Below are 144,179 nucleotides of genomic sequence, written 5' to 3' on the forward strand. Positions count from 1 at the left end.
CCCCACCCATTACTTGGACCGATCGGTCCCCCTTTACACATAATATCATTCCATTTCTTTTTTTTTTTAACAAAAACTCTCTCAAATCTTTCAAGTCTTCAAACATTCAACCCAAAAACCCTTGATCCAAACCAAGATTTGAAGGTATAAACATGTTTTTAATGCTTGATTCTTGTTTCTAATTCTATAATCTTGAGAAAAGGAGGTTTCATGTGAAAAATGGGTGAAAACCCAAGATGAAACCGATTCTCGTGTGATCAAGGGATGTATACAAGCTATACAAAGGATTTTGATCCAAGTAATTAGTTAAAAGAGTTTAGAATGAAATTTTACGGTTGAAATCTTGTAAAAATGAGTTTCCATGTGAAAGACGGGTGAAAACCCGAGATGAAACCGACTCTTGCATGATCAAGAGATGTATACAAGTTATACAAGGGATCTTGGTCCAAGAAATGAGTAAAAAGAGCCGAGAACGGATTTTTACGGTTAAAACCTTTGTTTTTATATCAAAACCGACACTATGAAAGAAATGGTTTGATTGTTGGTGTAACTTGCTTGGTATAGTGTTATTGTGCTTGTAAGTGTTGTATCTAGTGGCTAGCAAAGGCTAGAAACCCGGATCTTTGCGATCTAACGCTAGAAAACACAAGATAGTTCGGTTTTCGTGTGGTTTAGTGATTTTGGACAGATTGTAATGTGCTTAGAGTTGGGTCACGAAATTTCACAAAGATGATTTACACATGAAAATATGAGATCTGTGAAATTTTGGTAATTTTTGGATAAAAGATGAATATTTGGTGAATTTAATGCTCGGTTTTGGCCAAAAATGGTGAAAAATAGCTAAACTTGATGAAAAATTCTGGAAAATTTAGGATAAGCTTTTTATAACATATAAAAGTCACACACAAAATTTGAGCTCAGTTGGAGAAGTCTAAGGGGGCTTTACGGTAAAACGAGTTCTAGAGCTTTCTAGCTCGGTTTTTGTGAAAATGGCTTGAAAAATGAGTTTTGGGTTCTGAAAAAATTCCAGGGAGTTATGAGGATGGCAGGGATCATCCCAGAAAAATTTGGGATTTTTCTAAAGTCTTTTGGTATTTTTGACATATTTAGTGTTTTAATAAGGTTTAAAAATAGATAAATAAATGTAAATATAAGAAAATAAATCTGGAAAATTTTTATTAAATTTCTTACTGTCAAAATAAGCTTTGTGCAAAATTTCAAGACCCGAGACTAAACGGGTAATTATTTGTGCTAAAAAGAACATAAAAACAAATTTTTAAAGCTTAAAACGTGTAAACCGGCAAAACTCGCATAAGCGAGCTGACTGGCATATGAAAACCCTAAAAATAGACCATTTTCATAATACTAAGTAAATTAAATAAAAGTAAATCATCCGAAAATAATTCGGATGATTTGGGTAATTTTACCCGATTTTACTGTTTCCGGCACCTAAATGACGGAAACGGGCCCCGCGGCCAAACGGGGTGTCCAAACCGAGCTCTAATTTCATCACTTTAACTAAATTAACAGTCAAACACCATTTTTGGGTCGGGTGTGACCACACTCATTTTTGAAACTAAAAACGGATAACCGTGCTAGGCACGCAAATCAAGGAAATCATAAAAATGATAATTTTGACCGTCAGACTCTAAGCAATGTCACAATCTGAGTCCTTAGAAGTGTCACGGGGTTAACATTGTCCCCGGATCGAGTACATTACTGGGTTAACAATGTCCCCAGATGTACCGATTAATACGGATTTAATTTATGGGAATTATATAGTAACGACTTAGATATCATATTACAGATCCCGGCACGTAGCTGTTCATTGTATTACCCCGACTCACAGAAAGGTGAGTTTTCACGAGCCCCTTTTACTGAACTGTTTTAAATATTTTCCCGGGGAGGAAAGCATGTATTTATTAAAGTATTTAAGTACATACTGATCGTATGGAAATACTTGTATATTTAAATATATATATGGTTTGATGCATAGAATATATAAATTGTTTATCGTGTGGGATTGTTCTGGGGTAACGTAGTTCCCAGAGGTTATTATTGTTCTGGGGTAACATAGTTCCCAGAGGTTATTATTGTTCTGGGGTAACGTAGTTCCCAGGGGTTATTATTATTCTGGGGTAACATAGTTCCCAGAGGTTATTATTGTTCTGGGGTAACGTAGTTCCCAGAGGTTATTATTGTTCTGGGGTAACATAGTTCCCAGAGGTTATTATTGTTCTGGGGTAACTTAGTTCCCAGAGGTTATAAATGTTCTGGGGAAACATAGTTTCCCGTATAATAACATTGTTTAATAAATGATTATTAAAATGATCTGTCAGTGTTTATTTAAATTAGTGAAACTCACCAACTATTCGTAGTTGACCCGTTTTCTTTACATGTTTTCTAGGTATGCCCAAGTTGGAATGATTGATATGTGCTTAATGATCTGTGCTACCTGTTGGAAGCTTGCTGCTCTATATTTTGTAATGAATATATTAATGTCTTATCGGTAAAATATGTGTGTAACACCTAGACAGTAACGAAACTCGCAACAATGTAATATGTTATAAATTAATGTAGTGGTATTTTCTTTATAAGCAATGCTGTTGATATCAGATGTGTCTGTTGCATCCCGTGTACGTTTCCGCTGCGGTTACGGGGTGTTACAGAACTTGGTATAAGAGCCATTGGTTATAAAGAATTAGGATGTCTGAAAGAGATACCTAAAATATAACCAGTAGCTCAAGTATTATAGGATCTGAATATCAACTAATAATTTATTGTGACGGGATCTGGATGAACTTGGATGGACAAGTGACTTATTATGGTCCGGAACATAATAACAGACTTGTCTGCACGGGAGAATTCAGGGGAAGTCACGAGGAACTTTAATTAGGTAAAATTGGCAACATATGTGTAAATATATGATAATGTTATTATGTGGTAAAGTTGTATAAATAAGTATGTATTAATTTGATTATGAATTACACTATGGAAAGAACTATATGCTTGTTAACTTGTGTGCAGGTAAAAATGTCAAGCCCGCATAGCTTATCAGTAGAGGAGGATCCGGAGGAGGTTAGCCCCGGAAACTCCGGGAGCCTACACGTGTCATCCGACTCCGAGCCTAGCGAGGCGAGTCACAGGAGCTCGAGCCAGTCCTCCCCGGCCCGGATCGTCAGATCCCCTACTCCCCTCGCACCGCAGGCCACCTCTGTCCCTCCGGGATTTGGTCCCCGCCTTACGGCGCGGATCAGCATTCCGCGTGTCCCACCGACCTCTCCCCCACCCCGACCTGCTACTCGTCGGGGAGAGTCCTCATCTCAGCCCGAGCCGATGGCTCTACCTGTCTGGGGCCTTCCGAGACAGGAGCGGGATGCGGCAGCCTGGCTACGAGTGCTCACAGAGCAAGTAAATGAGCACTCAACCGCCCTGACCGTGGGGGTACAGAGACGGGTGTACCTTGGTGACCGCATACTGGATTGCCAGTATGCAATCGACCGGTTGACAAGGGAGTGCTCGTACTCCCTATTGATGGTTCAGCGGTTAGAGGCGTGGCTCCGGGGGGTGATGGCAGTAGTGGTGGCGTTGGTGGCAGTGATGATGTGGTGGGCATACCACCGTGTTTAGTAGTTATGTTTGGATGGGGTTAGTCAGGGACCATTTTCTTTTTGATACTCTGTGTAAGTAGTTAGTGGTGATACTAACACGGAGTGAATCTTGGTTAGTTATGATACAACCACTGGCTCCTAGGGTGGGTCTCTTTTGGGGCATATCTTTATAGATACTTTTGGGTATCATTCAAGCACTGACCCTTTACGGGTTATGTCGAGATGATACCGACATAGGGCCCTTGTAATAAAACTTAGTTATGTAATGTTGACTGGAAAGTATGTAAACTGATGTTTGTGTAATATGTATCCATGTTTACTAATGAATGAAATATGTATTGTGTTTTATAATTTGAAATGGTATTGATTATACGTATTTCTTGATGTTGTGTAGAATGGCACCGAAACGATCAACGAAAATATCGGAAGTAGATGTGAGCCGTTTGATTGCTCAACAGTTGGAGGCGGCGATACCGGATATAGTATCGCGCATCGCCGCCAGTATCAACAACTCGACCAATCCAACCCCTCCGAGCAATCAAACGCCCATAAATAATGACGGGGAACAAAATGCTAATCCTCCAGGGAATGATAACACTATTCCGAGTAATGACGCACCGCCTAGGGTGGTCGTTACTGACAGCAATGGCCCTATACCTACGGTAGAGACAAACCGTACTGAACCAATTCGTGCATCCAGGGAATGTTCGATCAAGGATTTTATGTTGTGCAAGCCATTAGAGTTTAGCGGGTCTGAAGGACCGAATGGGTTAGTTAAATGGATAGAGAAAATAGAATCAGTAGTGAATATTAGCAACTGTCCCGAGGATTGTGTCGTTAAGTACGCCACCTGTACATTCACCGACCATGCCTTGACATGGTGGAACACCATAGTACAGACTCGAGGTCAGGCGGCGACAAACCACATGACCTGGACGGAGCTTAAGGCTCTTGTGTTGGAACATTTCTGCCCAAAGAATGAATTGCGGAAATTGGAAAATGAGTTGTGGAATCTGGAGATGAAGGGGGCGGACCACTTGGGTTATACCAATCGGTTTAATGAACTGTCACGATTAGTACCGTGGTTGGTCATCCCGGAGACGAAGAGGGTGGAACGTTATATTTGGGGACTTACTCCAGTAGTGAGGAGTATAGTCAACGCGGGGGGACACCGGACGTATGAAAGTGCAGTGACACAGGCTGGCATAGTCACGTATGATTTCTTGCGGAGCGGATCACTAAAGGTGACAGGATAATCCGCTGGGGGAAAACGGGGTACACATGATCATAGAATCCAGGAAAAGCAGCAAAGCAAACGAGCTAGGCCCGCTGCCCAGAGCTATGCCATGACTAGTTCGGGCGGAAGGCAAGAACCGCAGAAGGGAACGTTTCCTAAGTGCGGGAAATGTGGTTACCACCATAGTGGCATGTGCAAAGAGGTGGTGTGCCACCGGTGTGGCAGGATTGGACACTACGCACCAAATTGTAAGACAAATCTGAACAACCTGAACCGACAACCGCAACCTATTCGTGCGCAACCAGTTAGAACTCAACCAGCCCGACAGCAGAACCCGCAAGGAAACCAGATGGTGACCACTAGCCGTGCTTGCTACGAATGCGGCAGCACGGATCACTTCAAAAGGAACTGCCCGAAACTGAACCAGGGAGGAAACGGGAGACAACTCACGGGTCAGGCATCGTCGTCCAATCCGGCGCGAGGCCGAGCATTCGTGATGGGAGCGAACGAGGCGCGCCAGGACCCCAGCGTAGTGACAGGTACCTTCCTCGTCTCTGATCATTACGCTTTTGTATTCTTTGATACAGGCGCCGATAGAAGTTTTGTCTCCGTTAGATTCCTTTCGATAGCAAACCTTCCTATTGGTGAAACCATAGAACCTTACACCGTAGAAGTCGCTAACGGTAAAACCATGATAGTTAATCGGATAGTTCGGAATTGCCCTTTTATTCTGAACGAACAATCCTTCCTGATCGACTTGTTACCGGTAGAATTGGGTAGTTTTGAAGTGATAGTGGGAATGGATTGGTTGGCACGTAACAGGGTAGAAATAAACTGTGAAAAGAAAACCGTCAAGATCCGGGTGTCGGATGACGAAGAGGTATTAGTGCAGGGAGAAAAATCCGGCACCATGATACCATTTATATCCCACCTCAAGGTGTTGAAATATATACGTCAGGGATGTGTGGCGTATCTAGCGAGCCTGACGGCCGCTGATTCTGAGGAAAAACGGGTGGACGATATTCTCGTGGTACGCGAATTTCCACAAGTTTTTCCAGAGGAACTTCCTGGATTACCGCCAACCCGACATGTCGAATTCAGGATCGATCTGTTACCTCAGGCTGGCCCTGTTGCTAAGGCGCCCTACCGACTTGCACCATCCGAGATGCAAGAATTATCCAACCAGTTGCAGGAATTGTTGGATAAAGGATTTATACGTCCCAGTTATTCCCCGTGGGGTGCACCTGTTTTATTCGTGAAAAAGAAGGACGGGAGCCTTAGAATGTGCATTGATTACAGGGAATTGAATAAGTTGACAATCAAAAATAGGTATCCTCTTCCCCGAATCGATGATCTGTTCGACCAACTACAAGGTGCGAGCTACTTTTCAAAAATAGATCTTAGATCGGGATACCATCAGGTTAGAATCCAGGAGGAGGATATCCCAAAAACTGCATTCCGGACTCGCTACGGCCATTACGAGTTCTTAGTTATGCCTTTTGGGCTAACAAATGCGCCCGCAGTATTCATGGATCTCATGAATCGAGTCTGTAAACCCTATCTCGACAAATTCGTCATTGTATTTATTGACGATATTTTGATATACTCGAAGAGTAAAGAAGAGCACGAGCAACACTTAAAGTTAGTTCTAGAGCTCCTGGATCAGGAGAAGTTATATGCAAAATTCTCCAAGTGTAACTTCTGGTTACAAGAGGTGCAATTCCTCGGTCACGTTATAAACCACCAAGGAATACACGTTGATCCGAGTAAGGTTGAAGCAATTAAGAGTTGGCAAGCGCCTAAATCTCCAAAGGAAATCCGCCAATTCTTAGGCTTAGCTGGATACTATCGTCGATTTATAGAGAACTTTTCCAGCATCGCCCAACCTTTAACCCTCCTGACTCAAAAGGATCGGAAGTATGAATGGGGTGAAGAGCAGGAAACGGCGTTTCAAACGCTAAAACAAAGATTGTGCCAAGCGCCAATCTTAAGTCTCCCCGACGGAGATGATGGTTTTGTCGTGTATTGTGACGCATCCCGGAGAGGGTTAGGATGCGTATTGATGCAAAATAGTAAGGTTATAGCCTATGCTTCGCGACAATTAAAAATTCACGAGAAAAATTACACTACTCATGACCTAGAACTGGGAGCAGTCATCTTTGCACTTAAAATTTGGAGGCACTATCTCTACAGTACAAAGTGCACCATCTTCACTGATCATAAAAGTTTGCAACACATATTCGATCAGAAAGAACTGAATATGAGACAACGAAGGTGGGTCGAGTTACTAAGTGACTATGACTGTGACATCCGATATCACCCCGGCAAGGCTAACGTTGTAGCCGATGCCTTGAGTAGGAAAGATCGAGTTAAGCCACTACGCGTGCGAGCGCTAGGGATGATTGTTCAGTCGAACCTTTCAGATTTGGTTCGAGTTGCTCAACGCGAGGCGTTGAAAGAGGAACAATTGGAAAAAGAGGGACTTTACGGTAACGAAAAGAATTTCGAACAGCGTGTGGACGAAATTCTCTATTTCAAAAATCGGATTTGGATTCCGACCCTCCATGACCTTCGTGAATTAATCATGGACGAAGCACATAAATCAAAATATTCCATACATCCGGGTTCGGATAAGATGTACAAGGATGTGAAAGAATTCTACTGGTGGCCGGGTATGAAAAAGGATATAGCCACATACGTCGGCAAGTGTACGACGTGTGCGAGAGTTAAGGCGGAGCACCAGAAACCCTCGGGGATGTTACAACAACCGGAAATTCCTGAATGGAAGTGGGAGCAAATCAAAATGGATTTCGTGACACACCTCCCTAAGACACCCCGGGGACATGATGCAATTTGGGTAATCGTGGATCGATTGACCAAATCGGCACATTTTATTCCGATTAGAAATAATTATAACACCGAGAGACTTGCGCAAATTTATATAAATGAAATAGTGTCTCGTCATGGCATCCCCATCTCGATCATCTCCGATAGGGATAGCCATTTCACCTCCAAACTTTGGCAAGCTGTCCAAGAAGCATTGGGAACACGTATTGACCTAAGCACAGCTTACCACCCTCAGACCGATGGTCAGTCTGAGAGGACCATTCAAACTTTGGAGGATTTGCTTCGTGCCTGCGTACTGGACTTTAAGGGAAATTGGGATCAACATCTCCCACTCGTTGAATTTTCCTATAATAACAGCTACCATAGCAGTATAAAGGCAGCACCTTATGAAGCATTGTATGGACGGAAGTGCCGATCACCACTTTGCTGGTCTGAAGTGGGTGACTCGCAGGTCATTAGATCGGATCTGGTCCAGGAGACGACCAGCAAGATTCTTGAAATTAAGAACAACCTGAAAGCCGCGCGGGATCGGCAGAAGAGTTATGCCGATACCCGTCGAAAACCGTTGTCATTTGAGAAGGGTGAAAGGGTATATTTGAAAGTATCACCGTGGAAGGGTGTGGTTAGATTTGGAAAGGCGGGGAAATTAGCCCCGAGATACATTGGACCATTCGACATTATTGCAAAAATCGGTCCTGTAGCATATCGATTAGAACTACCAGATGAACTAAGTGCAGTTCACAACGTGTTTCACGTGTCGAACCTGAAACGGTGTCTGTCGGATGAGACATCGGTATTACCCTTAGAGGGTGTTCAAATAAGTGATAGGCTCAACGTCGTAGAGGAGCCCATTGAAATAGTGGACGGTAAGATCAAGCAACTTAGACACAATAAGATCTCGTTGGTCAAAGTTAGATGGAATTCGCAACGAGGCCCAGAATTTACTTGGGAACGAAAGGATGAATTTCAGAAGAAATACCCCCACCTATTTCCTCAAAAGGAAGTAGTTGACGTGTAAAATTTCGAGTACGAAATTTTTATAACGGGGGGAGAATGTAACGATTCCGGCAAATCCAGGTATACCTTAGCCGGTATATACTATTTACGTGTCATTTAATATTGATTATATGAGTTATAGTACGTATATACGAGTATATATGATTCATAGTACGAATCATACTCGATTATATAGTGAATCGTATTGGAATTACAATTAACCAATGAACGATTATTGAAACCCGAACGAATCGGGAATTACATTATAGACGAAGTATATAATGTTTAGTGATGTTTACGAAGTATTAATGCTTTGGGATAAGTGAATTTTAGCACAGAAAAAGGATTTCGATTTATTAGTACGTCGGTACGATAAACGAAACCTTTAACATCAAACCAAGCAAGAGACGATCAATCAAAGCCGAAAAAGATGCACAATTACCGACAATACAATGTTTTAAGTCATTTAATGTCATGGGTTAAGTTTTTAAAGTTTTTAAATCAGTTTTATGTAAATTTTATTTTAACCCGAAAAACAACCATTTTAGGCTCGTTTTAAGCCGAATTACGAGTTCAAACGAGAAACGAACTGAGCCAGATTATCCAAAACATTATCCGGATTACGGAAATCCGAATATGTGGCTAATATTGAAGTTGTGGGGCCCACCCCCACCCATTACTTGGACCGATCGGTCCCCCTTTACACATAATATCATTCCATTTCTTTTTTTTTCAACAAAAACTCTCTCAAATCTTTCAAGTCTTCAAACATTCAACCCAAAAACCCTTGATCCAAACCAAGATTTGAAGGTATAAACATGTTTTTAATGCTTGATTCTTGTTTCTAATTCTATAATCTTGAGAAAAGAAGGTTTCATGTGAAAAATGGGTGAAAACCCGAGATGAAACCGATTCTCGTGTGATCAAGGGATGTATACAAGCTATACAAAGGATCTTGATCCAAGTAATTAGTTAAAAGAGTTTAGAATGAAATTTTACGGTTGAAATCTTGTAAAAATGAGTTTCTATGTGAAAGACGGGTGAAAACCCGAGATGAAACCGACTCTTGCATGATCAAGAGATGTATACAAGTTATACAAGGGATCTTGGTCCAAGAAATGAGTAAAAAGAGTCGAGAACGGATTTTTACGGTTAAAACCTTTGTTTTTATATCAAAACCGACACTATGAAAGAAATGGTTTGATTGTTGGTGTAACTTGCTTGGTATAGTGTTATTGTGCTTGTAAGTGTTGTATCTAGTGGCTAGCAAAGGCTAGAAACCCGGATCTTTGCGATCTAACGCTAGAAAACACAAGATAGTTCGGTTTTCGTGTGGTTTAGTGATTTTGGACAGATTGTAATGTGCTTAGAGTTGGGTCACGAAATTTCACAGAGATGATTTACACATGAAAATATGAGATCTGTGAAATTTTGGTAATTTTTGGATAAAAGATGAATATTTGGTGAATTTAATGCTCGGTTTTGGCCAAAAATGGTGAAAAATAGCTAAACTTGATGAAATGAATTTGGGTTGTTTTAGAGGGAATAGAATGGATGTGGTAATTGGTGATTCCATTCCATTGACCAACCAAACACAATTGTTTTTATTCCATCATAATGGGCCATTCCATTCCGTCTCCCATTCATGCATACCAAATGGTACCTTAATATCTGATTTATTTAAAAAAAAGATATATATTATTTATAATTAAAATACCAATTTTATAGTTAAAAAATAAATGGGTCTTAAGTCTCATAAAACCCATATAGCTTTTAAACCGGGATATACCATCTCATTTATTTGTGAAACAATTTATCATCAAACCATAAGCATATTATTAACTTTCATACAATTAAAAAAGTAAATAAATATTATAAACAAATAATATAAAACAACTCCCGTAATACGGGGGATAAAAACTAGTTATAATATAAATGATCATAATGGCCATATATAAGTATATATAATTATATATACAATCTTACAAATCAGTTAACAAAGATGTATCCGAAATAAATAATAGATCAGGTAAAAAATGGATAGAAACGAAGGTAAAAAATTGATACCTTAAATGGTATAGACAATCTATTGGAGGATAGAATCACGATAACAAAGGAACAAATTAAAGTAAATTCATACCTGAATAGGGTCGAATTTGATCTTGGTTTTCTGGATCTTGAAGAATTTGATAAGCAAAAGATGATTAGGAATAAGGTAGGAGAAAAGGGAAAGTGGCAAGGAGTGTTATGACCTGTATAAATGTATCCAGATTTGGTGAGACCCGTTTAGGTCAAAACGGGTCAAACGCATGAGAGCTTACCATTTAGAAATAAATCAATCTGGTAGCTCTAAACGGGGTGGGGTGCGATGTGAGAGCGACACATAGGATTTCATAGTATGCAATTATATAGATAGTTAGATATATATAAACGAAAACATAAAAATCCTACGTGTCGCGATGTGGTCGCTCCCCCTTTTTTGGAGTCATCAGATTTGCTTAATTTTTAAATGGAGGCTTCTCATGCATTTGACCCGAGTTCACGGGTATGAGTCTTACCAAACCCAGATATTCTTTAAATGGGTTATAACATCTCATTAAATTAAAAATTATTCTCACTAAATTATTGATGTGAAATCCTATAAAATAGGATATACTAAAAATTATTTTATGATTTTTTTAAATATTATTTATAACTAAGAAACAATTTTATAGTAAAAAAAATAAGCGGGTCTTGGGTCTTACCAAACCGAGATAACTTTTAAACCGGGTTTTAACATCTTGGTTATTTATGAAACCTTTTTATCATCAAACTCTAAGTATATTATAAATTTCATTACAATAAATAAAATTAAACCAAAAAAAAATATATAAATATTGAAACGAGTAATGTAAAACAGCCCTCGTAATACGGGGGATAAAAACTAGTGTATTATAGATAGATATTAATTTTGATAAACTATTTATTTTTAGGAGTAAGATCCGGTACAAATAAAATTAATTTAGTAAACATAAAAATAAATAGTGAAATTATAGTTTTGAACTGGAGTAATTAGGTTATAAAAACTAAAATAGTATAATAATTATTACTCTAGTTATTTATACAAGTCATTTGTATTTGATAAACACACTTATTTTTAATGTAGTTTGAACACATATATTGAATTATGTTTAGGCATCTGTTATTCAAAGACCTAAATCTTATTTGAATGCTTTAGGGGGAGGGGGTGGTTCCACTTTCATCACCCACCACACCCAATGGTGGTGTGCCATGTCAACAAGTCCATATATACCGTGTATAGGCCTACCGCCTATACACGGGCCTATTACTTTCACAAATGAGTCACATATGGCCTTGAGAATATAATTTGGGTGTTTCACTCGAGTTTTAAAGATGTGGCTTTCATACGCAACATATTAGTCTATACATGACATATTTTGAAAGACCATATTTGGTGCAAGAAAATAAATTTTAGGGACTCACCAACAAAGTTAAACTTAATTAAACTTTATTAAAAAACTACTGATTTCACTAATTGGAAAAGAACCGAAAGTTTGACCACATCCTAAAGTAACTGAAAAAGAGTGCATGCAGAGCAAAAAAACTCTAGCTAACTTACATAATTCAACATTCAAATATAATAGGTCTTGCAAGCTTTTGGGAACATAGAGCATCTACAACAACAAACAATATATACAAACCGCCATATTATCGTCACATCATATTTTAAACTTATCTCAAAAACATCATTTTCTTTCACAACAACAAACATTTACAAACCCCATTAAAAAAATATTAAATGTGTGTATATATATAATATATGTGTGTGTATGTGAGAGGGAGTGCCACATCACTAGTTCTTTGCAAGTTTGTAGAGAAGGACTTCACACCCAAAACCTTCACACCAAAACAAGGAAGTTTGTGTTCTAAAAGTTTGTCAATTGCCATGTAGATTCAAACCTAGGGAAAAGGAGCTTGGTGTGGATGCTCTTATTCCCTTATCCTGGTGAAATCAGTACTATAAGTGTTTCTTGGCCTTTTTGCTAGAAGAAGCAGTACCGTATATTTCCTCCTAATCATTGTCCTCGGGTTCCTTGGCCCAAGAAGGAGCGTTATCGTCTTCATAACAATAATCACAAAGCAGTTCTTCCCCAGCACAGATCTTCTTTTTAGCAAATACGCCGACCCGATGGTCTCCCATCACCTTAATAACCTGTCAAATGGACGTTCAAATAATACATTGGTCAAATGTTGATTTGGTTTTATCAATGGGTCAAACAGACACATGACATAGTTCAAAGGAAGCTGACTGAGAGACTAGAGCTACCTAAAGTGTATGTTTAGTGTATTGATTAATATCCTAAAAGCGGTTATTCAAAAAGGTTTTTCAGGTGGACTTCATACTTTACCGAAATTACACATTTTGTGAGGAACTCATTCTCACATATCACCCAACCCACCAAGCTACCGGTTTTCGGCCCACTGTTGTCGATGTATTTATGGTGCAACTATCATGAAGCGTGTAGTATGACTAGATAGATGTATAGATACCTTCAGATAACAATTCGGTTTATGCGAATGATTGATGAATTTAAATTTGTTGCCAACATGCTTTCCGTCCACAACGAACTACATAGAGAAAATAAAAAAAGCGTTAATATCTCAAGAGGGGAAAAACATGGATGCCTTTTATCTATTTTAGATGGTTTGCTAAAAACTCAGAATTTAGCTGAGCATAAACAGATTTTAGTCCAAACCTGGGCCATAAACTTAGTTTGTTTGATAAATAATATACAAACAAGCTGACTTGAGCTTCAAAAACTTCTAAGCCAAACTCGAGTTTCAAAATATTCTCAAGTAACCAGCTCGGGTTTTGGATAAATTAATAGCTTGAAATGAGTCAAGCTCCATTAAATTAAACGATTCAAGCTCGAGCATGTTTACGCTCTTAAAATCATAGTATATCATATTGGTCATTAAGGTTGAAGAGATACGAAGAATCTTCACGGTCATAGATCTTTCCACGCTTGTCAGCTTCCCGATGTGAAATCAATTCTCCGGTGTATTCACCCAAATATTCATCTTTAGCTACATCATTCTGCAGAAAAACCACAAGTGAGCCACATAGAGAATGTAATAAAATGTAATAACAAGCATGATAGTAGTAGTTAGTTTACTCTTAAGAAAACACCCCAACCGTCGACTTTAGATCTTCCTAGTAAAACCTGTGGTAACATATATGGTTACAAAATGATATTATTACTCTTAAAATTAAGTTATATGGATGAGGAAACAATAGTTACCTTTTGTTTTCTTTGTTTAAGGAGAATCTTTATATTCTCGCACTCAAAATTTCCTTCCTTAGAAGGGCTTCCAAGAGTCCCGTCACCACAGCTGCAAAGTATCAAGAGTTTGGTTATTGTTTGGATGGTTATGTACGTTAAGTTGCTCGAATTAAGTTTATGGGCTGTTTTGGAACTAACCTGTAGTTCTCAATCATAATAAAATGTCACAACACAAAAGTTTATTAAAAAAACTAGAATATCATTATTTTCTCATAGTCTTGACAATAACAAATGTCTCACCTGATCCAGCAGTGTCGACATACATCAGGGTCACATTCTCTATTACTAGCAAAGCAAGGGCACTGGCGAGTTCTGCACTTGCTTTTGGCAGTGGCACAATAACATCCCCTATAACGATTTTTACAAGTTTTGGGGCATCTAATGAAAAAAAAGTGATAAACTCATGTTAAGATGAAAACAACATATGACAAATAAAACCTTATAAATTATAGCTAATAAAGCATTAGTTACCCGCAAAATTTCTCACAAACTGTGCCATTTCTAAGGCAAGAGCAATCGTCCCCGCATGAAGATTGACATCCACAGGGGTTGTATTGACGACAACATTCCAAATCATTTTCAGAAATTTTGGACCTCGTTGCATGGGGCCGAACACGTGTAGTGCCCTATTGAGTAATTAGTAACAGAAGATTAAATTAGTATTTTTAATTGTTAGCTCCATAGGGTACAAGTAAATTTAGCTGAATGAAATGAAAAATGGTCGACTAACAGGGTATATAAGTTGCTGTGAACTCCCATGCAATTTACACCCAAATATCTGAAAACGAAAAGACGAGATTAGAGCATAAAAAAACCTTAACCATGAACATAACATAAATAATCATGACAACCCTTACGAGGCTTCTGCGACAGAATGATTTGTTGAATGAACTCTGAGTGGCTTCAAGATCTTTATCTCTTTCCTGTATACAATGTTTGATGATATATACCAAACAGAAGAAAAGAAAAGATTAAATATAGAACAAACTACAAGCAAGAACATTGTTAGATTCATGATTTCACAAGGTTTTCTAGTCAAGCGTTGGGCTGCTGAATCACATACAGAGTTAGATGATTCGTCAGCAGGCTCAACAGACTCTTTCTTCTTCTTATTATTATTATCATAATCAGTAGCTTCTTCCTCACTGTCACTGCATATTAGTGTTTCACCCTCCTCTGAGTCATAATATAGTCTCCGTTTGCCTGACACAGATTGATCCTCTCTCATTCTTTCATTTCTGCATTTAATTTTATTCACTTATTAAACAATAAACCATAGCCAGTAATTCATGTAAAAAGGAAAAGGACCAACAAATATGATGAGAGGATTGTAACATAACATTAAATAAGACTTGATTTTTAAGAAACATACAAGAAATAGGAAATCAATAAATAAAGGCAACTTCACCTATCCGAGAACACCCATGAGGTATAAGGAGGTATTTTCTCTACATTTGGAAGCGTAATAGGCCGAACAGATTTTTTGACTGCAATGCCATGTCTCATAAGAACTACCGAAGCATGTTTGCCATTTTGAGTGGCGCTTATGCCCACCCCATTTTGCATATCGATCGCCTGCTTCATCCTCATTGTCAATAAATTGTCGGTTGTTTTACCGCTATCTGTTTTCCCTAAATCTTTTCTGTCGACCGCCATCATGTGATTCTTTTTAGCGTCGTTTGCGAGTTTCATCTGATTCTCTTCCATTTTTTTCTACAAGAGTTACAATTCAATATATTAGAAATATCATTTATTCAAGATAATAACGTGTATTGTGAGAACTAAGTTGTTATAGTTTGTAAGTATGTACCTTGATATAAGCAAAACGATCAGCTGCAGTTTCCTTTTTTTGTGACTCACTAACCTGTGCATGTTGTGACAGATTTGGAGTTGTTTCTTGTAGTCCTGCATCCTGCTGAATATGAAAATTTCACTTAAATTACAAATACAATTTATAAAGTAAAAGCTATATATATAAGGAAGGGGCAGTGGCGGATCTAGACATATATCTCAGGGGTAACGTTCAAAATTTTTTTTACCGTATTTCATACAATGTAAACGAAACAAAAACATATTTCAACGATCGCCATTGCAGTCGGTAAAACCAACGCTAGCTTCAATATTCGACAAACCAAAGGAAAAACTGTGTGTTTTCTGGTTTCCACCCTTACTCAAAGGTTGTACGATCACCCAAAATACACCCTCTTTCTTCATTACTAAAATCATTCAGGTGCCATTTCCGTTGTCAAACTTGGAAAACACGTATCTCATAGATTTAAACAAGACATATTTTCTTACAAACTAGTTAAGATTTCACTAAATCTATATCAATTTTCTTGAATTTGCATATCCAAAACCGTATTAAAAACTTCAACCTCAAAAATGATGATTCTGTTGAGCCTGTTTTTGTTTAATGTTTCTCATTCAAACGAAAGAAAGAAAAAAAGGTTAATGGTTTCTATTTGCTTTAGGCATTTTGTTTAGGCTTTATTTGATTTGAACTGATTAAAAAATGATGATTCTGTTGAGCTTGTTTTTGTTTGAGCTTGTTTCTATTTGATGTTTCTCATTCAAACGAAAGAAAAGAGGTTAACGATGTTTATTTGATTTGAACTTTTAAATTGGTTGAGCTTTAAACAAACAAGGCTAGTGTAATATCTTTTCGGGGTAGCGAAATACAAAAACAAGCCCATAATGAAAAAAAAATTATACTGCCAGCGAAAAGTTGAGGTGATTATGAGGTAGATCCACCGATTGGGGGGGGGGGTGCTTTCCCCCTTAGCCACTACGTGTGGTCTAAGTGTGAACAATTAGCGACAATATTAAATTTACTATACTCTCCACTAGGGATGAGATCGGGACCGTACCGGTACCGACCGGTCCCGATCCGGAAAATCACGAATTCTTGGTACCGGTATGGGACCGGGACGAGGCCGGTATTGAAGGTAAAAATTCAGGAAATACCGGTTCCGTCCCGTACCGGTACCGTACCAATACCGAAACTCAAAACTTAGGTACCAATTCGATACCGATGCATGGTACCAAATTGGTACCGATTTTGATACCAGTACTGATTTTTCCCATCCCTCTCCACACTGAATTTTAATTTAATGATATCCATGGAAATTTACTCTCACTGTATATATGTCTCCTAAATCATGCACATGCTCAAATTTTGGTTAATTAATAACTAAACTAACTATAATTAAAGAAACAATGCACATTCAACATCATCTCTAATGTAGTTTATTAACCCGACATATTATAAATAAACTAGTTATTATAAATTTAAAAATTCCAAAAATTTATAAACGTGTACATTTTATAAAGGATTATGAAGTTTTTTTAAATTTTTTAAAAAGTTAAAAACACACACACACAAACACACACACACACATATAGGGTTAGTGTACAATAATTGATTATCGTACATTGCATACGCAACACTTCCAAGCGTCGATTTCAATTTCATGTGGTGGTAGATTTGTAATTAAACATGAATCTAATTTAACGATCTAATTCATTGATTCGCTTATAAATTGCTTAAGATAGATCATCTTTGTCAATTTCATCACATTCCACAAGCTTAAATCTATGTTCAGTTTTATCAATTCTCCAATGAAATCAATTTAAATCATGTAGAAATCATCAATCAGTCCTCATATCAACTTCAATTTTGAATTGAATATGAATTGTGAGTAATATAGCATAATTGATTTGAACCTTAATTTTGTTATGAACTTAACTAAACTTTGTTGTGAGGGTAATTTTAATTCGTTTAGGTCAACAATTTTATTCTAAGCGATTTTTTGTATAGTGTGTAATCAAAGTTTCATCATCATTCAATTTTGTTTTGAGATTAATTTTAATTCATTTAGGTTAGCAATTTTGTTACGAGCGTTATTCATCATCATTCAAATTTGTTCCGAGAGTAATTTTAATTCGTTTAGGTCAACAATTTTGTTATGAACGTTATGCATTTTTGTTTAGAGTGTTTTTTGTATAGTGTGCAATCAAAGTTAATTTCATCATCGATCAATTGGATGGTTGTTGTTCTTCTTCATCCTTATACCTATCCTCGTTATCATTATTTATCAGGTTCTAAACTGATTACACTCCATTATTATTTTGGGATCATGATTGATTATGCCCTGTTTAGTGAGAACATGTAACTTCGGTTGAACGAGCTATAGCTTGAGCGAGATTGAGCAAGAAACCGACAAATTAGATTCGCATATGGTATTGTGAGATTGAAGGTGGATTATGTATTGTGGAATGGAAAGAGACGAATGAAACCCTAAATTGAATGAATTTACAATTTTGCCACTGGATATTTTTTTTAAATTTAAGGGTGTTCGTGTAACATCCCGGAATTTCTAAAAATAATATTTAATATATTATTTATTTATGATGGAAAAGTTTACTTGAGTTAGTAGAGAATTTATAAAATAATAAGGATGGAAGGATAAGTAGGCTAATTAGATGGAGTTAATTATGAACCAAAAAGGAAAGATGGGCCTTAGGTCCATGGGCTTAAGGGAGTATAAATACCCCTTAAAACCCTAATCCTTTCAATTTTCATACATCTCTACACCATAGCCTCCACCATCAAAACACACACTTAACTCAATTCCCGTTTTTGAGAAAACCACCCACAATGACACAAAGATTCCCGGAGATCTAGCCGTCGGATCGGTCCCAAATTTTAAATGAGTGTTCACGGTATATAAATGAAGATTCCCACCGATTAGATCTTCGATCAGAGGTCGGGAAGTACAATTTTTATCAGCAAAACCGTAGCAGCTCAAAATGAAGATTTCCGGCCACTGTTACACTATTCCGGCGACTGTAGCGGCTGGTTCTGGCGAAGGTGAGCTGATGGGTTTGTATATCGGGATGAGACAGTTCCGTGGCTGCTTGAATCACTCAAATCGGAGTTCGTTTGATATGGTTTTGAGCATCTCGAGTGATTTCAAACAAAAACCTCAAATGTACGTTTTTGTTAAAAAGGTTTACTTTTCATGAACGGATTTACATGAAAATTGGTAGGATGATAGCTCGGGTCTAAACAAATCGTAAAGTTGCAAACTTGAATATTAAAATGGACTTAACGAACTCATGGTTATGAACGACTCGTTTAAATAAACCCTAGATCTAGTTTTGAACGTTTTAAGCCTAAAGGTCCAAACTTTATGGTTCCCCGGGTTAAGACTTATCCGGAAATGGATGTGGGAACGTTTACGGGAATGGTTAACATCATATCAAGGTTTGAATGTTGTTAAAACCAAACCCGTAGCTGCTGCACGTTAAGTTCGCTTGCTGAATAAGTTCGCCTACTGGTTAAGTTCGCCTATTGGTTAATTTTGACTGATAACAAGTTTGCTTATATATACAAGTTCGCTTATATACAAGTTCGCTTATATCTAAGTTCGCTTATATACAAGTTCGCTTATATATCTAAGTTCGCTTATATTGAGACCCGGATACCTGGCGACTTGTAAATGTTTACATATACGTGTATACACTTGATGGCATGCATCGTAAGGACCTAAGGAGATAAAATAAATGAATGTTAAAATAAAGGAAAAACCGTAATAATGCTAAGTACAAGTAAGCTAATACTAGGCCACTAGATTAGATCAGATGAGTATTGATACGTGTAACTTATACAGTCAGCCAAGCACAGTTGATGAAGGGATTAACTATCGGAGAAAGAAGCAGAGTTCAGGTGAGTTTCTAGCCCCATTCCTTGTTATGTTTTCGGGGCTGTGTGCATACTCGATGTGTTGTTAATACATTTATCCTAAGTGATAAGTGTATGCCATATGTGATATATGTGATAAGTATGAATGATTGCTTGTCGGTACGCGAACGATCTTCGGATATTGCGCGTACTGTCAGGTTATAAAAAAAAGGTATGAATATTATATATGGAAGATGTATGAACATTACAAATGAACACTTGTCGGGGCGTGAACGATCTTCGGATATTGCACGTATCGACAAGGGGTATGGTTGTTAAATGAATGACGTAAAGAACGCCTAGAGTGTTCTTATGCTATAATGTAATTATTGTATATGTGAAGTATGTGTATACAGGTACACTACTGGTATGTGAGTCCTACGTTCGACATAGTAAGTTAGGATGGCGAATCCCTCCAACTTCTATTGGACCTAGACTCGGCTGGTGATGGTGTAGTTAAGGACTGCGGGCCTTATACGTGATGTAGATAATAGATGTAGACGTAGATAGGGACGGTGGGCCTTATACGTGTTATAGGAGATAGACGCCAATGTAGATAAGGACTGCGGACCTTATACGTAATGTCGATAGGCGTCAGCACAGGAAAGGACTGTGGACCTTATACGTGCTATATTTGTGTTGGGGTAGCATAGGGGAAGACTGCGGACTTCGTACGTGCTATGGTTATAGGTGATAGACGCCAACGTAGATAAGGACTGCGGACCTTATACGTATTGTAGATAGGCGTCAGCACAGGAAAGGACTGTGGACCTTATACGTGCTATACTTGTGTTCTGGTAGCATAGGGGAAGACTGCGGACTTCGTACGTGCTATGGTTTAGGTTGCAACATAGGGAAGGAATGAGGACTTTGTACGTGTTGTTAATGTAGAATGGTATAGGGAAGGACTGCGGACCTTGCACCTACCATAAATGGTGAGCATAGGTAAGGACTGCGGACCTTTTACATGTTCACGACCTTGAGTACAGGTATAGACAGCGTACTATGAACGTACTCTCGGTAGTCTGAGGTTAGTGATTGTAGATATGTATGTATGTATGTATGGTAGTAGGGTAATTGACTAAGTATGGATATGTATCTTCGGGTATGTATGTATGTATGATATACGAATGTATTGTGTGTTGCCTGATTAACTAGAACTCACTCAGCGTAGCTGACTTTTAGTATGTACGCAGGTATACATGTTTATCGAGATGGCATGAGGATGACACGTGGCATGGATTGAACGGCTGGCATCTGAAGATAGAAGAAATGATGTTTTAAATATGATGTTTTACGTTATGGTTTTAAAATAAAGATTAAATGTTTTGTAACAGATGATTGATGTTTTATATTCCGCGAAAGCTTTAATAAACTCTGATTTGTAGAACTGTGTTTATGAGTAAATCCGACGTTAAAGTAGGGCTACCGGGAACGGGGCCTTACAGTTCGTGTAGTCTTGTACATAATATATGGTAAACATTTATTGTATTAAATATTTTACACGCACATACACACTGTTAAAATTTAGAAGCCATCAATATATATTTTTGTACGATGATTTTTTTTAATCTCGAATTCTGTATGATAATTTTTGTATGACTCTTTCACGTTTCATGTTAGTGGTAACTTTCTAATTCTATATATTTGAAACCTGATATATATTTTTGCACGATGATTTTTTATCCAGGTCTTTTATAGAGCCGAGGTTCTCATTAGAAACAACTTCTTTATTTCTTAGGATAAAGGTATGATTTGTATACATCTAATTTTCTCTTGATTCTACCAATAATTTTGCTACATGTGAGATTTTTAGCGGGCATGCTTGTTGGTTTACGACACTTCTTACTATCCATGCTCATTAAGGATTTCCTTTTGTGTGTAGCATGGCCATCGTTCATCTAACATTTCCTTTCGTGTTCGCCACCTCAGAATGATAGAAAAAAAATGTTTGTACTATTTTCTCCTCTTCCTTTTAGAAGACATATAGAAAGAAATAAACAATGTTGAAGAATCATGGTGCGGTAGTGAAAGCATTGCATATGTTTAATAATATGTATCGTTTTCCCTTCCAAAAATTAAGTATACGAAATATAGTGATAGTTGCACCGTCATTCGTTTTGGAATGTCTAACTCATGCACTCTCAATACATATTTCTATATCTACACCAATGTCCAATATTATACTATAGATTTTTTTTCACTTAGAAATAAGGGTATGTTTGGTTGGAGGTAATGGAATGAAGGGGGAATGGAATGGGAGAAGGAATGGAATGAACAAGGGAATGAAATGGATCATTACCATTCACTTGTCTTGTTTGGTTAACCTATGGGAATGAAATGAATCATTAGTTAATGTTTTTTGGTATCCAAAAAAATTATAGGAATGAAATATAAATAATAAAAACACATTTTCTCAGAGTAAGTTATTTTACAAAAAAAAATGGTGGTGGCGACGGTGGTAGTAGTGGCGGTCAGGTGTCAAGGGTGGTGGTGGTGGTGGTGGGAGGGGTGGCGGTGGTCAAGCGATGGTAGCATTGGTAGTGATGGCGATGGTAGGGTGGTGGCGACGATGGTTGAGGTCAGGTGGTGGTGGCGGTGATAGTCAGGCGGCGACGGTGACAATGGTTGCGGTGGTTACGGTGGAAATGGTAGTGGTGGTTACGGTGACAACGGTGGCGGTGGTAGCGCTAGTGGTAAGGTGGCGGTGGTGGCGACGACGGTGGTGGTGACGACGGTGTTGGTGGTGGTGGTGGCGTCAGAGGTGGTGGCGGAGGTGGTGGTGGATACAGCGAAGGTGGCGGCAGATGGTGGTGGCTATGGTAGTGGTGGTGGTTGATGTTGTTAGGTGGTGATGTTGTTAAGAAAGTATGGTGAATGAGGATGGAATGAAAAAAAAGAAGGGGTGTGAGAATGAATGGTTTTTATGGAATGTGATTTCATGTGTAATGGATGATTCCATTCCATTAAGCAACCAAACACCATATTTTTCATTCCCAAGCAATGAATCATTACATTCCCTCTATGATTACAGCATACCAAACGCTACCTAAAACATTTATTACACACTTATACCACTAGGCTATGAGCCCTTTGATGTCACCCATTTACTATTTTCAAAATCCAAGTATTTAAATTATCAGAAACAACCATCTTGAAAATCAGACGGCTTCGTCGTCCAGATTGTGGTATGGAGAAGCTTCCTCCTTGGAAGGTGGCGCCAGAGAGGAAACTAGTTCCACCATGTACACTAGATTTCTATGTGATAAACTAGCTAGTGATTGTGTCTTTATTTGGTTAGCTATATGAAGTGTTCATTTACAAATTAGCAAATCTCAGTATGGAGTAATATTATTGATTTTTTAATTACGACGCTGTTCAATTTACTATAATCTTGATAGACTAACAAAGTCTTAATATATATACGTGAAAGTATACACTACATTCATTTTCTCACATGTTGGCTAATAACTAAAGTAACTATGCACATCTAGCATCTTTAATGCATGTTACTCCATAAACATCTTACTAATCTATTAAAGCAACATAATATGTTCACATATCATTTACCTAACTTGGGAGGTAGTCACCAAACCTATAAAAGAAGGGGGTTTAGGTATCGCTCGTTTAGAGGTTAATAATCAAGCGCTGATTACTAAATGGCTTGGGAGATTTCTAAACGATCATCACGCGATGTGGAGAAGAGTAGTGTTGTCTATTCACGGGTCCTCGCGCTGTTGGGGGCTTGCTCCGGTTAATAATGAGATTCCCGGGGTTTGGAAGAAATGTGTTATGTTTTGGAACAAATTTAAGGTTGATGGTGTGGGTTTTAATAGAGTGATCCGGGCCACAGTTGGTAATGGTCGTCAAGTTCGGTTTTGGATGGATTTGTGGTTGGGTTCGGCGCCGATTATGGACAAGTATCCATCCTTATATGCGGTAGAAAAACATAAAAATGTCTTGTTAGCAGATCGGTTGGTGGTCATTGGATCCTCTCGTCGCATTGTGTGGGATTGGCTTAGAGCTCCTTGCTCCCAACAGGAGGTGATCGAGAAGCAAGAGTTGGAAGATCTCCTTCAAGGGGTGGTGATGGTTGACCGTGAAGATTCATGGTCTTGGGCGGTTGGTAGCTGCAAAGAGTTCGAGGTTTCGTCGATTAAAAGATGGATGGTGCGGTCCGTTGTGGATGCTGGGAGTTTCGGTTTTCAATGGAGCGATTGGGTCCCGAAAAAATGTAATATTTTTATGTAGAGGGCCGTTCTGGATTGTCTTCCAACCAAGGAGGCTTTAGCTAGGCGTCATTTGCATTGTGATGATCATAGTTGCGCTTTATGTGAGAGTAATGAGGAATCGCTCGAGCACTTGTTAACCGGGTGTTTCATTTCTATGGCCGTTTGGAATGCGATTGGTTCATGGTGCAACATCCCTAGATCTTTTGTTTTCCATGTCAATGATTTGGTGGAAGTGCATAAGGTTAGTGGTGCGACGGGGAACAAGAGATTGATTATTCATGGCATTGTCATCATTATTTGTTGGAGGATTTGGCGGGCTAGGAATGAAAAGATTTTTTCGGGCAAGAACACTAAGGTGGTAGAAATGGTTGCGGATATAAAATCTTTGGGTTTTCTTTGGTACAAAAATAGATCTAAGATAGGGGTAGTGGATTGGAAAAGATGGTGTTTATTTGATGTAACGTGATTGTTGTTATTGGTTTTTGGCTTTCGGCGTCTATCTCCGTCTTGGTGATAGTCGTTGGTTGTGTTTGTTTTTAATGAAAGTCAATTTTCAAAAAAAAAAAATTTACCTAACTTGTCCACACAAGATTCCATGTCATTAACTTTCTATGTATCTAATTTTCACATGTTCACAATTTAATTTTAATATAATAATTGACCATAGCAACTTTCCTTTAACAAGTTTTGGTAACCGATTTTAATTTTAATTATTGCTTTATAATAAATTATACATTTTTTATTACAGTTCATATATATATATATATATATATATATTTATATTTGTCTTCTTATCAAATTTTGAATTTAGGTTTGTTTTTATTTCTTTCAAACAAAATTTATTTTGTTGACATATCCATTAAAATTTTAAAAATCTTATTATTTATGGATATGAACTTATATGATTATAATAAATAAAATATTAGTTTACATATATTTAGCACATTCATTTATTTACTATCTAAATTTTATTTAATTTTATTAATTTTATTTAATTTCATTAATTGATTCATAATTTCAATTTGGGTTTCATTTTTTTATTTTTTTAAAGACCAACTAAGTAACGCTAGGTACTGTAACGATTCCGGCAAATTCAGGTATACCCTAGCCGGTATATACTATTTACGTGTTATTTAATACCGAATATATGAATTATAATGTGTTTATACGAGTATATAAGATTCACAGTACGAATTATACTCGAATGTATAGCTAGTCGTATTGGAATTACGATTAACCGATGAACGATTATTGAAACCCGATCGAATCGGGGAGTACATTATAGACGAAATATATGATGTTTAGTAAGGTTTACGAAGTATTAAGGCTACGGGATAAGTGAATTATAGCACAGAAAAAGGATTTCGATTTATTGGTACGTCGGTACGATAAACGAAACCTTTAACATCAAACCAAGCAAGAGAAGATCGATCAAGCCGAAAAAGATGCACAATGACCGACAATATGATGTGTTGAGTCAATAAATGTCATGGTTTAAGTTTTTAAAGTTTTTAAATCGGTTTTATATAAATTTTATTTTTAAGCCGAAAAACGACCGTTTTAGCCTCGTTTTAAGCCGAATTAAGTGTTTAACCGAAAAACGAACTGAACCAGATTATCCACAACATTATCCGGATTACACAATCCAAATGTGTGGCCAAGGTTTGAGATGTGGGCCCCACCCCACACCATACATGGACCGATCGGTCCATATGGTGCACACACACATATCATTTTCTTTTTTTAACACTTCAACTCCACATTTCTCTCAACATTCTTCAACATTCATCCAAAACCCAAGTTTTTAAGCAAGAATCATAAGGTATAAACATGTTATTATGGTTTAATCTTGGTTTTTAATTCCAAAATCTTGAGAAAATGAGGTTTCAAGTGAAAAATGGGTGAAAACCCGAGATGAAACCGATTCTTACATGATTAAGTGATGTATACAAGTTATACAAGGGATCTTGGTCCAAGAAAGGAGTTAAAAGAGTCAAAAACGAATTTTTACGGTTAAAATCTTTGTTTTGATGTCTTAACCGAAACCATGAAAGGAATGGCTTGATTGTGGGTATAACTTGCTTGGTGTGGTGTTATTGTGCTTGTAGGTGTTATATCTAGAAACACAAGGTAGTTCGGTTTCACAGAGATGTTATTTTGTAAAAACAATTATTTTGAGAATACATAAGGGAGAAAAGTATATTGAAAGAAATTAATAAAAAGCAAAAATTTGTATTACCGTTGTTATATATTAAATGAATATAAAAGTTAATAACAAAAACATTTATAACAGTACATTTAAAGAAACAAAAAAAGATATTTATAAAGAAAATAAACATTTATATTTAAAAATCCTTTTTTAAGTCATATATACTTTATAGCGAATTAAAAACATCAATATTATTATTATTATTGTGATAAAATCGAGATCCATAAAATTATGTTTATATTAATTGAGACTTTTTAACCCTTAAAAAACAATTTAAACATTTCTTATCCAATAACCCAATAAGATTACGAGAGAGTAACACAAGTTTTTAAGAAATCACCTATTTTGATAAATACTTTTAAAATCACCAATCTTGGTAATTATTTTTACCTCCCAAACTATTTTGGGAAAAAAACTCCGTTAATCATGTCTACTTTTGGTCAATGAATAGGGTGACTAAACAAAAAGTAAACATCGAAAAGGTTAAAATATTAATTACCACAACAAACTTATCCTTAAATTCTCACCACTTCACGTAAAGTACAACCTCAGATCCATATGGCATTTATCTGCAGTAAAATATTTGCATTTACACTTACCCTAGACGACATCCGGCGATAAAAACTCACTTGTGTCAGAACATAGCAGCTGTCGATTTTGTCCTAGGGTTTCTAAGACATACACACATTTCCCTCATCATTCTCCTTAATTCAGATTATCAGCGGCAATGTCATCACTAAATCCCCGATCTAAGAGCAGACCAAGGATCTGCAGATGTTTCTATGGTAAAACATGTTTTGTTTTTCTTTAATTTGATGAAATTCCGAAATGCATGTTTTGTTTTTCATTGGTGAACGAGTTTTTGTAGCATTGTTCTCCTTAATGTTCGGGGCTTGTACGTTGTACTCTTTGAGTCAATTCAAGGTGGTGTAGATCGATCCACCACATATACAGGCTCATCGGTGAATCACCTATGGCATGCCGTGGGGTTGAGGCACCTGAAAGTGAAATAAAAACCAAACAACTTGTTATGATAAATTAACTTGCTATAGAAAAATAAATTTACAAGGTGACGAGGATGTAAAAATAATAAAAGTTATTTATGAGTGTTTTAAGCATACGCATACATACCAAATAGAGTATATTCCGAGGATGGCATTAACATTTTCTACGGCGTGTGGCGATTATAGTAAATTTAATATATAGTGTCATAAGAAGATCACTAATAGTCCACATTAGATTTCCTTAATTTGTTAATAATCTCTTTAGTCAGCTAAGCAAATAAAGGCACATCACACTAGCTTGTTTATTTCATAGAGATCTTGTACATGAAGTTTATGTTATCCTTTAATATTTTAAACAAAGTTAATTTATAGCTTTTACTTCGCATTCAACATGATGCAAGATTGGAAGAAGCATCTACAAAACTTACACAGCTAAGTGACTAGCCAAAACAAGTTGAAGCTGCAGAGCAAGTTAAGTTTCGCTTTCATTCCTTTTTCTTTCTTTCTTTTTTACTTCAGTATCCTTCCGATTTTATTGAATTAAATTTAAATAAAGTTATCTTTCATGTTTTGTAGTTTGATAAGTGTTATATATATATATATATATATATATATATATAATAAAACCTTGTATAATTTCAAGTTTTTTAATAAAAAAAATTTGTAATGTTTAAAAAAATTGTACAACTTTATATAATTTTCAAATTTCATAAAATTCATAATTTTCATAAAAATAACATCCACTTCCTTAAAAATTGTGTAGTTTCATATTAAATGTGTAGATAGTAATTTGTAACAAAGGTTTAAAAGAAATTTATAAATTTAAAGGACATGAAATTATAACATAAAAAGGTTATTATAATAACTAATTTGGTTAGGAGAAGTAAATTTAAGAGGTGACGACGATGTAAAAATGAGAATAATTACTGCAAAATTAATAATGAAACCAGTATTTGAATTAGTTACAAATTAAATATTTGTGTTAATTACATTGCATATAAAAATTTTTTTAAAAGATTTTGATTTTAATAATTTCTATAAATAATTTTAAATGAATAGTAATTAAAGTTTTTATTCTATTTTGAGAAAAAATCATTTATTTTATCATGAAACCGTTTAAAACTTAAAGAGTTAGTCAAGCCTATTAAATAGACATTTATTTCAAAAATTTATGGGTTTTAAAATAGCATTTAAACAATTTATAAGATATAAACATTTGTTTCCAAATTTATAAAGTTAATATATTAGGTGTTTAAACTTTTAAACTAAAATATCTAGATAAATTCATCTATTATAAAATTAAAATATTTAAAATTTTGAAATGAATAATTTAATTTTTTGTGTTTATTGATTAATAGACATAAATGCTCGTTATATCAATTTATTATTGTTTGACTAATATTATACCAAATTTGGGAAAATTGGGAAATTAATTTATAATTTTCAATCATTTAGAACTTTCATATTTATAATAAAAAATGAAACCCAAATTGAAATTATGCATCAATTAATGAAATTAAATAAAATTAAATAAAATTTAGATAGTAAATAAATAAATGTGCTAAATACAGGTAAACTAATATTTTATTTATTATAATCATATAGGTTCATATCCATAAACAATAAGATTTTCAAAATTTTAATGGATAGGCCAACAAAATAAATTTTGTTTGAAAGAAATAAAAAAAACTAAATTCAAAACTTGATAGGAGGACATATAAATATATAGAAACTGTAATAAAAAAATATACAATTTAATATAAAAGAATGATTAAAATTAAAATCGATTACCAAAACTTGAGAAATGAAAGTTGTTATGGTCAATTATTATATTAAAATTAAATTGTGAACATGTGAAAATTAGATACATGGAAAGTTGATGACATGAAATCTTGTGTGAACAAGTTAGGTAAATGATATGTGTACATATTGTGTTGTTTTAATAGATTAGTAAGATGTTTGTGGAGTAACATGCATTATAGATACTAGATGTGTATAGTTACTTTAGTTATTAGCCAACATGTGAGAAGATGTATATAGTGTATACGTTGCACGTATATTAAGACTTTGTTAGTGTGTCAAGATTATAGTAAATTGAATAGCGTCGTGATTAAAAAAATCAATAATATTATTCCACACTAAGATTTTCTAATTTGTAATAGAACATTTCATATAGCTAACCAAATAAAGACACATCCACTAGCTAGTTTATCTCATAGAAATCTAGTGTACATGGTGGAACTAGTTTCCTCTCTGGCGCCACCTTCCAGGTAGGAAGCTTCTCCATGCCACAATCCGAACGACGAAGCCGTCTGATTTTCAAGGTGGTTGTTTTCGATAATTTAAATACTTGGATTTTGACAATAGTAAATGGGTGACATCAAAGGGCTCATAGCCTAGTGATATAAGTGTATGGTGAATGTTTTTTTTCTAAGTGATAAACAAATTATAGTATAATATTGGACATTGGTGTAGATATAAAAATATGTATCGGGAATGCATGAGTTAGACATTCCAAAACAAATAACGGTGCAACTATCAGTATATTTTGTATACTTAATTTTTGTAAGGGAAAACGATACACATTATTAAACATATGCGATACTTTCGCTACCGCACTATGATTCTTCAACATTCTAGCAAACCGTCCAAAAATACTATACTCACAATACCGGCCTGCCGTGCAAAATCATGTTTAACCGGTTCAACCGGCCGGTTTGAACCGGTTTTTAAAGCACTGGTTTTTGTATATACAATGTTATGTTTTGTATTTACACTAATATGTAGTATAAAGACGGAATGTAAACTAACGATAAAAGCCGTTTTAAACTATTCGATATAATTCCGTTAAAAGCTCGAAGAGATTAAGTAAGAGCTCGAGTCTGAAAATAAGTTTATTTAATAAATGATCCCGAGCTTTGTCTATCAAACTCAAACTATCCCACGGACCTAAACAAATTGTTGTTAATAAATTTTATTAGTTTTATTGTATACAAAAATATATAACACAATAATATATATTATATATAAAAATTACATATAATAGTTTGAGATATATCTAAACTAATGATATAGGATAGAATACGAAAATCCCTTATCATACAATAGGTACGCGAGTTTCTACACCATCGATTTCAAAAAACACGCGACCGTCCACTGCTCTGATCCTCTCCTCCCATCAACTCTGATCCACTGCTCCCATCGATTCCGTCCACCTTCATCGTCACCGTCCAACGATTGCATCCACCGTCGCGACCATCGACGGTACCGTCGTGAACACCATCTTCCTCGTTGCGCCTTTTTTACGGGTCAGTTGATAAAATTGACCAATTGAAATTGTTGAACTAATTGATCAATTAAACTTTGAAATTGGTCCAATTAATCATCAATTTGAAGTTTCAGTTGATCAATTTTGAGTTTTGAGTGATGGGTTTTAACTGAACGTTTAAAGTTTTAAGCGCCATTTGTAGAAACCCAGTTGCAGACGCTCCATATTTTGTTCATATGATCGAATCGATGATCAAATTGACAGTCGATTGATAATTGTTTGATGATTACGAGATTATATGAAGTGATTTCAGCGTTCAATTTCATGTTACGGGTGTTTGATTTTTTGTTAGTTTAGAAGTTTTGTTTAGAAGTTCAGAACTTCTAAACCTTTTTGAACACCCAGAACTTCTTAGAACTTCTAAACTTTATCAGAACTTCTAAACTTTTTTACACCCAGAACTTCATTGAAAGTTTAAGAACGTTCAAAGATGTTCATTTTTTTAACACCCAGAACTTCATTGAACGTATCAGAACGTTTATAGGTCTTCAGTTTTGTTTCAGAACGTTTAAACATAATATTTTGAACCCTAATCAGAGCTCGATTGAGTGCATTATTTCTGCAATTCCATAATCGATTGATGAATCTAAATACTTCTACACATCAATTCGATTGATTAAATCATCATTTTGGTGTTCATTTTATTCAGAGCGTTTAAACTTTGAGCATAAGGTTTAAACATGAACCCTAATCATAGCTCAATTAAGTGTGTTAATCTGTATTTTCATAATCGATTGATGATTCTAAACCCTCTTACACATCAATTCAATTGATTAAATCATCAATTTTTTATCAATTTGAAGATTATTAAACTATAGCGATAATGGGTTTATCGATTTTGATTATGCTTTAGTTTTGTCGATGATTTGATTATGGCTGAAGGCTTGCAGCAAATGACGATCTGTTGTGCGAGAAGTATTTTTTAATTTAATTACAATTATGCCACCGCGTAGTTTTAATTGCAATTAGGATCAGGTGGTGAAGGGTCTCGCGTACCTAATGTACGATAACCTATTATTGTACGTTAACTCTCCCCCTAAATTAATTAATAAAACTGCATTGAATTCAAGTTCGAAACAATTTATGAGTTGTAATATTAATTTCACAATTTGTTAAATCTCAATAACTATGGATTTAATAACTATGGATTTTTGTTGGAGTCAAGAAAGTGTGTGTTCTAGAGAGAGAGTAAGTCACGCATTAAAACTCGAGCCCTCATTTTGGATCAGGTTTAATTACAACTTGTAAAGGAACGTGTATAAGAAAGAATACTCGATGGAAATCATTAGAAACGAGCCCTCATTCTGTGATGACTATAAGAAGCGAGAATTGTAGTACGCGATAACTCTAAAAAGCGATAAATCTCGATAGGCCATTACTTTAAATTTCACGCATGACACAAAATTTGATAGTCTTACGTCTGACCTTGCAAAGTTGTTCAAGTGCCCGGTCAGGAAAACATCACTCCATGGTTAAGAAGTTCGCCTAGATTGATCATGTGATTTTCTAGATCCCTCTTTTGAGTTACGCTTAGGGGGAGATGCGCATACTCACTATATGACTAAATGAACTAAGATAACGCTTTTGGCTTCTAGCCTGATACGGATGATTAAGAAAAATTCTTGGGCAATGATAGTCGTCATGTTTCTTGAAGAAATCTGAAACCGACTTTTTGTAAGATATAACGGCAGAAGTATGAGAAATAAATTGAAAGAAACGCTTCTTAATTTGTCGCCGGAAAAAAATGGATGCCTGAGAGAGTGACATTGGTCAAGTGGACCTCATTTGTTTTCAAAGTACAATAAAACCTTTAAGTTATGGCAGCTTGGCACCTAATTTTGTATAATTAGTTGGATATTAATTGTTTTATGGTCTAGTGGTATCAAAGTGTATGAAAAATATATCATAGCATAGAAAAAATATATAGATTTAATAGTAGTTTTAAAGTATGTATGTTAGGTTACGGGGTATAATTAAGTTAGGCAAATGAAGCATATATAGTGTAGTTTACTATTTAATATGGTCATGACCCTGGAAGCGGGCCCAACGTGGCCTCCAAGCTTTGTATGAAGTCAGGGGCGAAGTACATACCCTCCAAGTAACGTATTGACCGTTATAGATTTTCCCAGGTTCTTGGTACTGGTACATAAATATTCGGTTCAGTACCGGTAAAATTCAAGAAATACCAGCATCGAAAATTCAAAACTCATTACTAACGATACCAAGTTCTATATTAATTCGGTATCAGTACCCATTTGCTCATTTGTGCCTCCAAGCAAGGGAATATTTATTTTATTTTTATAAATTTAGTTCAGTTACTATAAATTTTGATTTACGAATAAAAGGACAATATATAGAACAAATAATAATAATAATAATAATAATAATAATAACTAATGATATTAAAGAGATCTACAAGTTGCATTTTGTTAACTATAAAGTTTAACATTACCAGGAGCGTATAAGGGCACCAGATGCTTGTCATATTACTATGAGCAATCAACATGTTGTCGATGACCGAAATATGCGTTCTTCGGATCCTTCACAATAAAATCGTGTAAAAGTAATTATGATATATTCGTAACAAAAGGGAAAGTTTGTTATACTATCAAAACGCAATTCAAAACAATATGGAAGGAAATATGAGTTACAAAACAAGAATTAAGTAGTGATTTACTCTGAGATGACATCGATTGTTTTCATCATACATCGGCAACCAAACATTGCTAGCTTGGGTTGGCGGCGGCAAATGACGCTAGGGGCATTAAAGACGATAAGAAAGGTAAAAAAACTAGGTTTTATGATTTGAGTAGGGCTCGATATTTATGCCTTATGTAATTCAACTAGTCGACTACTAAAGAAAATTGGATTGTTTTGGGCTTAAGAAACAAAAAATGGGCCGACAAGGGCCTAAATGTGTAAAATCACACACTCATTTTAATTAGGAAAGAAAATTATTTCAATTCGGGAAATCACGTTGTAAAATGTCATAAAAATACACCTGAAGCGTAGCGCCGGGTAGGTTGGGTATTTTTCTCTACCCATTGTGTTGTGGAGTTGCACTAATGTGGGTTCGAATGATATGGGTTAAGTTCGTAAAGATACCAACAATAAATTAAAAAAAATTAATTTTGTCAACGCAAGACAGAAAAGCGACACTCGTATAACTTATAATATAAAAAATAACATATTAAAAAGGTTGTAACTGTAACGAAACTGGATTTCCTGCACACATTGCACGGAGAATTTGGTCGGTAAAACCCGGGTGTTACGGTGCTGACTCAACGCGAATCCGGTCGGTATTTGCTACGTCCGTTATGGTACCATATAAACAGCGTTGATAAAACCCAAGCTTTAAAACCTAAAATATAAAATCATCGAATTAACATAAAAAGATTAACATACAAAAAAATAAAATAATTAAAATGACGTGTATTCGGTCAATAAAACCCAGACCTTGGTAAAACTCAATCTTGTCGATCCCGGCCGTTGCAACAGTTACATGTACAGTATCAGAACTAAATCAAAAAGGTTGGTAAAAACAAGGCTTTATCGGTCCCGACGTTGTCGAATTTGATATAATATATAGTTAAATTTTTATATAAGAAGGTGTTGTTAATTTTGTTTTTTAATAATTAATATTAGTAATAACAACAATAAAAAATAATACAGACAAATGTGATTGGTTATTTTTTAATTAAAAATTAGAAAAACTATAAATAATAAACTTTTAAAAATTAAAAAATAATAATAAAAAATAAACATTAAACACTTAATTTTTTATTATTAATAGTTAAGTAACGATATTACAATATATATAAAATATAAAACATTCAAAAGATATAAAACACTTAACATTTCATTCTATACTAGCTGACTGCGCGTTCAATGCAGCGGAGTTGTGCACGTAACTCGACATTGAATGTATAGTATGTGTCAGTACATACGGCATCTGATGACAGTGTGCACGTAGCCCGAAATTTGACACGTAACTCGTGCAAAGCCAGTTGCGTGTAATTGAAGATTGAACACGCGTAACTGGCCCGGAATGCACGTTACTGACATTAAAACATGCTTAACCAACACCACGCGTGTAATTCATAACGATTACCGGTGCAGGGCGTATGTTGAGCGCTAACCAAGATTTGGTTATGTGCGTTACGTGGTGCTGAACACGCGTTTATCGGCTCCGGTACATGTAAGCAACGACATCTGCGTAACCGGTGAAAAAAATCAAGAAGCAAACCCGAAATATACAGTAATTTCAAATAAATCACTTTTGTAAACCAACCAGTTTTGGCCCTAAACCCGTTCTGACTCGACATCGGTCTGACCTGCCCCTGTCTACTCGAGCCCGAACCAAACTAACCATTTTTCTTGTATCGACTTGTTCTGACCCTAATCCACTTTTACAAATGACCCAATCTCACCCGACTCGACCTGTTACCAGTTCTACACGGTAATCACGTAACATGTTAACCTTTTAAAACTAAAAAAATATAGCAATACCATACTCAAATTAAAGAGGATAAAATACTCGTTTTTATGATGTAGTTATTTTAAGAAAAATATTACCGTGTGAAAAGATATGGCCGTTAAAAAAGTCGAGGGGTAGTTTGTTTTGAATTAGGGGGGCATATGTTTAACTATTATCTAAATTTACAAAAAAAGTAATGAAGTTGAAGGACCAAAGTTATAAGTATATTTTAAAGGAATAAAAAAACTTAATTGCCCTTAATTTTTATTTTTTTGATGCATTGTATGTTGTACATAAAGCATTGAGTTTGGTACCTCTTAAAATTTAAGAGGTCACTCACTCATGCTTTATATATATAGTGTAGATAGTATAGATATATACCTTTATATTTAAAGTTTAGTCGCCTACTAAACCGAATAGTCGGTCGGCGGAATTTAGGAGCATTTGGCATGATATTACTCCTCCACAAGTTTCGTCAGGTGGCAGAATAAAACTGTTGGCGGCTGTCAAATAAAATAACCATCGGTCTAACGATTCTTTAGTGGCTAATTTGGGATTTTATGGGTGTCATGGACAAGAATGGAAACATAAGGTATATTGGAATGGCTATTTAAAGAATTTTCTTAAAAATATGATGTTATTAAAGAGCTGAATGGTTAAAAATAAGAGTTAAGTGTCATTTTAGTACCTGTGGTTTGAACAACTACGCAACTTTAGTACTTTTTTTGAATTTTTCGCAACTGGATACCCCATGTTAAATAAACTGGCCATTTTAGTACTTTTTCGTTAACCCGTTTAATTTGTCCGTTAAGTCAAAGGCATAATAGTAACTTTAGTTTTTTTTTATTTTCTTTTTTCGTTAGCCCTAATAACTTTAGTTCTCTTCATCGACCTACAACCCCATCACCAACCAACTTTATCTTTTTCCCCCATGGAAGCCACTCCTCACCACCAAAAACCACCATCACCACCGAAACCACCATTACCACCGCCAGAACCACCAAGTTAAGTTCTCTCTCCCTATTCAATCCATAAACCGTTCAGCTTGTCAGTTTCCCCGATTATAATATCATAGAGTATACGATGCTCGTTAAAGATCTAGTTCGCCAGAATCTTAATTTAGGTCACTGGAAAAACTAATTGGTCGAAAATTGTCCAACACACCACCGCTCCACCCGAAATCAGCACACCATCGCTCCACCCAAAATCAACACACCACCGCACCACCCGACTGACTCACAATAGTTGTCATTCTTTATTTCGGGCCGCCGGAAAACCTGCCCACGACGGAACTCTAACACCATCATCGCAGGAAAAGCTGTGAACCTCGGTATTCGGTCAAGGGCATGATCGATGACGAAAACGAATGAGACCCGATTGATTATTAGGGTTTAGATTGCAAAGTTGTAAAGGATTTGATTATTAGGGTTAATTGATTAGATTTAGACCAGACTGTAAATGTTGAATGCATTTTAATGTTTTTTATTATTAATTATTAGATATGTTTTGTAATATATATTAGATTTAGTTAAAATTTAATTGAACAAAATCTTTTTATTACAAATAAATTGGCTATAAAACTTCAAATTAACATAATTGCAATATGATTCATTTTGTGATCTTTGTTGTTATTATTTCACGTTCTAGATCTTCCATTAATATTTACCATTTATATGGCTAAAATTATAATTATTTATGATCCTCTCAAGTATCATATTATGTTGGGGTTTAGTTAAAATTGATTGTACATTTAAATTAATAATTATGTTAAACTAAATTTATTATTAAAGTTTAAACTGTGAAACCAAACTGGAACCAGGCCGTTAGTAACGATTCGGTTTCAACTTTCAATGGTTGAGTTTGGTTTTGGACGACAAAAAAATCAATATTAACGGTTGGACTCACAAGTTTAACTTAAAAACCATCAAAACCAACACTCAACACCCCTACGCAACGTATTAATTTATTTAAAATCAAAAAAATTATAACAATATCATATCCAAATTAAAGAGAATAAAATGCTCGTTTTAATGGTGTAATTTTTTTTAAAAAATATTAACGTTTGAAAAGGCTATAGTCGTTTAAAAATCATAGGTGGGAAGTTAGTTTACAACTTAAATTAAAAACATAATATGGTTAAAGATGAGTGACCAAACTTGTAAGTTGAGTAGATTGTGTTTAAAAGACAAGTTTACCCTTACTAACACATGTACCTCATACTTTAAGTGTTGTAAATTACTTAAAAATGAGTGTTTTAATTTACCTTGTTTGGTGTATTATATATAGTATAGATATATAGATGATGATGATTATTATTATTATTATTATTATTATTATTATTATCTTCTTCCCATTCCCTTTTCCATATGATGATAGGATTTTGGCAGATTACGAAAATGATCGTTCGATTTTGAGAAAATTAGAGTTGATACAAGATTAACTTTAGAGAATACCATGTGCTTCCCTGCTCGGTCAAACGGTCGATGACGTAAGTGCTTACAAGTATCATGAGATGTTGATTTCTTATATTTTTGTTTCCACAATAGAAAGAAAAACTAGTTACCATCCACGAGTGAGCAAAAGAACAAAGATAAATGTATAGCGATTCTAGCAATCTTGGTGGTTACATGTTGATTGCTTTGGAAAGCAAGAAATGACAGGATCCATAACAATAAACAAGTATCTTTGAATAAGTTGGTTAATGACATCAAAACTACTTTGTTCTTATGTGTCAAACACAGAAACGTACAAAAGATCGAGCTAGGAGTGGGAGAAGTGGTGAAAGTTTAGTTTTTTGAATTTTTTTATAGTTTAATTTCTTATGTTTTGTTTTTAATTGATTGGCTGTACTTTTGCACTTCTTTCTTCTTGTAAGTTGCTTCTTTTCTTGGAAGTTGCCTCTTTTTTCGTTTACCATATTGGTCTTTTCAAAAAATAAATAAATAAATAATAAAAAAACAAAACAAATCATTAGATATTGATAAGCATTTGATATTTTAAAACAAACCGAGAAAAGTTAAAGTAAAAAGTCGATTGTAAAATCAAACCGATAATCATGTTCAGACAGTTTCAGGGTTTAATATCGAATTTAAACACCTCTAAATATGACAAATCTTATGGTCCACCCATGGTTGACCAAGTCCACGCTCCTCTGTCTAGACTTAACTATTAGGATTAGGAAATTGTCACATAACAATTCACTATTAAGATTAGGAAATTGTCTTGATTTTAATAATATAATTTGGATAATTTGGAGAAGGCTACTTTGTTCTCAAATATTAGAAAAACTAAATGTAATTATTATAACATGTTATGAGTAAATGACGTACTTTGTTTCTTATTTTTCAAATGAGAAATTGGTTTTTTTATTTTCTATTTTTAAAGTTATTTGGATCACTAATGTGTCACTAACCCACACGATCATCACCATTCCATCCTCAGATAACTCATAACTCACTGTAAATGAGAAGCTGATCTAACCAACTTGAAACTCCCTATTTTTTATTTTATTTTTTCACAATTACAACTTAAACTCAAGACTTCTATTTTAAATTGAAATATTAGAATGTTTCACCGTACTCAACCACTTAGGCTGGTATCTTTAGTTTTTCAATTACATTAATATTCTTATTATGATCATTTGATTTTATTTTAGTGGCGGTTAGAATACTATCTTCAATAATAACACATAATAAAAAACAAACAAGCTTACCAACTCCTCAATGATATCCTAATATATATATATTGTCAACTATGGTTGGCCAAGTCGTAAGTCAACTCAAACCTACAGCACCCACACCAACCTATCACCTTCCTTAAGTTGATCCTTCACCAACTCCCAAGCCTTAACCTTCTCTATATATAAACTCTGGTGCACCCCGATCATTACTTCTCAGCTTAATTATTCACAAATCCATCAATATTCACTAATTTTCACACACACACACATTCAGTTATTAATGGCAGCCATTGAAGAGACTCAACCCGCAAAACACCAAGAAGTTGGACACAAGAGTCTCCTTCAAAGCGATGCTCTTTACCAATACATTCTTGAAACCAGTGTTTACCCAAGAGAACCACAACCCATGAAAGAGCTACGTGAACTCACTGCCAAACACCCTTGGTATATACATATATACATATAATAATTCATTTCTTAACTATATATAATGGTTTCCTAAATGTACTTCGACTAATGATCACGTGTGATGTAATATATATATATATATATATATATATATATATATATATATATAGGAATCTAATGACAACATCTGCCGACGAAGGACAGTTTCTAAATCTGCTACTGAAGCTCATTAACGCTAAGAACACAATGGAGATCGGTGTTTACACCGGCTATTCTCTTCTTTCCACCGCCATTGCTCTCCCTGATGACGGTAAGATTTTGGCGTTGGACATAAACCGTCAAAACTACGAAATTGGCCTCCCGATTATTGAGAAAGCCGGCGTTGCTCACAAGATTGATTTTAGAGAAGGCCCTGCTCTTCCGCTTCTTGACCAAATGGTCGATGATGTAAGTGATCAATTAAACTACCATTGATCATACATATTTTTTCTTAATTAAAATGCTGATATTGCTTTCGATTGACCAGGTAGATTTCCATGGGTCATTTGACTTTATATTCGTGGATGCCGATAAAGACAACTATCTTAACTACCACAAACGGTTAATTGATCTTGTCAAGGTCGGGGGAGTGATTGGGTACGATAACACCCTTTGGAATGGGTCTCTGGTGGCACCACCAGATGCACCGCTTAGGAAGTATGTCAGGTATTATAGGGATTTCGTACTGGAGCTTAACAAGGCTTTGGCTGCTGATACAAGAGTCGAGATCTGTCAACTTCCGGTGGGTGATGGCATAACATTATGCCGCCGTGTATGCTAATCGCAACCCATGAACCAACTGAACGTGAAGTTGATTTGTCAACTGTTCTATTCCATGTTTCATTCTTCTAAATGTTGTAAAAGAAGCACAGTTGGATTGTCTTTCCAACATTTAACAATTTTAATTGTTGTTTGTTTATTTTGAAATGCCAAATGTTTTTTTGTGTATATTTAATTTAAACAAGTCTGCCATTTTTAAGTTGTATGTGTTTTCCGTGACTATAATGACTTGGTAACATGGAATAATTCTAAGCCTCTAAAACTTCTTTTTTATGATTGAATTGAAATGGGATTACAAACCTAATAAACCGTATTCAAAATGGATAGCGGAGCAACTTGTTGTCCATTTGTATTATATTTCGATGTAATCACTACTTTTCAAATAAATAAATAGTGATCTTTATAAAAATGGTTTAATGGACTGATTTTCGGTCGCCTAAGAACATGCAACGTATATTGAAATATCATAGTATCAAAGATTGATTTTCAGTTATGGTAAAAATGTATTGGCTGGGGACCGAATTGACGTGGTGATGACGAAAAACTTGAGGACTAACTTTATATGTACCGGAGAATGAATGTTAGCCTCATTGGTGTCATGTGTAAGGCCCCGTTACCGGTAGTCCTACTTTAGTGTTGGATTTACTCATAAACGTAGTTCTAAATATCAGAGTTAATTAAAACATTCGCGGAATATTAAAACTTCAACCAGAATATATAACATAGCTTTCAAATCTCATCATAATAAACTTTCAAAGTAGTTTAAACATAAAACATTGCCCTTGAAATAGCATAACACTTCCTTGAGATGCCAGTATCTTCAATTCCATGCCATGCGTTCCCCTCAAACGAGCTGTCTCATCCTACTCACCTGTGTGCATACTAAAAGTCAGCTACGCTGAGTGAGCTCTAGTTAATCACATAACATACAATAAATTCATAACTACATACTTTCATATTTTCGTTTATGATATACTTACTTACCTTCGTACTTTCTTTCTTTCATTTACTTACCTTACGTTTTAAAGAGCATTACGCCCTATAACCTTCGCATATATTATTAGGGTATGCAACCCTTTATCTTTCGCATATATTATTAGGGTATGCAACCCTTTATCCTTCGCATACATTATTAGGGTATGCAACAATTTATCCTTCGCATATATTATTAAGGTATGCAGCCCTTTATCCTTCGCATGTATTATTAGGGTATGCAACCCTTTAGCCTTCGCATATATTGTTAGGGTATGCAACCCTTTAACCTTACCTAGCCTTTCATTATCATATCCATACATTTAATATCATACACAACATAATCGTACATACTCCCTTGTTCACATGCACATATCATACATACTACACTATACTAGTCTTAACAATACGTGCAATACCCGAAGGTCGTTCACGTACTGTCAAGCATACATACATAACTATCACAATCGTCATTAAGACATACACTTACCATTTAAGGTAAGTGTATTAACATTCACGTCGAGTATGCACACAACCCCGAAAACATAACAAGGAAATAGGGCTAGAAACTCACCTGTATGCGGTTACGTTCACCGTTAATCGTAATCCCTCTCTTGAGCTGTGCATGGCTAACTGTATAATATTTACATGTATCAATTAACTATTACTACTCATATCGTATTTATATCTTTATATAACCCACAACGAACGGGGGGTCCGGGGGCAGCGCCCCTGGCAGTGGGGTTCTAGGGGCGGCAGCCCCTAGCGGGGTCCAAGGGGCAGAGCCCCTGGCTGGGGTTAAGCTGCCATGTCAGCTTGGAAAAATTTTATTTTCATTAACTGTCTTAACAAATTTTCCATTAACATTTTAAATTATTTTCTAAGTTGGGCTTGTTTGCTAAGCCTAAGATAATAGGCCAGTTTGCCTTATATTAGATATGGGCTTAGCCCAACTGTTCACTATAGTATCTGGGCCCAACTGGATTTAGGCCCAAAACCCAACAGAATGAGGTGGCTGAAACATGGCCGAGAACCCTTTGGCAGAGAACTCATGACCGAGAACCATGCTTGACCGAAAACACATGTTTGGGCGATAACCTACATGGCCGAGAACCTGGTCACCGAAAACTCTTGCTGGATTTCTGTTGACCGAAAACCATAAGGTTTGACCAAGGGTCCTCAAGATTGGCCGAGAACCCCCAGCTCAGTTCATTTTTTCACCTTAACATTTCTTTCCTTAGGTCAGTTAACCATTTTATGGTTTATACCATGAACTTAACCACTTTTCACCATCATTTCAGCCTTTATACACCCATTATCACCATGACTGCAAGATATAACCCGTTTTAGACTTAAAGCTTAGACCTTTATGGTTCAAAACGTTCTAGGCTAGATCTAGGGTTCATCTTTGAGCCGTATACCATCATAAAGCCATTAGGTTCATTTTAATCTTCAAGTTTGTATTTTTATGAGACATCTAGGTCCAATCTACTCTAGGGTCAAGTTTCATGGCAAAATGTTCATAAAAATGTAACCTTTAAACGTAAAGTACATACCTTTATATGGTTATTGGGTCACGACTAGCTTGTTATGAGTTATTGATCTTGTATCTAGCTTGTAACCCAAAGATCTATCAACAAAAGGTTTGATTTTTGATCTCGGTTCCTTGATCTATTTGCGGCCGAAAGAGGAAGGTTTGTGTGTGTTTTTGTGGTGTAAAATGGATAAGATGGATGGAAATGGAAAGATTTAGGGTTTAAGGGGTATTTATACTCCCTTAAGCCCATGGACCTAAGGCCCATATTTCCTTTTTAGTCCATGATTAATTATCTTTAATTAACCTCCTTATCTTTCCCTTTTTACCATTTTACTATTCATCTATTTACTCAAGTAACTTTTCCATTATAAGAAATAATATGTAAAATATTATTATTTGAAAATTCGGGATGTTAAATCATGCAATGGGGATTGATATCTTTGGTTATTAACATCATTATCTAAGACTAAATATTTGTAACTGGGTAGATACACAGAAAATTGGCATCCGATAACCATCGGTTCTATACTTCTATTACATGGTTTCATGCTTTTTTGTGGAGACTATTACAAGATCGTATCTCACTAGCAAAGAAAATTAAGGGTATGTTTGATATGAGGTAATAGAATAATGATGGAATGAAATGAACGAGTGAATAAAATGGGTAATGAAATAAAATGCATCATTGTTCATTTAGTTAACCTCTATGAGTGTGTTATTTTATAGGCAAGAAAAACACAAAGGAAAGAAATACAAATGACAGAGATACTTTTGCCTCAAAATAAATAAATTTTACCAAAATAAAAAATGGTAAAGGCGGTGGTAACGGGTCGACGGTGGTGGTGGCGACTTTTGCGGTGGTAGTGGTGGTTGTGTTAACGATGGCCGCAGTGGTGGCAACAACAATGACGATGGTGGTGGTTGTGGTAGCTCTTACAATGACATTTAAGTGTCGGTGTTGAGAAAATATGGTGAAATGGGGAATTAAATGGAAAAAAAGAAAAACATGGGAAATTAAATGGTTTTAATGGAATTAATTTTTTTTATTATTAATTTTTGTTGTAATAGGTGATTTCATTTCATTGAATATCTAAACACCAATTTTTTCATTAATTTCACTTGTAATTTTTGCGTATCAAATACTACATTAGGAAACTAGATTTAGAACTCATATGATGCACGAAATGTTTAAAAGAAATACAATTAAGCTATAGAAATTAAATGGATTAATTATATTTTTTTTTGCAAAAAAATCCATATTTTATCAATTTAATGGTTTTATAAGTTCAAATTGTATTTTCTAATATGTGGTGCATTCTCACGCGATTTTTTATAATCACGAAAAAGATATGTTTAGTGGTTTTATAAGTTGTAATTATTTTTTAATGGAATAACGAATTCTAACAATATATGATATGTTTCTTTATGAATTACATAAAAAAGGACATTATATATAAAAATTAACATGAATAAAACACGCTTTTATATCACAGTTTCAAAAGAGATTGATAAAAACTCCATGGATCCATGCAGCCTGAATGAATATGTGAGCATAAAATTATTATTCGGTCGTAATTTCTTCTTGTCTTTATCGTCTTAGACCTATATATATCGTTCATTAAATTTTACCACAATCATCTCCTACATTCAAAAATGTATATAAATTGATTTAATAAAAAAATGTAGATCTGGTTTCATTAAAGATGTAAATGTTTTGATTATATTGACATAAATAACAACATATTTTAATCCTTATAATTTTAGCAATTAATTATTTAATTAAAGGATGATTTGAAATATTTTGATTACACTAACATTAATATTTTTTTATTAATAATAGAACATAGTTTGAGCTGGAAATTTAAACCATGAATGAATCCACAAGTAACACATGTCTCATTTTATTTGAATAGCATTCTCAACTTGTCCCGCATTCTCATGTTTATAACTACACTAAATAACCAACTTCAACGAATATTAAAAAAAAAACTTTTATTAAATTTACAAAAATCACTAAGGCCCCGTTTGATTTTTTTAGAGATTTAAGTCTGAATCTGAATACCACATCTGAATGTTAAGAGGTGGTTCAAATGTCTGAAATCTGAATCATTAAGAGGTGGAGGCTAGAGACGAACCTCTAGTCGTCGGAGATGGAGCCTAGTCTCCGGGTTAGAAGTTAATGGAGGCCGGAGACAAACGTATGTTTTTTTTGGGTGAAGAGGTTTTCAGACCCACTAAAAGCTCTTACTGGTTCAGATGCTATTAAGACGTTGAACCTCTTAATGCCAGAAAAAAAACAAACAGCCCCACGTCTGATTACGTCTGACCAAATCAGACGTTTTCCTCTATTCAGAGAAAAGAGGCAAAAATAAACGGGGCCTAACTTTTTTCTCTATTTCACTCGAACCACGGGTAACACTTTCATATAATTCACAAAAATCCACTCGGTTCAACTTCCATTTTTGCTCAATAAGTTTGCAAACAGATACTATGTAATATTTTTAGCTCTTTCATGTATTCAACCTCCTAGTCCTTCTTTCTTGCACAGTTAGTGTTTTTATGCAAAATCTTCAATTATACAAATCGTCAATCGAATTGGATATAGTGTTTATTCCCTTTTTTGTCCTTTATCACTGCCTTTGATTACACCTAGGGTTTATGCTTATATTGCTTTAGTTCAATACAATACAATACAATACAATACAATGATTATGTCTCAACTAGGGTGGTCTTGTAGATCTTCTTTCACAACATCCATTAAAACCACTGTCAGTTTTATGAACCCAAGATTCATCCTTTCAAAACCAATGTCAAGTGTTAAGGTCAGTAAAAGTATTCATTAACAGATAAAGAGAAGCAAATATTCCATCAACTGGTTCGGGTTCTTCATCATCATAGTCTTGAAACCGAACTCCGGGTTGCGGGTGGGTGGGTCAGAGACAAGCTGTTAGGAAAACAATGTTATGATATCGATATTGCGATTGATAATATGACGGGTAAAGAGTTTTGTGAAAAGGTGAACGGTTATTTGTCGTCCACAGGTGGGAAAGCGCAAGGAATTGGCGTTATACAAAGCAAACCGGATCAATCGAAGCATTTGGAAACCGCAAGGATGCATCTTTTTGATGTGTGGGTTGATTTTGTTACCTTGAGATCAGAAGACTATACTGAAAACAGAAGAATTGGAATTATGGAGTTTGGTTCTGCAGAACAGGATGCGTATAGAAGGGATTTGACTATTAATAGCTTGTTTTACAATATTAATACGTGCTCGGTTGAAGATTTTACCTGTAGAGGGCTTGACGATTTGAAATCTGGAAAGATTGTGACTCCTTTACCTCCAAAACAGACGATTTTAGATGATCCTTTGAGAGTTCTTAGAGCAATTCGGTTTAGTGCCATGTTTGACTTTGAAATGGTCAAAGAGGTTAAACTTGCAGCTGCTGATGCTGATATGAAATCAGCCATTGCTAATAAAATCAGCAGAGAAAGAGTTGGAAATGAGATTGATCTTATGTTAAGTGGGAACGGACCCGTTAAAGCTATAGATTGCATATCTGAATTAGGGTTACTCCGGGTTGTATTCACTCTCTCTCCAAATTTTGAGCATGAAAAGATTTGTGTTGGTTATATTAATGCAGCATGGAGACTTATGAAGGCATTAGGGGGCTGTACATTCAGTGATGAACAAAGGAGACTGTACTTGTAAGCAGCATTATTCCTTCCACTTAGAAAGACTTCAACTGTGAAGCACATTTTCAAAAACGCCCTGAAGCGCAAAGCTAGTGATGCTGAAACTGTCATAAAGTTGCATAATGCGGTTAAGAAATTGTCTTTGATTCCTTATTTGATTTCAAGTGAAGACATGAAGCCTGTTGAGGCTGATTGGACATCAGATATGATTGATGTTCCTGATTCATTGAGATTAAGAATCTTTGCGGGTCTGTTTCTTAGGGAAATTAAAGACTTTTGGCGGGCTGCATTGATGCTAACGGTACTTATAGACAAAGGGCATACAGTCGAGACTATTGTGGATAAAGTAACAGTGTTTAAAAAGGTTGAGGAAGAGATCTTGAAACTTGGTTTAGAGAAAGTGTGGGAGGTTGAACCTTTGATTAATGGGAGGGATATTATGAAGCTTTTGGAGCTTAAAAATGGAGGTCCAGTTGTTAGTGAATGGCAACAGAAACTGATACAATGGCAGCTTGCTTACCCTTCTGGTAATGTACAGGAATGTATTGATTGGATGATGATGCAAACACAGCTAAATTGTTAAAAGTTAAAGCATCCTACAAGATGAAGACATTTTTGGACTTTTGATTAGACGTGCACAAATCGGGTTCAACTGGAAAACCCGAACCGGTTCGAAACCGGTTTTTTCACACCGGATTGTAAAATGGAACCGGTTCCAATCAAGAACCGGTTCGGTTCCCGACCCGAACCGATGCCCAGATATGCTAACTTTTAAGAACCGGGTAGGGTATGAACCGGAACCGGTTTTTACGTAAAAACCGGTTCCACCGGTTTTTTTTGAAATTTAAATATTGTAGCCGTTAGGAACCGGTTCCAACGGCTATATAGCCGTTTTTGACCGTTGGAACCGGTTTTTTAACTACAAATAGGTTATTTTCTTACTATAAATAGCAAGGTTTGTTTGTGTACTTGTTAAACCAATTCCAAAACTATAAAACACACTCCAAACCACAATTAACCTTAAACCGACAACAAATGGTAACTAATGATGACGTTGTTATGGTGATCGAAACAACAAGATGCCCCGATGTTTGGGTTCATTAGGATTTGTGTCTCATGACCGACTCACATGAGTTGGCTCGTTGCAAATATTGCTCGAAGTTTCTTAAAGCAGGGTTCAACTCGACATTACGAAAACATACGAATAAGTATTGTCGAGAGAAAAGAAGGTTGGAAGCTAAAAAAACGGAAGTGGGAGAGTCGTCCGGCTCTACAACCCAAAAATAAGTATTCCCGGATTAAAACGACGGACTTTGTTTTTTATGTTTTAGTTGTTATGTTTAGTATCGTTTATGTTTTAATAAAGGAGTAGTATTTTAGTTGGATGGTCGGGTAAAGGAACGGGTTTGCTAAAGGAGTAGTATTTTAGTTTGTTTTTGAGTTTGGTGGTAAAACAAGTGGCGGAAACAAGTTATATATAGGTTTGTGCATCAAAAACCGGTTCCAACGGCTATATTACCGTTGGAACCGGTTCCAACGGATATATTGTCTCAAAAACCGGTTCCAACGGCTATATTACCGTTGGAACCGGTTCCAACGGCTAATTGGTGTCTAAAAAACCGGTTCCAACGGCTATATTACCGTTGGAACCGGTTACAACGGCTAGTTTGACTTTTGTTTGACCCTTCAAAAAAAACACGTCGGAACCGGTTTTTCCAGGTACGAACCGAACCGGTTCTAATTAAGAACCGGGTTGGAACTGATACTGACATACAAATAGGAGAACCGGGTACGATTTTCGGGTACAAAAATACCCAAACCGGGTATTGTACCAACCGGGTTGGAACTGGAACCGGTTCCGGTTCGGTTCCACCAGTTAGGTTCCGGAACCGGTCTTTTTGTGCACGTCTACTTTTGATTATGAAAATCTTTAAATAGTTTTGACCAGAATCAACATATACACTTTTGGTAAAATCATATGAACAATTGTAGAAATTTACTAAATAATTAATTTAGAGGTATGACTAAGTTTGAATCTTTCAGTTATAATTTACAATGTTATGGAGATTGGAGAGCAAGTTTGTTAATTTATCAGGTATGAAATTTTAGAGTGGAAAACAAAAAAAAACTAAAAAAACAACTGTTTGATATTACATTCCCCAAACTTGATCACAAATAATAAAAGTAGTTATAAAGTTGCAGCAGTATGACATAATATCTAAAATTGAAAAGCACAAGGGTGGGTCTCTTTCTGGAGTCAACAATTAAACTAGGCCCCTTCTGCAAGGGTACTCTTGGTTGTACTAATGTAAAGAACTGCAAATACATGAAGTCATAAATAAAAATAATATTCAAAACATAAAACCGATTTTGTACCCAAAAAATTCCCAAAACTTACCATTGTTTCCTCGAATGAATGCATCGCCATATTTGTTTTTTAGTTGTCCATTAACATATTCTTCGGTTTGCTCCATTGCTATGTTCATGTATCCATCCAAGCAAGCCAAGATACCTGCAAAATCATTAACTTACTATTACTTGGTCCACAAGCACAAATCCAAGTATCTAAACATACTTTTGCTTCACACAATTAGAGGAAAATCTCATTTCTTTATTACATTTATTAGTAAACAAGGTAGCACGTGTGCTAAAAAGTGTTAATCGAGTCGCTTTGTTAAACTTAACGCTCAAGTGAAGAGTAAGTACGCACTTAAGCTAGCACCTAACTAAAACACAATAATGAGTATTATTATTAGCAATTAGATATTGTATAACTTTGATATAACTACATTCTTTGGTGTAAAGGAAAAGGATGTTCAATCATGTATAAAGAAAAAGGATGCCCAATGCTATTGTTCGAGATGCATGTATAGATGATACCTTAATTAGTTAATTATGCTACTTTAACTAGTCAGAGTAGCAGGCAACCATAATCTTGGATGTTATCATGTTAAAACACTGAATAACATGATAAATATAAAATACATAAGCCAATTTAATATTTATCCTCATATGCGTTTTCAAATAACAACTATTTGCTTTAATGTTTGATCCTCATCTTGAGCCTTTTTTCAATGCACATCTTTGGATACTTTGGCAGCAAGTGTCACATTTAAGTTTCATTTTAAGGAAAGTTGAAACCCAAACCAAATGAGAAAACCCAAATGTGAAGCATTCAGATCGGGTATACCCCACGTGTACTTTCAACAAGTATACCCGAAACCCGTGGGTATACCCAATACCTGACGAGTAATTCCCCTATAGAAACCCGAAAAGTTTTGGTCCGGGTTTGGAACAAAATTTTATAATCGGTTATGGAGTTATGATAACCAAAACCCGTCTCAAACCCGACCTATTGCCATCCCTACGCACGCTTCCTAAAGAATCCAAGTTGACAATCTTGAAACAACTTGGAAGATTAAGAAAATGTAAAATTTAGAAGCCCAGTGTTGTAGATTATCAGATACATACAGATTAACAACAAACTGATTGTAATAATAATAATATTATTTTAGGGCTCACTGTCTATTAACACTATAAAACATAATAAAGTAAGAAAAGAAGAAAAGAGTTGCGTAATTAATTAATAGAGAAAAGAGGAACCTCGATAGTCGACTCCAGAGTTCAATTTGACAACAACAGGCCTGCCTCGAATGGATTTGAGGAAATCGGAAGGTGTTTTGGTAGTGGATGAGGCTTTCTCCTTTGTTACGCTTACACCTTCTGCTCCACTCATGATTTGGATTCGATTGAATTGCAGTTATTATGGAGATGACAATAACTCAACAAGCAGATAGAGGCCAACTGATCCATTTTTAGGGTTTTAAAGAGAAACAAAACAAAAGGAGGGGCACGAGGGAATTTTAAAAAAGCAAGATTTACCACGTCATATAGCATTGGCCAACGGGTGCAACCAAACAAAGCCGCTCCGAGCTCAACTAAGCTTGGTTTGTTTTAGCTCGTCTCGCTTTAATTTCTGTTTTTAATACGTGAGGGTTTGTAACTAGTTTTTCAAGTTCGGGTTTAGTGTGCTTATTATTTCTCAATTGATTAATATACGCTTGCGTAAATATAAACATTGTGAATTTCCGAAAAACACTACACTAAAGCATGGTTAATTCAGAGCAAATTTTACATCAAACCTACAATTAGCTTTAGCTATGTAACTCGTATTTGAGTTAGTCTATCGCAATTGCACATTTACCAATATATTCATAAAAGATGTTGAAAATTATCAATATATTTTTTACATCAACCAAAAATAAGATAAATCATTCTTTTGTGGTTACAAATTTATCACTGAGGATGACTATCAATAATTTGACGTTGTCACCATTAAAGTAAATATGATTCCCATGGGTTTAGGTACCATTAACCAATGAATATGATTGTCATAAAGTTCTTGTGGTGTGAGGTTGCAAATTAATCTTTAACTAATTGTTTTGTGCTTGAAAAGGAGTCATTTTTTAGAGTCAGTTACATGTTTCAGTTCATCTTTAATAGCTTTCTGAATTATGTAATATCACTTTCAGATAAAGTGTTTTGTAGATACATGAAATCAATAATCGTATGAAAGAAAAAAAATTATACAAATAACGAGAGCGGTTTTCTTTTTTTAAACGGAATATGAAATAACGTATCTTAAACAGTACAAATGATTCATTGATATGAATGGAACAGGTGTAGTGAATCATTGCAACTCTTAAGAATGAGTATAAATATTTTGACAATTATATTAGTGACAACCATTAGTGAACAACTTTATCGGTGGTGATTAAGTTGTCACAAGCTTACTTTGCCACAACCCATGGAAGCTTAGTTTACCACTAAAGCTTATTTGCAAATAAATTGTGAGTGCCATTTTGTCGTCACCAATGTTTTGAAAACCGAACCGACAGGTCAGACAAGTTCAATCGAGGACGGGGCATGAAGTTGGTCCAGCACGATGTGTTTAAATCATAAATCATATTTAATTGAGCCAGATAGTTCAGGAGCGGTTTAGCGGTTGAACTGGTTGGTGATCAGACCAAAATATATGTGTATTTTTATGTTGCATGTACATATTTAATATCCTTTCTAGTACTTTAATTTCTTTTTTTTTCTTACAAAGTGAGTTTTCATAAGAAACAAATACATTTCTTTTTCTTTCTTTAAATATATGTAAAATAACACCTTAGTTCTATTAAACTTTTTAATTTGATAGCATTCAAAGTTTATGTAATATTTATATTTTTATATTTGAAATTACATATGACTTACCCATTTCTAAAATCTGGCCCGACTTGTGACCCGATAAGGCCGTCGGGTCGATATCTGATCCGGTTCTAACAACACTTGTCCTCATTGATGATCAACTGCAACACGTCACTTCTAATTAGAGGTGACAAATGAGTTGGGTTAGGTCGAATGAGTCACGGGTCAAAACGAGTTTAGGTCATAATGAGTTTGGGCCAAAACAGATCAATTAAGAAAATGGTTGTTTTGGTTTGGGTCGGAATAGGTTAGGGTCAGACCCGGGTTTTTTTTTGTGAACGAGAATAATGGCGGAAACATTTTAGTTTTTTTAGATTTTTGTCTTTTATTTATATTTTAAGTTATGATTTTATTATTATTTTTGAATTTTTTTTTGAGGGGTTTTCTATTAATATCAACAACCCTCAAAATAATATTCAAAAATAATAATAAAAAAATTATAACTCAAAATATATATCATAATAAAAAAAGTAAAAACACTAAAATGTTTCCTAAGTTGTCCTTGTTCCAAATAAAAATAAACTACCGAGATTCGAACCGAAACTGAAAAAACCGACGAAAATGAAACAAAAAGGCAAAACCGGGCCACATCAATTGAAATTGAAAAAATCAATCAAAACGAAACTAAAAGAATTCAAACCGAACAAAAACGAAACTGAAAAAACGGACAAAAACGAGTCCGGAATCGACCAAAAAGAAACAAAAGAAACCAAAACCCAACCTGTCACGGGTGAAAACTCGTGTTGGCTTGAAACCTGAACCGAACCCGTTCCAATCTGAAACCCGTTTCGTGCCGAAACCTGTCTTGTACGAAAACCCGTTCCGATCTGAAACCTGTCACATTTCCTTATGACACGACACTAACCCACATCGACCCATTTTTTTGATCTTGTCGACCCATTTTAACCCAAAAATAAAATGATGGAATTTTAAGTGACTCATTTTAACCAATTTAGTTAAACCTTTTACCTAAACTAACTCATTTAATTTTTAAAAACAACTCAAATTGACCTATTTAAAAGGGTTTGGGTCAAGATTGTCAAACCTACCTCTAATCATTGCTACCCCCAGCCAGAGGCTTTGCCCAGAACCCATAAACAATTAATTTCTACGTGCTAAATACTAAACCAGACTTGGATTACTGCAATACGTGCATATCCTCATTTTTTATTGATCTAGTTAGGTATTTTAGATTTGACTGTAATAGTGTAATGTGTACACATGTCTTAGCATCTTAATGACCTTCACCTTATAGCTGAAAGTTATGAGCTAAAAATAACTTATACTATGTACCTTAGTAAGAATTTTTTATCTAATTATTATAAAATAATCTTAAAAATCAATGTAGCGCATGCATTTTAACAAAAGTTCTTTTTTCTCCAACCAAAAGTTCAACTAGAGTGCAAAACAAAGTCCAGGCTCTAGTATACTTTGCATAATTCATCCTCCTAAATTAAATATGTAGGTATACGGGATTTGTGGCTATGTGGAGGTTACTAAATGTACTTCTTTTATAAAAAAAACAAAAAACAAAACCATTTGAGGCTGATTATGATGCAAGTTAAGCATTCTTCTTTGCCCGCCCGACAGGGGAAGCAGTGCCTTCTTTCTTTTTACCACAATCCCCGGCCTTCTTAGCCCAACAAGGAGCCTGCCCGGGTTCATAACCATAATCATAAAATAGTTCTTCCCCGGCAGCGATGTTCTTTTTTGCAAATATCCCGACCCGGTGATCTCCAGCCACCATCATAACCTGTCACATAGTTTCCCAAAACATTTAGTGATGTTGTTTCAGTTTATGTTTACCTTTAACAGGTCAACTTGATAGAAGATAAAGCTTAAAAAGGAAAGAGTCAAATGGGACGTCAAACGAGTCAAACTCAAGTAAAGTGTATTGTTATTGCATAAATGATAAACCTCCTGAGATAATTTATCTGATCAATACTGACATACATAACTATAATCAAATTTAGCACACTAAGTAAATACCTTTGCATAACAATTCGGATCTGTAGAATGATTGGCGAATTTCAGTTTGTTGCCTTTCCGGTAAGCATCAAGAACATACTGCATAGTGAAAACAAAAATAGCAATCACTTAGTACAAATTTGAAAAGGGGAGAAAATAATAATAATAATATCCTAAACATTGTGCAGCGTACGTGGTCATTAAGGTTGAAAAGATACGAAGAATCTATGCGATCGTAGATCTTTCCACGCTTGTCGGCTTCATGATGAGAGATCAATTCTCCAGTGTACTCACCCAAATATTCATCTTTAGCTGCACTTTTCTGCAAAGAGAAAAAATTAACTACAAGTGAGTCATTTAGATAAATTAATAACAAGCATAATATATAGTTTTTACATTTACCTTTAAGAAAGCACCATAGCCTGAGACTTTAGATTTTCCTAGTAAAATCTGTGAATCATATGATTACAAAATTGCATTATTAAAAACCTTGAAAATTTGAAATACAACTAACAGTCACTAATTTCATTCCTGGTATATATTGGACTATTTTACTATTTACGATTTATTAGTATGAGTGTGGCGCGACGGAGATGGTAAAGATCTGAATTGATTTTGATTACTAAAGGTTGTGTTACAATATATATAGATATCATAAGAAACATTAGAAAATAGAAACCTAAACTGGGCTCGTCGGCTCATACTAAATTCTAAATAATTAATAATATATTCCAATAGTATATGAACTCGAAAAGTAAACGATAGTTACCCTCCGGTGTTTTTTGAGGAGAAGCTTCATATTCTGGCACTCAAAACTACTGCCTTTCTTGCCAGGGTTTCCAAGAGTCCCATCACCGCAGCTGCAAAGTTTATTAAAGAACTAGAATATCAATTTTGTCCGAGTCTTTCATTTATACAAAGTTTTAAATTTATAATCCAAACATCTTACCTGATCCAGCAATGTTGGAATAAATCAGTGTCACATTCTCTTTTAGCAGCAAAGCAAGGGCACTGGCGACTTCTGCACTGGCTTTTGGCACAATGGCATCCCCTAAAACGGTTTTTGCAAGTTTTCGGGCATCTAGTGGAAAAAAGGTGAAATTTGTTTTAACAAAACACCAAAAACAAATAAACGTTTATATATAAGACGGCAATAAAACATTTCTTACCCGCAGTATTTCTCACATGTACCACTCACAAGGCAAGGACAATCACCACTACACACGGTTTGACACTCGCAGGGATTGTACTTGTCACACCCTCAAAATCCACTAACGGAGTTTTACCGTCAGAGGGTGTGAACTAACAGGATCGGAATCATTAGCTATAATCAAACCATAAAAACGTTTAAATGAAAATAAGTGCGGAAGCGTAAAAACCAAAGACAAAAGTTGCGTCACGCAGGACGACTTAAAAACCCAAAGTAATAATAGTTAAAACATGTTTGCATATCATAATGTTCAAAAACCATGCATGATCCTATACCGCGCGCCCGCCTCGGCTACCTGAGAATAACATACTAAAAGTGTCAACACAAGGTTGGTGAGTTCACAAGTTTATATAAAATAAAGCGTTTAGCGTTTGCGTTCAGCGTTTTGCGTTCAGCGTTTTGCGTTACCAGATAGTGTTATGTCAATTATATATCTATAGGTAGCTAGCCTATAAAACAAGTATTACTAAGTGTTCGACACCGAAGCTGACTGTTTATCATTTGCCTTGCCACCAGGTCTATCCCGACCATGGTATGTGTTTAGCCAAGATTACACCTACTCGACCTCCAGTCGAGTTTAGCGTTGGGTGGGGTTTGTCAAACCCAGCAGTACTACTCAACAATGACTCGCTATTATCCAATATTAAACGGTTCGATGTGAATGAAGGACTTTAGTTATTGCGTTTGCCACTTAGTCTTTACAAATGATATATAATCTATATTAACAAAATCTTAAATGCGTTTTCGGAGTATGTTATCTCCCCCAAGTGAAAAGCGTTTGAAAACAGTTTAAAAAGGGGTAAGTGAATTCACTGTTTGCGAAGAATTCCCAAAAATAAATCACCAAAGGATGCGCGTCACAGAAAAACTCTCTCTAGCGTTCTAAAACAACAAAGAGATTTTTTTTCTAAGTGTCGGAACTATTATCGAGTCTCTAGACCCGGCACATAATACCTATGCACACAATGTGTTTCGTGTTTCGTTTGTGAATCGTGTGTGACTTTAACAAGTACATTTGTGATACATTACATGTGTGAGCAACTATTTACGTGTCATGTATTAATAATGTACATCACTAGCAATTACTCTCCGTGAGGGCAATTTGGTCAACACATAACAATTAACTAGCAATTATTCCCCGCAAGGGCAATTTGGTCAAAACACGACAATTAATTAGCAATCATTCCCCTCAAGGGCAATTTGGTCAAAACACAACAATTAATTAGCAATTACCATGTTTCATGCAACTTTTACAAAATTCAGCAACTAGTTTCTTAACGACAGAATTCTACTTGTAAAACTAGTCTATTCCACCGATCATAGCATCTCAATTAATTTATCAAAAATCATCACAAAAGCATATATGTGTTAGGTTTCCAGAACATATTTTGTTGTATTTTTATTCCATATATATTTCCCATAATGATCAATTTACCACAGCAAACTCATAACAGTCAAATTTATGCGCAACAGAAAGTTATTTGCAATTCCAGTTAAATGAAAAATCCAACAAATGCAAGACCACTTGGGTTAGGTTCCTAACTCAACAAGCCAACTTCCAGAAGTGGAACTAACCCAATTGGTCTCGTAGTTCATGAGATATAATATTTACAAAACAACCTAACAGCAGGTCTAACAACTCAGCTTTGCACAACGTTTTTGTAAAATCATAAAGGTTAACTTTTACACGTCCAAAAATTGCAAATTTATATTCTTTAGAAACTAGACTCAACCTAGTTTACTGTAGTATCAATTATCTCAACCAATTTTCACATTTACACCCCGTTACAGTCAATTGAACATCAACAACACAATCTGTCCAGAAACTGTTTGCATCCAAACTCAACATATTAACTATCTATGGACCATAATCCGTTCATATAACACTCTAGACACCATAACCACTATCCATGCATATCAATTACATCATACATACATGGTTAGGGTTTTATTCGATCTCAAAATCAAAGACACAACAATTAACATGCAATAGCACCAACACTAGCTATCAATTCAACAATCAATACATCTTTCAATCAAAACATGACACATGAACACCATCACATATAAAAATCAGACCTAGGGTTTATAATTAACCCATTAAAACCGAAATTAAACATAGAGGATGCATAGGATAGTTGTTTATACCTTCCTAGCACCTTAATCTTCAATCAAACTTGAACAATCTTGATTGTATGTGTGTGTATGAGGCCGATCGCAAGGGGGGGGGGGGTCTAGAGGCTGCCGTCGGTTTGGGAGAGAAAGGAAGAGGAGAGTTAGGGTTTTAGGTTTATATTAATAATAATAATATAATACACTTTGGTCCCTTAACTTTCAAATGTTACTTTACTAGCTTAATTAACTAATTCTAGCACATTGAGTTAACGTTATATAACATGTTATCACATAACACATAAGTCTAACACATAATTATCACATAATTATTGTTTTGACGTTTTTCGTTTATTCACTAATCGTTTGCGTCAACTCGTTTGCGTTTCGGTGCAATTCCCGAAAGACTACACATGTTGTAAGTGTTAAGCGTCATTTAAACCCTAGTTTAAATGTAATGAGATGTGCGTTATAGATTCAGTGATCTTTAAGTTTGAATTGACGGAGTTGAGTTAACGGAGTTAACCTGAAATTGACGATTGTCACAGTACTGACGTTCTATCTTACCAGAATTTTGTCTCCTCGCTGAACGAGAACGAGCAGACTTCCACGTGTACTTTAATCGGCGAATTCTACCTCTTCTATGAAAGAAATTTGATCTTCTTCTCGGTGCAGTGTCCTAATGAATAATTAATAAACCAAACATAAAAAAATATATTTTAGTTGTTAGCAATAATTAGTGTTTGTCACTGCAACAGGTTATAAATGACTTAATGATCACTAACCATATGCTCATTAGTCTCAATCCTGTCATCATCTTGAGAATTTACGCCGTTACTTCCTTGAGAATATAGCTTATTCTCATGATACTGTAAGACATGGTACACCTCTGCACAAGTCTTCAGCTCATTCATTACATTCCTTGCTATTAGACAGCTGTAATAAAGACACGGATCAAACATTTTAGAAATAAACGGTAAAATAAATCATGCAGAATATATATAAAATGCTCCATATGCAATGATGTACTTACCTGTTTTTTCCAAATATCTTGACACCCATTCGAATTAGCGACTTCTCCAAACTTCGCCAAGATTCAAAGTCAGTTATGTTCCTAGAAGTATGATCATCCATAGACAGGTTTTTCTTCTTCGTGTTGTTTCTACCGTATACTAATGAATTACCAGTACTCAAGAATTTTGCCTTTGCTGATGATGAGCCGAGTTCATGCGTTTCTTTGCTTCCACTTGCTACAGATATTCTGGCCCGTTTGGTTTTGGTTGATGATGGCGGATTAGGATTAGTAGGATTCACATCATGAACCGGCTCCAACTTTGGACATACATATAGACCATTTTGGAAAGTTGAAGATTAATTAGCCATTATATAAGGGACCAAGTAAAACTTTCATAGTATGATAAAACAAATTATACCTGTAGATAACAATGTGCGCCACAAGGGGCTCCGTCAATCATTTCGTCGTCCAAGCTTTTCCCAGCAGACCTTTTCATTTCAGCCTAATTAGAGTATTTATTTTAAGTAAACTTAATTAGCCATAGGATTCAGGTAAATTTAACTGAATGATTGAAGAAAAGAGTCAACTAACAGGATATATAAGGTCTTGTGAACACCCATGTACTTTACAGTCAAATACCTGAAAATGCAAACATAATATATTAATTGGTTAATTACAACAAGCATAGGCGTATAGCACCAAAAAAATAAAAAATCAAGAACTTAACACATATTATAACAGTCCTTACTAGGCATCTGCGACAAAATAGTTTGTTAAATGAATCTTGAGCATCTTCAAGATCGTTATCAAGAAATGAGTTTATATCGAAGTCAGCTTCCCAAGGTTTAAAGCATTTAAGAGCTTCATACCGTTCCTGTATAGATGTTTGACGATATATGTTTCATAAATTAATCACAAACGATAAACCACTAGAAGAAAAGAAAAGATTAAATAAAGAACCAAAATCACAAACATAAAATGTATATCCGGTAAGTGCTTACCTTGATTTCACAAGGTTTTCTAGACAAGCGTTGGGCTAATAAATCATAGACTATATCAGATGGCCCGGTCTGTTCAATGGTTGACCTGGAAACATTACACCACCACAACAGCATGCAGTAATATTATTTGTTGCGCGAATGAAAAATTTTAACAAATAAGGATACTTATGATGTGGCACATATAAACTGCAGTATACAAACCGGATGATGTTATCTTCAGACTCAACAAACTTTTTATTTTCCTCTTTATCCTCAATAACTTCATCCTCACTGTCACTGCAAATCAAAGTTTCACCCACTTCTCGGTCATAATATAATCTCCTTCGGCCTACTACAGACTGATCATCTGCCATATCTTGATTCCTGAATTTTCAATCAATTGCTAATTAAAAAACACACAATTATAAACAATAACTCACTTAACAAAAAGCCAGCATCAAAAGATATAATAAAAGGATAGTAGCTTCTAAAGAACATAACAAGAAATAGAAAATAAAAGTTAACAGGCAAATTCACCTATCTATGAAAGCCCATGTGGTGAAAGGAAGTATTTTCTCCATTTGTGGAAGACTAATGCGCGGAGGAGAAGGTTTTACTGGAATGCCAGATCCTAAAAGCATTACTGAACCATGGTCATTGTCTTCAAAGTTTCTATCCCCGTTTAGGATATCAATTGCCTCCGTCATCCTCTTTTCCAATAAATTGTCAGTTTCGCCACCGTTTATTATTCCTAAATTTCTTCTTTCTACAGCCAAGATGTGACTGTTCTTAGTGATTCCAGCTAGTTTCTTCTGGTTCTGTTCCATTCTTTTCTGCAAGATCAATCCGATATATAAGGTATAATGAGATAAAAGGTTTTCAAGATAATAAGGTGTGTTATGAGAATTTGACTGGTGTAAGAAAGTACCTTGACATAATTTGTCCGTTTAGCTCAGCATCGTTCTTCAATGAGTCAATAACCAGTGAAATATGTGAAAGACTTGTAGTTGCTTCTTGCAGTGCTGCATTCTGCTGAATATGAACAAAAGGTCATTCAACAGATAGAGTTTACAAAGTAAAAGCTATAAATTATGCGAGGAATTATTAATAGCCAGAAGCAGTCTTAACTCTTACATATAACAATCAATAGTTTATCTCTAAAATCCATCAAGTCTAAAAGTATAAACCAATAAGATACTAAAGTGAAAGGGAAAGTGGCACATACTATTTCAAACTAGTTGTGATAGGTTAGAAAATAGAACAAGAAGCATTTAACCACAGAAGTTGGGTAATGAAAAATGAAAATTGTCATCTATATAATAAAGAAATCCAGAAGGTATAAATAAACAACTGTAAAGAAAATTGTAGACGGCTCTAAATCGTTACAATTCACTTATCATAACCGATCTATTCTTCCTGAAACATTATGGTACTCCAAATAATGAATAAATGTGGGAAAAAGAAGTTATCGAAAAGCAAGAGATAAGTAAGATTTTCATTCATATATAGTTCAGTTCTTTTCTGTTCTTTGTATACTTAATACAACTCTCATCTTGCTGGGAAATAAAGATGGATAAAAAATATATCCAATTTTTAAAAGGTTGCCAGCAAATGCTGAGAAGTGAAGATGAAACAAAATCAAGGCCAATTCTCAGGTCCTGAATCAATATGAACACAAACGAAAAAGCAAACAAGAAATTTAAATTACCCTAACCAACTTGTTGTAGCTAGTACTTGAGCTTGCAGCCCTAATTCATGGGTTGGACCTTTTTAACTAATGCGCCAGCAGATTCATGTTGGTATCAAATTGTATATTCCAGTTGTAACATATGATACTTATCTTACCCAAAGATCAGATAATGCAACATATTATTCTTATTACTCTAAGATCAGATAATAGGTATATCACGACGCATATGGTCCTTACTAAACAGTGATTGAAAAAACAGTAGATGTACTAATTTCTCCTCTTACTTTGTAACAAAGCGTTAGCAAGAGACCCTCATCTCACAAATCCATTAAGAAGAGCCAACGAAAATAATAATCGATATGTAGATCGAAGAAACATGGTGTGTTGTAGCAAAAGTACTGCATATATATGTTTGTCAAAAAGAAAATCAATATTAAGATATATGATAAAGGGAAGCATCCCTCCATCTACTATTCATTAAATCCCAAGGATTAAAGGGTAATTAAAGTAAGCTAGCTCTTCCATGAAAACCCAAAAGTACTGTGATTGAGTTATAGCATTTATAAATTCTTTTAGTTTGCTGATATGAAGTATATATCAGGATGATAAGTAGGTTTATAACTAGAACCATTTAACCTGTATATGGTGTTAGCTTTCTTCTCTAATTTTTCAGCCTTTATGTCTAATCAACAACACCATTTTTCATTCAACTTTCAACTAGTAATTGGTAACATAATTCCCAGGATTAAAACAATAAAACACTACTCGTGTCAAGTTAACAGTTTATAACTTCAACTAGCATTGTGACCAAAAATACTGGTGGTGCATGCACGATATATATATAGCATCACCTTTATATTTACTTAGCTACATTTACGTATCATATATATAAGTTAAGAACAAAATTCTTAAGGCTTATTAGTAGATCTCCGAAACACAAACTCATGCATCAATAAATGGATGAACGTATAGAAACACGCCGATGGATGCGTAAACACTCAAAGCATAACTAGAAGTAACCAAACATGCAATTCAAAACCGTAACAGATAAATTGATCAACGCCGTCAGTATACCGTAAAACCACCAGGAGGCTCCGATCCTCCAGCGTTGGTGAAGGGAGGAGGTGATGACATTGAAACCGTCGTCGGCTCCGATCGATCTGCAAAGAAACGATGTTCGAACGCGAAAAAGAAGTTAGAAAAGAAACCCTAGGTTGAGAATTGGGGTTTCTGACAACACAAGAGGATTTTATATATATATTAATGTCAAGAGCCAAGTGTAAGTGAGTGCGTTGTATTCAGTGTATGAGATGGATAACGACACGTTGGTCTGATATTCTACACTTTCACTGCACACTTGTCAGAATCGAAGCTTCCCTTTGCCAAAATTATTTCATCTCTGATCCTGCTTATTTCCTAAAATAGAATCTTTTTTCTTATATGCATATGTTATAATGGTTTTTTTAAAGAAAACGTATGAAATTATTTTTAAGGACTTTAGCTATTCGGACGCCCGTCTTGCTATCTAGACACACAACATCGTCCTTACGAGCTGTACAAGTTATTGGAGTTTTAGTATATGGTAAAGTTGCCATAACTAGAAGATTGTGTTTTATTATGTTTCCTAGCTAGAAGATTGTATTTGATTATGTTTCATTGTATTTATCTCCTTGTAATTTTATATATAGTTGATCAATAATATTACACCTTACGGGGTTTTCATTATGTACATGGTAGCAAAGCCTTAAGTTTTATCATGTTTCTTTCTCTTCTTCTTGTTCTCGTCCTGCCCCGGGACGCATACACACAAAAATATAGTTAATTACGATCGACCGCCACCACCATAGACTACGGCCTATCTACGATCTCAAGAACGAATTTATAACGGAAACATAAACGAGCACACAATATTTGGGGTAAACTCACGTATTATTATAATCAAGAAACTAACACAAAACTTGAATACAATAATCCCTCTCACAATACTATAACCCTAACATGGCTATGTATTTATAATGTGACCCAAACATGGCCCACAATTACCAAATAAAGCTCAACTGTAACCCCATAAACTCGTTACATCATTAATGAATTTCATAGGCCCAATAGATCCAACCTGGTCACCTATACGTAACGGGCCTAATAATATGGAAATTACCAACAAGAACCCTCTAATTCCCGACTCGAAACTAGGAGATCTTCAACGCCGAGCAATCTTCTCATCTCGCCAAACTTGATTCTCACAAGTTCTTTCGTAAGAATGTAAGCTCGTTGTTCCTTGCCACTAATGTGCTCCACAGCTGTAACATTCGTTAATTTTCAAACCCGAAAACCCGACCCATTTTAAATTTTCGATATGATTCGGTTAATTATACATACTCATATGTTACTATTTCGTATGTAATAGTTTTTCTTTCCTAAAATTATTTTATAATATTAATCATTACCCTATATATATATATATGTATGTATATATATGTATATAGGGTAAGGATACTAAGAGAACCCTTTGAAAATTGAGAATTTTGAGAATCATTTTGAGCCACAAAATAACCCTTAAAAAAATATTTAAAAAAAATCATAAAATGAAAATAAACAAAAATTTAAAAAAAGTAAAAAAAATCAAAATTCTTATATTTCATTCCAGTTTTAAAAAAAAACTTTGTATTATACACATGTGTATAATTTCATTTAATCTCTAATTACGTAATGTATACATGTACATTATCATTTACCTTAAATTATACATATGTGTATAAAAAACACGTGTATAAATTTTAAAAACTAAGTGTTATACATATGTGTATAATTTTATTAAACCGATATTTTTTTGTTAATTTTTTTTATAAAACCGGGTTGAAAAATAAAAATTTTTAGTTTTTTTACTTTTTTTATTTTCTAGTTTTTTTTGTTTTATAAATATTTTTATTTTTTCTTAAGAATAGTGTTTTTATGGTCTAAAAGGGTTCTCAAAGTTCTCAATTTCAAAATAGTTCTTACATATATATATATATATATATAATTATACCACTCATGATTTTATTTTATTCAAATATCACATAATTAACATTATTGATGTATAATCAAAGTACATCATTTTAATTTAGTTATGTCACATTTATTTTTACCTAAAGTTATTTATCTTTTAAAAGATGAAAAATATTTTCTTATGCCATTTAAGTTTTGGTCAAACCTCATTCCCCAAAGCACTCTCTTAATCAATTTTTTCATTAAAATATTCTTAAAAGTAACCTCCTCATTTTAGTACAAATAAGAACTCACTCTTAACCCTTTCATTCTTTACACAACTCTTTGACAAGTTCAAGAGATTATTTTTCCATTTCAAATGTAGGATTTCAATTATTCAAGTCTTCTTTACCTTATTTCTATTTATTTTAATTCTTGTTCATACTTGTTAATCAAATAGTCACATGACCATAACACAATCATGTCTAGGAATCCACATAATCCATTCACCATGGTGTATAGAGTGGATGAGACAAAGAACACAAGGAGATGGTCGATTACACGAATGTCACACTTGAAACGTTCTTACATCTTTATTTATCTGTTTTGAATCTTTATTTTTTTTATTCAAATGACCCAAGGATTTTTAATGATATATGCTCATAAATGTTATATAATCATATTCAAAAAGTCCATAATTTTATTTCATTAAAATCCTTGTCAAAATCGTTAAAATATTGCTTCTAGCAATATTTCAGTTTTGAAATTAGATATAGCTGTAAAGGAAATAGGCATATCTTGTTCATAACAAACTGAAAAAGTGCAATACCAACTCTATGATATACTTCATTGAAATACCGTTCTAAAAACTATTTTTACGTATTTTAATTCATTCGTATGAATTCGCAATCAATATTTTATAAATATTGCATAGATTCGTACCCTCTGATTTACATGGTTGTTTGGCCTATTTAGGTTAAGAATTTGTAAAACTTTTATGAATGAAAGTCGGTCAAAACATTCTAGTTTAGTAGACTGGAAAGTTTTACTTTAAAATAAAATTGTTTAATATTTTAAATGCCTTAAACAAAACATAACAGTTTCCTGTTCAAAAACTGAGTTTGTATTTCATCTTCCTTTTTGATCTTTTCCTTGTTTTTATCTTATTATTTTATTCATTTGGTTTAGTATTCTTTAAACTTTACAATCCCGTTAGTTAGTCTCAATTATTTTTTTTTATTTATAATTCATGAGGTTCGATCGATCATTTTCTTTAACGTGCTTTCGGTTGTCATTCCAAGTTTAGCTTTAATCTCAAATGTGAGTTTCTCACACCCCCTTTTTACTCTTTTACTACTTTTAGGGGTAGCATATATATCCTATTCAAATTACAATTTTGTTTATTCATTATTTATAAACTACAATTCGTTACATGGACTTGTGTGTTTACTTGTTTACTTGCTCAAAGATTACGTGCTCATGGTTTCCTCATTAAGTATGATCATACCCCCCCCCCCTTGAGCTCAAGACATTTGTTGTTATGAGTGAAAAAAGGCCTCATTATCCGAGTACGTTGATGCACAATCTCAACTAGAAAGTACCTTACTTGCGCTTATCTGAGTACGTTAGTGCACAATCCCAACTGGAAAGGACTTTACTTGCTCATTTACACTTGTTCATGGAATTGTATGATTTTTATGTACTTATAAAAAACTTGTGTGAACTCACTAACTATTCATTTAGTTGACATATATATCCTACTTTTAGGGGTAGCATATATATCCTATTCAAATTGCAATTTTGTTTATTCATTATTTATAAACTACAATTCGTTACATGGACTTGTGTGTTTACTTGTTTACTTGCTCAAAGATTACGTGGTTTCCTCATTAAGTATGATCATACCCCCCCCTTGAGCTCAAGACATTTTTTGTTATGAGTGAAAAAAGGCCTCATTATCCGAGTACGTTGATGCACAATCTCAACTAGAAAGTACCTTACTTGCGCTTATCTGAGTACGTTAGTGCACAATCCCAACTGGAAATGACTTTACTTGCTCATTTACACTTGTTCATGGAATTGTATGATTTTTATGTACTTATAAAAAACTTGTGTGAACTCACTAACTATTCATTTAGTTGACATATATATCCTACTTTTAGGGGTAGCATATATATCCTATTCAAATTGCAATTTTGTTTATTCATTATTTATAAACTACAATTCGTTACATGGACTTGTGTGTTTACTTGTTTACTTGCTCAAAGATTACGTGGTTTCCTCATTAAGTATGATCATACCCCCCCCCCTTGAGCTCAAGACATTTGTTGTTATGAGTGAAAAAAGGCCTCATTATCCGAGTACGTTGATGCACAATCTCAACTAGAAAGCACCTTACTTGCACTTATCTGAGTACGTTGGTGCACAATCCCAACTGGAAAGGACTTTACTTGCTCATTTACACTTGTTCATTGAATTGTATGATTTTTATGTACTTATAAAAAACTTGTGTGAACTCACTAACTATTCATTTAGTTGACATTATTTTATATATATGCTACAGATACATTTATTCGAAGTTGAGACAAGAAGAAGACACTAAAACTTAGGTTATATTGATAAATGGACAAATTGTTAATTGTTCTTGTATTTTTTTGTATTTTTCTTTTATTTCTTGTTACAAACTTGTGTACTTGATGTTTAAATTAATTAATGATAATATTGTCACTTAATAGTGTCACATGTGTTTTGAGCAATCTGTACGTCACACTCAGGCGTTTTCGCTTTAGCCGGGGTGTTACAGATTGGTATCAAAGTCGTGACTATAAGATATGACATTAGACGTAGTGTCCTAGTTGGTTATAGCTTATTTTTATTTATTTAGGGTTGCATGATTAGAAATTATGTGTGCCCTATTTGATTGTTCGATGCATATTATTTGGTTATTATTGATTTGTTTATGCCTCATGTACACAAATGTTGTTATACTTTGGCTCATGCACACAAACATCACACAGTAGTCCAAGGCTCATGCCTAAAGCAAATATTTTCAAACATTTTTTCAATAATCGCTTTCCTTTTGGTTTTCCGACATTTTTTCTTCTTAAAGATGGTTCTACGTGGCGGGTATGTAGTAAACTGTAAGAGGGACGTGCGTGTTTTCCGAACTCTTGACACCGAGGTCGTTGAAACCTAAGGATAAGCAATGCGCATAAATCCCAACCAGACGCGGGGCCCGGTTGCTTCCCTAGAGAGTTTGGAAAGGGCGTGAGACCTATTAAGCCAAAGCATACCACCTTCAACATCATATGAAACAACTTTAAGATTTCAAACGTGATCATGTCCTCTTTATGTATAGGAATATGGTTACACCCCTAAGGATGTCACACAAGTCATGGTGGTTCATGCGACGTGTGATTCCAATGTTTTACAATGTGTTTTAACTGAAAGACTGTCAAGTCGTGGTGATTCACGAATACCTAGCTTTTGGTTCGATTTGATTACGTATTTTGATTTTTTTGTGTTGTAATACGAGAATAGTCGAATTTCAACTCAGTTTTACTAATTATTATTATAGTTTAATATTGAAACTTCGAAAAGTCATGGTGATACATGAATTGTCGAGTTTCAAATTGATTATTTTCTTTAAATATACATTTATTAATAAGATTTAAAATTGAAACTTCGAAAATTCATGGTGATACATGAACTGTCGAGTTTCAATTTGATTATTATTATATATGTATATATATATATTTATATATATATACATGTATATATATTAGGCTACAACACCGTTACACCCCTAAAACAAAAACCCACAATTTACTGACTGGGTGTCACATGACACAAAACGCCCCCTTTTACAGCCCCTCCACTATACATAGTCTCATACCAAGAACTTTGAAATCTGTAAACATAATGAATGGGGTGTAAAAAATAGGACCATTGATGAATAGGATCCTTTTATAAGTCAAAAACAACCTCACAGTTAATAGGTAATTTTAACTAGTATTAATACTAGTGTTTTACGGCTGGGTGTAAAACTGTTTATTTGATTTAGTTATTATATATATTTAAATTACTTTATTTGAAAATGAAAATTATAAGATTTTATGTGAGTTATCATGTAGATGTCCAACTTATATTTTATTAAAATTATCACTGGTTAGATAACATTTATAAACCAAATAATTTTCTATAGAATGTGAAACTTTATTAGGTTTACAAGAATTTTGTCACTTTCAAAATATAAAACTGTAAACTATGATTCGGTACAAAAAAAGAAAAATAAAAGAAATATGAATTACACATTCACTCCACTTGAAAACATGAAGTCACCACCACCGTCATTGTCTTTGGTCACCATCCCTTCTCCAATGGCCAGTAACTTTCATGAACCACAAGAAATCCGAACGTTTACTTATTTCTTAAAACTCTAAAATTTGAGACATTATACCAAGTGCTCGTTTTTTAACATGGTACAATTGATTATGGAGTGAAACATAAGATGGACCTAACAACATGAGCAATCTAAAAGATCATTGTTAGACATGAATGAGAGCTCTTGGTCTAAGAGGGTAGTTACTTGCACCATAAGACTTCTTCACCAAAAAAATCGTTGATGTGTGTAGTTAAAAACCTTTTGCAGTTGGAAAATCATGTCGTGTGTTGTCGCTTCATTCACCACCTAATCCAGTTATCCATAAGATCCTCACGTCTAAACAAAATTTTAATAATCTGAAATTGAAACTCTAAACCTAATGGTTCGTTTGTTTGGTTAATTTTTTTAAGGAATTTGAATTTGGAACTAAAATTTGACAAAAAGTTTTGAATCTAAATGAGCTTGGGATCACTCAAGGAACTTGATTTTGTAATGAATTTGGATGACAAAAAAATATAAGAGCATTTGTAATTGGGCCCATGCCATATCACCCGAATTGGACGTGGAATATTGCCCACAAGGACGTTTTTTGGGCAAATAACAGGCATAAGACTTTTGTGTGTGTTGAGTCGATATATTAACCGGATCAAAGCCTTTCAACTTACTGATGTAAATGTCATGCTCTAATAAAAGAACAAGTATTTATATGACTTAATACTTATAACTAGTACGGGTAAGTAAGAACATCTCCACAAGGGATCAGTGAAAAGTGCTACTTTGACTCATGACTCAAAACTAAGTAACTAGGCGGATTGACGATGTCAAATAGTTTCGAAAGATGTTTTGAATATGACACGATTACCTAATGGTATATAAACAATTATGAGAAAAGAGTGATTCACTTCAGGTTCAAGTAATGTGATAATAAACTAGTCACGGATTCTGTTAAGTTGATTGCGCAGTAATTACTAGACCTAGTAGCTTGGTTGTGATGACAAATGAAACCCTATCCGAATTGTTGACACAACTGAACACGATCTACCTAATTACTGATTTTTTATTATGAAAACCAATTATTATGCAATGACTAACGGTTATTGAACCATGGCTATAAGAACCTAGTCCTTAATGCCGATGAACACGACCGAATAGTTAATTTAAGGTATGATAATCAAAACACAAATTGTTTAAACAATCAATTACGAAAGCAAAGCAAGATAAAATGATATATTCAATCAAGCTCTTAATCAATGAAACACATAAAATCCAATCATAATCAATTTACACAAAACCCTAGCCTAAAGTGATCACAAAGGTTTTTAGCCTAGCATCTGCATATCGATTAACTCGCTTATCCGATGAAAGGATGAAACCATGGACTGATTGGACGAACAAGAGGCTCTGGGATGATGCAAAATCGCCTTAGGGTTCTTCTACGACAGTTGGCATGAAAAATATCTTGAATGGAGGCTGAAAAATACTTTTATAAGATTTAAGCTAATTTTTGCCGTTTTAAGACTCTTTCGCGTAGCGCGAGTGACAAAATAGTCGGGCCTTCTTTCCAGATTCTTCGTGTAGCGCGAAGGGCTTTCGTGATAGGGGTATCTTGGCATTTTCTTATTTTCTGCATTGGGATGCGTGCCAGCCACTTCCGCTCTTCTAAATCATCATTTCAAGCTCGTGAATAGCATCAATAAGCATCCGTATCGTCTAAAGACCTGAAACACATAAACATGTTTGAAATGCCAATGCGCACATAATATTTAAACTAAACTGAACCAGTTAATATGATATAATACGTAAATATACCCGGTCATCACTTACCAATAGTTTTAAATAACTAAAAAACAAAACTCTGGTTAAACCATTACACACTTTAATAGTTGGTGTTAATGAAAACTCGGCTACCTACATTGCAATGACAAGATGATAAATACGTTTTTCATATTTTTTTAGTGAAACGGGGCTAGCTATTTATTTTAGTTTTAGGCTTTTAGCAACGAGGTGTTTACGATTTATTATCTTGATCGTTTTTCACTCGTGTCATTATTCTTTTCTTCATCCAAACATATCCGCACGTGACCCCCGCCAAAGCTTACGTCAGCCGTCCCGCCGGCCAATTGCGACAATTCGGCTCCGGCGTAGATTAATCAAGTAATATCTTTCCACAATCTAATTTCTTTAAATTAAAATCCTCTTTAATATATATATCGTTCTTTACTGTTCAGGTTTTATTGTTGATTGTGAAATTTAAAACCCTAAGTTTCATTCATAGGTGTTCAGCATACTTATATTACCATTTACCAGTTAGTTTTTTTGCATAATAAGTTGTCCAGTTACAGGCTGCATTGCATTTGTTATCAAGGTTGTATGATTATTGTTACATATATTGTTTTTTGTGGTGGAAACAATCATGAATGGTTTTGTGTTTTCGTTATCGGTTCAATGATGTTATATTTGATCAATTGAACAGGTTGGAAGGAAGCAATGGTTTTCTCATCATCCTATTTTCAGCTGGTAACTTCAAACTACTTCTACAATTTTTTTAGTTTTCAATTGGGGGCTGCTATAGAAACGCCAACCCTGGAAGTGTACACCAGTGTGCGTGTCACGTTTATGGGCTGTTTAATGGTTGAATGGGTTGTATTCTGTCAAATAAAGTCTGCACACCAGAGTCTGTCTCATTATAAGGGCCGTATGATAAGAGTGAAAAATGGTCATACATCATGTATAGTAATCACACTAGTCATTTCTTTGTTAGTCAAACACATCATACAGGCGTATGACTCGCATCTTATACGTTCCATATGACCATTTTTCGCCTATCATGCAACCCATATGGTCATTTTTCTCCTGTTGGCTCGTATGACACATCAGTATTGTCTGAATAGTGTGTGAATGGTGTTCCTTTGGACACAACCTTTCTAGTTACAGGCCTATGTATTCATCAATAATATGATATTGGTGACGGTGTTGTTTTTAGTGGTCATGGGATGGTTGTGACACCTAGGATTATTATATGGATAAAAAGAACTAAAAAGGACCGTTTAGATAAGTCCTTTTTTGCAGTTAAAGAGTTCTTGAATGATTTTGTGTAAAAAAAGGTTTGATCTTTTGGCAAATAGTTCATATCTTAGTGCTTCATTTTAGCAGGAATGTGTCACTGGGTGCTCCTACACACATTTCTGTGTGTGAATTTATAATTACTGATCAATTATTCATTTATGCAGTATTTGTACAAATACAATGTTGTGGAATCTGTTATTTTAACTTTTCATACATATATATTTGTGTGTTATAATTTTATACCAACATTTTCATTCTGGTTGCAGTCTGCTTTTAATGGACTTTATTGCTCTACATATAAAGATCCAACTAAGACGCATTTAGAACATAGTAAGTGGTCTTATTTTATTCATCAACACCTGTTTTCTTGAAGTTATACAGCAATTTACAGTTATTATAAGCACCAATGGGGGTTAACTGAAATCATCTAACTTGGTTGATGTTTTGTGCAGATGGTATTCAGAACCGTGTATTCTTTAGTAAAGCCATAATCCCCTACAAATCTCAATGCTTTCTTCACACACGAGAAAGGCTAGCCAACATGTCTGCAAGTTATAAATTACCTAAACAAAATAAAAAATCAAGATCTGTAATCGTTAGATCTGAAATTGCCGGTACCGGGTCACCTGAAACATCCTATCGATTATCAGGTTCTACTCATCCCAACTTCTAAATTTTCAAACTTGCCATTTCATCATCATCATCATCATCATCATCGTACTCAGTATATCCCACCAATAGCAAAGCTATGGTAGGGTCTGAGGAGGGTAAGATGTAGGCAGCCTTACCTCTACCCCATAGGGATAGAGAGGCTGCTTCCGGTGAGACCCCCGGCTCGATAGTAGTTTTGCATCAAGCCTTGGACATAAGGCACATAGCACTCAATCATCGGGACACCGGCTGATCGGTGCATGTACCCTTATCTTTCAGCTATCAACGCCACTACATGATGCCTGATTAACCGTCCGTCACTTTTAACGTTATTTTCACGAGATTAGTAAAATAACGTCAAAATTAGTGCAATTTCACTTTTGCCCACCCGAGGGTTCACACATATATACATCATATGTGCGCACCGCAAGCAGGGCTACAAACTTGCCATTTATTTCTCTTATTAATGATTATTATCTATATTTTAAAACTGTAGAAATCCAGTTGGTCTCAAAAATCAGAGGAATTTGTTTCTACACGGTTACATCCTTCGTTGCCATATTTCTGTTTGTGGCCATGGTGGTGGGCCATCCGTTTGTGCTCTTACGGGATCGATACCAAAGGAATATTCATAACTTTATTGCTAAAATTTGGGCATCTATGACAATCGCTCCATTTTTTAGATTAAAGATTCAGGGTTATGAGAATCTACCTCCAAAAGATTCTCCAGCTGTGTATGTGTCTAACCACCAAAGCCTTTTGGACATATATACCCTTTTAACGTTAGGCAGAAACTTCAAATTTGTCAGCAAGACTGCAATTTTCCTCTACCCCGTTGTCGGGTGGGCCATGTTCTTGTTAGGCACTATTCCTCTGAAACGTATGGACCGAAAGAGCCAACTGGTATCTAGATTATGATTATCTAATATATCCAATTTTGCTGTATTTTTCAAACTTATGAAGTATTTTTAACTAGTTTGTTAAATGTAGCAAACTCTAAAACGATGCATGGAACTTGTAAAAGTTGGTGGGTCTGTTGTCTTTTTTCCAGAGGGTACGCGAAGTAGGGATGGAAGTTTAGGCACCTTCAAGGTGAGTTTGATTTTTTATCACAGCTTTTAAATATGGAGAAATTAAATAAACATGTTTTTGGTTTTTTGTAGAAAGGTGCATTTAGTATTGCTGCAAAAACTGGAGTTCCTGTCGTTCCACTCACTCTTGTGGGGACAGGTAATATTATGCCTGCAGGGATGGAAGGTACACTAAACGCGGGAACTGTTAAAATTGTCATTCACCAGCCCGTTGTAGGAGATAATACTGATATATTATGCACCAATGTTAGAAATGTAATTGCGGATGAACTCGATCGCCATGGTTGACTGTACTGTATATGGAAGAAATTTTGTTAGTTTTACTTGTCATCTATTAATTTGTTTGCATAACGTTTAGTTTTTTGGTTAATGTTTTGTTTACCTGTGAGCATTTTAAGTTAAACTATAGTAGATCACTAGGCAGTGTACTAGTATTCTGCTTATAAGTATGGTGCACTGTTAAGTTATGGACAAGGTAAGACCTTTTAAAATTATTCTGATAAAAACAAAAAAAAATGACAGCATACATTTTAGTTGAGATGATAGAATGAGAGGGTGATGTTAAATGTTTTTGTCGTTAGTCTTTTCATTTATTTTGTGGGTCATATTTTCAGATTTTAGTGCATTTATTGTTAAGATTGTGCAAGGGGATGCACACACCACAGCCCATATGGTCATACAGGTGGTATGAAAGATGAAAATTGGTTATACGACCAACACAAAAATGACTTATGTGACAACGGACATCACTAACAAGGTCATACAACCCGTATGACCATTTTTCTTCTATGATGACATCATATGGTGTATCTATAGTTAGTGGTTGTCTGGTATTAAACACAACTGCATGAAAATGTAAGCATATTGGTGTAAACTACATTGAGTTCGAGACAAGCTTGGTTCATGGATAAATTTACAAGCTTGAGCCCGGCTATTATAATAAGTTATAATATGAATGTTATAATCCAAGAAGATGAGATAATGGGTGGAAGTTCACATGATTCAAAAAGCAAACCCCATTGGTTTTGGCTGTCATCATTATATTTACATTAACCAAACAAAACAATCCTCAAACCCAAACCCAGCCTCAAACCATAACATTATTTCCACATTACATTAAACAACCAAAAGCTCACAACCACACCCTTCACTTTTTACTACCTTTCTTCTTTCTCCAAAACAATCTTTTCAGAATCCCACCACCACTGTTATTCTTCTTGTTTGGTACAACTGACAAAAAGTTCAACAAAGCTTCTTCATCCTTTTCATCTTTCACTCCCTTTACACTTACAAACATCGGCGGGGACATAATAACCACAGGTTTTGAATTTCCATCCAATATTGCCGGTGACGTGACAGTACGAGAAATCCCTTTCGGTTTCTGAGACCGTGGTGCTCCTGTGGGGTCCTCGGTAATCATTTTGTCAAGTAGCGAGACACGCTGGTTGTTTTTGTTGGATGAGGGCGATGTGGTAATTTCACAAGTGTCGGATAAAGACGTGTCTATGGGTAGAGAAGCCATTGCCTTTAACTGTTTCCCAAGGTTAACAATGGTTTCTTGACATTCAGCTAACTTATGTGACGCTGCTGTTAGTTCTTGTGCCTGCTTAATCAAGTCATTAGATGTCATGATAAGCATAAAACTTGAATACAATGATTCGGTAAAAAGACTTACACTTGAAAGGGTTGTCTCATTGTCATTTTCTGTCACACTGAAATAATACACTATTTAAGTACTTACACAAGTTACAATATTTGTTTATAACTTTATATATTTAATAAATTATAGATAAAGATAATACCTTTTTTGCTCTTCCAAAGATTTAGTTTCTTGATGAGCTTCATTGGGGTGTTTTTTAATATCTTTCGCCTTCATATCTACGTCTGTTTGGTCTTCAATGGTTTCCTTTTGTTCGTTTGGAACGCTCTTTAATTCTTGAAGTTGAGTAATTAAGGACGCACACTTGGCACTCTCGGATTGGAGTTTACCTTCCAATTCTCTATTAACTGATTCAAGATTTGCCATGTCATCTTTCAGTTTTCTAACTTCTTCCCTCGCATTTGGTTCCAAGTGGAAAATCTTATTTCTTATATTCCCAGAAGCAGCCATAGGCCAACCTGGTACCTGGTCTTTTGAAAAAGTCAACTTATCCGCTTCCGACAAGTGGATCCCACCTTCCACCTCACTCTCGCTTCGAGTTTCATCCCACTCAAACTGCTTCTTGATTTCATTCTTCATGCTACTCACATCTTGAAGTGAAAAACAATGGTTGACTATCCATGTCAGCGAAGAAGTCAACCAACCTTCCCATTGACCAACTTATTACAGATCTGAAGAAATTCTTCCAAAATTGCCCTCAGTTCAGATGTTTTCCACTGAAACACATGAACAGTGTACCCTGTTGGTGTTTCCGATAAATCGTCATTCTTCTCAGATAATCTTATCCCTTCAATAAGCTCAACAAGTTTCTGTATTGATTTGTTGATTTCATCATAATTGTAGCCATTTGCATCTTTCTTGTCGATTGCCACGTCACTATTGCAGTTACCTTTTTCTGCTAAAACGACTTTGATATCATCTGCAAATGGTTTGTCAACAGAGACCAGAGCCAATTTCTCCATCTCAACAAAGTCATCCATCAAACCTATATCTGAAGCTCCAACTGTATTGTATGACGGTGCCCAAGATCCCGCCATACTGACTTTTTCATCACTGCCCATGTCAGATGTTTGACTTTTTGACAACTCGATTGTTTTCTGGTGAAGGAATTCTTTAAGAAGCTTGTTCTCTTCTTCAAATGAAATTAACTGCTCGGTCAAGAAGCTGATCTTTTTACTATAGTCGGTTGACTCCATTGGAAAAGGGTTTGACCTTCTTCTATTAACTTCAGCTACATTCTTCATCTTTGCCATGTCAGCAGGGCCAGGAAGACGTTTCTGAACAAGCAGGCGTAACCTTTGGGCTTCTGTTTCCAGTTTTGCAATTTTCTTGACACTTTCTATATACTGTTTGTGTGCCATGTCAGACGTTCTGCGGTTAAACTCCCGTTCTTCGTTTCTGATCTCGAGCTCCTTTTCTAACACTTGGATTTCATAACCTAAAGAAGCGTTTTCTCTTTGTGTTGACTCGAGTTGACTCACGGCAGCTCGAAGATCATAATCCAACTGAGCCCTCACCAAGTGTTGTTCATCAATAATCTTTTCTTTTACTGAAAGAGTGCTACTTAGTTGAGTGTACTCCAAACTTAGTTTTGAAACTTTCTTATTGGATTCTGCTAGTTTTTCTTCTAAAGCTATTATTCTTTTTTCGTATTCTTTGGATGTTTTCATCACAGCATCATGAATCCGTTTTTCCTGTTCTTCACGAACAAAACGCAGCTGCTGCATACACTAGTCCAATGCTGAGTCAGCGCTACACTGTTGTGTAGCTTTCCCTAATTCTTGCTTCAGTGCTAAAACTTCTATTTCAGATTTTTCCCATTCTGTATGGTGGATATATTATTATATTATTTAATTAATGCAAATGTAAAATCTAATTTAAAAATATTACAAATAACCAGGGGTGTGCAGAAAACCGAACTAACCAACCCATAACCAAATTAACGAATGAAACCAAACCAATATAACCGAAGTACCAAACTGTACCAAAAACCGGCGGGGGTCGGTTTAATGATTAACAAGGTTTCCATAACCACCAAAACTGAACCAAACCGATTAAATGTATTTTTTTAAAAATATTATAGATTATATGTATTTTCTAGTGATATATAATATACTAATATATACAAATTTCTAATAACAATTCATTCCATTGTCAAAAACTTTCAAGCCCATGCTTTCAGGCTCAAATAATGCCCGATATTATATTGTTTTGAGTTAGTTTTAGCTAGGTCCAAATTCACAGTTTTCAGAACCAATTAACCGAAACTGACATCTTGGTTATGGTTATAGTTTTGGTTTTGGGCCAAAACCGACCCATGCATAGCCCTACAAATAACCTTGAATGGCTTCTTTAGCAATGTTTGTCTGCTTCTTTGCTATTTCATCTTTAGCATTAATCTCAGCTACTGCAGCCATAAGCTTTTCATCTAAAATTTCCAAATCTCTTTCCAGTTCCACTTTATCAGCCTGCAATACAGAAAAACCACCTCAATTGTGAACTCAAAAGTCAAGTTTGACCTTGAAACACAAAAAGTCAAAGAAAATGATGATATGTCTACCTCATCTTCATTCCCTCTGTTCACTTTATCAGCTGCAATCATTGTTTTTTCAGTGGATTTTTTCTTCCAAATCCATGCTTTGTTTTCCATCACTTAACAAAACCTTAAAGTCAAAAATGCATGATGGATAACTTAAATTATAGACAATATGCCCCACTCAAGAAAAAGACATAAAATGAACTTATTGTCAAGATAATAATCTAATCTAAGAAAAAACTTATTCAAAAAAATCATTTCAATTCATGCTTTTATCAACAAACACTAGGAGTGAGCAATAACCAAACCGAGATTAACCAATAATCGAATTAACTTGAAAGAGGTTATTGGTCCTTTTTTGTACCCTAAGTTAACCGAAACAAACTGAACAAAACCATTCATATTTTTAGTTTTTATACCTCCATTTTATCTATATATATATATATACAATTCATGATTTATACATTCAATTTCATGAATTATTAAGTAAAAATTTTACCCAAGCTTGATTTTGGTTATTAACCGAACCGAAACCGAATAAACCAAACCGATTAACCGAAAACTGATTGGTTAATTCGATTGAGGCTAATAACCGAACCAAACTGAACCGTGCACACACCTAACAAAAATTTGGGGATTTCCATTCTTAGTTGAAAACTTCAATGCAAGTGGATCTATAATAATAAAGATGATTCTAGTCTTTTGAGAGATCATAAATCTGGTACCTTACTGTGCATGCATCTCTGAAAGCTTCAAGCAACTAGCAGAATAAGCTTTGATTCCACTGCACAAGCCATAATAAATCAGAAATTAGTTTTGAGCTTATGTTCAAATCTTCAGTAAGATATTCTTAAAACAAACATGACTACAAACAAAACAAATCAAAGTGATAATAATAATCAAACAGAAACGACAAAACACTAGAAACAAACAGTTCTGGTCTATGTAAAAGAGAGAGAAACAGTTTAAGTGCATAAATAAATAGCAACTGAAATCAGTTCCAAAGAAGATAGATTGAAGCCGTTGATTAACTACTGAAACTAACAGAAAAGTGTAATAACAGTAAAAAAAAAAAAGGAAAAACTTAATAATAATAAATATAGTAAGGAGTACATACATGGAAAGAAAAGGAAAACATTATGTTGGATGAATCTTGAAACTAAATGAAAGTGAAAGTTAAATAAAATATGAAGAAGAAAAGAAGAAATAAGTGAAGTAGAAATTATTAAATAATTTAGTGAAGTTGGAAGGAGAAAAAAGGTTGCAGAGAGAAGTGAGAAGATGGCAGAAATGGAGAGAAAAGGTCACACCTGATTTCAAGAAAATGAAGGCTTACACGTACGGATATAATAATAATAATAATAATAATAATAATAAATGAAATGAGACAATTTATGAAAGTTGGTTTTTCTTTTTCCAATGTTATTAAATGGAAAACGTACATTTCATTTTCACACACTAAATAAATTCTAGCTTGACTTGTTTATTTGAAGCTTATTAGGCTATGTGGAATATAATGAGTGTGAGTGTAGACCGTAGAGGGTGTTACGTTGTTGGTGAGTGGGGGCGTGAACACCCTCTTTGTGAGTGTTGTAACGATCATTGGTCTAGTTTATTTCTTTTCTTTAGCCGATTAGATGATGACACCCACTTTTGTTATATGGTTTTGTAGTATATTTTATTTAAAAACTATAATTCCTTTCTTAAATGAATGTGAGAGAGATACCTTTCTTATGTGTGTACTGTCTATGTGACGTTGCTCTCTCTCTCTCACACACACACCTGATGTATGCCTCATAGCTGTAGAAAATTCCAATGGTACGACACTGAAACACGTGTGTTGGGGTGGAGAGGCCCGTCGGATGGAGACGGCAAGAGAAAACTGTGTGTGGGGAGAGCCTATGCGTAAGGGTGGGGCGGGGCAAGGTTTGTATGAGAGGGGGGGGGGGGGGGGGGGGGTAGAGGGAAGAAGCCTAGGTAGCCAACGCGAGAGAAGTCAAGCTCTTCGTCCCATCTGCGTTGAAGATGATCTTGTATCTTTAAAATATAAATTCTTTTTGTAAATGTTGAATTTTAGTGTTTTTTTTACAAAGTTGGGGACAAATATCCTAAGCCTCTTTTAGCCCCTTTGTTATCCAAGCCAGCCTTATTATTTGATCAAGTTTGAATGTAAGTTTACACTTTAAAATATAAATTCTTTTTGTAAATGTTGAATTTTAGCGTTTTTTTTTTTTACAAAGCTGGGGACAAATATGCTAAGCCTCTTTTAGCCCCTTTGTTATCCAAGCCGGCCTTATTATTTGATCAAGTTTGAATGTAAGTTTACAATCAAATGGTCTGTGTGTAATATGTAATAGTGTTACATAGTTATGGTGGTCACCATTAACCAATTAACTGGCAGTCACCATTAACCAATTTAGTTAATTGGTTAGTTAATTAGTTGATTGGTCAAATAACCACCAGATAGTTATATAGTCACCAAGTGGTTATATAACCGTTGGGTAATTAAATAACCATTATTCATATTGTTATGAATAGGGATGCCAATGTAAACAGAAAGGGAGTGTCTTTGTTTCGATTAAACAAATCCGTGTTTAGGGTTAATCCCTTGTTCTTATTCTCAGTCCTTGTTTCGTTCTTGAATATATGTTTGACTGTTTTTTACAATTGTTTCTTGGGTCCTACAATCGCAATCAGAGCTAAGGCTCAAAACAAGATCAAGATCATTGTATTCATTCGTCAAACAAGAACTTCAGTGGCGTTTGATATGGTTTAACTAGAAAAGAACTGACAAATCGAGTGGCAATATTAGAATCAATTCGTTGCAAGTTTCAAACATCAAACGATTTTAGTGTTGGGAGAATTGACTGATTCAAAGAAATAGGAAACGGATTTTATTCTCGTTTTAGGAAGTCGAGCATCACTGAGGGTGATTGGCTTCCTAGTATCTGGTTCGAATATGCATGAGGCATTGAAGTATTTACATATTTTGTTAAGTTGCGAGTCACGAGGGCTTGAGGCGGTTGTTGGTTCCTTGATCAAGTTATACATTTGTTATTTATAGAGCCTATGATCAATAATGGTTCGTAACAAGTATTTACATTTGTTGTTGTTTTATACAAAATACAATAATTACAATCATTTTTAATAACTTACACCAAATGCAATACTTATTGTATATTAGGCTAGGTGGTATACACTTCTCAACACCATTCCCCTCATTCGTTACGTCAGCGTCACGTCAGCTTTCTTCCATCATTCATTATCACCCTTCAACCCAGGGTTAAACATCATTCTTCATCATTCACCATTTCCTTTTTTTTTTAATTAAATTTTTGTTTTAATATTTTATATAACACAAAGCGAGCTACATCTGGATAATGGGTAAGCGAGCAACAAACTGCGCCGCTATCCCTATTTGAATCGCAAAGCCTATCCTACTAAATATAAATCCTTGGTTCCTCGGGCTCTGCGAGTCACTGTGGACCACCTTCTGCACTCGCTCCAAGAAGCGAACCGCCTCGGGAGCTAGGGATCCAAATGTGTCGAAGGCAAAGGGAATGAACACGTGCTGATTCTCCAAACACGCTGCCTCATGCTTAGCAACCTTCCTAGATTCCGCTCTCAAAACCGCCTGTCCCGGTACGAAGCCACTGTCTCTCAGCCCCACCAACGGGGACACCCCAGTGAGATCAACACACGCATGCTTACCCCCTGCCCAGCCAAACACAAGAACGTCCGCAGGACGCAAGGTAGATCTTCCCTCTCGCGGATCAGACAGAAAGTTAACAGGAGCCTCTTTCTTGGCTGAGATCCCGGCACGCCTAAGCACATCCCATAAGACATCTCTAACCCAGTCATGACGATACTTGAATCCCGGCAATTCCTTACAGTGGAGGGCATGCTCACCATTTCCTATATTTCTATTTTATTTAATACAATTTTTAACTTTAAAATATATATTTGAAATTATAATAACTAATAAAATAAATTAAAATGCATAAACTAAAAAGGTGGAAACGGTTACATTAATTAAAAAAATAAAAACCATAAACTAAAAAACTAGAAAAAAAGTAAACATAAAAAACTAATACTAAAACTAAAAAATAGAAAGTTAAATTATATTTTTGGCCAAATTTACTTTTTAATGTCAACGCCACTCGAGCTCTTGTCCTTGAAGATGGCTAAGATCTCGCGTTAAAATGTTGAAAGTCGGCCTCGTCTTTCCGCTCAGCCTCCATTAAATGAAGTTTTTCCTGTTCTATCTTAGCCGTCTCTTCGCTTATTTTTTTGCCTCATTTTCATCTTTTCAATTTGCAACTCATTAAAACTTGTAAACTCATCCTTTATAAAATTCAACTTCAGGTCGTTGGTTGAAGACGATCCCGCTCGTTTTCCCTTTGCCTTATCCCTCCCAATCGGACGCTCCAGCAAGGCCGGCTCCGAGAAGACAGAAATTTTTTGGGCGAAAGGCGAAATTTTTTTTGGCCATAAGTGAAAGAAACATTTTATTGGGTAAAAAACTTTTGTATAAAAATAAACTTAAAAATTTCACAAATACGACTAGAACCCACAACCTTTTGTTAGATGTCATACATCTTTGCTACTAGACCAAGCTAGTGGTCATGTAATTGTGTTGAAACATTGATTATACGTATTTTTTTCATAAAAATATATATTTAAAAATAAAAATAAAAAATTCCGGACCTAACGGGGTGTCGGGCCTATGGTCGTCGACTACCCTGCCTCCCCTCATGGCCGGCCCTGCGCTCCAATTCAGCCGGATCGTCATCTCTAAAATCCATATTAAGATCTTGGTTACAACGGGCAACCAAATCACCCGCGCTTTAGTCTCTACTTTCGAAAATTTTTGTCCGCTTCACCGACTCAACCTCCTTCGGCACCGAATGCCACTTTTCACAAAGTCGAACTGTCACACCCAGACTAAGGGCCTAGGCGTGTGACTATTAGTAGGTACCTGTTTTGTAAATATATCAGGGTTGCGGGTTATTTTTGCGAAAGACTTTGTTTATAATAAAATAATAATTTATTTCGAAACCTTTATTTATAATAAAATAATTAATTTATTTGGAAAGATTTTTGGATAATAATTACTCGAGTGTTTGATATATAAACCTCATTAAATATTGTTTCTAATACATTAATAATTTAAAAACTAAGTCATCTCTACCTTGCGAGCAATCAACTCTATGAATGACTATAATTTTTTGCTACCTGCTAATCTGTTTCCCTGAAATGTGGGGGGGGGGGGGGTGGAATACGTTAGCGATATGCTGGTGAATCGTTGACTCTTAAAATACTTAATAAATCTTTATTTGACTGACAATATAGTTTTTTGTACAAGCTCATTGGAAACGTCTCTTATTTCCTGGATTTGTACCACTATCATACACACACAATTACGGTTCTCCGGGAACTGACACCCATTGGAGAACTTTATTATGACTACTAGTCTGTGGCTGCGTAGCCTTGATTGATATACTAGATAAATTATGTTTGAATCCAGACACATGTGTACTCGGTCTGAGTTGCTTTTATTTTATATCTTGTATTTTAATAGGGACCACATAATCCCTTAAATCTTTGTATGTTATAGATCACGTAATCTCATAAATATTTGGCTGACTTTATTAAGACAAACAACCCGTTTATCTTAATGGCTGATTGTAAAAAGGTTTAACGTTCACCTGTGATTGTCTGTTCTGAATGAAGTGGTGATCTCATTTGAAACCTTTGTGAATGAATGATGATTAACCTATAATAAAATAGGTTTATTAAATTATCCGGATCGTCTCTTGATTTGGCTACATACCTTTAGTTTGGTTTTGATAGCTTTAAACTTTGATTTATCATTTGTTTGAATAAAATATTTAAATCTGAAGTCTTTTCATTTATGTCCCAATCATGTGTTAAGTTTCTTTTTTCATAAAGAAATGTCATTGGTATATACCCTTGATTTACAAATTCGTATGTTTCTTACTCATGAAGAAACACCTATTTTGTCTATACCCTTTGTATGTAAACTTTTTACGTTTCTTAATTGTGAAGAAACACTATTTTAGCTATAACCTTTGTATATATAATTTGTATTTCTTAATCATAAAGAAATATTATTTTAACTATTACCTTTTAGTTTGATCAAGGTCTAGCATATACCCCCGACTAGGGTCTAAGCCTTGTTATAATAATAAAATAATAACTTAAGCAGAACCCTTACCTTATGCGGGTATACAAAGTTTATATGCCTAAACTTGTACGAGCAGCACTTATATTCATTGTTGCGTACTAAAGTCTATACCGTCAGAACTTCGGGGCTTGGCATGCACTACGATGTTCGGCATGCAAAACGATGCTCGACACGCAAAACGAGGTGTGCCGATCGTCGGGACTTGTCAGCACCCACTTTGAGTCGAGTTGATTTTGGGCACGTTTACGAGGATATATTTATCGGGTCGAGGGCACGAAATGTGAGGTAGAGAGAGAAAATATTTTAGAGAGAAAGATTTGGTGTGAAGGGGAATGTGCCGTAACCCCCCTTTATCTAGGCTGATTTTGCATCCCATCGAGTATCGCGATGACCTTCTCAAAAGGGTCATCTCGTACCACGATGACATATTATATTCAGAGAGTGCCACGTGTTGACACGTGGCCTGCCACGTGGTGGACACGCATCAACGGTTACTCAACATGGTCATTGCGTATCGCGATGGATTAAGGTTTAGGGCGGTCGCGTATCGCGACACCGCCCTTTCTGAGATTTGGTGAGATAGTCATCGCATAACGTGATGGTTCCTTGGCTATGCCCGTCGCGTATCGCAATGAGTTAATATATCAGAATTTCATTTTTGGTCCCTTTACTTTAATAACTTGTCATGTCTTGGTCTTGCTTCCACTTTCCAAAAACAATAAGGCGGCGATGTGAGCGTGCGAAGTGCAAAGTACGCCATTAAAACGCCACATTGCGTCCTTCGCCCGAGCCCGTGCCCGTGCCCGTGCGCGTAGGGTGCTTTGCACTCTTTGCTAGGACCACTGAGTGCACCATATGTATAAAAAAATATTACTATAGAAACTTTTCTTCTTATAAAGAGTTTTCAAATCTTTCTTACTTTTCATGTGAGGTGAGTTTTATCTTTCTTATTTATACCCATGTAGAATGTTTTCACCTTTTCCATCTTTCCATGTGGAATTTATTTTTTTTCCCATTTCCTTAATATGAGATGGACTTCTTTATAAAATGTTTTTATTTCCTTATTTTCTTAACATGAAATGTTTTTATTTCTTTATTTAATTTTTCCATTACTTATTTTGAGAATATTTTTGATCTCTCAACTTTACTAAGTTGTCAATTTTGAGTCAAAATTTTGGGGATGTTACATCAACAATTTCCCAAACTTGTGGGTATGGAAAGACATGCTTATGTTTGGCAACATATCGACCGTTTGCCAACTTATAAATATCGACGTCATTACTACCACTCGTTGGATTATCCTTGGCGTTGTTGTAGAGATTGTTAAACCATACCACCCTTTTATTCATCTCCCTCCATTTTCCGTTTATGGAACCTTGTCTCCGATATGTCGGGACTTGTAAAATTTTATGATATTTGAGCGCGACGGCCTTCCAAAAACTCGGTCCCGCTTGAGCATTACATAATAACATATAAATAAAATGTAAAACGGAAACATGTTTGAGATCTTTAAAAAAATTATAAAATTGTAAAGAATACCCTATGACGAATTCTCGCTTTCGCTAACCCAAGCTCTTGCCAAAGCGACTTCTTCGGTGGTGTTCCACATGTTAAACTTCTGTTGACCCGGGGGTGCAACAGTTTCGGGTTGGGTTTCTTTAGGGCCTCGCTAATATCTTTTTTTTCGCGGGTTCAGGTTGGGTTTCCAGCACCACCTCTTGAACATCGTCATCGGTATGAAGGCCTTGACTTGAATTGGCTTGTTGTTGGAGGTATTCATTATACTTGATCCATTCGCCAAAACCTAAGCCGCACCTTGTGTTACCTCCGGGGTAAAGTTGGGATCCATTTTGGGTTAAAATGTGTTTGAACTTGGTTGAAATATAGAAGCGTAGAATGGTAAAAATATGTTGAAATGGGTTGAAATAAGTTAATGTAATTAATATATATATATATATATATATATATATATATATAGGGTTAGTATCATTTGAGAACTTCAAAAAAGTTAAGAACTTCTCGGAACTCATAAGAAACAAACATTTTTTAATTTTATTCATATATTAACATTGTTTAAGACTAGTTTTACCATATTTTATTTATAAATTTGTTATTACATATATAAATCACAAATTTACATATGTGTAAAATGTATGTAATAACAAATTTACATATATGCAGAAAAAAGTTTAGATATGTGTAAAAACTATTTTTCAAAATTGTAATCGTAATTATAGATATAGAAAATGATAAAACTACACTCAAATAAAACTAACATACAAAATTTTTTTGTAAAAAACGTTAATTTTCAAAGGTTCCTTCAAGTTCTTAAATAATTTAAGAGATCCTATATATATATATATATATATATATATATATATATATATATAGGGTTGGTATAATTTAAGAACTCTAAAAAAGTTAAGAACTCTTAGGAACTCTAAACAATCAAACAATTTTTTAATTTTTTTTATATGCTAACATTATTTAAGAGTAGTTTTATCATATTCTATATAAAAAATTTTGATTACATATATTCATCACAAGTTTACATATGTGTAAAATTTATGTATTACCAAATTTACATAGGTGTAAAACAAAACATAGAAATGTATAAAAACTAATTTTTAAAATTGTAATTGTAAATATTTATATACAAAATGATGAAACTACACTCAGATAATACTAACATACAAAATTTTTTATAAAAAACGTTAGGTTTCAATGGTTTCTTCAATTTCTTAAATAATTTAACAGTTCTGTAATGATACTCATCCTATATATTTTTTTTTCGAAAAAAAAATTATATCATTGCAACGGTCAAAAAACAAAGGAAGATGGCTACTGACGCGAGTGACCACCCTCAGTGGGCTCAAGTCAGGCGTGACCAAAAAACGGGGTGGGGTGGCGGTGTTTGCGTGAGGCCGGTGAAGGGTGAGTGGTCATGTGGCTGTCACATAGGACGAGTGAGGGGTTGCCCTATTGGTGTATACTATTTAGCATTATAAAAATATATAGGATGATAAGATAATTAAGGTGTGAAATAGAATATGATATATTTAAATTCTATAAAATGAAAAAATTAGCCATTCCCAAACGAATAACGAAATGAAACAGGTAGAAGTAAGAAAGGAATTATTCATGTAAGCATTTATACTTCGAATATATCTTTAATTAGTATACCCTGTTTTAAATACTCGTGATTATGATTAATTTGATCGGCAGATATTATCAGCCCTTCCTTTAGGTTTAAATTATCTTAATTCGGTCCCACTAGAGATAAGTTTGGCTTTCTTTTCATAGTTGCTTGCATAGTTGTATTAGTGTCTTTTCCATCCATTTTAATTAATTATTTTTACATATATGAATTGTTCTACATACATCTAACGAATCGAACATTCAGTGGATTCTTTATGAATTGTTGGACTGGAAATTCGTTTATGTTGATTCATTTAATAAATGAACAAACATGAATAAAAATTTTGTGTTCATTTATTTAAATGAACGAACATGAATGTTTCATTCGTTCATTTATATTCGTAAACGTCCATTTATATTCATCTTTTTATGAAACTTTGGATGGATCATTTACTTAATGTTTTATATCTGTTTGTTTGTGTGTATTTACGTTCGTTCATATGTATTCGTATATCCTTGTTCTATTATGTTCACTTATGTTGGTGAACTGTTCGTTTATATTTTAAATGAACAAACATGAACATATTTATTTTTTAAACGAACGAACATGAACACAAATACATGTCCGATTAAGTGTTCCGTGTCAGTGTTCATATTCGTTTTAAGTTAAATGATTGAACACGAATATAAGTCAATTCCTAACAAGACTTGAATTAAGCATGAATTGTGTCGATACATACTAATTACTGAACATGAAACTAAATTTTGATATAAAAGAAGTGAGTGTGACATAAAATCAGCACGAAACAAATTAAGTTGGGTTGGGTATTGATTAATCTATTAACTTAAAATGGACATGTTTATAACAATTAAAATTACATTATTATATTATAAATAATAACGTAACATTGACTTCTTAATAAATTTAGACCCATATCATAAATAGAGGGTTGCATACTTGCATTAGGTCTGTTAGTGCATGAACAAGGATCTATCCTGATCTGCAAGAGGGCCAGTTTCCGGTCTGTTGGTGTAGTAACAAAGGACCATGGCTGAGGTTTGTAGTCACCTAGTCCTTAGGGTAAGCGGGTCATTGTACGCGGACCTCCACGAGTTCAACAAGTAGGGTAGCAACCCCCCCTCCCTTCCGAGTAGTGCAATTGAATATTGTTTTCAGGTTGTGGAGCTCGAGGCTAGGAGGCAAGACATGAGCGTTGGCAACGGTCATTTGATCATTATTCATTAAATATAACTAGCTGCGCTGTCGCGTTGCGGCGGCGCAGTTGCTTGAACTCGGCCGGTTTCGGTTAACTTTTTTGCGACACCAACAATAAATCCAAAACATAATTCTGTAAACGCCCAAAACATTATCAGCATACGTAAAACTTATAATCAAAGCGGCACGAATTTGGTTGATATCGGTTAGGTTTGTTACGGAACTGGCACTAACCCAAAAAAAATACATTAGTAAACACCCAAAATAGTAGCGGCACTCATATAGCATGATATAAAAGATTTAACATATTTAAAACAACGTTGAGAGGGACGGTAAAACCCAAACGTTAAGACGACAAGTTAATGCGAATTCGATTGTACCAATACCGGAACGAAACCAAATAAATAAATTCAGCAATTAACATATTAAAAAAATATATAAGTTATCATCTAGAGAAAAACCTTTTCAGTGTATAAGTGCAAGTGTACCGTCAGAAACTAAAATTGTTGAAGTGTTTAAATTTGGATTCAAAATCTGCCAAACAATGATACTAAAATGCACTTGCTCACTTGCTCTGCAGGCCCATAAAACAGGATGGGCTGAATCAAAATTTGGGTTACCAACTTTTTCCTTTATCTTCTATGTTTTTATTAACATTTTCACATTACAATTGGCAAATTTTTGTTATATGGAGTAGAGGTGCACAAATCGGGTATTAAAAAAACCCGGATTCAGGTACGGAACCGGGTACGGGTATGATCGGGTATTGAAAAATCAGGTATTAGTAATACCCGGGTCGGGTTCGGGTCCGGTTATTGCCTCTAAAAGCCATACCCTATGTATCAGGTTCGGGTTGGGTATAGAACCGGGTATTCTAAAACTGGATATTTAAATACCCTATTTTCGGGTATTGAAAAAACTATATTTTCAAGTTTTTTTCGTATAGATTGAAATTTGTATTGGGGTTACACTTTTTAGGGGTATTTTTCGGGTATTTTGCAGTTATTTTTCGGGTATAGATAGGGTGTATGAAAAACCCGGTTTCGGGTATTGGAAAAACCTGGTTCAGGGTATGGAACCAGTTCGAGTTTTCGGGTATTACCGGTTACAAATCGGGTCCTGTTCGGGTACGGGTTTTGGTACTAAAATGCACACCCTATCCGTACCCTACGGGTAGGGTCGGTACAGGTTCAGGTATTAAAAACCCGGGAATGGTTCCAGGTTTTTTTTTTCGGGCTTGATTCCGGATTTAGGTTTTTTGTGCACCTCTAATATGAAGTCTCTTTTTATGTGAGTAATTTTGGTTTCAAATAGTGTAATTTAATATGTAAAACAAAAACAGCAAAATTAACTGGTACGACCCCATGAGCTTTTAATTTAAGAAAATGACTACTAGGTGAGTAAAATTAGGTTTACCATGAACCTAAACATTTAGAGCTCATTTAGAAAACGATCTCGAGTATTAGAATTTTATATCGAGTTTAACTGAACTTGAACCTGCAAGTTTGTAAAAGTCTATTATTTATACAAATATATTATTTTTTATAACATAATAATCTTCTAATTATGCTATAAAAGTTATTATAAATATAAACAATATAACTAAATATACCCCAAAAGGCTTCTAGCTTATTCGTATCAAGGTGTTACATATTGGTGTTCCTCCTCATGTGGTTGAGAGTTTGGATCCATGACAAACCAATATGTAGATTCCGGAAAGATTAATGTTTTTTTCTTGGGAACAAGTAACACATAGATTTAGCTATTCCTAATTCTACTTCATAGTTCATTGAGCTAAATGCCTTTTATAACATCAACATTAATTAGTAGGGGTGTGAGTTATCGATTTAAAACACAATATATATGCACCGGATTATATATATAACCACTAGTGTGTTAAAAAGGCGTGATACACAACTTACAATAATACTAATGAAAGAAATTAAAAATCTTTGGGTAGAAAACAAAAGGACCAAACTTTTGCGGTTATAGAAAACCAATTTGAAAAATAATTAATCAGATAAAAAGATTGGGTACGAGGGAAAATATATTAAAATAATTTAGTTGCAAGAATCCATCTGCTTCTAGTCCCTACGAAATATTATTTTATTGTTGATAAAAACTAATAATTCCACTTGTTACTATTTCTTTTAATAATAAGAATATTATATTTTATTGTTGGAATATGGCCACTCCATTTTATTTGGAGGTTGATGACGCACCACATGACGCAATTGCACCCCATTTTACTAAGGCTGAGGGGTGTGGAGGCTCTAACGGGGGCGCGAGTGGGGGCTCCAGCCAATAATATTGTGACGTGTGGCAGAGAGAGAAACTGGATAAGGGGGGTGTTGGAGCCCCCGCTGGAGCCCCTGGCCCTGGTGTGGAGGGGCTCCAGCAGGGGCTCCAGCGGATTTTTTTTTTATTTTTTTATAAATATATTCAAAAAACGTATTATTAAAAAAACTCATAAATTATTAAAAAAAACACACATTAAAAAAAACACATTAATATCTAAAAATAAAATAAAAATTAAAGTACTAAAAAAACATTATTCTTATTCTTCGGCTTGATCTTCTTCGATCAACCTCTTTCGGATACGTTCCTTTTGCTTTTCCATCAGCATTTGATCGACCGAATTTAGGTTACTGAAGTCTCTTGTAAGAAAGTCCAAATCTCTCATTCGATTTTTTTCCCTTTTGTCATTAGAGACCACCTCCATGGTTTTGTTGAATTTATTGAGGGATTCAACAAGATCGACGATGTTTACGGCTCCCCCCTCAGCCGGTTTTTTCCCCTTGGCGTCCCGTCCCAATGGCCGCCTCCTCGGCGGTGAAGACGTTTCCTCCCCCGCAATGTTTAGGTCGAATCCAACGCGGCAATCCGACCCGGCGGAAGTGCTATACGCTCCAGACGAACTAGTTTTAGTCCGTTTCGGCCCTACTTCCGCATCACGGTCCGGCGCCACAAGCTCAACCCACTTGGAACACCTTTTCAACCTCTCCCACAACTTTAAATCGTCACACGTCTTCACCGTCCCATACCTCCGCAAACACTCCTGCCTCCACTCTTCGACAGTGAAATTGTAAACCGCCAAATCATCACTGCCACTTGGTCTCATACGACTGGCGTTCCTGTTGAAAAGATTAGTAAACAAGCCGACAAATTTTCTGATTTCGGACCACCGACCCGAAATCATATCGGCGTTTCGCTCTGTACTCCCAACGAGCGTATAGAACGTCTCCCTAACCTTTGTCCAAAAAACCTTGCTTTTTTGGTAGTCGGCTGCAAAATGAATAATTAAATTAGATTTCCAGTTAACTTTTTTATTTAACTTTTTTATTCCCGAAATCATATCTTCTTGCTCCCGTAGCATCACCGTGTGATTCTTGTGTCTCTGGAACAACAAAGTTAGGATACGGTTGTATGCTGGATGGTTGAAAGCCGGATGTTTCTTGCGGCCCCGAATAAAACATCGGTTGGTTTGGTGACGACCATAAATCGTCGTCAATATAATCTGAATCTAGGTTTGGGTACCAATTTCCAGACATTTTTGGGTATTATATAGGAGTTTGGGATATTATATAAGGGTTTGTAAGGTGAAATTGTGTTTTGATATGGTTGAAATGGGAGTAATTTGGGGTATTATATAGAGGTTTTAAGGGTTTTTTTTAAAAAAATCGGAGCTCCAACGGCTCTTTTGGGCGGGCCCAACGGCTCTTTCTCTCTCTTCTCCCGCGACCACACTCACGCCTGCCTGGATTTCTGCGCTCGCGCCCCGGCTCGCGCCCCGGTGGTGTGGGGTTTGCGCCCCTAGGCGCGAGCGGAGGAGCTCTCGCGCCCAGGTTTGCGCCCCACACCCCTCAGCCTAATGCAAATTGTTAGATTACTTATTTAAAAAGTCATATGAATCAAAGAAAGGCTGAAAGTCGAATGTTATATTGGATGAATATTTTAATAAAAGATATGTGGTTGTACGTTTATGGAATATTAAACACGTTACATAAATAACTAAATAATTAAACACATAAACCAAGTCAACAAGGTCATAAAAACTATTGTCACAAAAGTTATTTGAAAAAACAATCGATGTATGAGCATATCATTGATGTTTTATTATAGTTTTACAATATAAATTAATGCTGTATAATATTTATATAAAATAATATAATGTTGAGTTATTATTTTTTTATTGGACTATATGACTTTTTATCAAGTTAATTTGCAGCAACTAATTAATCTGTGTCTCACGCGTATAAATTAAGAGAACAACAAAAATATTACGTTATCTTATCATGCTAAAATAATTATAAAATTTAAATAATTTACTTTACGAGGTATAATTCGTATATGTGGATTTGAATTTATATTACTTAAATAAATTCATATAAAATAGTTTTAATATGCAATTTATTTAATTTAATAAGTTATATTAATAATTTATTAAATTACATAATAATTCATATGAAAATTTAGATTTGTATGGATCGAAATGATTTTATTTTAATCATTATTATTTTCATATTAAGTGGAGAGTAATAAATTAAACAATAAATTTATATCATTATTCAGATGTAGCTCGGTTTGTGTTATATATAATAATTTTTACTTTAGGCATAACAAACACAACTTCATGTCGAAATTGAAATTAAGTGAATGATAATTCATCAATCCGAATAGATTTAAATTAGAGCTGAAGTAAATGTTCACCTAAGTGTAAATTATATATATAATTTATATGGGGTGAGATTTGGTATAAATATAATTAACCTACTAAACATACAAATAACTAGAGTAATTACATTTTTAAAGTAGTATGATTATGTTACAAAAATAATATTTTATAATAACAATTACGTTATTTTAAAAGTTATAAAGTAATAATAATTACTATAATGCTAACATAATTATATTAGTTATTTATACAATTTTCATGATAAAAATTATTTGTATTTAATTCATGCATTATAATTGTTATGGATGATATTTCGAATTGAACTTTACGTATACAGTTACTAATTATTTAAGTTATGAAATTCAAATTAATAAGATTAATAGTTTGATATGAGAAGTAAACATACATGGTGGGTTTTCTACTAACAATGAAGTGAAGATAATTGGATGGGTGAATGGGATCAAAATAGTTAGCTCGAAGATAAATAAAAACACGCATGATATCAAGTTTTGACCAATACATTTGAACCTAATTTAATAAGTTATCCAATAATACTCATACATATTCATACATGTGGACTTACATATTTACTTTGCAATCATCATTCTTTCTAAGATTAAAATATATTTATTCCCTGAATAAGTAATTAAAATACATTAATGTAAACAGATTCGTTACGAAGTTAGATATAAATAAACGGAAACAACTGTGTACATCTAATTGTAGTAATATATTTATGTAATTTAAATTGTTTTCGTAGGTATTCAAAGAGAATAAATTCCCTAAAAACAGCATCTGGTTTCATAGTATATTAGTATTCTTAACATCGAAGACAGCGTCAACTTTTGTTGATTAGGGTTTTGAGGTATTATTATGTGCAAACCTTTGAATAATTTATTGATGATAGTAATAATTAATAAGATTGATGACAACCCAGATGACGCAAATGGCAATCTTCATGTTCTACATAATAAATAAATAAATAAGAATAACTATGTATTCTAAATTAAAAAATTTTAGTTTCTTATTTGAAAAACAACCTAATTAATTTTGCTAAATTTTAGAGTTCATTTTATCTTATTTTTATGCATTACTATTTGCTACAAACAGTTTTGGAATTTGGACACACACAATGGTCTTTTAGAGAGATACAAATTTATGGGTTGTGGTCTTCGCCGATAATTCATTAGTAATACTCCACTCCGTCAAGTCAAAATGATAATGTGGTTAAATGAACCGATAATCCAAAATTTTTATATTTTCAGCTTAGACACTAGACTTTATTTAATTACCATTGCCCCCCAACTTTCAAAGTTTGTAACTACTTCTAAAAGAATGAATGTTATCTAAACGTATGAAATGTTTTAAATTATAAATGATTGTGTGTGACGATTGTTAAAAAAAGGTCCGATGACAATTGGAAGGGCAACGTTTTATTAGGTCATTGTCTAAAACCATGTAGTCCTATGAATGTTTGGTCCTTCTATGGAAGAATGCTATAGGACAATGGTTTTCACTACGGGAAAATTGACCTTCGGTCACACGAAAAAAGTGTGGCCGTAGGCCTTTAGCCACAGACATTTGGTTCAGGTAATATGTGGCCAAAGGTCGCGACACCGTGGGTATGATATGGCCACACACAGTTTTTGGTGGCCTTATGTGGTAATAAGTGTGACTAAATGGTACAGACATTAGTTGCTGGCCATCAAGAAGCCTCTCCAATAAGTGTGGCTAAACGGTAGAAAATGGCCACATGAGTATTTACTATGAGTGACCATTGCACGTATATAGCCACATGAATCAATGTTTCAGCCACATGAATTTTATAATAATGTGGCCAATAGGGTTGTGTTAAGCGGGCATTGTGACCTATACCGTGTGGATATAGCAAAGCAATGGCCACTTAAATTTAATAATAGTGTGGCTAATTATATTATATAGACACTGGATATTACATTAAAAGTGGCTAAATATATTTACTTGCCACTCAAAAACTCCTTTGTAGATTATAGTATGGTCATTGTCTTACCGTTTGTCACACAAAATGTTTTTCCTAATATAAAGTGTGGCTATTGTAAAACTTTTTGTCACACATACTGAAGTATTGTGTGGCTAATCATAACTTATAGACACTGGAGGTTATTGTAAATGTGGCAAAAATGTGAACTTGCTAGTCAAAAACTCTTTTATAGTTTGTGGTGTGGCCATTGTCTTACCGTTTGTCACACATAATGCTTTTCCTAATTTAAAGTGTGGCTATTGTCAAACTTTTCGTCACACATAGTGAGGTACTGTGTGGCTAATAATATCATATAGACACTAAAAGTTGTAAATGTGGCTAAAAATGTGAAGTTTCCACTCAAAACACTCTTTTGTGGTGTGCCAATTGTCTTACCGTTTGTCACACATAATACTTTTCCTAATTTAAAGTATGGCTATTATCAAACTTTTCGTCACACATCATGAGGTATTGTGTGACTAATAATATCATATAGACACCGGAGGTTGTTGTCAATATGGCTAAAAATGTGAAGTTGCCACTCAAACACTCTTTTGTTGTTTGTGGTGTGGCCATTGTCTTTACCCTTTGTCACACATAATGCTTTTCTTAATTTAAAGTGTGGCTATTGTCAAACTTTTCATCACACATAGTGAGGTACTGTGTGGCTAATAATATCATATAGACACTGGAGTTTGTTGTCAATGTGGCTAAAAATGTGAAGTTACCACTCAAACACTCTTTTGTTGTTTGTGGTGTGACCATTGTCTTTACCGTTTGTCACACATAATGCTTTTAAAGTGTGGCTATTATCATACTTTTCGTCACACAAAAATATTTATGTTGTGGCTAATGGTCATTTATAGACTTTAATTTTTGTAATTTCAGGTACTTTTGGCACACATATTTAATGTGTTCTATGTGGCCAAATTGTGTGTAATTAGGCAATATATAATTATTTTTATTTTTTGTGCAGTAATATAAAACAGCTATAAGTAAGCATGACAAAACAAAATTAGAAACAAATTATATTAACAATAATATTCACTTAAGCAAATGTATATGCAAAATATCTTACAAAATACAAAAATAACGACTACCTAAGGCGTCAGTTTTTTGGCACCGCTCCTTGTCTTCTGTTTGGTCACCCTGTCTATCGTTGTGTACTTTGCCTTTGGCTTCTTGCCAGCTCTGTCTGGTTCTTTTGAGGATGGGAGTGGTGGTAGCTGGAACAACAGAATATGAAAAACAAATATGTATAATTAATGTCGTATTTTGTAATTGAATAGAACAAAATAGTAGGCCTGCAGATGAACCGAACGTTCGTTTAACTGTTCGTGAACCTTTCGGCTGGAAGTTCGTTTATGTTCGTTTATCTTTGTTCAATTACGTTAGTTTAGATTATAAACAAACGAACACAAATGAACACAAGTGTTCATTTTTTAAACTAAATGATAATGAACATAGATATTTGTTCGGTTAAGTTAAAAGGGAACAAACCTCCTGGTCACATAAGATTAGGTGTTCTAGCCAAGCAACAAAAGAACCACGTGCGTTGCCAACAGTCACAATTTCACCTGCCTCAGAAGGAATAATTGCTTGTTCCTTTATGACTTCATCAATACTAACTTTATAGCAACCCTCCGGGATTGCTTTTCCATGCAACTGTTGTGGAACCGGTGACCAATAAACTTTACCATTTGCCACCTTGTTACGCTTATCATGCACACACAAACGACACTCATACACCTATAAACCAGAATGTGAAATTAAGATGGCTTAGTTGAAGTCAATATATAAGTACATACCCATGTTGGTGGGAAATTAACAATGTTTCGAGCAGTACATACCTTTATTTCAGCATGTGGGGAAGCTTCATCCGTAGATACATCAACTTTTCTTTTACGGCTTCTCCGTTTTACCTAAAAACCATTCAATGAATCAATCAACAATTAAAGGAAAAACTGAAATTGCCAAATACTTACTGATGGTTTTTTCGAGCCGTTACTATCCAGAGTGTGATGTAGTTGTGTTGATGCTTGGTCAACATTGTTCTCTACAGGCTTCATTGGTAATATAACAGAAATTGGAATTGTTAGGGATTATTAGGTTATAAAATATAAAAACTGAAACTGCCAAATACTTACTGATGTCGCACTATGGGGATCGACTACTGTTTGGTCAACACTTTTTTCCACAGACTTGGCTTGCAATTTGGGTAAATAGAAAATGAGCACACTCACATTGGAAACGAATTATAAAAAGTACTGAAATTGTCAAATGCTTACTGATGTCGCGATATGGGGAGCGGGTACCGTTTGGTCAACACTTTTTTCCACAGACTTGGCCTGCAATTCGGTAATAGAAAATGAGCACACTCACATTGGAAACGAATTATAAAAAGTCCTGAAATTGTCAAATAAGTACTGATGTCGCGATATGGGGAGCGGGTACCGTTTCGACAACTATTTTATCCGCAGACTTGGGCTACAATTAACTTATGCAAAATCAGCACACTCACATGGAAAGTTAATTATTAAAACAAATCAATCAAACTGTCAAATGGTTACCTGAGAAGCGGATTCTTGTTGCACAGCCTCACCTGAGGTTAAGATGTTTCCCACAGAACTGGCCTACAAATCAATTTATTAGGTTATGGAAAATGAAAAATCACATGGAAAGTCGTAATAAACAAAGAAACTGTCAGATACTTACTGGTGCTGGCATTTTATTTTGCGCCACAGCACTAGTACTTTGGTTAGAACCAATCTGGTTGGGAACAGGATTTACCTACAAATTGTGATAAAAACAGTGCCAATTATGTATGTCGAATGCATTAATAATATGTAGCATACGTCACTTACTTGACTTGCCGACATTTTTCGGCAACAATCCTTCGAGATGTCTGAACCTGGCCTCAAATGCTAACTGTTCCTTCTCACGGCTTGCTAGCATAGTACTCGTGGATTCAAGTAGAGTCGTCAACCTGTTCACCACTTCATCTCTCTGCACCGCCTCATACTCAAGTTGGGCAATCCGTTGCTTAAACGAGCCTTTTACCCGACTCACACCCCAATATTTACCTGTTGTCAATCCGTACCCAATCCCTTTTAAAAACCCACCTTTCTCTTTGCCAAGCACTAAGGTGACGGCATCTGTGCACGGTTCAAGTGCCAGGGCTCCGGAGGCGATCTGCTCCTCATGCTGAGCCTGCAAGAAAACAAATATTATAATACACTTGTAACACGCTTATGTATCCACATAAAGTTTTAATACATAATCACTTATATTATGTGAATGTTATTATTGTAAATGTTATTATTAACTGTAAAGCGTGTAGCGTTTCCAAAGCGTGATATATATAACTTGTGGCTGAAATTTAATGACTGTTTTTTTAATACCTAATCACTTATATTATGTGAATGTTATTATTGTAAATGTTATTATTAACTGTAGAGCGTTGAGCGTTTCCAAAGCGTGATATTATTAACTAGGAGTTATTATTGTAAATGTTATTAATTATTAACTGTAAATGTTGAGACAAGTTATACAGACTCGAGTTTGTTTGACACAAATATAAGGCAATGAATTGACTTTAACATGATTTAAAAAGTTTAATACTAAAACATACTAATTTGGTTGCCACGTCTTTGACAACAGCATTCTTGTATGCACCATCTTTGTCCTCCCTTCCTTTCATCCACATTAATGCACGACCGGGGATCTCATCCGGTCCAATTTCCTTCTTTTTGACCTTGTAAAATATTCAAGAGAAAGCAGCTGACGGTCATGCGTTAGACACATAACCAACAAATCATTGAACTAGAGAGAAAGCAGATGACGGTGATTACCAGTTTCTCTCGAAGGTAGGTCGTCCCATGTGATGATCAAAAACATTCTTTGCTCGAGCTCCCTTTGATGAAGCTGATTTTTTCTTCAACCACACATTATAATCATTTAATTATATTTAAACAAAAAACAGAAACCATATATAGTCGATCAATCTACGTTTGCAGAGTAGAGGATTTATACCTGAAACGGCTCTGATTGTGTGTACTCAACGAAGCGATCCCAGTCTTCTTGCCTGATCATCGTCCTGTGTCCCTTGGGTATCGCCTTCAGCTTCAGAGGTTTACCGATGTTCGACATAATGTATTTGGCATACATTTTTCTTCTGAAATCCCGAAGAAGGTGTCCGAGCCGATTCATCACAGAAGGCCTGCGACAAGCCTCAATCTCAAAATATTTCTGCATAATATAATACAGTAAAGGTAAATTACATCTCAAAATATAAAATGCACAAATAGAAATAAAGAATAACCGTTATTTGTTCCCACAGTTTATCTCTAAGCTCCTTTGTGACCTCCCTCCAACTTAAATGTCTCAAGCCAACTATTTCCCATACAACACCCCCTAAAAAACTTGCAAACTTTGATATGTTTTGGCCAGTAAACCTACCCAGATTATCAAACCCCACTGCCAGTTTGACACCACCAGAGTTTGCATATTGGGTACGCAGCTTAGGTAACCTCGTCAACCCCCTTGTAGGTTTTTTCGTAGTAGCAAAACTGTTGAGGGGTTCGATAGCCTCCAAACTGTTGAGGGGTTCGATAACCATCGTCCCTATAACCTCGTCTGCTTGACCATCGTCGTCGTTGGCTTCCTTGCTGGAGTAGCCTTCAGTGTCGTCTGATTGAGCGTCGTCATCGTCGTAGTTGGCTTCCTCATCGGAGTATAAAACATGTTCTTCTTTGATTCTTTAATTTATAAGCTTCATCTTCGATTGTTTTTTAATAATTTGGAGTATAAATTACTGTCGGCTAATTTGTGGAGTGGAAAATTTTCAATAATTTGGAGTGTAATTTGATTTTTGGAGTGTTAAATGTAATTTGGAGTTTTTGAATATTTGGAGCCAATATTTTGGAGCTTTTTGAGTTTTGCCTCCCTTTTAATTAAGAACCAATAGATTATTGGCATAGTTTTTACGGCAGAGAACCTGTGGCTGAAAATAGGCACTTTGACAGAAGATGGTTGGATAAGCGTGTATTGCGTATTAGGATATTTATATATGTTTATGTATATTAGCGTGTTACAAGTGTAATAGTGTTTTTTAACAAAGTGTTTTTTGTTTTATTTTTAGATTTAACCATAATTACCATTCATTAAAAGTTTTCATACAAAAGGCACCATTACAATACATTCCATGAAACAAAATAAGAGTGAATAACAAAATAGACGATACAAGAAACTGTAAAATTAAAGCATTTAAAAGCTAACCAACCAACATTCAACACAATAAACTAAAAAGTGTATCAATACAACCATACATATACAAACCAACCAAGTCACAAATGTTCCAAAATTCACCAAACACGTCACCAAATATTTCCCAAATGTTCCAAACATCACCAAATCACTAATCAACTTTTGAAACTAACAATGTAGCTTCATTGAAGTCATATTCAAATATGCACTTATCACCAATCTGTATTTCATTTTCCACTTTGAATTTTTTCCATTTTGGTAACCGATATCTAAATTTCAGGTCCGACAGTTCACCATGAAGTCCAATTTTTTTTACGACCTTCGGGATTGACCAAAGTGATTGGCATTCCATCATAGGCATCAATCTTGGTGGCAATGTGACGCGGAAGACGCTGTGAAAAGCAAATTTTAAATATACTTGTAAATAAAAAAGAAATTTAAAAATTCAATTTACCAAATTTTTGGTGACGTTCATGTAGAAGACGATTTTAGAGTCATGATCTTGCTCATCAAGATGAACTGGGTTTTGGGAGGAACTACCTTGATTGCTTAATTGATAGTTGAGAAACAGCTGATTCGGACCAGGAAAGATAAATTCTATGCCATCTTCATGAAAGACATTAATATGAAATGTGTTATCTGATATGATTTCTAACACAACAAACTAACCACCTTTCAAGTTGGTTTGTTTAAAAACCTCAATCCATCCATCCTCTAGCCTATAACCCATTCCATCCCAATGATATGAAACTTTAAACAACACTCTATCTGGAGCAATAAGCTCGACAAGCAAATTCATCCAATATTCACCAAATTCTTGAATCACGTACCACTCAGGGAAATCCTGTTAAACATGTTAATTAAAAGACATTTGAATTTGGAAACAATCATTAAAAATAGAAATTAAAACTTACCAAGTAATGGACATGTCAGTTTCTGACTGGAATACATATCATAGTACCAGATTGATCATTTACGTTTCTTTTGAAAGTAAACATATTCAACATAGATCTTGATTTAAGCTCAAAAACAACATATGTTCCAGCTTGTATACAACATTCTCTGATTAATTCAGTCCAACCGGTTCTAAAATAAAAGTCATCAAGTACTTTGATTATAACAACAGAAAACGTTCTACCACTTTGATCATAAATCAAACAACAGCCGGTATTCGATTTCATGTCAGCAATATTGGTTGAACAGCTTTAGGAATGAGCTATAAGTAACACAAAAAATGTTCTTGGAATCGCTTTAGGAATGAGCTATGTGTTGCAAAATTGTAAGATGTTTCATAAAAACAAATTAACTAGATAACATTAACATACCATCCTACTCATGGAATCGTTGTCGATATCTACTAGGAACTTAACTCCATTTTTGAGACGTGGCATTTTTATGTTCTTACCAGGATAAGCGATGTCTATGGATTACAGTAAAGAGAAGTAGAAGTCGATTTAGGGTTTTGAAGTTAAAAGGGTTTTGAATTTTGGTTTTATTTATTTCTACACATTTAATTATTTATATATTTTGGTTTTTTGTTTTATAACTTTTTAAAAAAATAGTATAAAAACATAGTCTTACTTTTAATTTTTTTACTAACATTCCGGTATTAAATTTCGTTAAAAGTTATGTTCGTTTAATAAATCATATTTTTTAAATAAATTTGAAATTTTATCCATTATTGAAGTATTATCTTAACCGTTAGTAAGATTTTCTGGATAAGATTTACAACTTCGTAATAGAGAGGCTCATAACATTCTAGTGTTATCATTATCATTTGTAGTTTTGTATCATTATCATCTTCTAGGTTATCATCATCACCATATGTGTTATGATGATGATTAACATCATAAAGTTATCATCGTTATCATGTATTATAGTGGTTATCATCATCATAATCATCGATCACCATCACCATGAAACGGCATCATCATCAGACGTGCGGGTAATCAACGTGGTCATTGTATAGGCTATCGTAGTCGGCGTTGATCATACGGGTAACATATATCTCGCTATCAGTGTCGTCATCATCGTCACACATCTCCATCATCATCATCAGCATCATCATCATCATCCGATTGCCATGTACGGGATGTAGTCAGCATCTTATGGGTTATCGTAAACAAAACGCCAATATTAGCGATCACTGTCGGCACCATCTTATGAATTGTTGTCGTCATCAAACGACATCATCAGTCATACATGCTACCATCAGTATGACTATCGTATACATTATCATGGTCGTCTTCGATCATACGGGTTACATGTCATTAAACATCGGTGTCACCATCATCATCAACATATATATATATAATGTGTGTGTGTGCGCGCGCGCCTGTGTGGCGTATTGTCATATAGGTACATATAATTGGTCCTCATCATATATATGTGTGATCATCATCATAGACGTCATGATCGTCGTACGAGCTACAGTCGCCATCGTATGGATTGGCGTAAGCAAACCGTGTATATAGGTTAGCAGCATTAATATGATAACCACCACCAACCCAGGTAGTTATATTAGCATCGTCTCGTCATAATTGGGCCAATCATCATGGTTATCATACGAGATAGCACCGTCATTGTCTCATGTATTACATTTCCGCAATCATACTACACACCACATCCCACATTCGCCACAACGACCCCCAGCACCAACCACTAACCACAATCCACCACCACCCACCACAACCACCCACCACACCACCACCACCCACTAATATTATATATAAATATATATACATTTATTTATACCCATCCACCACCACCGCCCACTACCCACCACCACTACCACCACCCACCACCACCACCACCACCACCGACATCCGCCACCACCACGAACCACCGCACCTCCACCACCATCATGACCACCTGAACCCACCACCACCCACTTATATTATATATATATATATATATATATATATATATATATATATTGCTACTATAAATTACTAACCGTACGATTAAAATTTAAAAGCACGCGCCTTCTTTAAAAGGGTCAAATAACTACCCTTTTGGAACGTGGATAAGTAAGTCACTCATCTACTTCTGGAACGTGGATAAATAAGTCAAAATTCCTAAAAATCATCGACGATTCGTTTCTACTGTGAAGCACAAGCACAAGCTCGAGTGGTTTAATTCTGGAACGGAACCGAAATGAAGAACCCTAACTCATCTACTTCTGGAACGGAACTAAGGATGAAGCAAAAGCACGATAGGTCTCAGAATGAAGATGGAACAGGTGTTACTTTATGATTTTTTTAGCGTTTTCGGTTTACTCAATCTTAAAATGTAAGAATTTGTTTGAATCTTCTTATGTATTAATGCGTTTGATAAGCGTGTTGTTATTGTAATACATATCCTTGTTTTTTTAAATCTATGTATAATATTAAAGCATGTTATATGCGTATGATTAGCGTGTTATGGCTTTGGTATGAGAATTTATCATTGTGATGTTTGATAAGAGTTTTCTGTTTCCTTGTGATTCGTGTTGTTATCCCCTACCTACGTGTTTTATTGTATGTATGTGATTCAGTTGTCGAAAAAAACAAGACTGATAAAAGGAAGACTAAAAAAGTTGCTCCGGTGGGAAAAACAAAACATGTTGTGGAAGCAGACTCTGATTCAGACCTTGACACAAAAATCGACAGGTTGTTGTCAAAGAGGAAACAGGTGGAACACAGCACCTCTGACCCGGACTTTCAGCCTCCGAAAAAGAAAGCCATTAAAGAAAAGAAGCCAGCCGAGAGGGGGAAAACCTTTTGTTGAATTTGTAGACAAAAAATTGAAGAATAGGTGTGCACCTTGTAATATTGTTGATGCAGTGAAGGCAATGACCACTGCCAAAAAAACTTGTGTGGAAGAAATGGGTTTCGGGTCAATGTTAAGACTTCAAGTAACCCAAACTCCAACAACTTTGGGATATTGGTTGCTCATGAACTATAATAACCGTTTAAATGAATTGAAAATTGGGAGCGGTGTTATTAAGATAACACCACAAAAAGTACATGAAGTTTTGGGGATACCAATGGGTAAGATTCCTGTTTTAGACAAGAGTAGACCAAGATTGGGGGAAGATGTTACTACAGATTTGTTCAAAAATCAATTCCCGACAAATTCAAGAATAAGTATAAAGCATGTGAAAGAAAAACTAGCCGCGGATCAAGGAGTTGGTGAACTGTTTAAGATTAATTTCCTTGTGTTGTTCAACACCTGTATAGGATTTGTGACAAAATCAACAACAGTCAATCAACGATTCATCTCCGCAATTGATAAAACCTCGGATATTCTAAATATGGACTGGTGCAGCTATGTTATTGAAAACTTGAAAATGACAAAAGAAGAATGGAGAGGTATCAACGATCAATACAACGGTCTGATGACCTTCCTTGTGATGCTTTACACGCATGGATACCAGAAAAAATATGGTCCATTTGGGACTCCCCTCACAACGCCTGCAGTCAACTACATAACAACAAGTACTCTTAATAAGATGGAAAAATAATTGGAGAATAATGGTCCTCCCTTAGAAGAAGATACTACTGAGGTTGCTGCTGTTGCTGCTGTGACGTTTAGTGTTGACGGGAAAGGGATTGATGCGGCTGCTGCTGCTGTGACCATTAGTGCTGCCGGGAAGGGACTTGATGAGACTGCTGATGCTGCTGTTGCTGATACTGCTGCTGTGACAGTTAGTGCTGCCGGGAAGAGACTTAATGAGACTGCTGCTGCGACTGCTGCTGCTACCGCTGCTGTGATGGTTAGTGCTGCCGGTAAGCCTGGAGTTGAAGAAAACACTGCAGCTGAGGAGAAACAAGAACATGGTATTAAACTTGTTATTTTCTTCTAAAAAACTCTCATATCTCTTATCTCTACATGCATTTTATGTAATACAACATTATATGTAATTAAAAAACAGATGGTCAAAGTGCATATGAAACAGATAATGCCGATCAAACAGCTGAACAAGATTTGGATGATTATGTAAGCGATTATTCACCTTTAAGTTTGAAAATGCCTATCGTGATTGTTGACTATTATTTAACTCCATTACAACTGGCTGGGATAAATTGAAAATGTTTTTGAATTAACAATAACCATTTTCTTTTTACAGTCTTGGAATAAGGCAATGGATAACAAGTTGAAGAAATTTGATAAAATTTGCTCCGAGATAAACGAGTTGGTCCGTCAAGGAAAGGATAAACATCCATCAAATGCGAATATCTTTGCTAGATGTTGTGAATGGGAAAACAAATTCACTAATAATGTGGTCCCTAAAACACAAGATTCAGATGTTGGTGTTGGTGGTCCAGTGGCTGATCAGAAAGGTATTTGGGCTAAATTAATTATTAGTATAATTAAAACGCTCTTAAAACACTTATGCTGTTATTTTAAACTTATTACATATGTGTGATGCAGTTGATTCAGATGTTGGTGTTGGTGGTCCAGTGGCTGCTCAGAAAGGTATCTGGGCTAAATTAATTATTAGTATAATTAAAACGCTCTTAAAACACTTATGTTGTTATTTTAAACTTATTACATCTGTGTGATGCAGTTGATTCAGATGTTGGTGTTGGTGGTCCAGTGTCTGCTCAGAAAGGTATTTGGGCTAAATTAATTATTAGTATAATTAAAGCGCTCTTAAACACTTATGCTGTTATTTTAAACTTATTACATCTGTGTGATGCAGTTGATTCAGATGTTGGTGGTCCAGTGGCTGCTCAGAAAGGTATTTGGGCTAAATTAATTATTAGTATAATTAAAACGCTCTTAAAACACTTATGCTGTTATTTTAAACTTATTACATCTGTGTGATGCAGTTGATTCAAATGTTGGTGTTGGTGGTCCAGTGGCTGCTCAGAAAGGTATTTGGGCTAAGTTAATTATTAGTATAATTAAAACGCTCTTAAAACACTTATGCTGTTATTTTAAACTTATTACATCTGTGTGATGCAGTTGATTCAGATGTTGGTGTTGGTGGTCCAGTGGCTGCTCAGAAAGGTATTTGGGCTAATTTAATTATTAGTATAATTAAAACGCTCTTAAAACACTTATGCTGTTATTTTAAACTTATTACATCTGTGTGATGCAGTTGATTCAGATGTTGGTGTTGGTGGTCCAGTGGCTGCTCAGAAAGGTATTTGGGCTAAATTAATTATTAGTATAATTAAAACGCTCTTAAAACACTTATGCTGTTATTTTAAACTTATTACATTTGTGTGATGCAATTGATTCAGATGTTGATGAAGTTGTTAATACAGTGCTTGCGACATTAAAAGAGGGTATTTAATTATAAATAAAAACCAAAAGGGTTTGAAGGTATTTAATTATAGTTACAACTATTTTCAGTCAAATTTAATGTGAGTTGGTTTATGTTTAACAGTTGACATCGGATTGTCAACAAGTGATAGCCCAGATGCACAGAACTCTCCATATCTTCTGAGAGAGGTTGATGTATCCGCTGGTGCCATGGTAGATGAAGAAATAATTTCAGAGTATATATTTTTTTTGTCTTGGTGATATTTGGGAGGAGGTTTACAAGTCCACTCACATAGAATCGTTCAAGGTGGTCTGTGAAAGCTTCTGTCCTGACATTTATATAGCCGCCAATGCAATGGATGCATTCAGTTATATAATGAACTATGAAGAAAAGGAAAAATCTGCAGCATCACCGTTCAGATTCTTTGCTTCAAGCAATGTGCTGGTACAAATTAATCTATTTTGTTTGCACTATTAGAAAACGCACAATAAACGCTTTAATCATCTGCATTTTAATTATTATACAGACAAGTGACCATTATTCTGAGTCAAGGGGTTTCACAGTCAAAGAAAGACTGGATGTGTTTTCAGACAACATCGAAAGAGAAATGGCAAGGAGTGGAATTCTATCACTCAAGGAGGTTGCTATGGTGCTCGTGCCAATAATACAACACGATCATTTCTTTGTGGTTACCTTCAATCTTCAAACAGGAGTGATAGAATTACTTGACAATAGTGCAAATCAAGAAATATCAGCTAATGCAAAGTTTAAAATCTTAGAAGACAAATCAAAAGCAATTAGAGAGAATTTTGAAGAAAGATACGGAAAGACTCCTAATATACTGGTAAACATATATACCTTTACCCAAAAATCATACATACCTGTTATGAAAATTGTCAAAATACTTAAATTGCTTTCTATTTTGTGTAGAGAAACGTTTTTTGTATGTATCTTAAAACAATCAAACACCCCATTACTCAGCAAATCCAAGTAGCAACAATCAATAGATTGAAGATGAGATGGAGAACAAAAAGTAATGGAATAGATTGTGGTATTTTTGCTATGAGATACATGAAGAAATATGATGAGAAGAGACCATGGGGGTGTATCTCCAAAAGGAAGGCCCTGAACAAAAAAGACAGCTAAAAGGGTTGAGGTTAAAGTATTTGTGCAAAATCCTCCTCTCGGATACAAACCAACACAGAAATACTCTTATCAAGAATGCACTGCTATTCCATGAAAATGACGACACTCGTTTAACCGGAGAAGAGTTGATTGCTGAATTTAAGATAAGGCAACAAAAAATTTGAATGATTTCAAAACTGACTGCTATGTACTTTTAGATACTTGTTATGGAGATCTCTAGTCTTCTGTTAACAATTTGTAATGCACTTTAAGATAATAGTTACATGTTGAATCAATGTTTTAACACAAACATAAAAATTTTATTATTACCAAAACACACCATCACAAACATACAAATTTTATTACTACTAATCTCTGGGTGACACATATAAAAATACACCATGAAACACCATCACATACTAATCTCTGAGTGACATAAGAAACTTCAACTTCAATTCCATTGAGCAATTCAATTCAAGAATTGCCTTGCCCAAAAATTTTAACTCGTCAAGCTCTCTCTGTCCTACATCAACCATAAACAAAACAGCAAGATCTCGGATAGTGCTAGCGGGCATTAGAGTAAGAACTTTTGCAATGACATCCCTGACATCCAAGCTGTTGCTAGTCTTTACAAATTCTTCAGTAAGAGTTTCCCGACAAGCTTTATCTATCTCGATTTGAGCCTCAATATGCCTTCTAAGGGCAGCCTTGTAGGATCTGGATGATGATGATGTTGACGAGCAATCCATTATTAACTAAAAATAATAATTTAAAATTATGTAGGTATATGAGTTTCACAAATGTGGTGTAGGTATATATAACCAAAAGGCTCACAGACAAAACAAAAGGGTATCCCACGCATGGGAAACGCACACGGACGAATAGTAACTCTTTAATAAAAAAACAAAAGGGTGTCCCAAGCTTGGGAAACGCACAGGATGAATAGTAACTGTATTAAAAAAATAAAAGGGTGTCCCACGCTTGGGAAACGCAACAACTTGTCTCATGTGTTTTTGTTTAATCTAGAGATTACTTGCATTTATATCACCTGTCAGAATTAATTGATCACAATTATACGTCACCTGTCAAAAATGTCGGGAAAAATATTATGGTAATGATAGCCTACATTAAAGTTAAGCTATATCTTACTACAAATCAAACTTAACTACATTAAGTTTGGTTATTCAATCACACTAACAGTTTCAAAAAGATAATAAAAATGAATTCTTCTGAGAAAACAGTGAAGGCCATAGTGAAAAAAACGATGGATTTTCAGAAGGAGAAAAACGACTCTTTGTTGAAGAAAGTCGAAGCGATTAGGGCTACACTCGCTTGGGAAAAAACAAACACCTTCCAATCCTGTAACCTCATGTTGTGGGAAGACGACATTGAGTTTCGAGCAATGGTTGCTGATTATCAGCAACAACAGTCTGAATGCTACGACTCAGTGTGTGAGACCCTGGTTGATACCATAACTATGGTGTCAACCAACATGAGTTTTAAGGAGATGGGGGAGGAGACTGTGGACAAGGCGGAGTGATGGTGATGTTAGCCTCTCTCTTTTTGGTTTTTTTTGTGATGCATTGTAATTAATGGTACTTTTTGTAAGGCATGTTTTGATGAATGGTAAATATATGGATTATCTTAAAATGCTTTATGTATTGTAATTAATGGTACTTTTTGTGATGCATCTTTTGATGAATGGTAAATATGGATTAATGGTTCTCATCTTTCTTTGTTAAAAATGCGTGTAATCAATTAGCTTAAAATATGTTATATATTTGTTCAAAAGAGTCTATTACGCTTGCAACACGCTACTGTACAAAGACATATATAAATATCCTAAAACGCTGGTAACACGCATGTGTACAACAACTCCTTTCTAAACCCTCCTATATATATATACTTATATATCTAGTTTTGTTTTCAATAAAAACTCATTTTTCACCATGGAAGAAAACCTCATCGCGGACCACAACATCCAGTAACAATCGATCTCATGTTTATTGTTTTTGTGGTCAAGAAGCCATTCTAAGAACATCAAGTACCACCAAAAATCCAGGTCGGAGGTTCTACATGTGTGCATCTCAGGTTAGTGAAATTGCAAATAAAGTTGAAATTGCAAATTGTTGACCCTAAACTCTATATTTTTTAACTTAGGGCAAAAAATGTGATTTCTTTACATGGTCTGATTGTGTTTCATCCACAAGATCTGATGTGTGCACAATATGTACAGACAAAATTCCTATTTTGATAAGGGAAAATAAGTCATTAGAGGATCAACTTGCAAGGAGTGTAGCTTCACTGATTGAATCAGAAAAAAAAGTGAAGATATTGTATTTTATTTGCTTCTTGTTGTTTTTAGGGCTTTTAATTAGTTTTGTAATTAAAAGCTAAGAAACTTTGTTATGATTTTAGACCAGCTATTATGATGTATTTTTATGTTTCTGAACGGATTTAAAGGCCTTTTAATGAGTAGTTTAGTTTGAGTGTTTTCAAAATCACAGTGTATTTATTTCATTGAAAAGAGGATACGAAAAGATACATGTGTGTATCAATGACTGCATTATTTACTATAAGGATTACAAGGATTTGGAAGCATGTCCAGTTTGTAACAAGTCAAGGTGGAAGGTGGATGAGAAGATTAACAAAACTTACATAAACACGCCCGCTAAGGTACTGTGGTACTTTCCCATTATTCCACGATTCAAGCGCCTCTTTCAATCAAAGACCACAACAGAGAATTTAACATGGCACGCCACGAGTACCAATAAACCCAGTGTTTTACGCCACACATCAGATTCACTAGCATGAAAAGCCATAGATGACAGGTACTCCGATACCATCGGAAGCGATCCAAGAAATCTTCGTCTAGGTATTTGCACTGATAGGGTCGACGTACATAGAGGCAACAGAAACCACAATGTCTGGCCTGTTTTAGCAGTCATTTAAAACCTTCCACCTTGGATGTGTATGAAAATAAAATTCATCATGCTTTCCTTATTAATATCCGGAGTGCCAGGAAACAATATTGATGTGTTTTTACAGCCTTTAATTGACGATCTAGCATCTTTATTTGAGGTCGGGGAGCCAACATATGATGCATATAAACAAGAAATGTTTACACTACGTGCAGTTGTGTTATGGATGATTAATGATTACCCTGCTCTTGGTACACTATGTGGTTGCCCTTACAGTGGATTCAAAGGTTGTGTGGTGCGTCGGGGCGACACTCAGTGTGTTCAAATTTATCACACAAAGAAGCAGAGTTATGCTGCCCACAAAAGGTATTTATCACATGACCACCCTTTCAGAAAACAAACAAAGACGTTCAATGGAAAAGAGGAGATGAGAACCGCTAAAGAGCCTATGACAGGGGAAGAGATATAAGACGAGGTCAAAAACATTAACAATGAATGGGGAAAGGGATATGAATCCCTAAGTGGGAATAAGAGGAAAAGGGATAACACAACGCCGCACCAATATTGGAAGAAGTTCAACATATGGTACCAACGGCTCAGCTATTGGAAGTATTTACCTGTCCAACATTGTATTGATTTGATGCATGTTGAAAAGAATGTGGCAGAGAGTATTGTCGGGACGTTGCTGAACATTCCCGGTAGGAAAAAGTCGGATTGGCAGCTAGAAAGGATTTGGAGTTTTTAGGGATTAAAAAGGAGTTGCAACCGAAAGCAAAAGGCAACAATACAGAACTGCCTGCAGCATGCTTCACATTATCAGCGCAAGAAAAAGACATGTTTCTTGAAACACTGTATAAACTGAAGGCTCCACTAGGGTATTGTTCTAACTTCTCTAGTTTGGTGAATCTTAAAGAAAGGAAGCTACAAGGCCTTAAATCACATGATTATCACATGCTTATGCAACAGTTTCTGCCCCTTGCAATACGGTCCATCATGCCAGAACCAATGAGAAATGCTATAATCAGGCTTTGTTTTTTTTCAAGTCAATTTGTAGCAAAGAAATCATTGTAGAAGAGCTTGATAAGATGCAGGAAGAGCAAATAGTTACACTGTGCCTGCTGGAGAAGTACTTTCCGCCATCATTTTTTAATGTCATGGTTCACTTAACCGTGCACCTTGTAAGAGAGATAAAAATTATGTGGGCCACCATGCTTTCATTGGATGTATCCATTTGAAAGGTGTATGAAGGTTATCAAAGGGCATGTGCGAAACAAAACTTATCTAGAAGGGCGCATTGCTGAGGATAACATTGCGGAAGAAACAATCGAGTTTCTGAGCGAATACCAAAAAAACATCAAGAGTATTGTTGGTATTCCACATGATAAGCATGATGATAATGGGGAGACAATTCCTGTCACAGGCGTTAAATCAGTTGAAGTTTCTCCTGATCTTTTCAAGAGAGCACATTTCTATGTGCTGCAGAATACGCTTGAAATAGCGTCGTATATCGAGTAAGTATTACTAACATATATACTCTAAATTATATATATATATATATATATATATATAGGGTGCAGTTACTGTATATAAAAAACTTAAACGCTCAGCAAATGCACCCATATATTAAATCAGAAGATACCGTACGTTAAGGCATTAGCTTACAGTAACTGCACCCATATATATATGTCACACCCTCAAAATTCACTAACGGGGTTTACCGTCAGAGGGTGTGAACTAACAGGATCGGATTCATTAGTTATAATCAAACCATAAAAACGTTTACGAGTAATTAAATGCGGAAGCGTAAAACCATAGAAACCAATTTTGCGTCACGCAGGACGACTTAAAACTCAATGATAACAGTTTAAAATAAGTTTGCATAATTAAAAGTGTTTCAAGCAATGCATGATCCTAAACCGCGCGCCCGCCTCGGCTACCTGAGAATAACATACTAAAAGTGTCAACACGGGGTTGGTGAGTTCACAAGTTTATACAAAATAAATCGTTTAGCGTTTGCGTTCAGCGTTTTGCGTTCAGGGTTTTGCGTTAAGCGTTTTGCGTTCAGCGTTTTGCGTTAATAGATACTGTTATGTCAATTATATATCTATAGGTAGCTACCCTATAAAACAAGTATTACTAAGTGTTCGACACCGAAGCTGACTGTTTATCATTTGCCTTGCCACCAGGTCTATCCCGACCATGGTATGTGTTTAGCCAAGATTACACCCACTCGACCTCCAGTCGAGTTTAGCGTTGGGTGGGGTTTGTCAAACCCAGTAGTACTACTCAACAATGACTCGCTATTATCCAATATTAAACGGTTCGATGTGAATGAAGGACTTTAGTTAACGCGTTTGCCACTTAGTCTTTACAAGTGATATATAATTTATACTAACAAAATCTTAAATGCGTTTTTCGGAGTATGTTATCTCCCCAAGTGAAAAGCGTTTGAAAACAGTTTAAAAGGGGTAAGTGAACTCACTGTTTGCGAAGTATTCCCAAAAATAAATCACCAAGTGTTGCGTGTCGCAGAAAACTCTCTCTAGCGTTCTAAAACAACAAAGAGATTTTCTAAGTATCGGAACTAATATCGAGTCTCTAGACCCGGCACATAATTCCTAAGCACAAGATACGTTTCGTGTTTGTTTGTGAATCGTGTGTGACTTAACAAGTACATTTGTGATACGATACATGTGTAAACAATTATTTACGTGTCATGTATTAATAATGTACATCACTAGCAACTATTCCTCACAGGGGAAATTGGGTCAAAACACCACAATTATTTAGCAAGTATTCCCCGCAGGGGCAATTTGGTCAAATCATAACAATTAACTAGCAATTATCATGTTTCATGCATTTTCACATGATTCCGCAGCTAGTTTCACCGAGACAGAAATTCTACTTGAAAGATTATACTATACCACCGATCATAGCATCTCAATTAATTCATCAAAAATCATCACAAAAGCATACATGTATTAGGTTTCCAGAACATATTTTATTTTATTTTTATTCCACATACGTTTCTCACAATGATCAAAACATTACAGCAAACTCATAACAGTCAAATTCATGCGCAATAGAATGTTATTTGAAATTCCCGTTAAACTAAAAATTCAACAAATGCAAGACCACTTGGGTTAGGTTCCTAACTCAACAAGTCAATTTCCAGAAGTGGAACCAACCCAATTGGTCTTGTAGTTCATGAGATATAACATTTACAAAACAACCTAACAGCAGGTCTAACAACTCAGCTTTGCACAACGTTTTTGTAAAATCATAAAGGTTAACTTTTACACGTCCAAAAATTTCAAATTTATATTCTTTAGAAACTAGACTCAACCTAGTTTACTGTAGTATTAATAATCTCAACCAATTTTCACATTTACACCCCGTTACAGTCAATTGAACATCAACAACACAATCTGTCCAGAAACTGTTTGCAACTAAACTCAACCTATTAACTATCTATGGACCATAATCCGTTCATATGACCTTATAGACACCATAATCATTATCCATGCACATCAAATACACATTACATCCATGATTAGGGTTTTACTTGAACTCAAAATCAAGAAACAAACGATTAACATGCAATAACACCAATACTAGCTATCAATTCAACAATCAATACATCTTTCAATCAAAGCAAGACATATGAACATCATGTATATAATTTCCAGATTCTAGGGTTTATAATTATACATTCCAAAGCACAAAAATAAGCAAGGGGAAGGTAGAAGATGACTAGAATCGGGTGTAGGATGCTTCAATTGTGAAACCCAAGATCAAAAACCAAGCAATATGTGTGTGTGTGTGTGAGCCGATCGTGAAGAGAGGGGGAGCAAGGGGCTGCCGTCGGTTTTTGTGAGAGAAAGGAAGAGGAGTTTAGGGTTTTATAATATTATTAATAATAATCAAGTTACATCTAGGTCCCTCCACTTCCAAATGTTACTTTTCTAGCTTAATTAACTTAGTTTGCACATTGAGTTAACGTTATATAACATGTTATCACATAACACATAAGTCTAACACATAATTATCACATAATTATTGTTTTGACGTTTTTCGTTTATTCACCAATTGTTTGCGTCAACTCGTTTGCGTTTCGGTGCAATTCCCGAAAGACTACACATGTAGTAAGTGTCAAGCTCATTTAAACCCTAGTTTAAATGTAATGAGGTGTGCGTTATAGATTCAGTGATCTAAAGTTTGGATTGACGGAGTTAACCTGAAATTGACGATTGTCACAATATATATATATATATATATATATATATATATATATATATATATATTAATTCATAATATATTATACTCCTACTTGCAGACAAAACAAGACCTCTTTGAAAAACCAAATGCCTGGTAAACGACAAGCATTGCTGGAGAAGGAGCATACTTTAAAGTTTGGTGACTAGTTACGCGACAAGGTAGATCAATTTATTAAGTCTTCTATAATTTTTAAAATTCTTTTATAGTTTCTGCAATGTAGATGAAGAATCTAATCCTTGTAATGAAATTCAGGTTGAAAGAGAGCTAGCGGGCTCCCCAGGTTCTGTATCGGAAACCGTAAAGTGGATTGCACACGGAGCACACCGCAACGTTTACAAATACGACTCATACGACATCAACGGTTTTGAATTTCGTACAAAATCTCATGATGGTAGAGTTTACCAGAACAACTGGGATGGTGTAGAGGCGGATGACATGCACATCAAAAAAGACGTGGTGACGTATGGACAAAACTTTTATTTGGGGTTTTGCAAGAGATATGGGTCCTAGATTATCATACTAAAATAATTCCGGTCTTCATGTGCCAATGGGTTGACCGTAAACATGTCAAACATGATATTCTTGGTTACACGTCGGTCTACCTAAACAAATTTGGCCACAAGGATGATCCGTTTATATTGGCCTCGCAAGCACGCCAGGTGTTTTATGTTCAAGATCAGCTGGATAGAAAAAAGCATGTTGTCCTCATGACTTCACCCAAGAATTATAGGCATTCGTATGACGAGGTCAATGAGGAATATAGTACGGTAACTTTCCCTCATGAGGGTAATACATTGCCACTTGTACAACCAAATAAACTGCTTCGTAATGAGTCCCCGGATGATTACCGGAGGCCCGGTAAAAAGCCTACAACTATTCGTAATGTAGATTGACACCGATGTCGGGTTGTCGACCCAACAGTTGTGTTCGTTCGGCTAGTTAGATGTAAATAATGTTTAAATATAGTTGTGATACATGATATCACCATTCTTTACTTTGTACTTATTAATTCAAACTAAAGAAATATTGGTTGTTTTTAATAGTATTACTACTAATACGTACAGGCCGATTTGTTGAATTCATTTCATCTTCTGGCTATTTTGGTCAATTGGTGTCAAGTTCAAACATACATCATGTTACATCGATAAAAGTCACAATTGACTTGTAGTGTACCATAGTAAGATTAATAAAGTCATTACACTCATAACTAACTCGTGCGATATCAAAGTTACATTAATACAAAGAAAGCCAAAAATGCATCATGTTGTCTAGGGTGTTCGGTGACAGTCATCATTTCTCGTCTGATGGTTTTGTTTTTTGCACAACCTCTATTTGGTTATGTTTCAACATACTTTTCAACAGCTGGTTTTCTGCAAAACATTATCAACTCATTTTATAAAAAAAAAAAGACCATTATGCCCTTCTTTTCACTAACCTGCATACCAAAATTGTACCCTCCAGACTTTGAAGAAGCCTTTGAACAAATAAAATTCAGTTTTGAAAAACCGCTTCCAAACTCAATGCCATCACCAGTAACCTTAGATTTTAGATTTGGTGATGGCATTGAGTTTTGGAAAGGATTTTATCAAAATCTAAGATCTTTGGGAAGTTTAAGATCTGTGGAAACCTTAGATTTTTTCTGCTTGGCCAAGTTTGGAATTCACATAACATATATAGAAGTGTAATTAATTTCAGTCACCAGTTTTATTGCAGTCATTAAAGTCTCTGTTGTTATATAGTTGGTTGTTGAGTGTATAACACACTATAACTGCATACTACCTGTCAAAATGGTTTCCACACGCTTTGGAAACACACAGAAGCTAATTATTTTTGGAAATTAATTACATTTATACCTACTACCTATCCAAAAAATCTTAGAAATATATTTATGTAATGATAGCCTACATTCAAATTAATTAAAATAAAAAAAAAACTAGTAATCACGCGCTTTGTACGCTTTTAATACCTGTCAAAAATATTGGAAATATATTTATGTAATAATAGCCTACATTCAAGTTAATTAAAATAAAAAAACTAGTATATCTTACTGGATACGCTACAAATCAACTGAACTACAATAAATTACTGTCTCAACTACCAAAAATTAAATTTTAGGTCTATTTTGTTATTCAATCACACTAACATCTATTTTAAAGTTAATTAAAAAAAACTACATCCAATACGCTATACATACGCATAAACCAAAATATAATAATAACATTTACGGTTAATAATTAATAACATTTACAATAATAACTCCTAGTTAATAATATCACGCTTTGCAAACGCTCAACTCTCTACAGTTAATAATAACATTTACAATAATAACATTCACATAATATAAGTGATTAGGTATTAAAAAAAACAGTCATTAAATTTCAGCCACCAGTTATATATATCACGCTTTGGAAACGTTCCATGCTTTACAGTTAATAATAACATTTACATAATAACATTCACATAATACAAGTGATTATGTATTAAAAAAAATTAATATGATTAATCAATTCACATAACATAAACATATTAATAGCAAAATATAAAAATTACAATAGAAAACCAAAAATTACATAAAACTATAACTAGCTCCTAGCATCCGACTCCGTCTCAGAATCTACATCGACATCCATCGTAGACCTCCCTGTAGATTCCGTATCCGAATCTACATCTGGATTCTCCTCTGGAGTATGAGAGGGCATGATCCTCTCGTACATGCCATCGGAGGTGTAGGTGGAGTCCCTAAGCCTATGGAGGCGAAGGTTCACCTGAGAATGGAATGCCCAATAAACGAACACCGCCTTGAAGTGCTCCAAGTCGTTCAACTCGATGTAGGCCACCTCAATTCCCGGCACTACCATTTCAGTGCTGAAATAATCAACAGTCGTGTACCCAAGCCACCTAACCATTCGGTTAAGTTGTTGGTACGAGAAGGTTTGAGGGTTGACATAGTCAATATACCTCACCCTTTGATTCCTCCGGAAGGCGCCGGAAAAAAAGTGGAATCGTATCGTGAAAAACGTGGGGTCGTAGTAGATGGGGGCTTGAGCACCCGATGCACGTTCGAGCCAAGCTGCAACCATTATCGGAAATTATAATCGGAAGAAAGGTGGATTGTGAGTGTGATAGTGGATTCTGATTATGGATTGTGATTGTGATTGGTATTTAAACACCATCTGAAACCGCCGGTACATCTCCCTGACAATTTGAATTTGGCGGCACAAGAAACTGTAAAGGCAATGATGACGTCGCCACTCGTCAAATCAACGTGTGGCCATTAATTACGTTTTTGACACTCTTAAACATATTTTAGCGTGACCATTTATCAATTATAGCCACACATAATAAGTGTATATGTGACAATAAAAAACTTAGAAAATAAAACTAACATACTCTTTGGTCACACAACCTCTTATAAGTGGCCATTAATTACATTTGGACACACTTAAAAATATTTAAGTGTGACCATTTCTCACTTATAGCCATACATAATAAGTGTATCTGTGACAATAAAAAACTTATAAAAAATAAAACTAAGATACTCTTTGGTCACACAACCTCGTATAAGTGGCCATTAATTACATTTGGACACACTTAAAAATATTTAAGTGTGACAACTTATCACTTATAGCCACACATAGTAAGTGTATCCGTGATAATAAAAAACTTAAGAAAAATAAAAGTAAACTACTCTTTGGTCACACAACCTCCTATAAGTGGCCATTAATTACATTTGGACACACTTAAAAATATTTAAGTGTGACAATTTATCACCTATAGCCACACATAATAAGTGTATCCGTGAAAATAAAAAACTTAGGAAAAATAAAAGTAAACTACTCTTTGGTCACACAACCTCGTATAAGTGGCTATATATTTTAAGCGTTTAGCCACATTACTAATAAATACAATGGTTGTTCGTCATATTTCGCCACTTTATTAAAAATGTGGCTAGAAAATGTGACATTAGGTCACACAACGTAATATAAGTGGCTATATCTTTTACCTTTTAGACACATCTCTTATCAATACAGTAGCCGTTTGTCACATTTGGCCACACTATTAAAACATGTGGCTAGTTAAATGTGACAGTTTATGGCTAATGCATGTGTTTTTGGTCACATGTATCAAAGATCAAACAAGCTATGACTGTAGGTAACATTTCGCCACACGTTTTTATAATGTGGTTAGTTTTTGTCACAGTTTTTTTCAAAGTGTGGCGAAAAGTACCTGAGTAGGTATAGAATGGTCACATGAAGAACAATATGTGTGGCCAAAACATTCTAGAAGGTTTTCAAACATGGTCAAAGACCTTTTAGCCACACATTTAAGCCGAAGTGTGGCAAATCGCCCAGACCACATGTGTGGCCGAAGGTCGATATTCACGTAGTGTTTATGGCTTGCCAACCGTTATACAACTGGGCTATGGATACCGTAGTGACGATTAATGGATGGAGTGATGATGATCATTCATGAGGTGTTCATGATCCTGCTCACGACCTTAATGTTATGTTATGCATGAGGTATTCATGACCGGCCATGATAAAGTGTTCACGCCTAAATGTTATGTTATTCATGAGGTGTTAACGACCATAATGTCATGTTCATGAGGTGTTCAGGACCTTGATAAGGTGTTCACGAACTTAATGTTATGTTAGTCATGAGGTGTTAATGACCTCTATAAGGTGTAACGACCTTGATGTTATGTTTCATCTATAGTTTAAGTATGTATTCTATAAAGTTGCATGTCATCGTGATATACATTTGTTACGTTTTCATGTTAAAAGTTATGTTATGATGCTTAAGTTATGTTTTTGTGTTAAAGTCCTTTTACAATGATTCACAAAAGCAATAACTAACTCAGCGGAGCTGAATTTTAGTTCGCATATCACATATCAAGTTAAAGTGTAGTTTTACTGCGGGAGCTTCTATGGACATGAGTGGCAATGAGGTTAAGGCTAATTATCTAAAAACTGGCATCCCTTATATATTATGTTTTGTGATCAAACCTTCATTTTTACATTTGAGAATTTGTAATCGACCTAAGAGATAGCTTGTTATGTACGTTTGTACGGTTTCTGTTACATGAATTTTGTTGCATATAAATAAATATCCAGTTTAATAACTATATTGCAAATTTGGGAATCAAACTTGCGAGACCCTGGATATAAGACATTTCAGTAAAATTAAACATAATCGGTTTAATTGTGCATTTGTGCTATAAATTGTCTTATTTAATATGTTTAAATCATTTTAGTTTAAATATATTTAAACATGTCTTGCGATTGTGCTATTATAACTTAAAAGCGTGCAAAAGTGTTTTTGTATAAAAATGTTTAGTATCTTAATTTAACTAAAAAGAAAAAAGACTTTAAATACCTAAATTAACATAAGTTTAATATTTTCTTACGTAATTTGCACTCATACATGTACCAAGAAAATTGTGCACACGCCCACCTAGACCCGTTTCCCCATATAAGTAACTGTACTACGTATGGTCCATGGTTCCATAAGTTTTAAATCTTTGATATTGTTTGTTTCCTTAACTTGTACACTTTATCAACCTTTGTAACAGCATATCTTGGAACTATACTATATAATAATTTTATAGGAAAATGACTTCTTATCAATTACATTTCTTGATTAACCCTTTCAAACCTAATTAAATACTTAAAATGGTCATTTTCTGTAAGGCTCCGTTCCTGGTGCCTTACTTTAGCGTCGGATTTACTCATAAACACAGTTCTTACAATCAGAGTTAATCAAAACTTTCACGGAATATAAAACTTTATTCGTTTATTACAAAAAAATTAAATCTTTTCTTTGATACCATAACACAAAACATTATATTTAAAACATATTTTCTTCTATCTTCAGATGCCAGCCGTTCAATCCATGCCACGTGTCATCCTCATGCTAGCTCTTTAGCTTGCTCACCTGCGTGCATACTAAAAATCAGCTACGCTGAGTGAGTTCTAGTTAATCAAGCAGCTTGTCATACAACCACTACAGGCATTTATATACGTGTCCGAAGACACAGGGTCGTCTATCTAACCTGCTCACCTTACCGCTAACCCCTTCACTTCCCCTACGTCTTAGCCACTTGTTTACGGAAGCACATAGAGGCTTGCCCTCCCACGTACTTACGTTATGCCACTTATTTAACCCTAATTCGTTAGCGGGGAAATGACGAACTAACAGTAGTTCGTTAAAGGGGGAAATGACGAACTAGCAGTAATTCGTTAACGAAGAATAACGAACTAGCTTCATTCGTTAAGCAATTCATTATGTCAATTCGTTAAGGAAAGAATGACGAACTAACCCCAACCAATTCGTTAGGGCCATTCGTTAAGTAAGGAACGAATGAACCCCATTCGATATAGGGTTCATTCGTTAACCAGACCAAATGAAAGAGTCCAATTCGTTACGAAGATTAGTTCGCTAAAAGGGGGTCAATTCGTTATGAGGCAGATTTGTTTTAATAATCAGATCGTTATAAGGTCAATTCGTTATTAACCACCATTCGTTAAGGACTGGATAACGAACTAGGAGTTTAACATAAAGACATAAAGATCCCTGGACTTGAGTAAAAATAGTTTAATTACATGGAAGCCCTTGGACTTTGCTAATTAATGAAAGGTACCCTTAAAGGTTAATGAATAACGATTAACTAACCGGTAAGGATCAATGAAGTAAAACTGGCTTAGACGGTTAAGACAAATATAATCAACGGTTAAGAATGGCTAGAGCGGTATTTAATATTGTGTTTATTAAACAGTCGGTCACGCACAGCTAAAGAAAGGAATAACCGTAAACGGTGAACATAACCGAGCTCAGGTGAGTTTCTAGCCCCATTTCCTTGTTGTGTTTTCGGGGCTGTGTGCATATTCGATGTGAAGTGTGAATACACTTACCTTAAGTGGTAAGTGTATGCTGTAAATGATATACGAGTTAGTTATTATATTGAGGTTATGAGTGAATGCTTGTCGGTGCGTGAATGATCTTCGGATATTTCACGTATCGCCAAGGAGAATGATTGCCAGAGATTATTAGTGTGTATGAATATTATGATGCGACTTGCTTATTATGTAAATGATGAACTGATAGGAAGTGTGTTATAGACAAGTAGGAGTAGATGTGATAGAAGTGGAGAGGGGTCTAGTAAGGGTGCTAGTGACATGACGATAGTACGTGGTAGGGTAAGCCTTGTGACACCCGGCATTTTCAGGTTAACTCCGTTAACTAAACCCAGTTATATCCTGTTGACTGTGTCAGTAAACCCAGTTGGTTTTGTTAACTAAGTTAATGAGCTCCCATTCATATATTGTTATATATGCATACATTGAGTCAGTGGTGTCGTTGGTGACCTAAGTGAGAGTAACTAGTTGTTGATAACTAGAATAATAACTTGTCACATGTTATAATATGTGATAGGTTATAATAAATTTATCACACATGATATGTTACATGTATTATATGTGGTGGGTGAAATTGTGTTACATGCTACATGATTAGTTGTTGTATACTTACATGTTGTAGGAGAAGTGAATAATTAAAATAACATAACCTATGATATATTTCATAACAAGTAACAAAAAGACTAGTACACAACATATGGTTACTAGAAAATGTTTATAATAGAATGTAACATGTCACATGTAATAAAAAATGACAACCTAAAGTTTAATAAAATTAATTATGTCTTAATGATTGTGTTAATGATGAGTAAATAACAATGAATGTTATAACTTTTCTTTTTCTTCCTTTTGGCCGTCCATATCATATCACACACACATACATTTTATTTTTCTAAAACACTATCAAAATATCATAATCAAGTTGGGTGATTCTTGGAACAAATAGTGATATAGCATTGATCAAAAAAGTAAGTAAGCGTGGTTAATATATTTTGTTTATGTTTCTTTGATTTGGGAATGTGGGATTGAGTATTCAAACACATGAAATCATAAGAAATAAAAAGATGATCAGGTTGATGGTTTTAAAAGAAATTGTGTGTCTCGTCATAAAGAATCATGATTTTGTGACTTTTGGTTAGATTGTAGATTGTATTACTTGATGATACGTTGGTGTTTCTGTTTAATTTGTGATACTATGATTAAATAATTTGAATCTAGTTTTCAAAAAGTCAAGAATCATAATTTTTGGACTTTTTTTGATTAGTTTTTATTAATTTACAAAATCGGGTTGCAATACTGATTGAAAGAAAAATTTTCTGAGCTGTGTTGTAAATTGTATAACTTGAGATTGAAAATAGATATTGGTATTATTTCACATCTGGAATGTTATAATTTGAAGTAGTAATCTAATCCAGTTGGCATTGCATCAATTGGACAAATATGAAATTTTTGACAAATATTTGTGTACTGTTGTGTTGAAATAGAGTTTGAAAATAGGTTGATCTAGTGTATGAATATTCTGTGGGTTTCTGAGAATTGAAAAATTACAAGAAAAATATATGTTGTACCTAATACTTGAAAGAATATGTGTGAATTATTTGGTAATTTAATTACAAGTTTTGGTTGGTTGGAAGAATCAGTTTTGATGATTGAAAACTTGTTAAGGATGATCAACATATTTGTTAGTGAAAATAATTGTAAGTTGTAATAGATTGATTATGGTAAATTGAATTTTGACTTTATGGGTCAACTTAGAACTATTTGACTAAGTAGTTAGTATTACTTGTGAGGTGTTGAAAGTGGTAGAAGTTAGACTTAGCCATAAGATTGTAAGAAAATTGGCTAAGTGTACATTACTTGATTTTTGTGATTAGGAACATAATGTGATTATTCTAAGTCTAGCGAATTAGTTAAAAGTCACCAACGGGCCGTCGGTCAACATTTTGGACCATAGGTCAACATTTTGGTCAAAGGTTAATATTTTGGTCAAATGTCAACATTTTGGTCAACGGTCAACAAAACTCAATTTTTAATCTCCGATCATCGAGACTTGGACTTTTTAGTCAACGGTCAACAACTTGGACCTTTTGGTCAAAAGTCAAATGAAAAGTCAAACTTTGTTCAAAGTCAATAAAAGTCAAACTTTGGTCAAAGTTAACAAAAAGTTAAACTTTGGTCAAACTTCAAATAAACAAGGGAATTGTTTGGATACTAAGGGTTCTAGGAATCACATAGCAAATACTTAAAGTGCTTGTATGATTTACGCACTAGAACAACTTTGACTTAGGCAGTTGACTTTCAATTTGAACCGCATTCGAGGTGAGTTTCATTACCCCACTTTTTGCTTACTCCTTTTGGGGGGAAAGCATGCAACATACAAACTTTTTGGATAATTGAAGACTTTTTAATACCTCATGGGTACATAGTGCACTTAGACTGAAGTCTCCCACGCACATTGGACCGTTAACAATTGTACATTGGCTCGGCAATAGTACTACTAGGTTTGACGAACCCCCTTAGGGCTCTCGGTTGAGGGAGTCGCCGGGCGTCTCATTTACTAGAAACACATTAGTCTTATATTAGACTCCGTGGGTGTAAACATACTAACAAGTCAGCCTCGGTCACAATGGAACTCACACTAATATAACATGATTGCTAGCCTAATTAACTAGCGGTATTACTAATGCATACATTATCCACGCTTTATTGATTACAACGTTTACTTACTAAATGGTTTGTTTAACAAACTTATTTTTAAACTCAAACCTGTGAACTCACCAACCGTTGTGTTGACCCGTTTTAGCATGTCTTTCTCAGGTGTTTAAGGTGCACGTGCGAAGTTGAAATGAGTCTAGGATGCATGGATCCCACTAAGCATCGAATTATGCTGGGAGTCTTTAATGAAATGTTATGTCTGGGCGTCTTGACACGCACTATGGGTTTTTAAGTGTTTTCATAAATTATACGCTTTCGCAAATGTAAAAACTTTATTGTAAATGTACGTACCTCATTTATGATGAGCAATAATATTTAAATACTTTCCATTGTATTTTGGTTGTTCGTTATGACACATAGCTAGATCCTGGTATGTCACGCGCCTCATGGTAAAACCCCGTTAGTCGAAAATTGTGGGTGTGACAAGCCTATACGTGCCTTCGTTATTAAAGTAGCATAACGTGAGTGTGTGGTAGGGCAAGCTTATACGTGCCTTCGTTGTTAAAGTGGCATAACGTGAGTGCGTGGTAGGGCAAAGCTATACGTGCCTCCGTTATTAAGTGGCACGACGATAGTACGTGGGAGGAAAAGCCTCTACGTGTCTTCGTTAAATAAGTGGCATAACGTAAGTACGTGGGAAGGCAAGCCTCTATGTGCTTCCATAAACAAGTGGCTAAGACGTAGGGGCAGTGAAGGGGTTAGCGGTAAGGTGAGCAGGTTAGATAGACGACTATGTGTCTTCGGACACGTATATAAATGCAAGTAGTGGTTGTATAGTAAGTTGCTTGATTAACTAGAACTTCCTCAGTGTAGCTGACTTTTAGTATGCACTCAGGTGATCACACGAAAGAGCTAGCATGAGGACAACACATGGCATGGATTGAACGACTGACATATGAAGATGGAAGAAATGATATTTAAAATATGATGTTTTATGTTATGGTTTTAAAGAAAAGATTAAATGCTTTGTAACGAATTATTAAAGTTAACGTTTCCGCGAAAGTTTTAGATAACCTGATTTGTAAAACTGTGTTTATGAGTAAATCCGACCTGAAATGCAGGGAACCGTTGACAGTGCCTTACATTAAACATTTATAATGCTTATGAAAATATATGAAGGCCTGACAGAATATATATGAGGGCCCGACAAAATAGATATGAAGGCCTGACGATATTTAAAGACAGCCAACCGTTTAAAGGTTGTTGGACTGCTAGACCGAATGTTTAATAAGTCATCGCCATAACTAACTGGTCAGCTTTTTAAAAAATTTTCTGACCCAATCGTTCATGTGTGTATGTGTCTAGATGTGGTTGGTTTAAAAAACGTAAGGGTGTCAGATATATTTGTAGGATATCGGATCTAATATGTTGGCTCCAACAATTCCAACAATCCAATAATATTGTGCCATGCAGTACTAAATGGATGCTGACTGGACACTTGATGAAGCTGTCTAAGCCTGTTGTGGTTAAGCCGAACGGTGGATTCAGGGAATTATCTGATTTATTTGTATATTTATTATTTTCTTTTAAATTTGGAAACTAAAAACTAATATTACATTAAAATAAAAGTATTAACAAATAATACTAGTCTAGTACAAGATCATCGGGACGCCCACCACAAATGCTCGACCAACTCATGACGAAGGTTTCCGTGGACCTTGCGGTTCTTGAGATATATGACGTTATCATCGGTGATTGTCGATTCGATTCGTGGGACGTCACCTTGTTAGTTTTGACAAATAGCCATTCCTTGGTCCTAAAGAACCATGTTATGAAGAATTATACAAGTGTAAACGACATCCATTATTTTCTCCCTTAACCAAAACCGTAGCGGCCTCGAATCAAATGATTTTTTTTCTTTAGAACTCCAAATGCCATTTCAATATCTTTTCGTGTCGATTCTTGCTTCTTCTAAAAGTACTTTCGTTTGTCTTCAACTGGAGATGCATAAGCTTGAACATGCGTCGACCATTCGTTGTAAATGTCAACAACCAAGTAATAGCCATGCTTGAATTGAACCCCATTCGCATAAAACGATTGATTTGGCTCAACCCTTTCAATAATGTCATTGAATATCGGTGACTGTTCGAGAACATTTACGTCGTTATATGACCCGGTAATACCAAAACACACGTGCCAAAACCAAAGATCTTGGTTGGCCACCGCCTGAAGTATAATACTGGGGCCGAGGTGATCACCTCAGTGGAAATAACCTCGCCAGGTCGTAGGGCACATATCTCATCCAACACGCGTACAGTCTATGCTACCGAGCATTCCAGGGAAACCATGTTTTTCAATGTGCACCGCGTATATGGTTGGATATCATACAAAGTTGGTTTGCGCAAATATCCTCGTGAGTAAATCGATATGATCCCTATGTATAGACATTGCCAAGTAAACCCTCGAACAGTTCATAAATATAACAAAATGAAACATATATGTATATATGTATCCATTGACACAAAAAATGAAGTGAACCTCGCAAAACTTTTTAAGACATTTCTAGGTATTCATCCATTGCATCTAACAAAATTCCATATGCTAGTTGACGAATAACATATGTACATTTTTGGATGGTCGTGAATCACGGTCTACGTATTGTATCTTCTCTTTCTTGAAAAAAAGGATATTGGTCCGACAAATCATTTAATAAACACATGAATAGTTGTCTACTCATTCGAAACCGACGCCTAAAATTTTGTTTGTCATAAAGGGGATCAGGGCTAAAATAGTGACGTACCAAAGTTTCATTAGCGCCCACTCGATCTCGAGGAAGAAGTTGTTGTCTTGTTAGTCTTTGTCGTCCTTGAAAGCTTTCAACCAACCGGTTAACAGTTATTCTCCCGGCTTCAAAAATAAGGTTGTCTTTCTCCGAAGAGTCAGACAAATAAAAGGAATTTCATTGCATTTTTTGGTTTGTAATTGGGTGTATTGGAGAGAAATGAGTAGAATGAGTGAGTTTTTATGTAGATTTTTGTTGTGTAAAAGTGTTTGTTATACAGATAAATTTAGGGGGAAAAAACCTTAAATGGTCAAATGGCACCCCCCCAAACATTCCCTTAAAACGATCACTTTAGCCACCTCAAGCAGGCTTGCGACCGCTCGCGGATGGCCGTTGTGGTGTTCGTGGCCGACGTGGCTATCGTCGATCACTCGCGACTCCACAACGCATAGTCTAATATGTTGTGCAAAAATTGTGATTTCATTCAAAAACGCTATTAAGATTTGAGTTAGGTTTTTCTCTATATATGACCCATTATATTGTGACTAAATTACATAAAACATCTATTATGTTTATCTCAGTGTTGGCCCACGTGATGTGTATGGATCTAACACGTATCAGATCTAACATGTCCGATTGAGCGGAAATCATTCGAATCGATAAGTATAAATCAAAACCATGAACAATAAAAGTGTAGAAATAGAAAAAGATGAACACGAGAAATCATCATAAACTTCTTGGACTTCTTCATTGGTTCGGTCAGTTTCTCATGAGATAACTCGCAAAACCAAAATTTTACAAATGTAAGTGTTAGGGAATTCCATGGTGGAATTCCCTTTACATAGTGTTGGGACATTATGAGTTTGGTGGGCTTTTTTATCCACCAACCCAAGCCCATTACAATCATAACATACCAACCCAACACTCTAATTAACTAACAAATCGTTTTACGAAACTAACTAAAGTTACAATAATGAATAAACTAAAACGATGAACAATCATCGTGGACGAAAAATATCAACGACGCCAAATATCTAAGCCGACCTCAAAAACGGTATCAACACTCAACTTGTATGTTTTATCCTCAATATTTGCAAATTACTATGACCATCATTTACGTTTCGTCTTGGTTACACATTTTACATCCTGTATGGCTAACTTAGTTTTTTAAGTTGTCATGGCTTGCATTAACATGTGAGGGAAAATCGTTCTTTTTATAACATCCCCTATTTTTTATGTAATTTTAGAGAGACGCGCGTATATAAACAATTTTTATGATATTAGAGCCATATGTTTATATATCTCCTTTGTTTCTTCCAAAACTATATATATATATATATATGGCGTCAAATCACCATTACGCATGAAGAATTGAGGGCGTCAAATGAGTGAATGATCCTTCAAGTGCCATTGTAGTATCGAAGCAAGGGGTATAAGGGGGGAGGGGTGGTTCCATTTCCATCACCCACCACACCCAATGGTGGTGTGCCACCTCACCCCACCACATTCCATCACTAGTGATGGAATTTAGTGGGGTGGTGGTAGTGTGATGGGTTTTAATATACATACATATATATAGGTAATTGTGATTCGGTATATATATATATCACGCTGGATCCCCCATCACGCATGATGGGGGCACCGGCGACGGTGTTGATGAGCTCATCTAGCTAGATGGTTGGCTATCTAGCTCCAACCCGTCCTCCCTAATAATGGGACCAACTACAAATACAACCAATTAAAATATCATATTTTAACCTTTTTTTTAACAAAACTGAAAATAATTGATTTTTTCTTAAACCATAATCTCACCAATTTATAAGAGCTTAATGAGTACACAAAGGTTTTTTATTTTTTTATTTTTTAACTAGCCACCCTCTACACTTGGTGTGAATAAACATTTTGCAACGCAAGTACAAAATATACTTTTAGAAAGTGGTGTTTAGGAGTATTTGTTTATGTAGGTATAGTCCCTCTCATAAACAAGAGCCATAAGCGATTCTTTGACTGCTTTTCGGTTCACCATAATTGATTCATAGGACATCCACGATTGCGACAATTCACCTCTACTTGCTTTTATTTTTCGATAAAATGCCATCATACCTTCAATTATTTCTGAAAACATATAATAGAATATTATTTATATTTTTTGATTAATATGTTAGTAGTCGTACACAAAGAATAATTATAAAAAAATTAACTTTTCAGTTAACGTACAACTAAACATTATATATAATTTTAATACTGGTCTACTAGGGCTGAAGGTATGAGTCACTCTGGTTCACCAGTGATGCGAGGTCATTAAAACACCGTGCCCCCACCCCACCTCCAGGTCACTAGTGGCGTGATCTACGTGACCACCCTCATGCTCAATACTAACCAATCAATTGTTTTTCCATTTCTTTTTATTTTCTATTTTGTAGTTAAATAATATAAATAATTGGATTGATGGAGTCATGGAGAATGATGTATAGCATGTATTGAGTGGTATGGTTGAATGATGAAGGAAAAAACCACATGTGACATTGTTATGATGAATGATCCAAAATCATGAAGAGTAGCCCCGAATGCATAGCCAATGCACAAGTTTTAGAACAAGGCTGCGAGATGACGGAGCGTATGGCGGTCGATGACGTACATACCTAATTTGTACTCCTGGAATTATTTCCATCATCGAATCCTAGGTACCAAAAGATAAATATGATATAGCTTTGGCCCAGTACACCATGTTTAAACAAAATGACACAAGGAAAAAAAACCTTTGAAAACATTCGTCGAATGGTTTGAGACATCAAAATCACCCACTAAGCAATCAATTTGTTGGTTACAAATTAAGAGTCATTAGTTTAGTGATACTAAAATTTTAGATAAAACGTTTTTGTTTTTAAATGATAAGAGTTAAAATCCCGTGGATGTTGTGAGTTTAGTAATAAAGTTAAGGAGTGTGAGTTGTTGAAAAAACAAAATTTTGATGATTTTACCGAGAAGAGAAATAATATAGTTTTTTTTATTAATGATAAAAGTTATAATAAAAATAAATTTAACATGATCATAAACTAATTATAATACAATACAAAAGGGATACAAATGCTACAAATGACTAGAATAAAAATTATAACTATAATTTACATAAGTTAGTTACTTGTATTTAACATCTCTTTTAAAACATATTTTACGTCTCTATTAAAGAAAGAACGTGTATTTTTTGAACTTAGTCCATTCAAATTAGAACCTCTGTAAGTATATTTTTTATATGATATAGTGAATCTCTATATGTAGAGAACCACTATGGATTCTCTATAATTGTTCTCTATTATAGAAATATAGAAATATGTTAGACACAAATAACACTAAGTCAACGCTTGAAAAATTCAGTAGACGGAACAGTTGTTCTAACTTGAGAGTTTGCTGCCAATTATTTTATCAGGGCTGAATGCTCTAAGCTTCGAATTATTCACATTTTAAAGCACCTTTTCTTAACATTTTTTAGCATGTGTAATCAAATTAGCATGTTTTAGCGTACTAATAATGTTACTATCGTTGCTATTGCCGTCGCCACTGATAGTTCACTTTAGCTTGTTTGATTACTAGCAATGGTTAAAGGAAAATATAACTATTTTTTAGATATATGGTATAGGTTATGGTTTCAGGTAATTAGGTTAATCACTTAACACCATACTTGTGTATGAATCTGTAAATATATATATATATATATATATATATATATATATATATATATATATATATATATATTGGTCATTTCAGAAGTTTTTTTACAGCGAGAAGTGCGAGAAGTAAATGTGTAATTTCATTAATCCCTAATTTCACTTCCTTTCTTATGTGTAGGTGCGTTGTGTAGGTGCATATGTATGTGTGTAGATACATAGGTTTGAATGTGGCTCGGTACATTTATATGTTTGTAGGTTGGTTTGAATGTGTAATTAAGACATAAATACAACCGACCTACATATATGTATGTAACATCATATGAAAGGGAGTGAAATTTGGGATTAATGGAGTTATACATTCACTTCTCGCATTTCTCGCTGTAATATCACTTTTCGCAAGATCCATCCTATATATATATATATATATATATAATATTTATCAATCCTATACTTGATCACATACATGAATACGTATCATTTTTACAGTCTTGAATATTTTGGATATTTTGGTCGAGTTTGAATGAATATTTGTGTGTCATCTCTAACCGTCACTGTGACATATGATGAAAGATTTTTGTACTTAAAATAAGGATACTATAGTTAAAAGTTTAGCATTAATCGTATGTTTTGTAACGATGGCCGGATAGTTAATGTACCACGATGTAAACATAAAAAAACATTTTTGAAGATGCCTTTGTATTATAAAAAATTGTGCTTGATGAGAACTTTTAAGTTAATTAAGTGTACTACATACCAAAATTTTATAATTTCTATGACTATTTCATTTATCAGTGATATTTCTAAAAGAGTACCGATAGGCTTTCATTATTAGTTTTATGGTAACATGATAACATAAATATAAATAATAATAAAAAATGTTTAAAAAATATATATAACAAAAAGTATATGAAACGAGTTATTTACATTAACTACACCCATCCTCCACAAGTATTAGGTTCTCGAGTAGAGTCTCAAGTTCAATTCTTATTTTTGTCACATTGGATGGATTATAGTAATGAAAAGATTTAAGCTATGTCTTGCGAGGTTGTCTGTTCAAATCCCGGGCCTGGCCACGCGAGTTTTCGTCCCACAGTGTATTTTGCCAGAGAGTTTTGCTTTTGTGGCAGAACAACGATTGTTAAGTGGCAACCGACGGTATGGCTTCCCGTGGAAACGCTCAAGCCAAACTCTAAAGCCAGCGTAAACTCGGTTAAAACAACATAGTCTGACCATAGTGAACACTACTCTCCAATTTAAAAAATGTGATGACTTAACACAAGAAGAAAGTCATCTTTCTAAAGAAAATTTATATTACACCTATTCACACGTACATCAACACATTATTTATATTTATATAATTATATATAAGCATGTTTTCAACTACGTTGACAAGATAAATAAATTTCTACCCATTAACACATGAAATGTTTTTTTACAACCATCTAAGGAAAAAAAATCGAAATTGTGCTCCTTGTAATTTGTTTTACATGCATAACTCATCAAGAACCCTAGCTTATAAGCAGCAAGTCAACTGTCAGCAGTCAACGGTATCATTCGGTGTGCTATACTTGTCAACCCAAAACGTACACCGGTCTTTCATGGTCAAAGAACGCATTGGATCGAGCTGAAAACATCATTAATTTGTTGAACGTACTGTACGTGGTAGCGGTTGGTGTGAGATATTAGGGCGGCTGTCGGATGTGAAATAATCTTTGGTGTGGGAATCCTGATGATGCTGCACCACTATTTGCATACATTTGGTGTTGCTGTAGAGATGATGGATCACTTCCTACACCGTACACGCTGCTGTTACTAAACTGCATCTGCACTTCCCGCCATATTAATATATTGACTTCAAATTTATAAAACTTCAAATATTCATTAATTTTTGTTATCTTCATTATCATGACATTGGAACACCAAAAACAAATTTGAGTGGTATTAATGAAACGTTTTAAAAAACTTGGTTATAATTACTGCTGAATTATATAACCTTACTTTTCTTAACTATATATGACTATGATATTTGAGAAACAAATTAATCAATTGAATAAGAGAGAGAGAGATAGAGTGACTCACTTGATGAGTCGAGTTGATAGCATTCTGGTTGAACGTATGAGGCATGGTCGGGACAGCAGGTCTCATAAAATACCCGTATACATTGTTACCCATTATTGATGGAACACGAGATTGATCAATGTGTGTCTGGTTTAGAATCTGGAATGTCTCGGTTTCATTATAAGCTTCTCGTTTCCCTCCATCAAACCAACCGGAAGCCTTTTCAGAAGTTAAAATCATATGTAAACTTTTAGTTGTAACGGGAAAAAATGTGAGTAATATTAAGCAAACTATAATAATTGTATCTTTTCTAGTATATATTTAAAAGTTGAACATACCGCGGGTCTACTGGTTCCAAAGTGGATCGAGTTAGACTCGTGACTCGATTGCATTTGGCGATTATTTCCAAATTCTATATTTTGTGGTCTCTTTGAGTCTGAACTTCCCCCTAAGCTCAAATCCAGATTATGATCCGATGATGTGTTGTTAGATCCTTCTTACATTAAAGTAAAGAATCAATATATATGTGCATTTATGTAGTATAAATATGTACGTATCTAGTATATAAATATGTTACCAGGGGAGTTGAGTTCATTTTCATAAATCTTGGAATCAAAATTTGTAACAGCGTCATTTCCATTGCATTTAATTGCAGCTTTATCATAAGCCCTAAAAAGTGAATCGAAGAAACATTAGACTACTCCCATTGACAATCTCATAATAAAATTGGTGGACCCAAAGTTAAAAAAAATTGAAAAAGAAAATTTACCAATCTAGATTGGCAATCTGGGTTGGTAGAGCAAACCCAGATTGCAATCCAAACTAACCCCCAATAACTTAATTATTCAATTAACTTTTAATATTCGAACTAAAAAAAATAATTAAATACACGATATTTCTTAAAAAAAATTATGAACATTCTGACATAAATTTTATTTAAAACGGACTTCGTTAAAAAAAATATTTTTTTTAAGTTTGGTGGGTTGTGAATGTGTTTAAAAGATTGGGATAAATTAAATTATGTAGATTAAGGAGAGAAATAAATTTTATAATTTGAGATTGAGATTGTGAAATTGTTGATGAGGATAGTCTTATATTCCCATTTAAAACCCTTGACTATTAAGATTTGACAGTTAAGTACCCTCAAGAAAACAAGCATTTACCTGGCAGCTTCAACTTCAGTGTCAAAAAGACCCAAATACACATACCTGTTATACAAACCCAAATTTGTCACATGGCATAATTAATTGAACCAACCCCAAAAAGGCAAAAACAATAGTTCCAAAGTGTCTTGTTTCTTTATCTTGTGATAATTTGACAGCTAGCTAGACAGATAGTGTTACCCATATACCTACCCACTTATTTAATAATAATAATATTTTTATTTTAAAAAATCATTACTACTACTGCTATTTTAGCTAGTGTTTTCATGAGAGATTAAATACATACTTTTTTCCTAAGAATTGACCCATTCGAGCTTCCCATCGACCATATTTATGCAAAGTAACGCCGCGATATTTAGAACTGCCTCGAGGAAAACCGGTACTTTGTCTACGTAGTACATGCACAAACTCGTCCTTTGATAAATTGCTCATCTGATGTTTCAAACCAATATATATATATCACCAAAATAAATAAAAACAAAAATACCATAATTACATTTCTGTTTTGTCTTGAGAAACCATAAACAAATGTAAAAGGTGTTTCAAGATAAGGCTGCAACACCACTGTTAAAGATAAGGTGAGATCTGATTTACAAAATATACTCTTTTTATGCTCTTGCCTTCTCAAAAAACAAAAACACACCTGTTTTAGGTCATCTCCATAGTCTTCAAGATTGAAGTTTATGTCCGCCTCCACGCCCCGAAACTTGATCGCTGCCCGATCATAAGCACTGCATATACCAGTAGAAATCGATCTCCTTAGATTCAATTTTTTTTTATTTAACTTAAGATAATAATTTAGTTAACAGAAGTTAAGTTTATTTCGTGCGTGCTCACCGTGCAGCTGCATGTGCTGTGTCAAATCCACCTGTTGGTACGGTTATTAAATTAATAAACCTAGCACGTTAATAAATAAATAAAATGTTAAGGTACAAAATGTAACATACCAAGGTAAACCTGCTTCCCACAATCCCTGAACAAAACATGATTCAGTTTAGGCCCAAATATTATTTCAAAAAATGGTTAATAGATAAATAAAAAGAAAAAGGAAAGCCAATAATAAAATAATGTTGTTTTGATATAATAATAAAAAATTGTGTATTATGTGGTCTTAAAATAATGATGACGACGACACTTTGGGAATAGAAGAAGCTAGAAAAAACAACAACAACAATAATAATAATAATAATAATAATAATAATAATAATAAAACGAATAAAAATCAACCAACCATATGTGGGATTCCCATCGGCCGGTTCGCCGGTAAAAAGTAACACCACGGTACTGAGAGCTTCTAGACCGGGGTCCACGGCGGCTCTTCTTGTTGACCTTTCCGGCCAATCCAGTGTTACTATATGGAGGGTCCAATGAGTGTTGGGAGAATTTGACATCAACCCAGTTAGCAGTAGGCAAAGAATCCGTCATCACTCCGGCGACTTCACAGTCAGCCACCGGAAAGAACTGGTGCGTCACCGGCGGATTCCGATAACCAACCTCGTCGGAATTGTCATATTCGTCGGAATTCTGGTTTTCTAGATCATTAACCATGACGGATGAGCTGGAGTTTGATGCGGATACTTCGACTTGTTTACCTTTATTATTGTTATTGTTATAATATTCTTCAGCTTCCTCTGGTCGATCAGGTGACCCGTTAAGATCCCACATCATTATTTGCCTATATATACAAAATCAATAAAACTATATATATCAATCTCTCTGCATTTGATGATCAGATATAAATATATATATATTTAGGTTATGGCTCTTACCGGTACTTTGGTTCATACACACAAAACAGACAGTGGCATTGTGTGTATTTATTGTTGTTTGAGGGAGTTGAGATCTTTCTTTCACAGCTATCCGACGTTAATCAAATCGAAAAATTAAAATAAAAAAAGGTGAAGTGGGGTACTAGTATATTGTTGATATTTGGAAATAAGTTGATTTTTATATTTGGGTATATACACACCTGGTAAATAAAAAAAAGCAAGAAATATCTACCGACGCAAAATAAAATAAAATTAATCAATATGAAATTTATCATATCAAATTTTGGTTATTATGGATGGACCGGGTTGAATGAGAAAAAGAACATGGAAAACGTGTTTTGACTTATGCATACACCGAAGAGGTACCATTTGCTCACGCAAACCTTTTAGGCCATTGGTAATGATAAATGTCGTACCTTATTCAATTCAGCCGCTCGTGGTGATCTCCATACAGCACAACGCTGCTTGTGAAAAAAAAAGAAATTTTGCTGCCTATTAAAAAGTGCTTATTTAATTACTCATATATTTAAAAAATCAAACCAAACGGTCATATGTGATATGACAATATAACTAAATAGAAAATGCATATCATTAATTACAAAATACTAGAATTTTTTCTCAAATTCAATGCATCGATTCCCACGATTGCTAATGTTAATTTCTTTTAACATAGTCTTCTTGTTCGAATTCATTTGATGGATAGTGTTGGCTTTGTATGCCTTCTTTGGCCCGGTTTATTATTTGAAGTCAAAAGTGGAGACTTGTGTGGGCGGTCAGACCCAAGCTCAGTCCTGTTTAGATTACTTGTTTATAATAAAATACTAATCCTAGATTAATCTCTATATATTATCTCTATGAACTTGTAATCATTGTCACTCTATAAATAATATACCTAGTTGCCATCCGTGGACGTATGTCAGTTTAGACCGAAACCACGTTAAATCCTCGTGTTCATTTATTGCTTTAGCGTTTGTGTTCAGTTATTGTGTACTATAATCTTAATAAATAGTACAATTCCTTCCTTCACTTTCTTGCACAAGATACTCAAACACTCGTTTCCAAAAACCATGTGATCTTTGTTGTTATCTGTCTTAGTGTTTATAAACATATACCCAACTTTGCCAGCGCCACCAATTTTTGCCAGTTCCACGCCTTTGCCGTCCTCCTACTAATTGACTGGGAATAAGATTGGGTTGTTCCAAGCTCTTGTGGTTTGTAGGAAGAAATGTGTATGAACTATGTGTAAACTATTTGTAAAATGTGTGTAAAGGCTTGTGGACAATTGTGTTTATAATGGTTTAAAATTTTGAAATAATTATTTTATTTGAAATTCATCGTTGTAAGGAAGAGGTGATGCATTTCATTAATAAAGTGAAAATGGTGTGAAGGGGGATGAAGTGTGATGCACGTGACATTAACCGTGATACACTAATGAAGTTTGGCACAATTAAGTGTATGAGATAGTCTTATGAGCAAAATATGTTATAAATTAGTTTTGGGAGTAACCCTCTTACACAATGAGAGTTCACCAAGAGTGCCATCTTCACGCCAATACGACCCTCACACAAACGAGCGAACTGGGATAAAAGACAAGTGGTTGTTGCTTGCCTTTCGAGATCTGGTAAAACATAGTGGAATTGATTATTAACAAAATTGTGAGCACACATAAACATCAATACTTAAAAAGGGTTAAAAGCGTGCGAAAACGATCACAAATTATGTTTTTTCTAATGGTTATTATCAAGATAACTTCTTGATTTTTTTTATTATTATTTTTTTTGTGGTGGTTTTGATTAACAAATACTATAGGCAAAAAATTCAGAGATACAAATAGCATCACAATAGATATAACAGTCTCTAGAACCATTTACCGATGGATTCTTTACGGCATATTGCTAATAATAATTTATTCAGTTATTGAGACCATTTTGCTTTTTATGTATATGTATATGTATTTATTATTATTATGAACAGCTAAATGTTGAACATTGTGAAAAATAAACTCTAGACCTCGTATTTTACACCCAAACTGTCTTTACTATTTTTCAGAATGGGAATGACTATGTTGACCATTATTGAGTGATACTATACCTATGAGCGAGTTATAATCCAATAAAATATTATAAAAATACATCCTTTACAACAAAAATACACATCGTATTGTGTTCCAACATAGCAAAATCAAATGTTAAAAATAATTAACCAACCTAAAACCAAATGAAAAGATTTAGTTCAAATACCACAAATTTCAACATTGATTAACGACACATTCCGGAAGAAGTGTGACGAAATTTTAGTCACCTATACAACCAAATATAATTAAATGTAACATTTTGGTATGTACCTTCAAAAGCTACCTACTTCAACAACACATTAGCACAATCACATATGAAATTTGCCCGCATGGTGAAATTTAAATTTATGTGAATGACCCCCTTTTACTTTAATGTTTACGAAACCCAGATATCACTTAGCAATTCAGGCTTTTTGCATGTAAAACAAGTTGATTGTATGTATGTTATGGGAAATCTTTTCTAGCATATACGTCTATGTTATAGATTTTGTACTTGATTGTACGAGATGTGTAGCTCCTCGAAATAGATCTAGAAATTTAGTGTTCAGATCAATCCGCGCACAAGGAGCGCGGAATCCATCTTGTACACTCGAATATGTTATCGCTGCAATGGATCTTGAAGTGAAGTGTGCGAAAGGGAGTGTGTAGGGAGAGAGTATGGATAGGAATGAATGACAAAGGATTGGTGTCCTAGGGAGTATGCATTGCCTTATATACCCCTAGGCCCAATAGTATTAAATAACACGCAAAATGTCCAATGGATTTTCCTCATTGGCTTACAAGAGTTTAACTGAGTGACATAATAAACGATTACAAGTTGATCAAAAATACATATGCAAGCCTAGCATTAATATTAGCACTACAATATCTCTATAGGCTTGTGTAATATCAAATTCTTGACTTCTTCTTTATGCAATGAAGTGATGAAATAGTTGTATTGGTCCAAATGTTTGAACAGTCCGCTTTCAATGAACAAATAATTTCTAAAACCTTTAGTGATGAAGGCTATGATCTTTTTCTCGAAACTTGCTAGAGAATTAACTCTTAAAAAGGCAATGGATTTTGATACAACTTTATAAAATTCCCTTTGTTGAACTGAATCAACCCAAAAATTCTCGAAGATCACTTCACTACATTTTATCACAACTTCACCAATTGTTGTGTTCATTTATCCAATTCCCAATCTTTGGACTCTATAGTTTTGTTGAAAAACGGGTTGTCAAACTTCATATTGAGATTGGAACTTTGTGATTTTGACAAGGCTTCCTCTTCAACTGCTTATTTTCTGTTGCAAGAAGCGAGACTTGATCTTCTTTCATTATTTTTCTTTTATTATCCGTCAATCTCGAATTCTAAAGGGTTTCTAAATTCAATATATCCAAAATTTCATGACTCGGATGATTATTTACTTTCTTTACTTGATGGACCAGTTATTTTTAACCTCATCTTCTTTCTCGGTTTTTGGTTTGGTTTGGCAACTGTAAGATTGGGAACATTAGATGTGAGAGGATCAACATCTAATTCTCTTTTGCGGACGATTTTGTGCCAACCATTTCTTTGACATTGTAACTCGAATGATCTTCAGACACGATCAGATCATCTTCAGGTTCATCCACCAACTCACTGCATTCTTGTTTTATTTTTTGCGCTTCAACATCTACAACTTCATTCTCTTCAAACCAACAAACTTGATATGACATTCTATGATCAACTGCACACAAATAAAAAAAATAAGATGCTTCCGTTGATCCTCTGCTTTAGGGTCAAAGAAAATTCGAGCTTTTCAAAACACGCTTTTGATTTCAATAATTTTCTAATTAACCCATGAACTTTGTAAAAATTAACCCGCTAACATTTCAAGCTTATCTTTTTATAAAGAACTTTTTAACTAAGCAGTTAATGCGGAAAAATATCGGATATCGTTCAAGGACCGATATCTGAGATATCGGTTATCGCGGTGAGATATCGATGGGATATCGTTAATTTTAATATCATGTAAAATTCATATATATAGCAATTTAACACTAATAATTCTGTATAGCCTTCTACCATGAACAAACTAACCTTTTGCAAATTGCAACACACTAACAATCGTAGCAAAGTAAGAATTGATTAAGACGTAAAACACTAACATTGAACACTAAAAGTTGATAATTAAGACTTAAAACATTAACATCGGGAGTGTCGGTGATATATCGGTCAAATATAGGTCAATATCATTGATATTATCGATACCGATATTCTGAACCGATATTCTTCTTTATATATCGCCAAGGACCGATAACCGATATATCACTGATATATCGATGATATATCGACGATATCGATTGCATAGCTTTTTACCTTAAACGACCCATGTTGCAATTGGGTTAAAAGTACAAATAGCTTTACATGTCATGAAATGTAATTAATCTGGTACATAATGCATTGACTCAATTCATAAATAATGTATAAATCATGTTGAGAGTTATTGAGGGGATGCAACAACTTCTTAACTAAGAAACTTCTTTGGCAAAATGAAAACTGGCCCTTCGGTAGCAATACCTTTGCATGACATGGCCAGTGAGTAACCCAATGCCCGGGGAATGGTAACAACCACTACATTTCCAACTTGTATATATCTTTCTTTAATGGGGCCAAGAAGTTTATAGTAGTCATGAAACTCTTGAAGCCTTGGATTTTCACGAATAGTACAAACTTGATTTTGAATATCATGGAGAATTTCTTAATTGTGTGGTTATGGTTATAACTGCATGTACGATTTCATCCCACCATAGACGTCCAAATGGTTTCGATAATTGTCCCTCAATATGAGCATCCCATTCAACATGATTGTCACTATGAACACGAACTCCTTTTAAATCTCTAAAATTTGCACAATTGCACCCTTTTTCTTGGGAACTTGACAGAAACGCAGGTAATCATCATCATTTAACTTTAACGGATGATGATCATACAAAAGATGTTCGGAAGAATCCACACCCACACCCGAAAATCCTGGCATATCTTCCTTCTTTAGTCTTATAAACTTCTGGAATTATGTCTTGGGTGCGTCTTCGTAAAGAATTCCATCAAAAATTGCATCACCAAGAAACAATTACTTTCCCAACTCAGCTCCCTTGACATCATCATGAGTAACATCATTTGACTCAAATTCTAAAGGAAACGCTCCCCTTGTAACCACATTATGTGTAGGTAATGGGTATCAGAGCAATCTCATCCAACACCCCATATTATATGACGGGGTGTTTTTATAATTTAGAGATTAATTTAGGGTGTTGTGAGTGAAGAGTTTTTATATTTTAGAAAATGTAGTGATTTTTCTGTATATTTGAAAAGCTACTATTCCTCCCTATAATTTTTAAATATATTTGAAAGTAGTTGTGAGTGAATGAAAGAGAAATGGTAACGATAAAGGTATAAAAATATTATTTAATTGTAAAAGAGAGAAAAAAATATAGTGTGCTTTAGTGTAATTTTGAATTTAGGGATAGGGGGGTGGATGAGAATGCTCTCAGGGTAGTTTCTCATTAGGTGTGGCAGACCACATGAGCAATCTCATCCTATATTGTGGGAGCCCATAAGAACATGTTGTCATTAAGCTTATACGTGTTTAATAGTTCAATGGAACAAGGAGACTCAAAGCATATCTATAGAGAAACCCTTTAGCAAACTTTACTATATCTACAACATTTTCCATCAATGCAAATCTTGGATTTAAATACTCAACAATGTCTATGTAAACTACAAGTTGCTTGTTTTTCTCATCGTCTAATGGATCATCTTTATTCCAAATGAGGTTGAATCCACTTATACCCTGACAGGGGGGCCACCACAAACAACATCCACATCCCCAGGTAACGGTAAAATCTTTGATTGGAAACCATCCACTATAGATTGTTTTATCTTCTCCAGACAATCACTCAAGCCATTTAAAGGCTCTCAAGTGTCTTCTTCAGGACCATAGTTTTTCCAACGAATCTTAAGATATAGCCCACATTGCTTGATGTACTTTGGGTCACCATAACATTTAGACAAATCTTTTCAACTTCAAATACTTCTTCACCAAGATCATCATCATCATTTTCACCATTATCCTATGTTATTTCTTTTTCATCCTTTACAACATTCAGATAATCTCCACCACCAACTAAGAAAAGGACTGGCAAAGCCTTTCCTACTCCTTTGGCAATGACTGAAAATCTCTGCTAACTCATTTCTCATTTCACCCCTGACTCTTTTTGCTTGCCTCGTTTTCATTTTCTATTTCTTTTTCATTTTTTGCAAACATTAATTATATCTAAATGATAGAAATACGTCTAATCAAGTACGTAGAGCTTGAGTATGAGAAGACTGTAGCTTTCAATTTCTATTGGCTTTGAATCAGCTTAAACCCACAAAGACATTTAACATGTTACACCACAACGTGAATGGTGCGCTTTTTTTATAATTTTCACAGCTTAATAGACCTTTAAATTGAGATGCGAGTCAACACGCTTTAAAGATCAGTACTATATTTTCATGTGTACTTTTATTCATGTGCAATTAATCCAACAGATGTACTATCATGTTCTATATTGGCAAGAAAAACTCATTTTTCACAACTTTTTAGGGATTTTCAGCCTCTAAAGAGATTAACTCCTTCTAAACACAAGAATTTCTTATCAAACCATGGAGCTTCTACGTACTGTTTGTGAAGAAACACTAATTGACCCCGGGTAGATTACGGATAATCTGGGGGTTAAATAGATGTTTCCCACGAGGGGTTAGGTCCGGCAAAGATGGTTCTTCTGATGACCTGCAAAACAGACACCGTGAGCTCGTCACTAAGAAGGGGGGGGGGTACCTCCTTGTGACCACCCTCCGGCGTGAGAATCAGACTAGATTGCTCTTGAATATAAGTGTATATTAAGAGATTGCTAGAGAAGATAAGATAATGAGATATCAGATAATGTAAGATAATGTAATGTCCATACCATTCCAAGGTGTTGGAGTATTTATAGCCGAATGTAGGTTTCCAAGAAGGTACAGCCGGCTGAATAGTATTCCTGTTCTGCCAACTGTGGGCTACGCACATGCCATGCTGGTAGTTGGTGGGTAGGCAGCGGCTGATAGTGACCAGGCCGGCTGTGTACTATTCTTTTCCACCAACTGCAGGCTATGCACGTGCTACGACAGGTTGGTGAGTAGGCAGCGGCTAATAGTGACAGGGGTTGGTGAGTAGGCAGCGGCTGATAGTGACCAGGCCGGCTGTGTACTATTCCTTTGTCACAGTGAGCTGTCGCTGCTTTGGTCAGACCTTTTGTCCATACCTCGTCAGATACAGTACAAAAGGTCCTCCAGTAGCGTACGGACTGGCTCATTTGGGCAGGAGTATTCCCGGCTTTGGGCGGGAATGTTCCCGGCTTGCTCACTCCTTCTTCAGGTGACATTACTGAATTATTTAAGAGTTAAGTGCCTTGTGCGTGTAGCCTTGCTGCGCGGGTAGCCTTCCCTGATGGCTAGTATCCGTTACTGCGGGAACAGGCGGAGTACGTCGACCATTGGGAAGCTTTTCCTGCGGGAACAGCTTGCGTACAGCGCGTAAGGACGTCACGTCTCTGAGCATGGTGGGTCCTGCGGATCCAGTTGGTTTCTGCGCAGACGTCTCTCTTCAAGGTGAGTCTTGCGAGTTTAGCCTTTGCGCAGACGTCCCTGTTGAAGGTGAGTCTTGCGGTTTCAACTGCGCAGACGTCCCTCTTTGAGGTGAGTCTAGCGGGTCCAACTGGGCTCTGCTGGGACCTACCTCTTCAGTTTGTTTCAGGATTCTTTGTGAACAGTCTCAGTATTTGTGCAACTAAAACTGGTCAGAAAAGGGGCTCCTAGCAGGTTTATGTTTGGCAACAGAGGGCGAAATTGGTGTTTGAGAAACTGCATGTCTAAATCAGTTTTGGGATAGATTTGGATACGAGCCTGATGTGTGTTCGGACATGGGATGTTTTTCTTGTATTTCTTAATATTGGTAATCAAATTGAACAAAAAAAGTTAAAATTGATCAAGTTTTCACCATTAATTGATCGAGTTCAAAGCGTATAATTGCTATATTATTTTCAAGACTTTAGAGAATTGGATCTGTGATTTATGAGCATCGTGGATACTTATTTTTTAAGGTGATAATTTGATTGATGAAGCCGGTAATTCAAGTTCTATTTGTGGATATTCGAGCTCATCTCAAGCCTATACCACTTAAGATCCGAGAGAATGTATAAAGAAGTAAGGACTACTTCAAGATTAAAAAACATATGAGGGTCTTACCTTGAGAGGGGTGAATAAGAATGCAGAGGTTTTGGTTTACCGGGTTATTCATGAAGATGTGTGGCACGGTTAAACAAAGTTTTGATATCATAAGTCAAGGGAGGCGATTGTAAGGTCTAAGTGTGACTTACGATATCAGACGGTGGAAACTATGGGTATATATGTGGTCAATCAATCATTTAAAGTTGGCTGTAAATCCAGATCCTAGAAGAGAACTTTGATGCATGTTTACATCTTCAACGGGGAGAAGGCTTCCAGAAGGACGGTGTTAGCTATAAATAGAGCATTATTGTTCATTTTTATGTGTGTGTTTTATGGTGTAAATTATGCACCCACTAGAGCTCATCTTGGGTGGGATCGGTGTGCTTTGAATATACTAATATTTTGTACCGATTAAGATATTGTTTATACTCTATTTTATCTTTTTTTATTATTTGTTGGATCGTTTGATGTCACATAACCATCTCGATCGTTTATCAAGAGCAAATCCGTTCGTTTATGTTAGATCCAGTTTTGGGAGACCTAAAAGATGTCATGTTACGTTTGAACATTTGCGTTGCTAATGAATTAAATTTAAAGTTTAAGAACTATAACATGATCAATGAGTAAATCCACTCCTGGGTTTGGTCCGTTTCACATGTGAAGAATAGACAAATGCTGATGTAACAATGTGAAAATTTCGAGTTCAAAGTATCAACTTTCCAAAGTCTAAGAACTGAAATTGCCAAATTCCAAAGTTGAGGGTCTAAAAAGTAAATTATGATTTTCCTGACCCATCGCGGTACGCGACAGGTCAGAAGAAACACCCATCGCGGTACGCGATGGGGTGTCTGACAGCAAGACATGTGGTATGCTACGTGTCCACACGTGGCACAACGGTCGCCACGTGTCCCGACACGTGGCCACACGTGGCATGACGTCCGACACGTGTCAACACGTGGCACATCGTCTGCCACGTGTCAACACGTGGCAGACCTACTGGGTGACTCACCCGGGCTACG

General features: G+C 35.1%; 5 protein-coding genes and 4 pseudogenes across 7 annotated transcripts; 3 read left to right on the forward strand and 6 right to left on the reverse strand.

Annotated features, from left to right (window-relative positions):
* Positions 1–12,689: 12,689 nt before the first annotated feature.
* Positions 12,690–36,333, reverse strand: LOC143622655 (histone-lysine N-methyltransferase EZ1-like). Its single transcript, XM_077093740.1, has 13 exons — positions 36,220–36,333; positions 15,847–15,948; positions 15,445–15,749; positions 15,032–15,274; positions 14,894–14,954; positions 14,767–14,814; positions 14,508–14,662; positions 14,277–14,414; positions 13,995–14,085; positions 13,869–13,916; positions 13,659–13,789; positions 13,243–13,318; positions 12,690–12,904 (listed from the first exon to the last, which is right to left on the reverse strand). Exons 1-13 carry the CDS (start codon positions 36,331–36,333, stop codon positions 12,764–12,766), a joined length of 1,653 nt encoding a protein of 550 aa, XP_076949855.1. The 3' UTR covers positions 12,690–12,763.
* Positions 36,334–38,912: 2,579 nt separating this feature from the next.
* On the forward strand, positions 38,913–40,045 carry LOC143622730 (caffeoyl-CoA O-methyltransferase-like). The gene is made up of 3 exons (XM_077093793.1): positions 38,913–39,152; positions 39,287–39,567; positions 39,647–40,045. The coding sequence occupies exons 1-3, from the start codon at positions 38,989–38,991 to the stop codon at positions 39,934–39,936; spliced, it is 735 nt and encodes a 244-aa protein (XP_076949908.1). The 5' UTR covers positions 38,913–38,988; the 3' UTR covers positions 39,937–40,045.
* Positions 40,046–45,251: 5,206 nt separating this feature from the next.
* On the forward strand, positions 45,252–46,749 carry LOC143622656 (CCA tRNA nucleotidyltransferase, mitochondrial-like; annotated as a pseudogene).
* Positions 46,750–48,256: 1,507 nt separating this feature from the next.
* On the reverse strand, positions 48,257–49,901 carry LOC143622686 (sm-like protein LSM36B). Its single transcript, XM_077093756.1, has 3 exons — positions 49,741–49,901; positions 48,536–48,649; positions 48,257–48,453 (listed from the first exon to the last, which is right to left on the reverse strand). Exons 1-3 carry the CDS (start codon positions 49,871–49,873, stop codon positions 48,407–48,409), a joined length of 294 nt encoding a protein of 97 aa, XP_076949871.1. The 5' UTR covers positions 49,874–49,901; the 3' UTR covers positions 48,257–48,406.
* Positions 49,902–52,939: 3,038 nt separating this feature from the next.
* LOC143622657 (histone-lysine N-methyltransferase CLF-like) lies at positions 52,940–61,499 on the reverse strand (annotated as a pseudogene).
* Positions 61,500–69,779: 8,280 nt separating this feature from the next.
* Positions 69,780–72,875, forward strand: LOC143622687 (1-acyl-sn-glycerol-3-phosphate acyltransferase BAT2, chloroplastic-like). The gene is made up of 7 exons (XM_077093757.1): positions 69,780–69,870; positions 70,190–70,233; positions 71,049–71,112; positions 71,235–71,432; positions 71,930–72,336; positions 72,424–72,525; positions 72,597–72,875. Exons 2-7 carry the CDS (start codon positions 70,204–70,206, stop codon positions 72,810–72,812), a joined length of 1,017 nt encoding a protein of 338 aa, XP_076949872.1. The 5' UTR covers positions 69,780–69,870; positions 70,190–70,203; the 3' UTR covers positions 72,813–72,875.
* A 625-nt stretch (positions 72,876–73,500) lies between these two features.
* Positions 73,501–77,675, reverse strand: LOC143622731 (filament-like plant protein 7; annotated as a pseudogene). Its single transcript, XR_013151769.1, has 6 exons — positions 77,446–77,675; positions 76,745–76,847; positions 76,523–76,652; positions 74,327–76,006; positions 74,200–74,236; positions 73,501–74,127 (listed from the first exon to the last, which is right to left on the reverse strand). The product of XR_013151769.1 is annotated as a filament-like plant protein 7 (transcript).
* A 53,615-nt stretch (positions 77,676–131,290) lies between these two features.
* On the reverse strand, positions 131,291–134,743 carry LOC143622689 (AP2-like ethylene-responsive transcription factor TOE3). 2 transcript variants are annotated; one of them, XM_077093759.1, is made up of 10 exons: positions 134,273–134,743; positions 133,989–134,014; positions 133,879–133,909; positions 133,685–133,772; positions 133,328–133,473; positions 133,042–133,086; positions 132,456–132,547; positions 132,217–132,371; positions 131,896–132,097; positions 131,291–131,648 (listed from the first exon to the last, which is right to left on the reverse strand). In XM_077093759.1, the coding sequence occupies exons 1-10, from the start codon at positions 134,707–134,709 to the stop codon at positions 131,503–131,505; spliced, it is 1,368 nt and encodes a 455-aa protein (XP_076949874.1). In that variant the 5' UTR covers positions 134,710–134,743; the 3' UTR covers positions 131,291–131,502. The 2 variants fall into 2 exon arrangements, with proteins under 2 accessions (XP_076949874.1, XP_076949873.1); XM_077093758.1 differs by having other exon boundaries at positions 132,217–132,374.
* A 4,608-nt stretch (positions 134,744–139,351) lies between these two features.
* LOC143622658 (DNA (cytosine-5)-methyltransferase CMT3 pseudogene) lies at positions 139,352–141,175 on the reverse strand (annotated as a pseudogene).
* Positions 141,176–144,179: the final 3,004 nt, after the last annotated feature.

The sequence above is a fragment of the Bidens hawaiensis genome, unplaced genomic scaffold, assembly GCF_021521415.1.
Source record: "Bidens hawaiensis isolate Kalapana, Puna unplaced genomic scaffold, B.hawaiensis_p1.1 tig00003241_1, whole genome shotgun sequence".
Taxonomy (NCBI): domain Eukaryota; kingdom Viridiplantae; phylum Streptophyta; class Magnoliopsida; order Asterales; family Asteraceae; genus Bidens; species Bidens hawaiensis.

Coding starts and splice junctions, on each gene's coding strand:
- LOC143622655 (XM_077093740.1), bottom strand. CDS start 36,333: ATGGTGTTAGAGTTCCGTCGTGGGCAGGTTTTCCGGCGGCCCGAAATA. Junction 13,790..13,868: donor GTTGGGGTGTTTTCTTAAGA/GTAAACTAACTA, acceptor GTTTTTCTGCAG/AATGATGTAGCTAAAGATGA. Junction 13,319..13,658: donor TTCAACCTTAATGACCAATA/TGATATACTATG, acceptor CTCTATGTAGTT/CGTTGTGGACGGAAAGCATG.
- LOC143622730 (XM_077093793.1), top strand. CDS start 38,989: ATGGCAGCCATTGAAGAGACTCAACCCGCAAAACACCAAGAAGTTGGA. Junction 39,153..39,286: donor CTCACTGCCAAACACCCTTG/GTATATACATAT, acceptor ATATATATATAG/GAATCTAATGACAACATCTG. Junction 39,568..39,646: donor CCAAATGGTCGATGATGTAA/GTGATCAATTAA, acceptor TTGACCAGGTAG/ATTTCCATGGGTCATTTGAC.
- LOC143622686 (XM_077093756.1), bottom strand. CDS start 49,873: ATGAGTGGAGCAGAAGGTGTAAGCGTAACAAAGGAGAAAGCCTCATCC. Junction 48,650..49,740: donor CTCTGGAGTCGACTATCGAG/GTTCCTCTTTTC, acceptor ATGATTTTGCAG/GTATCTTGGCTTGCTTGGAT. Junction 48,454..48,535: donor ATTCATTCGAGGAAACAATG/GTAAGTTTTGGG, acceptor ATGTATTTGCAG/TTCTTTACATTAGTACAACC.
- LOC143622687 (XM_077093757.1), top strand. CDS start 70,204: ATGGTTTTCTCATCATCCTATTTTCAGCTG. Junction 70,234..71,048: donor CATCATCCTATTTTCAGCTG/GTAACTTCAAAC, acceptor TTCTGGTTGCAG/TCTGCTTTTAATGGACTTTA. Junction 71,433..71,929: donor AACATCCTATCGATTATCAG/GTTCTACTCATC, acceptor TTAAAACTGTAG/AAATCCAGTTGGTCTCAAAA.
- LOC143622689 (XM_077093758.1), bottom strand. CDS start 134,709: ATGATGTGGGATCTTAACGGGTCACCTGATCGACCAGAGGAAGCTGAA. Junction 134,015..134,272: donor CGATGGGAATCCCACATATG/GTTGGTTGATTT, acceptor TGTTTTGTTCAG/GGATTGTGGGAAGCAGGTTT. Junction 132,098..132,216: donor TTGGAACCAGTAGACCCGCG/GTATGTTCAACT, acceptor ACTTCTGAAAAG/GCTTCCGGTTGGTTTGATGG.